Source organism: Alexandromys fortis, unplaced genomic scaffold (genome assembly GCF_014885135.2).
Source record: "Alexandromys fortis isolate MF-2015 unplaced genomic scaffold, M_Fortis_MF-2015_v1.1 scaffold_90, whole genome shotgun sequence".
NCBI classification, from domain to species: domain Eukaryota; kingdom Metazoa; phylum Chordata; class Mammalia; order Rodentia; family Cricetidae; genus Alexandromys; species Alexandromys fortis.
The window spans coordinates 1,795,459-1,939,637 of record NW_026067985.1 but is presented as its reverse complement, the minus strand read 5'-3'; the positions used below and the strand labels follow the sequence as shown (position 1 = coordinate 1,939,637).

Genomic DNA, 144,179 nt, shown 5'->3' with positions numbered 1-144,179 from the left:
CTATGGTAGAGGCAATGGTGGTGGTGATGTTTGTGGTGGGGATAATAGTGATCTGATGGTAACAACGAGGGTTGTGTTGGTGGTGGTTGTGGTGGAGGTGACTATGGTACTAGAGATGACAAGCCATGGTGGTGGTGGCGGTGATGGTGATGGCCATTCTTTCATGGGGCCAGTGTCTCCCAGATGCTTGACTCCATTAATGTAACCAAGTTCGTAAGGATCTGGTGGAACCATACATCTTCATCAAACTTCCCCCAGGGTGGAAGGAGAAGCCACTCTGGTCGGGTGACCTTTCTTACAGCAAAGAAGGCACTTGAGACATATTTTTCGGGGACCATTGGAAGGAAGAAGCAAAATCAGACTTGAGACACCTGTCTGATGTGGCCCTGCTGGGAGACATACTTCCAACTGGCCTTTCCCACCCAGCCTTACCATCCCTCAGCCTCCACGTCTCCATTGGTCAATAATGCTGGGCTTTGCAGTAATGACAGCAAGGTGATAAAATCACGCACACGGAGTCCACAGCACAGTCTGGACACAAAGTCTTGGCACCGATCACACAGCAATGCGCTTCCCAAAGGGCCCTATTGTAGGACTGTGTGAAAGGGGCAGAGGAGATAAAAGGAGTTTACATCAGCGCTTGCATCGGCTGGGGCCCCAAAGATGCTGAGCACTGTGCCAACCATGGCATCGTTAGTTCTGAGGTCCAAACGTGGAAATAGAACTGTGTGCTGGTTGGTTTTTATCTACGCGACGCAGTCACCTGGGAAAAACTTCAACTGATACTGCCTGCATCAGATTGGCCTGTGGGGTGTTTCCTTCATTAATGATTGATGTGGCGGGGAATAAAGGAAGATTATTACAGGATCACTTGCTGGCCCAGTCATTGGGGGGATCATCAGTGAAGTGGGTGCTTCTGTAACTGACAGTCCAGTGAGGGGCTCACCGGATGCAGCAAGCAGCCCTGCCTAAATCTCCCTCACCTAGCCCTTCCATGTAGTCCTCAGTGTGACCTTCTACAGCCTGGGGACAGAACCCAGGACCTCACACGTGCTAGGCAGATGTCGGACCACTGAGTCATACCTGCAGTCTTAAATGCTCCCAACCACATGCATGTACCTGTGTGTGAGGTCTGGGCCAAGCTGGGGTGCTTCAGTGAGGGTGTTTATGGAGGTGCCGTCTCCTCCATCCTGAGAGGATCATGTTGTTTATGCCTTTGTGTCCGCAGGGGCCCAGCTTCAGATAGATTAGCCGTTTACAAAAGAGAATCAAGGAGCAGCAAATAGAGAGAACACAACCAGCTTCTCCCGCTGTCTGTGAGCGGACCAAATGCACTCTGCACTTGGTTTCCCTGGGCAGCCAGGTTTGGCAGCTTCTAATTCAGAGTCAAAGCTGCAATGGAAATTTAGGGTCTTCCTCACACACTCCCTCAGCAAGCAGCCCGACAGATAGATTCCCAGGGTGCGTTCTGCCTGGGACCTCCTGGCTTGGCTAGGGCCTGAAGGCTCAGGGGACTGAGGGAGGAAAGGCCTTTTCCCTCTTTTTTTTTTTTTTTTTTGGCCTGTGCTGTTGTATATGTGCCGAGTCTGCAATGAGTCTGCGGGAAGTGGGTTGGCATTGGCAGGATAATTATGTAATTACAAGCAGTCATGGAGGAAGACTGGGCACGCCAAACGGTGGTCCTGCCAGCTGGAAGAGGCCCTCCAGTGAGGGATCTGTGGCTGGCTGTGGAACTCGGCGCTTACGTCTTGGCTGTACACTTGAGAAAGCACAGCTTCACCCTCTCTGTTTTTGTTTTTCTTTCTCTCTTCGATTTCAACTTTAGAAGGGGGAGGACTTGGTTGTGAAATTCTCCTGGCCCCTTTTCAGGTCTGTGGAAGAGCAGGGAGCAGGGCAGGCCTGGTTCTCCACTCTCTGTGAGGAGGACACCGTGTGGCTACGGAATGGAATAAAGGCACCCACGAGGTGGAGTGGTGTTAAGGGGCGCGTGAGGAACACCTCTGGCATGCAGGAGTTGCTCTGGGTTATGATCCCGAGGTCTTATTATTTTCCCCATTTGGGCATCAATCAGGACGGACTATTACAGGGGTTTGGGGGGGAGCTAGATGGAGGGTTGGGTGGAGAGCTGAGTATCAGGGCAGAGGACAGAGACTTGTGGAGACATTTCTCCTGTTTCACCTGATTTCGGTTCAGTTGAGGACAGCAGCTCCATGGCATAGCCAGGTTTTCTGACACTGTGGCCAGAGCTCATGTCTTATCTCTCTTGCTTTATTTTCTCCATGTCTATGAAGGTTCTAGACCCCACCCGAAATCCTCCCTCCCTGGGTTTAGGTGTCTGAATGGAACAAGGTGTGGCGATCACGCTTGACCCTATGGAAAGAACCCAACGTTCCCAGGTCGCCATGGGCTGAGCAGTCTCGGGGTCGAGAGATACTCAAAACTAGAAATGGGGCCGAGGGTATGACTCACCTAGTGTGCCAAGGCCTTGGGCTCTATTCCTAGAATGGGTAAAACGAGCAGGAAATGGGCCGTCGTAGCCACCGTAGCCCCCTATGAGTTGGTGAAGTCTGTGACGTGAGCCCTTCAGGGTTATCATTCATTGTGGGGCTCTGGGTAGGGCTAGTGTGGGGTCACATTTGCATGACTTATCAGAGGACAGCACTGGGCATGCGACCCACTTCTCTCCATCTGTGAGCTGGGGTGATGCCTGTGACCGAGGGGGCTGGGCTGCGACAATGCTGAGAAGACACCCACCCTGGGGCCTTGAGGAAGCATGGCAGTGGGCCCCTAGCTGCACCTCCCTCCATGCAACTCTAGGTAGTGACAGAGTTGAAGTCCTTGTCTCCAGCTGGTTTCCGGCTCATTTCATTGGGCACAACTTCCGCTTTCTCAGTGCTATTTCCTGGGGTCACAACATCCCTTGTAGGGAACAACTTCCTCTTGTAGAGAACCCTGATATCTCTGCGTTGTGGTGAGATTCTTTCCTATACCCACACGTGTGTATGTGTGTGTTTGCATGTGTGTCTCTGTGTGCATTTGTGTATGCATGTTTGTATGTCTGTAGTGTGTATGTGTGTGTATATGTGTTTGTTTGTATATATGTAAGTGTGTATTTGTAGATGTGTGTGTGTCTCTGTGTGTATGTGTGCACATTTTTGTGTGTATGTGTATTTGTATATGCGTGTCTGTATGCCTGTATTATGTATGTGTGTATATATGTGTTTGTTTGTATATATATATATAAGTGTGTATTTGTAGGTGTATGTGTGTTTGTGTGTATGTCTCTGTGTGTATGTGTGCACATTTTATGTGTATGTGTTTGTATTTGTATATGCGTGCCTGTATGTCTGTGTATGTAGTGTGTATGTGTGTATACGTGTTTGTTTGTATATATGTAAGTATGTATTTGTAGGTATGTGTGTGTTTGTGTGTGTGTCTCTGTGTGTATGTGTGCACATTTTATGTGTATGTGTATGTATTTGTGTATGCATGTCTGTATGTCTGTGTATGTAGTGTGTATGTGTGTATACATGTTTGTTTGTATATATGTATGTGTGTATGTGTAGATGTGAGTGTGTGTGTCCGGGATATACACTACCTGCCATGGGCTAGGGTTACCGCCCTTTGTAAATTCTCCATTATTCCCGGCTTTGAAGTCAGGGCGATGGGCTTAACTGACACAGGATGGGGAAGACTGGGGAAGTTCTAAAGGAGGCATGGCCAGCACAGTCCTGCAGCCGCTGGAAGTTCAGCTCTCTGGCTGCACGGAGGAAGACGGTTGCTGACCCTGTACAACTGAGAGTGACCTTGAGCCCTTCCCTGGAGCCTCCTGGGCCTGGCTTGTGTCTGTTTCTCTGACTTCATCTCCATCCCCACCTCCCCAGGCTCACTCTGCTCTGCGGCAGCAGCTGCAGAGGCATTCTTTCTGCGTTGACGGACTATATCTGTTCCCACCTCAGGCCCTTTGCACCAGCCTCTTCCGCGGTAAGACTTCCCATACAGGGTTCTTTCTGTAACTCATCTTTCTGATTGTTTAAGGTCGCTGCCCAATGCCCTTGCCTCAGAGAAGCCTCCTGGGCTAACCCTATTTCAGGAAGTCCCCAATACCTCAGATGCTGCCGATCATATCGAATTAGTATATCTGTCTTCTAGAAGACACCACGCATGATATGAAATCTCACTTGTTTATGGCCTCATCTCCTTACTGAGGACAGGGACCTTGCATATCTTATTCCCAGGCAGAGCGCCAGCAGCCTGGGCGATGCTGGACGTTCAAGAAGTATTCTTTAGAGAGTTGGCACCAGTGAGGGTCCACTGCACATGAGAGCGAGGGAGGTGACCGGAGCAGGGAGAAGGTTCAGACACAGAAACTAGTTACAGAAAGCATGTGTATCGGATGCTGCAAGCCAGAGGTCTGACTAACAGTTTTCCTGCAGGCGGTGATACTTGAACCAGAAGTCAAGAGTGCAGAGAGGGGGCTGGAAAGAAGCTCAGTGGTTAAGAGCGTTTGCTGTTCTTGCAGAGGACCAAGGTTCAGCTCTGAGCACTCTGGGCAAAACTTTGGGGCTTGAATCTCTCACATGAATTTAACAGGTTCAGATAACAAAGCAAGAGCAGGGAGCTGCAGGGAGTAGCAGGGAGCAGCAGGGAGCTGCAGGGAGCTGCAGGGAGCTGCAGGGAGCTTCAGGGAACTGGACTTCAACCTGTCACTGAATAGCCCCGGGATTGTATCAGTCAGCTGTTGCTATATAACAAACAGTCCCAAATCTTAGTGGAAATTATAGGAACTTTTTAACTCATAAGCTTGTGAATGATGTACTGATTAAGGGCAGATGCTGGGACCTTTTGTGTCAGAAGACAGTTTCTGGGTCAGTCTGGGGTGACTCAAAACTGCATTTCCCTTTTTTCTGCAAGTTTTCTCTGCAAGTTTTCTAAGCCTGAGTATATAGCCACTGTGTCTCGCTCTGAAGGTCAAAGCGAATCCAAGGTTCAGGAGGTTGAGAAGATTCACTTCTTAGTGGGAGATAGCTGCAAAGCATCTAGGGAAATGACTGCAGATTTCTGAGCTCAGGCTCCAGAGAGTGTGCAAGGGTCTTCACAATGTTACCAGGCGAGTCATCACCATCATGGCAGCAGCATCGGTTACCGTGGTGATTGTTGTATGATGCACAGGTCAGTGGCAAAAGAGAGGAGTTGGGACCTGATTATCCACAGATCCAGCTTAAGCCAGTTGGTGTCTGTTGTGGGCTTCCATTTCTAGTCTGTAAAATGGGCTCACAGCTTCCTGTCCCTCCCACTGCTATAAAAGACCTTTGCAAACACAGGAAATGATTCAACACAATGCCATATTCATTGGTCACCACTGTTTTGGGCCTCAAAAATAGGGTGAGTTAGGAAAAAACAGAGCCCTTTGGAGTTTAGAGGCGGAACAGGATTAATAGGCGCTCTGTGATGTAGACCCGCATAATGTGAGCGTAACTACAGGTGACGGTGGTTGAAACACGTCTTCTGCTTCCTGAGGGCTTCCGAACACTGGGGGCTGTGCTAAACACGGCAGTCGGCCTCATACAGGAGTAGGAGTTCTTCCTCTTCTCAGCCTTCCTCCAGCAGGCAACTGCACCTTTCAGGGCCTCAGTGTTTCGTCTCTGTAGAGCCGTGGAATTAAATGACGTAGTCCTCAGAAAACCCTTCACCTAGCCCAGTGCCTAGGACACGCTCAGCTTGTCAGTGTGACCCATATCTTAAGTTGCTGTGTTCTTCCTAGACCCTGGCAGAGACACAGAGTCCCAACTTTACTGATAAGGAAACTTCCAGTATATTTCTAGGAAGACCCCAGAAATGCAAACAGCTATGAGAACACCAGAAAGAAATTGGAATATCTCTGATTATTGGTGAATTCCCCTAAATTCCAGAAAAAGCTAGATGCATGAAACCCCTGGCTTGTCCCTCTATAACCAGCAGACACCTTCTGCCGGGTTCTCTGACTTTACAACTCAACACCCACCCTCCTGGTAGGCAGTGGTTCTCAACCTTCCTAAGCTGTAACCCTTTATTTAATACAGTTCCTCACATTCTGGTGACCCCCAACCATAAAATTATTTTCGGTGTTGTAATTATGTTATTCATAACTAATTTTGCTACCATTGTGAATCATCATCTTTGGAGATAGAGCTTTTTTTTTTTTGTTTGTTTGTTTTTTTTTTTTTTTCAAGACAGGGTTTCTCTGTGGCTTTGGAGCCTGTCCTGGAACTAGCTCTTGTAGACCAGGCTGGCCTCGAACTCACAGAGATCCACCTGCCTCTGCCTCCTGAGTGCTGAGATTAAAGGCGTGTGCCACCACCGCCCTGCTTAGAGCTTTGTTAAATGGGTCATGAACCACTGATCAAAGGTGACCCTGTACTTAGGTCCTCATATTGGCCCCTCTCCCTTAACAACAGCTGAGATGGCAACGTTTTCAACCAATAGAAAAAGGCAATGGGGATGAGCCGTCATGTGACCGCATGGTTGCATCAGCCTCTGTCCTAGACTCCAGTATCCATATTGGAGCCCAGCAAGGATGGACGTTACCTGTAGAAATGACACATGGCAGGGGACTGTGGGTGGCTTCTAGGGCCGAGGAGGACCCCAATCTTACATCCACAAGTCATCAGCTCCCGCCACAGCCATGCAAACACTGGGACATCTGCCCAGCTGCAGGCTCTCTGCAGCCTTGGGAGACCCTGGGCAGAGAAGGGCTGCTTGGTTGTGTGGGGGAGGGTTCAAGGTGCACATGGGCCCTTGTGAGCCCTCCAGGGCACAGTTTGTTACACAGCAGCAGAAAGGGCCCCTGGCTGGTGATCTGGCCATTCACTGCTTAGGCTTCATGTCATGGAATTCCAGTCCTGAGTTTCAAAAACTGCCACCCAGCCCCCCCTCTCTCTTTCTCTCTCTCTCTCTCGTGGGGTGGAGGTGGAGAGTGGGATTTCTACCTTCTAGGCTTGACCTCACATGCACCCCTCTGTCACTGAACAAAGTCTTCACCTTCTTTGTGTCTTGCTTTCTTCATCTCCAAGATGGGGCTGAGGAGAAATGGCCCATAGGACGGTGTTACGTGAGGTCAAATGACCAGAATTAGAAGGGACACCTAGGTGGACGGGGCTTTAAAATGTCACGGTGCTGTATAATGCCAGTTGATAGGCTGCCCACTTTACAAATGGGGAAACTGAGGACTATCAGCAACCAGTGGCTTCCTTGAGGTCCCAGCTGTGCTAAGGGACTTGCTCCTTCCTTCCTCCCTCATGGAGCTTTATAGGCTGGTCATGACTGGCCCACCTGCAGGATCCATCCTGCCCTGACAGTCTCCTGTCTGACTTTTTCATTTCTCCTTGTCACATTTATTTACTTATTTATTTACTTACTTTTTTTGAGACAGAGTCTCTCACTTGACCTAGAACTTAACTAGGCTAGGCTGACCAGCCAGAGAGCCTCCCCCTCCCTAGATCTGGAATTACAAACTTGCCCTGACTGTTTGTTTCATTTGGGTTCTAGCGATTGAAACAAGGCCATGCTTGTGTGGTAATCATTTTACTGCCTGGACCCTCTCTCCAGCCCTCTTTGTATTTTTCATTTTGAGACAAGTTTTCACTCTGTATCCCAAGCTGGCCTTGAACTTGCAATCCTTCCAAGTGGCTGGGGTTAAAGGTCTCACCGCCCAGCTCCAGTGATTATGGCATGTGTGCTGTCCAGCCGCCCCATCCACGTGGCTCTGTCTTACCTCTGTATCTGGCTTGGTCTGTTCGTGGTCCAAATAATTCCTTCCCCATTCACCTGCTCCGCACAATCCAGTCTTTCTGATCTGCCCCACTTGGGGCTACCTCCTTACAGAGCTTGAGTGTCCTCTCTGAGGCTGGTCTACCATAGAGATCACCACAGCTCCCTGGCATCAGGGAACCATGCGTGTTTCTGAATCTGCAGGTCTTAGCTCGGCCTGCTCATGGTTAGAGCCATGATCAGGGTACCAAAGAGCCACCCCTCCCCCAGGAGAACTTCAGAGGTCAGCAAAATCTAGACCTACTTATACCTTGAATTTTTCAGAGCTTAGAGAGGCATTTCTAGTGCCCATTGCATGTAGCCTCTGTTGCTAGGAGATGCACAATAGTCTCACAGAAGTCCAGGCCTGGGATCCCTTGAGATATTAGGTTTTCTCTTTATCTGTCTGCTCTTTCTGCAGGCAGGTCCTCAAACAGTGTTTGTTGAGTGAATTACTAATTATCCCCATGGATGAAGCTAGCAACACAGAGCAGAGACTTCCCAACATCATCTGGACTCTAAGATCCCCAAGTCAAGAGATTGAGTTAGGTTCTATTTTGTATCCTGTGCTCACCCCCACCAATGGCTGGCACATAGTAGGCCCTCAAGTTAGGATCCACTTTATATCCTGCCCGCTCCTCTCCTCCAAGGGTCGGCACATAGTAGGTCCTCAGATTCCACTTGCCCTTGATCAAGTCACCCAAGCTTCACAGAGTAAAGTTGCCCGGCCTTTGTCCCCCAGGGCCTGTTTTCCATCCCACCCCCACCCACAGCCTCTGCTGAGTTCTTTTCGCTTCTGTGGTTGGAAGCCAGTCTCTGAACATTGTGCAAACACGGTTTTGTGTGGTTGAAATGAATTTCTAAAATGTCACTAATTACTCAATGGTCTGTGGCCACTCTTTCAGGTTCTAATTGGTCCGTCGTGTACATAGCTCATTAGGAGCCTTGAAGAATGGGGCGGATGGGAGGCCCCGGGCCCTCTGACTGTTTCTTTCCTCTCCAAGCCCCCATGGGAGACCCTAGGGTCCCTTTCGTCATTGGCTGGAGGAGGAGGGACATTCTTTGGCTGTAGCAGGGACTCTGCTCCTCCGACCTCCTAGGATAGGCTGGGGCCAGCACATATCCACACCCAAGGAATCCTCAGGCCACTAAGTTTAATGGGAACCTACTGTCCAGCCCCTCCACCCACTCTGGTGCCCGACATAGCTTACTCCTTTCTAGTGCAGACGGTTCACATGTGTGCCACGCAGTGTGCCAGCTGGCCTCCCTCCTGGGTAGCGGGGCTGTTCCAGTTTTGTCCTTCCCCTGAGAGCATGCACGGTTGATTCTCTGGATACAGAGCTCACCTTAAAGCATTCGGTAGAACCCCCCCCCCCACACACACACATCTGCTTTCCTCCCTCTTGGCGTCTCAAACAACAGGATGGCTTTTTGTTTGCTCTAGCGAAACACAATCTTTGGAGACAGCGAGTGGAAATAGGTACTTGGCGCCAAGTCTGACCACCTGAGTTCACCCCCCAGGGCCTACATGGTGGAAGGAGAGACCTGTTTTCCTGTAGCAGCTTAAGCACCACACACGTGCACATAAGCATGTGTGTGCGCACACAAACATGCAGAACGCAGTTTGCTTTGTATTTATTTATTTGTTGTGTGTGTGTGTGCGCGCGCGCGCGCGCGCGCGCGTGTGTGTGTGTGTGTGTGTGTGGAGGTCAAAGGTCAGATTCTGCTGCTGTCTGTCCGGAGTGGCCCACCTTGAGTTTGCTCTCTTACTGGCCTGAGGCTTGCTCATCAGCCTCAGGGTCCACCTCTTCACTGCTAGGACTCTAAACTCAGGCCACTGAACCTCACTCTGGCTTTTTGAAAAAAACATGGTTCTGGGGGTTGAACTCAGGCTTTTATGTGGGCAAGGCAAACGTTATGCGAAGCCCCGGGCTGTCACCCCCATCAAGGATAATTTCCACTCCAGTTTTAGTCTCGGATGGGTTCACACACACGTACAAGGGATTTCTGTCATGTTCACACCTCTCATTGCCCTCCTCCTCCGGCTCACAGCTTCCTTCTCGTCTGACTCTCCTGCCTTCACATATCCGCTTTGTGTGTGACCACTGAGTTTAACTGAAGTTGCCTGTGTGCCCGGCTGAGCGGTAACTTGCTGGCCCCCGGGCACTTTCTCAGGGGCCGTACGCCGTCCCAGGAGCACTGAAAGCTGAGACCAGGTCCCGAGTTTCCTGTGGCATCTTGACACAGGTGCTTGGTTCCACTGTAAGGTTTACAAGGAACACATGTATATTAACTTAGAAGAGCAGGGTTGCACCAAAGTTATAGGTAAACAAACGCCCTCCTATGATATTCTGGGGATTCCGAAGCCATGACAACCACAAACAAGGCAGCCAACAGATTTTCATCTGCGGGTTGTTTTCTTTTTATTTGAGTCATGGTTTCTCCATGTAGCCAAAGGCAGCCTGGAATGGGAAGTCCTCCTGTCTCAGCATCCTGAGTGCTGGGATTATAGATGTACACCAACATACCCTATTGTCTATGAAGCCAGCGTTTGGGGAATACCTTTCTTTCTTTCTTTCTTTCTTTCTTTCTTTCTTTCTTTCTTTCTTTCTTTCTTTCTTTCTTTCTTCCCTCCCTCCTTCCTTCTTTCTTTCCTCCCCTCACCTCTGTATTTCTTCTACATTTATTTTCTTGTCTGAGAGCTGTGTATTTACATCATTTCAACCCTCCTCCCTGCTTCCTTCCTCCATGTCCCCATCCCCTCTCAAATTCATGGCTACTTCTTCAATTATTATCATTACATACATCTTCATGTGTGACATGCATATATATCAATAATAATATGTATGCGTGCTGCCTGTTGAGTCTATGTAGTGTTGCTTGTATGTGTGTGTGGGTATGGGGTGATCACTTGGAATTGAGTGACCTGCTGGGGAACTTGTGCCTGCAGGAGACTGGTTTTAAAGCCAGGACATCTACTCTAAGGCTGTGTCTTCCACTTATCACAAGGAAGTCACAGCTGTGAAATCTCAACAGTGTGGCTGCCTACAAGGCCTGCACAAGGTAACAGCCCCAGCCGATGTCCCAGCTCAGAAGTTAGAGCATTGGGGGATCTTCCAGAGATTCTAGGGTTGATTCCCAGCACCCACACCGTGGCTCACAACTGTCCGTCACTGTATTTCCAGGGGATCCGCAACACCCTCTTCTGGTCTCCTTGGGCATAAGGCAAGCATGTGGGTACACAGACATACATGCAGGCAAAACACCCATAGACATAAAAATAATAAAACAATTAAAAATCTACCCTAAATTTAGTTCTATTATAATTTTATTTCTACTTGCATTTTCTTCTTCCAGCCTCTCCACATTTCCTCAACGTCCCCTCGCAACTGAGTCCAGTTCCTGTCGCCAGGAGATCATGCGTGTGGGGCCATCTCCTGAAGCAGGGGTGAGCTACCTGTGGGAATGTGCTACAGTATGATTCTCCCTGCCCAGTAGCCATCCATTGCCAATAGCCCCTTGGTAAGGGCTGGGCTTGGAGAGCCCCACCCCCATCTAGGCTGGAATTCTCTTTTTGAAGGGTTCTTGAAATTACTAAGCCCAAGTCAGAGACATTTTAAGAATCTGAATTCATGTTGCTGTTGTTATTATTATTTTTGGGGGGTTGTTTTTGCTCAGATACATTCCACATGCTGCCTTGAGGTTTCTCTCCAGTTTCATCCCCAGGAAAAACAACACATAATCCTTCATTCATTCACTCATTCATTCATTCACCGTCCATTGGCCACCCGCTCACCCACCCCAGGCCTCGCCTGCGTGTTTTTCCAGGTAGAATAATGGAAATTTCCCAGCTGGGAGTCAGGATTCACAAGGAGCTGAAACTGTGATACCTCCCCAGGGGCCTCTTGACTCTTTGGAGGAGGTGCCCAGTGCCCTGGTATTTTCAAGGTGCAAGTCAGCACCCTGTATCCAGGAGACAGAAGCAGAAAGCATGGCTTGCCCTGCTGGGTGGATGCTCAGGTGTCCACCAGACCATTAAGCCCTTGGGCTCCTCACTCTCGCTTTGCTCAGACAAACCTTTTACACCGGGCACGAGTGCCCATAAATAACAGACCAACCTATAAATAAATACAGCTGGAGGCCCACAAAAGCCCCTGACAAATGTTGTTTATTTAATTTCTCAAGTGTAGTCCATTTGGGTGCGAGGAGAAAGGCAGCTGAGCCGTAACAAGGCCAGAGTTCTGCTGAGGCTTGCGTTTCCTTTCCAGAGGCCATCTTGTCCTCTCCCTGACATTTTGTTGCCTTTTGTGTATCAGCTGAGCTGTCTGCAGCCAGGGGACTGTGGACAAAGAAGGGGTTTTCAGACTTTTCCCCAAGAGGTTTACTCACCTCTGGGAAAGACGAGGCCCCGTGGATGATTCCAGCCTGGCTGGCAGCCAGCCAGGATGATCTGTGTTGTATGAGGATCGAACACATCCCGAGCTCTTTACTGGGGCGGGGATGTGGGACAGTGATAGAACCCTCTGTCTGTAAAGGGTCTAAGCTATGACCTGTTTCAGAAGCAGGTCCGTAGTAGGTCATCTCTTTCCTGCCACAGGGCCTTTGCAAGGGCTTTGCTTCAAATGTCTGTCCCCTCATTTGCCTACAACCAACTCCTTCCTGGTCCCCCAGCAGCTCGTCTGCTGCCCTCCTAGGTCGCTTCTCTGTTAGACAACAAGCAAGGGGCCAGCCCCGTGTTGGTGTGATCTGCAGACCCATGCAGCTCTTTTAAACTTCCATTTATGACTTCAATGAAACTGTCCACTCTGCAGCTACTGGTTGATCAGCCTAGCTTACCTGGGCAGCAAATCTCCACCCCACTCCTCAGATCTGAGCCACTATCGCCCCGCCCCTGAGCTTCCCCAGGCTCCACTCCTGTGACCTCTGCTTATCACAGCAGCCTGAGAGGAAGTTTGGAACTGTTGGTCACATCCTGTGTCCTCAGCCTCGAACCTCTCGGGCCCTCCTGTCACATTATGATGAAAGACAGGTAGAGACCTACACATGGCTCACTAGGTTCTGACCCGTGAACTCTCTGACCTGATTTCCAGCCACACCTTTCTTGATCATTCTGTTACATCCATACTGTGGCTCTTGGGAGTTCCAGAAGAGTCTACGCACAATCCCTGCTGGTCACCCAAATAGTGAAGGGCTCATCAGCATCTGGTTCACTGGCCTTCTTTGATCACCGTCCCAGAGGCCCTCACCACGTACTATCTCTATTCTGCCCATCAGGTTCTTCACATCATAGATGGTGCATTTAATCAGTTAACTATCAACTTTCTCCTACGAAGCAGGCACACTCCACGAGGACTTGTATTTCTCTACTACTCTCTGCCCACTGCCTAGACCAACCCCTGACACACAAGAGGATGTTCCATGGGACTATCTGGCTCATGGGGATGTCATGTTTCGATCAATGCCAAACCTCTGTTGGGTTTGACCAACTTGCAAGATGACCAGATTGTTGAAGTCAGGTTGCTTCTGCTGCTTGTTGGCGGTTGTCTGTCCATCTTTGTTTGTTTGTTTGTTTATCTATCTCCCCTCTAGCTAAGGGCAGAGATTCTCCAGCCAAGGACTTGGAGATTCACAGTGAAATGTGGTTAGGAAATGGGGGTATCTTCCCCCCAAATGAAATAGGACAAGACCAATATAGTTAGAACACTAGGCAAGAGGAGGAAGGATTGCCAGATGAAATCTAGACAAGTAGAACCTTCCAGAAAGCTATGTTTTCCTTGAGGCTAGGGAGATAGTGGAATGGGTAAAGTTTTACCTTGTAAGCAAAAGAACCCAGATTTGATCCCTGAATCCCTCATTAGACTTTGTTCTGTTCTTTCTTCTTCTTCTTCTTCTTCTTCTTCTTCTTCTTCTTCTTCTTCTTCTTCTTCTTCTTCTTCTTCTTCTTCTTCTTCTTCTTCTCCTTCTCCTTCTCCTCCTTCTCCTCCTTCCCCTCCTCCTCCTCCTCTTCTTCTCTCCCCCCTTTTTTTTTGTTTTTTAGAGACAGGGTTTCTCTGTAGCTTTGGAGCCTGTCCTGGAATTCACTCTGTAGACCAGGCTGGCTTTGAACTCACAGAGAGATCCACCTGCCTCTGCTTCCTGAGTGCTGGGATTAAAGGCGCCACTACCTCCTGGCTCATTATGCCTTTATAAATCCAGTGCCAATAAAACAGAGACAGGAAGGTCCCTGGGGCATGCTGGCCAGTCAGCCAAGCCTAGTTAGTGAGTCCTAGACCAGTGAGAAACCTTGTCTCTAAAAACAAGGTGGACAGAGCCCAAGGAACAATGCCCAGTGTTCTCCTCTGACCTCTATACACATGCGCATACGCACACACATCCATTACCCCTTCCCCACCAAAGCAGACAGGCACTCAAGGGATCACATGGACATTTAGTTTGGTCCTTTAGTAGGTGACTGATAAAAGGCCTTGCTCCAGGGTGGCAGCTGTGCGCTATTTGTTAGTTGAAGGATACTTTCAGCCCAGCAGCTCTGTATCTGAGCATGAACTGTGGGGCCATATGTTGACCAGGAGATGCGCCTCCACTTTGCTTTGGGAAGCCATAGATGTTCACAATAAATGTTGCTTGGCTTTGCATGCGGTCCCCGGATGGACCTCAGGGTCAAAAGAGCACTAAGGTGTCTCACACAGCCCTGGCTCTTTGTTTGACCTGAATAATGCATGCATTTTCCTGCGTCTCTGATGCTTCAGGGCTCTGATTTATGGCCACGAATGTGCCCCTCCACTTGCCCTGGCTTTTGTTAATGACCTATCATGAATTATCCACAAAATGAATGTTAGATGAGCTAATTAGGCATTAACCTTACATAGAGATCAACCACACGATTGGGCCCTTCACAGCTACTGAAGTGCTGGCTTGGAGCGGTAAGTATTGGAGAGGAGAAAGTAAAATGACCAGGGGTGGGAAGCCGGGAAGATGGGAGAGGTGTGAGCCTGCCTGGAGGGGAAGGTGAGCAGGGTGCAGGCAAATGCACGTTAGGGAACCGGTAGGTTAGCTATGGGGTCACGGGTAGTGGGAAAGGATAGATAAAGGTGATATCTGGCATGATCTAGGCTTTTGGAAATGTCCCTCAACCCAAGACTCGTGGGAGGCCAAAAATTGACACCGGGATGTGTTCCCCTACAGCTCTCCACCTTATCTTTTGAGACAGGGTCTCCTTGCTGGACTGGACGCTTGCTCTTGGGCCAGACTAGCTGGCCAGTGAGCTGTAAGGATGCACCTGTTCTCCTCCTAGTTGCTGGGATTGCAGGCATGAGTCCCTGATCCCATTTTTTTGTGTGGGTATCAGGAGTGTTAACTCTGTTTCTCATGCTTGTACGACAAACATTTTCTATACCCAGCCACCTTCCTGGCCCCTTGTTTTTTATTGGTACCGTTGTTTGAGGGTCTCGCTATGTAACTCAAACTTACTGTATAACGCAGACTGGCTGCAGACCCTCAATTTCCCTGCCTCAGCCTCCCGAGTGCTGAGGCCTGTGATGCCTTGCCCAGCTTCTGCTTCCCACCTACCCCCTATGCCCTCTCTTCTCGCTGGGGAAATGCGTCTTTTAGTACTCATAATTAAAGAAAGCCCAGCTCAACAGCTTCCCTGGGCCACCTTGAAATTGAGTTAGTATCCTACCATGAACCAGGAATAATTGGGTAAGTGAAGTTAGATAAAATCCTTCTAATAAGTATCTCTGAGACCTTGGATAGTGAAGGTAGATAAGCTAAACATTGATAAATTGTTACACTGACACATATATGTATATACTCACACACATATTCCAACATTACTGCTTTCAGACCATGTCCTTATCTATAATGCAACTTAATTTACTGACTCTACCTGAGATGTGGTTTGGGCCGGCTTTCTTTTTCTCCATTTAACAGACGGAGAACCGGGGATGTGGCTCAGCTGTTAGAGCATTTACCTAGCATGTGTGGAGATGTGGGTTCCATCCCCAGCACCTCATTAACAAGGTACGGTGTAACCCCAGCTCTCAGGAGACGGAGGCAGGAGGATCAGAAGTTCAAAGTCGTCTTTGGTTGCCTGCAAGCCTGGGCTGTAGAAGACCCTGTCTTGGGGGAATGGGGAGGGAGGGTTGAGAGTCTCAGAGGAGGCGACGGAGGGGAGGAGCTAGGAACTGAACCTTGGCCTACATTCCAAGTTTGGCTCTGTTTCATGGTGCACATCTCTTTCCCGTTTTGCAGATACAGTCCTTGGTTACCCAGTGATTGAGGTGTGGGGTGGGACTCTTCTTCCGCTTTTGTTAATGCAAACTGCCCTGTCCTGTAGGCAGCCATGCTGTGCATCACATGACCCACGCCCAACATCCACCATGGCTGTGGATGATTGACTGAGAGGCAGGTGCCTAGTCAAAGGTAGGCAAGTGGCAGGTTTGCTGTGAACAGCAGCCAGACAAGTCAGTTCCATGGCCTCTTAGAGGCCTGAGCTAGGGGGTATACCGCCAATCTGTAGGCAAGGACAAGAGACTGACAGAAGGCACCTAGGGTGGGTAATTGTGGGGGTCTCTGTGAGAACCAGGGACCAGTGTTGATCGTTGGGAGCTAAGAAGGAAATCCAGTCCAACACAAATTAGTTAGCTGGTGTTAGTAAAGATTTCTAGAGTCAGACACCAGATAGTTTATTTCAGACATATTTAAATTAAGTTCAGTACAATTTGGAAAAATATTTCTTAGTGTAACGCAATCCCCTGTGCACAACAAGGCATGATTACATCAAACTCTTCTCAAAGCACATGTCACTTCTTCCACGGAGATGGGCTCTAAAGATAGGCTACACGTGTTATCTCAAGGCCTTAGGGAGCATCTGGTGTGGTTTCCATCACGCAGAGCATAGGGGTTATTGTTATCAGCCACCTCTGGTTCTGGCTGTGTGAGTCTGGAAGAGCCCCCGTCCCTACAGATAACACAGAGGTCACCTGGACTGTTAGCCACCTCTGGTCTTGCCTGTGGGAGCTGATGCGGAGATCAGCACAGAAACGTGAAAGGGAAAGGAGAGCAAAGAGAAGGAGGAGAGAGGTGACGAGGAGGAGGAGAAGAAGAATTAGGAGAAGAAGGAATGAAGGAGAACAGATGGGAGCAAGCCTGGGGCATCACAACAGGACATTGCCTTGACTTCCCAGTTGCTAAGACTCTGTCTCAACTTCCTCATTCCCACCTCTGTTCCTGTCCTCACTTGGACCCCTCCTCCTGCATTCTGCTCAGAGTTCCTCGGCGAGGTTGTGGCCTAAAACACAAGGTATTAGGTTTGGTTTTAATACACAACTTGACACAGCCTACAAAGCCTGGGGAGGAGACCAGTGAGGGCTTGTCCAGCTTGGCTTGCCTGTGAGAAGACCCAGCCCGGCATAGGTGGTGCCACTCCCTAGTCAGGGGACCCGGACCTGTCTAAGAATGGTGACACTGAGTGATGCATAAACAAGCAAGCAGGTGCACACGCATCTGTCTCTCTCTGCTTTTGACTGTGGGTGAATAACCAACCCTTTGCAGTTCTGGCCTTGACTCCCCCACCACGATGAACCGGAACCTGCGATTATAAACTGAAGTCAGCCCGTCTCTCTGTGGAGTTGCTAGGTGCCAGAGTGGTTTGTCACAGCAACCAAAATGAGACCAGGACACAGGCCTTCCTGGACTGTAGCTGCGTGTTGTTGTCCCAGCATGGAAGTGAAGAAGACTTCGTTGACAACCATCTTCTGGACTTGTCATTGTTCACATGGGTGAGACGGTGGAGCCCAGGTCTGACTTCCTAGTCCTCATGGAGCCGAGCATGAGTCCAGGCTATGGATGCCCTCATGGAGATGAACTGACTACCAAAGGGGAATCCTGGGGACCTGCCTAGTAGGAGACAGAGACTTCTCTAGGTGTGGGGTGTTCCCCAACCTAACTCAGGTGGATGCTGTTCCACGCACTGTTCGAGGTCCTTGTAAGGTAAGTGCACTAAAGACCCTGCTTGTTACAACTGCTGGATGGTGTGTCCAGGGTATGTCATCCCTGTTTGTGTGACTCGGCGTGCCCCTGAAATCAGACGCTATCCCTGGGCATTGTGGCATCAGGTAGGTGACGTAGCGTGGAGAGTGACGTCAGGTGACATGAAGTGGGTTGTGAATGTTTGAACCTGACATCAGGAAAGCCTTTACACTCTCCTCACATCTGATGCCAGGCCATGATGGTCGATCTTGGCATTAGTTGATTTTCTGTTGCTGTGATAAAATAGTCTGACAAAAATCAACGTAAGAGGGAAAGAGAGTTATTTTAGCTTCGTATTCCAGAGGAGTAGAACCCATTATGGAGGGAAGGTGTGGAAGCTGTCTGGTCTCAATTTCATCCACACACGGGAAACAGAGGAAGCCATCAAGAGAGAGAGGGAGGGAGAGAACAGGAACTGAGGAGAGTGCCATACTTCCTCCAGCAAGACCCTCACCTCCTAAAGGTCCCAGAGCCCGCCCCCACAGACATTGCTACCAACCAGGGGCCTGAGACTATGGGGAACATTTCTCACTGATGCGGCCACAATCTCACTGTCAACTTGACTGTGTTTAAACCGCCTAGGAAACTCAGGAATACTTCCGGGGGTGATTATGAGGGGGAGATGCCCTTGAATGTGAGTGACCCCCATCTCAGGACCTGGAGGACTGGGTGAAACAAAGTGGAGTGGAGGGAAAAAAAAGAAGTGAATGTGGCTCCCCCATCTCCACCTCCCCACAGACCGTCCTGTGGTCTGCTGTGCCCCCTTCACCACGGTGAGCTGAAGGTGAGAGACTTACCTCCCATCAATGGGTCTCTCGGGCAATTTGTTGGGGAAAAAAGTGCCTGCCTCTGAATTCCCCTTGCAGACTCCATTGGTCTGGAGGTGTATTGTCTCAGGAGCTGGGACACACGAATAGTGCATGTTGGGCTGCCTTGACTTTTATTAAAATGGAAAATAAATCCACACTCAAGACAAGCGGTGGCTAAACTTCACTTTGCAAAAAATTCGCTGTGGTTTTTAAGACTGCTTCTGAGGAAGGAGCGTTTGTAGCCGCCAAATTATTCTCATCAGGTTTTTCTTTTTCTTCATTTTTTTTAGTCCTGCATGAGTGAAGGCTTTGGGGGATGCAGATAGCGTGACTTGGTTAGGATGCTTGAGATGAAGCCAGCTGTGGTCCTCTCAGGTGTGTGTGTGTGTGTGTGTGTGTGTGTGTGGCTATTACTCATATTCTGCAGGCTTCTAGAAATGACTTTGCATGAGGGAATTGGCTAAGAGCCCTGTGGCAGAGAAGGAAGGTGGGGCGGACCTAGCATCCAGGATTATCCCACCTCTGACCTCTGCCTGCCCTTTGGACTGACCTGACTGCATCCCAACTCCACTCTATTTTCAAGTTGCTTGATTTTGCTTTTCTTACCTCCTTTCCCCCCGTGTTACACAGGTGCTGTCTGTTGGCTTGGTACCTATTTCTAAAGAAATGAGTCAAAGGGGACAGATAAGGCTCATCCCTAGGAATTGTATAGCATACAACTAGGAACTGGTAGGACCTTGGAACTGGTAGCATACAACTTGGGGTCCAATACAAACCCTGGCCCTTACTGGCCTCAGCCACCTTGTTTGAAAAATGGAAACAATGCTTCCTCTTGTGCATGGACAGCTCAGAAACAGGAAGAAGCAGCCTGTTCTAAGGGCAGGCACCATACCAGGAGACAGCTGTATCCCCACTCTTTGCTCAGGACCACAGAGACTCAGCGCTGTGAACCCCTCCGCTGTTGTTTCAGGTGAAGAAGTCTTGCTGTCTCCAGTGGGGATTTGTTTCAGGAAACATTAGTGGCATGCACGGTAGGAAAGTCCTCAAGATCTGCCCTTTGGTCTTGGAACGCCCCATGGGCAACTTACACTTGGGAGGCTGCCTTGAAGCCTGTGGGCAGGGCCAGCCTCTCTCTGTTTTGCTCTCCCTGCCATTTGATGTAGGGTGAGCATGTGGGCTGTCTCATGCCTGGCACGGGGAACCTGCCACAAAGGAGTGGCTCTTTCTGGAAGCAGAGGGAAGAAAATTCCAGCTCTCGTGTCCTGGTAAAAGTGGACACTTTTGTAGTCTCTGTGGTATGTGTGTGTGTGTGTACATGCATGCACACGTGTGGAGACTATAGGCCAATCTTGGGTACCTTCCTCAATCATTCATTTATTTTTGAGGGGGGGAGTGTCTCTTGTTGAACCTGGAGCTCAGCTATTGACTAAGATGGCTGTCCGGCGCCCCAGGGATCCTTTTGGTTACACTCCCCAGCACGGGAATCCAGACGCATGCCCTGTGCCCAGCTTTCACGTGAGTGCTTGGATTGTCCTCATGCTCACAGGGCAAGCGCTTTCCCGACTGAGCCATGTCCCCCGACCCTCCTTTTCCAGAGTTTTAAGGTATGTACTTTCCTTACATCCAAGATGGGGGGACTCTGAGCACATCTCTTTAAGCATGAAGAGGGCGTGGTCCTAAGGTCCACCAAGGTTTAATATTAGGCACGAGGATATAACGGTCAGTAACCGTCTGTTGATTTTATGATGTATGGATATTTCAGAAATAAGAGTGACAAATCCCACACTATCCACTCTTCAAAAGGATGACTGAATTGTTTGCAGTAGGAGGCCCAGACTCTCTGGGAACCAGAGAAAGGGAGCCTTAAAAACAGGACAGGGGGACTGAAGAGATGGTTCAGCAATTCCTGCTGCTCTCATAGAGAACCTGAGTTTGGTTCCTAGCATCCCCAATGGGCAGCTCACAACCTCCTGTAACTCAAGCCCCGAGGGATTTGACGCCCTCTTCTGGCCTCCATGGGCAATTCAGTCAAGCGCATGCATGTGCACACGCATAATAACAAAACAAAATCTTAAAAAGAAAGTGTCTTGGAGAAAGAGGTGTGACCTCCTCCCTCCCAAGAGCCTAAATGATGCAGATAACCCCGCGCCTGATGCTTTAGCAGCTCAGTGCTCAGAGGCAGTATCAGGATGACCACAAACTTAAGGCTGCATCAGTAATGCCCTGACAGGAATTCGACTTGAGGGTGTGTCGCTAGAGTCCTGGCTTGACATGCACAAAGTCCTGTGTTCTATGCTCAGCACTTGCCCAAACTACCCCCGCATAGAAAAAATCAGGTTCCGGAGAAGAAATAGTATGATGCGGGGAAGCCTGGGTGTGAATGCAAATGCAGGCTTGAGAATTATTAGCAGTTTCGTTCTGCTGGGCAGGGAAGCCACAGGGGACAGGGAAGGAAAAAGAGGCATTCAAGGAGAATCCCGGTCCCAAAGACTGCTCCTCACAACAGGCCACAGATTTGGGGTTCCATCTGAAGACAATGGGAACTATTGGGGAGTTTTTGAAAGACAAAGCGCCTGGGCAGGCAGCTTGAGGACAGCCCCTCAGATGCCACCACACGGGAGCTGGGGTACAAGGGACCCTCTAAAGACAAAACCAGGTCCCATCTTTGGGGTCACAGAAATCTGAGGCATGAAGCGCATCTTTAATCCACTCACCGCCCCATGTCCGCATGAGACACCAGCTGCATACTCCACTCGGTGCAGGGGCCCTGGTCGCCACGAGAGGAGCCCGCCCCGCCCCAGATGGCGGATGCAGACATGAGTGGGTGTCCTAGTTGAGACAGGCGGGCCTAAAAGGAGGAAAAATAGATGTGAAGATGCAGGCACGAGATGGGGAGGGGAGGAAAGGTCAGCAGGGTCTGGGCTTGGCACGAAGATTTATAACATCCCCTCTCCAGCCCCTGCCTCCCCCTCGCCCACCCCTCTCTCTCTCTGGCGGCACGTTCTAGAGACACACATTATCTCTATTAATACCAGCCACAAGGTCGTTACTCAGCCACCAAGTTTTCCTCCAGCATAAATATTTATACAGCGTTGACCTGTGGCTGCCGCGTTTGCCTTTTATTTGATTCCTGCCGCCTCTTGTGCCGCGCTCGTCTGTCGACTAACGTGTTTAGCTCTACTGTCTGGAACCTTCGGAGCCAGCCAAGTCTCTGCGAATGGCTGGGTGGGGGCTTGGGGGAGAGATGGAGGAGGAGGAGATGGCAACCACTTTGTAATATGCTAGGGAACCCAAGATGTAAAACGGCAGCAAAAGCAATGGGGTAAGGGCTGGCAGTGGGGGGGGGGGGGGCTCTTTTTCCTCTCAGGACCATAGCACTTCTTATCCCCCTAACTACAGGTCAGAAGATAAAGAATCTGAAGCCTGAGCACCCTACATTTCAAGAGCCCCCTCCTTAGGCCCTGAGTAGGGACAGGGCACAATGTCACCAGGATAGTTATCCCTGAGAAATAAACACAGCAAGGTCTGTCCATGGGTCCCTAACTGAGGTGCTTCCCAAAGGAACAAGCCACAGGATGCTGCCCTCTACCTAACTTGGATCTCTACGTGATGATTTCAATTGCATATGGTGTGTGCGTGTGCACATGTGTGCACATAGGTGGAAATACTGTCACGTCGAAGAGACAGTGACACCAAGCAATGACAGAGTCAAGAGCGGTGGCAAGCATTATCTGGGCAGTGCTCAATAGACGCCCGGCTGTTTTCATGTCATTCTCACTAGGATTTGGAGACAGACAGACTCAAGGATGTCACTTAGCCCCCAGTAGGCAAGCGGGGGAGGCCTCAGACCCAGATCCAATCTTAAAAGCAGGGCTTATCAGAATAACACACCTGTTAGATGCCGGGAATTGAACATACATGGATGGATTTTTTTTTAAACCCCCATCAAATAGCCCAGTAAAGGAGGAAGAACACATTGGATTCATTTTGCAAAGGGTAATCCAGACACTCTAAGAGGAAGGTGACATTACCAAGTCAATACAGTAAACACATCACCAACCAGGCTCAGAGACTTGATGTCTCTGTCTCGTCACTGGTGCCAGGAACCTGGCCAATGTCTGGAAGAAATGGTCCCTAAAAAGTGAGATTCCATCTGTTACTGCAAGACAAAGTGAGTCTCTCCTTGGGTTTCTTTTTTGATGTGTGTGGCAATTGCCTAAGAAAAATTACATGTTTCCCATAGGTAAAATGAGGATACTATTCTACTATTCTCTCTCTCTCTCTCTCTCTCTCTCTCTCTCTCTCTCTCTCTCTCTCTCTTTCTCCCCCTCTCTCTATCTTCTCTCTCTCCTCTCTCCCTCCCTCCCTCTCTTGCTCTTCTCTCTCTTTTCTCTCCCCCTCTCACTCTTTCTCGCTCTTCTTTCTCTCCTCTTTCTATATATCACTGTTCTCTCTCCCCTTTCCCCCCCCTCACTCTCTCTCTCTCTCTCACTCTCTCTCTCTCTCCCCCCCTCCCCCGCAATGCATTGGACACAAGGCCAAGGTGAGGACTGAAGACCCTGCTCAGAGAGCTGTGTGCTGGAGTCTTAGCGACAGCGGCACAGCTGACATGCAGGATGGTGGAAGCTGTTCTTTATATTTGTTTCTGCTGGGCAACCTCTGCAGCTCATCCCCCAGCCCTGCACATCTGCCAAGCTCCACTCATCTCCACTGTTGTTCCTGCAGGTTGGGGGCATATTGTTTCAAGTTTACACTTATCCTCAAGCCTGACACAATATCCGAAGCATGAATGACGGATGAATAAATAAACTGAGCAATCTCTTAGAAGCACCTGAATGCTGATGAAGAAGCAAAAATCTGAAAGGTCCTAAGGGGTCTTCATGGAGTATGAAAGATACTGACCCTGAGCGTCATAGATGGCGGATGTGTGGTCAGACCCAAGCCCCCTTCTTTGATGAGTAGCTGTGAGACTTTCTTTTATTACTAGGTGGTACAAAGAAGGGTAGACAGTATGGCATGGTGAGTGAGGCAGGGGTGAGGCAGGAGGGAGGGATAGACTGATGGAGTGGTGAGGCAGGGATGAGGCAGGGAGGGAGGGATAGACTGATGGAGTGGTGAGGCAGGCAGGGAGGGATAGACTGAAGGAGTGGTGAGGCAGGGTGAGGCAGGGGCAAGGCAGGGAGGGAAGCCTAAACTGATAGAGTGGTGAGGCAGGGGTGAGACAGGGAGGGAGGCCTAAACTGATAGAGTGGTGAGGCAGGGAAGGAGGGATAGATTGATGGAATGGTGAGGCAGGGGTGAGGCAGAGAGGGAGGCCTGAACTGATAGAGTGGTGAGGCAGGGGTGCAGCAGGGAGGGAAGGAGAGACTGACAGAGTAGTGAGGCAGGAATGATGCAGGAAGGCCAGAACAATAATTAGTTATCCTGGACTTGGGATAACGTCTCCAGGACTGGCTGTGCATCCAGTATACAAAGTGATTCAATCTCTCTGGGCCTCAGTTTCCTCGCGTGAGAAATAGGACTAGTCATAGTACCCATTTAGTTGAGATATTACATGGGCTAAGTGGGTACGAACAACATATGAAGTCAATAGAACCACACGTAATAGGGAATACATGGTCAATACATGTTTATGGTGACTAGCTGTATCTATGGATTGGGAGGTGATGTCCTTTTGTGATCTCCATGATATGAACCACAGTAGCTGCCACTGACCAAAAGCTAACAATATGTAAGTCTCGAGAGGGTATTTTCTTTGGCTCCTGGTTTTAAAATGTTTAGTCCATCACGACAGAGAAGGCAGAGTAAGAGTATGTGGGCTGGGCTTCTCACATCTCAGCAAATTAGGAAGCTAAGGGCGTGAGCTTTTGATTAAAATGAATCATTCTACCCATCTACTCACTACCTACCATTGACCCACGCATACCCCTGTCCAGCCACTCATCCATCCACCCACTCGTCCATCCATCCATCCATCCATCCATCCATCCTTCCATCCATCCATTCATCTCTCCATCTATCTCTTTATCCATCTCTCCATTCATCCATCTATCTATCCAACCATCACCCATCCAACCATCATCTCCCATCCATCCATCCATCCATCCATCCATCCATCCATATATACATACATTTCTCCATTTACATCTCTATCCATCTCTCCATCCATTTATTTACCCATTTATCCATCCATCCATTTATCAATCCATCCATCAACCATCCATCCATCCATCCACCATCCATCCATCCATCCATCCATCCATCCATCCATCCATCCATCCATCCATCAACCATCCATCTGTCTTTTCCTCCCTTTCTCCTTTCCTCTCCATCCCTCCATCCTTACAGTCATCAATTTATTTACTAATCTACCCCCATCAACCCATCCATAGATCAACCTCATATTTGATCTGCCCTCATATGATTTTTCCCTTATGCTCACTCTTCTTTCCTCCCTCCCTTTCTCCTTCCCTCTAATTCTGCCCCCTCCTTTCCCCAGCACAGTCGGAGCCCACCCTCAGTGTGGCCCTCCTTGCATGGAACCCTCGACGTCTTGCAGTCTCCTATCCCAGCTGTTCCCTTTCCATGACTGGAGTGTTACAGAGCCTGTCTGGGTTGCCCCAAGGAAGCCAGCCAGAGGAAGAAAAGAAATCTGTTTCTGCTTTGCCCTACACGAACTTTCCTTTGCCAAGAACATCTCTTATAAACACTTCCAGCTCTGGACAATGCCAGGACTTTAGAGTGACTCCTTTCGAAGTCAAGAGACAGTCTTGAGTGCATACCTGGCACGCATCGACCTGCATCCAAGAGGAAGTTGAAGTGGGGTGCTAATGGCGTGACCCAGGCCAGTCTCAGGGTCTCTCCTCTCCGCTTAGACCTGGTGTGTGCGGGGGATTATTGGGCAACTGTGAAGGCTATTTCTAAAGTTCAGATACAACTTTCTGGTTCAAGAGACTTTGGGCTGGAGATGTAGTCAGCTTGCTACTGTCTCACCTGTTCAGACTAGCCTTATGTCCCTGGCATATTGACATGTATGAGCTGATGAATATCCTTGGATATCTTCCTTGGTCACATTCTGCGTTTTATATGGAGGTGGAGATCCCTCATTTGGCTCAGAGTTTGTTGACCTGGTTACCCTAGCTACTCAGCTTGCTTAGGGATGCCCTGTCCCTCTGTTCTGAGCTCCAGGGTTTAGGTGTGCTGTTTCCCTGACCTGCTTTTTATGTAGGTGTTTGGGAATCCAAACTCTGGCCCTCACGCTTATATAATGAGCACTTTATAACCTGAGCCCTTTCTCAAGCTGTTTGCTGCCAGTTTTGAGAACCAAAAAGATTTCCAGTCATTTTTAGATAGTCCCTAGGAGCAAAATCACCCTGGGCTGAGACCCATTAGTCTGAGCCAGGCTCAAGGTAACCAGCAAGACAGTACCAGGGGCATATGCTTCTCTGCTAATATTCAGGATCATCACAGCCATGGTCACCAAACTCCTCACAACAGGCATTGTGCATGTGGATATGAGCCATATTAACTCTCACAGTGTCCCCTCAGACAGTGATGATGGTGGTCATCTGTTGACCACTCACTATGGCCTTGGCTTCCATAGGTCAAGGGCAGAGGTTCTCCTCTGTGGCTGCACAAAAGAAGTTTTAAAATTCACAACCCCCAGGCACAGCCTAGCTTCTTTCCATTTTGAGATGGAGAGCCCCTGACATGGACTGTCATTGTGTCCAGGTCTGCACAAGACACATACTGTTTGCGTTTCTGGTTCCAGTACAGTAATAGCATCTCCTCTTTAAACTGTCTTGGTTCAGTAGTGGCCGTGTGGTCACCTATCCTACAGCCTGGGCCATTTATTAGCAGTCTTATTAGATAGGACACAGAGCTGAGATCCAAGAAAATAGAAGCATTGGCTCAAAGCTAAATCTGTAAAGGTCAGGACCAAGACTCACACCCAGATGCTGTCTCCCTGGAGCCGCAGCTGCTGATGCCTGTGGCATCCGTGTCCTAGGCTGGTCTTGACAGAGGAGTCACCAGACTCATTGGGAACCTGAACTCATAAGAAGAGTGTGAACCAGGAGGGCTGAGGCAGGAGAATTACTATGATACCAAGGCCAACCTGGGCTCCAGAGTGAGATCTAGTCTTAAAGGGGGTGACAGCTCAGTTAGTAGGGTGTTTGCCTTACAAGTGTGAGGACCTGAGTTCAGTCCCCAGTGTCAGTGAAAAAGACTGCGCGTGGTGGCTCACACTTGTGATCCCAGGGCTGGGGAGGCAGAGACGGGTCAGTCGCTAAGCTCAGGGGCCAGCGCAGCTGACTCAGCCCCAGGATGAGTGAGAGACCCTGTCTCGAAAGCAAGGTAGATGGTGCGTCAGGAACAACACTTGATTTTGACCTTTGGCCTCTGCATGCATGTGCAACACACACACATATATGCACATGCACACGCACTACACACACACAGCCACACAAAAAGACAGGAGAGTTGGTCTTTGGTAAGATAAGTTTTTCTTCAGAATGAAGACATTTTAGTTTTCTGCCCTCCTAAAATGTGCATGAGGTTGGAAGCCCTATCCCTTTGCCTTTCTGATGCCTTTTTTCTCTGCACTGGAAGGCAGCAGGGATACTGCAGTCAGTCTAAGCGAGGTCTTGCTGCGATAACACACGGCTACCCTGCGTCAGTGGGCCCACTGGTGCATGTCCACCCCGGGTGAGACGTGGGGCGCTGCACATCCTGGTCACTTGGTGTCCTGGATCAGAAGGGATGCTGGGCTCTGTCCTCAGAGCTCACTGGTTAGAACTAGTCATGTGACTCAGAAACGCAGGAGGGGGAATTAAGCCTTAAGCTGTGCTCGGGAGCTGCCAGTGCATCCTCACAAACAGAATGACAGCCACCTGCATGGACCCTTAGGACAGCTTGGAACATGCAGGAAAGCATCAGGCGACCTTTGACCTCTCTTTCTAAAGTCACACACTCACAGGGGTACACACACACATACACACACTCACACAGTGTTTTGTCATTTTGTAACATTCTCTCCCTTAATTTTTCCAATCTAAAGTTTACAATTTTTTTCAAATATGTGTTTTTTCATGTTGAAAAATACCCTTTTGCAAGACTAAAACCACTTTATTTCATAGAATTTTAAAATGTCTCTCCATTTTACCCATGACTTTGGCAATCACCACTTTAATCATAAATCTTGGAATGTTTCTGGATCCTTCATTTTATGGCTACTGTAACAAAATGCAGGACAGAAGATACTTATGAGACAGGACGTGAGTTTGGACTCACGGGTTCCCAGAGATTTTAGTCCATTGCAGCAGAAAGGTCTCCGGGTTAGAGTACTCTGTGAACTTGACACAGCCCGGAGTTACCTGAGGGAGCCTCACTTGCCACATCCAGCTCAGCCTGTGACCTTGTCTATGGCAGGATGGGGGCCATTTATTTGATTGGTTGTAGGGGAAGCCCAGCCAATCACCTTGCTTGTAGGGCAGGGTCCCCTGAAAATATTTTTTACTTATAAATATTGCGGGTGTGCTCCCTGCGTTGGGGGTGCCATTCCTGGGTAGGTGGGCCTGGGTTCTATAACGGAGCAAGTTGAGTTTTAACTGACTTCCTCCAGGATCTCACCCTCTGCTCCTGTTTGAGTTTCTCCCTCGACTTCTCTCAACAGTACATGGTTACCCGAAATTGTAAGATGAAATAAACCTTTCCTCTCTAAATTACTTCCCATGTTTATCAGAGCAGCCTGAGAGCCCATTAGGGTGGGGGGCATGGTGGGCAGGCTCAGCTCACACTGGTGGGAGCTGGTGGAAGGCCAGGAAGCAGAGAGCTGGGCAGGAACTGAACCCAGACATAACCCCTGGTGACACACGGATGCCACAGAACTCCCATGTCTGACAGGTTTCCCGACCTCCCCAAACAGTGAGCTAGCTGGGGGGACACCTTCCAGATCCTGTTTCTTTAGATCAGAGCCCCAGGAGGGGACCAAAAGCTTGATGGATATAATTATTTAGGATAAATGTATAATTCGGCACTGGAAAAATTCTCAAATTCCTCCTCCCCGTACCAGTTAGTAGTCCTGCTACCAGTATTTGAGGGTGCTCTGCCCGCACCCCCAAGCTAGATGTGGGCATCGGGTTGAGTCTTCTTCACCTCTGAGGAGGACAATTTTTCCTGTGTGATCGTCCACTCACTGTGGAAAGTGGACCTCCCCCCTCCCATTTGTTTAAGCTTTCGTAGTCTTGCTTTTGAGAACTGGGAAAAATATTTGAAAAGTATATCCTTTTAATTGATTCATAGTTGTTTATTGTAATTCATTATAATCCTACACATGATACAATTAAAGTCTCTTTTTATAACTTATGCAATTACACTTTAAGATAGCTACAATGAGCTCATAATTATGAATTCACCATTGTGAATTAAACCATGGCTCTTGTAACTTACAAATAGATTCTGTTTTTCTTAACTGGTATCTTTGTTATTACTATATTTAGTTTTTAAAGTATTTTATGATAATGATGTGTAGATGTATGTGTGGACACCCAAGGAGGCCTTGTGGATGCTGTCAGGAGATGGGATGGGTGTGGCTACAAGCTTATACTTCATGAACCTGGAGTTGGGAGAGACAAGGAGGTGGGTCCCTTGTACTCTCCAGAGGAAGGTGGCTTTGCTGACACTTTGGACACCTGGGCCTAGACCACCACAGCAAATTCTCTGCAATGGAAGTTGACTGGTCCATGATGTTGCCACCGCAGTCCTGGTGGGTTAATGCAGTGGTTGGCCTCATAGCATCCCAGGGTAAGGCACACTAGGGTCAGGGGTAGGAGACCTGGGGTCCAGCTGATCTTAGTGACCCTGTTTTTTGGGTGCCACCATTTCCATAGTTAGGTCATTTATACAGTGGGTGAAGCAAGTCTGGAATGGGAGTGGCATCCCAAAGAGAAGGGGTGCCAGGGTGAACTGGGGCCCTCACCCTTCTAGAAGGACACAGCCTTCAGTCAACTCCTGTAAACTGTTGCCAGACGGGAATACAGCCTGAAGTTCTTGTTTTTCAAGAGAGGAGAGGACTCAGAAGATTTCTTTTCACGTAAAATCTGATTTTTGAATGCCTGCAATTGATTCCAAGCATGCCGTGGGCCAACCACAGCAGTCCTGAGGCCCAAAGCAAACTTGCATCACGCTTACCCCCAAGGCCTCTCTTCAAGCTCCAGAGAGCTCTGACTGAGATTCCCCCAAGCCTCAGAGTTCTGCCTCTGGCAATCCTGTGATGGCAGCCTGGGGAGGGAGCCCAGTCAGAATTGGGGGATAGCAACCCAGTGACAGAGGAGCCTTTCACATTGCAGAAGCAGATGGGGTTTTCTTTCCCTTCCTTATGAACTGCTGGGTTTCAGGTAGCAGACCCGTTCTCATGAGCAAAGCTCGAGCTCACTAGTCAGCCACGGTTCCATGGTATCCCATAAATCCTAAGCTGTTTCTATTATTAATAATCAGATCCAGCTGATGGTAGAAGCGCCCATGAAAAGCAGCTACAGGGGAAGGCAGGGCTCGAAGGTCTCCCCATGAGCACAGTACTGGAGAATTCAGGGTTTTCCATTGGCATAAGGCTTGTACTCACATTCACCCAGTAGGAGTTTACAGAACACCTCCTGTGCGCTCCATCCTTGTGGGTACTGAGGACGTCCAGTGGTCCCTAACAAAGGGCCTTCTTGACACCACAGGGTTGAATCTCGGGAGTGGGTGCTCGGGAAAATAATTTACCAAAGCGAGAAGAAAGACATGGGCAGAGTAAGGGCTGTGGGAGAGACACAGGGGGATCCAGATGATACTCCCCATGGGACGGACACCTCATATCCCTGGCAGAAGATGGCATGCACAAGGCCAGGCGTGCAAAGAGTTGAACAAAGGGCCTGGTTGGAGAGCCGTGGAGCAGCCATGGGTTGGGGAGGCTGCAGCAGAGAGTCAGATCTCTAAGTGACTTTTCCTAAACCAACACCCTGTCTGAAAAATGGGGACCCAATGGGTCCTTTGACTTCTGAGACCTCAAGAATCTTGGGGGCCAAGCTGCATAGTGATTGTTTGACCTTTGTCCATCCAAGCAATGACTTGAACAGTGATCTCGGGAGCTGCTGGAGGCGAATCCAGAACCACACAATAGCTGGTGGCATCTCCACCCATATAGGCGGCAAGGGAGGTTTTCTCTTAGAGGAAGGCTATGCTCACGGGCTGGTGTGGTCCATCAAGTGCAGCTGTCACATGCAGAATGGATGTCTCCAGTGTCACCTAAGCTTGGAGCACTGAACTGTGTGTGTGCTGGCTGTGCAGTGGCTGTGAGAAGTGTGAGGCACAGATGAGGGGCTCAGAGGGAAGAGGAGGTGAGCAAGATGGTGCGGAGGCAGAAGGGAAGGTAAAGTGACGAGCGAAGGGCGAAGGGAGGGGGAGGAAAGGAGAGAGAGAGAGAGAGAGAGAGAGAGAGAGAGAGAGAGAGAGAGCAGGAGGTTTTGTTTGCCTTCTATTTGCTGTGTGTGTGTGTGTGTGTGTGAGAGAGAGAGAGAGAGAGAGAGAGAGAGAGAGAGAGAGAGAGAGCTCAGGAGGCTTGGTTTGCCTTCTATTGCTGTGTGTGTGTGTGCGTGTGTGTGTGAGAGAGACAGGGACAGAGAGAGAGATCAGCTTCAGGAGGCAGCTCAAGGAAGAAAGGATTTATTTGGCTCACGCTTGCTTCCGTCTCACATCACTAAATCAGAGCAGAAACCTGGAGGCAGGAGCTGATGCAGAGGCCAGAGAGGAAGCTGCTTCCCGGTTTGCTCTTCAGGGCTTGCTCAGCCTGCTTTCTTACACACTCCAGGATCACCAGCCTGGGGATGGCACCGCCCGTGGTGTGCTATGCCCTCTCATGCCAACCATCAGTCAAGAAAACACCCCACAGTCTTGCCTACAGACAATCTGATGGAGGTGTTTTTTCAACTGAGGGTCCTTCCTCCCAGATGACTCTGGCTTGTGTCAAGTTGATAAAAGAAATAATAACTGTCCGGTGGTGTGGCACACACCATTAATCCCAGCACTCAGGAGGCAGAGGCAGGAGGATCTCTGTGAACTTGGGTCCAGCCTGGTCTACAGAGTGAGTTCTGGGAAAACCAAGGCTGTTACACAGAGAAACCCTGTCTCAAAAAGCAAACAAACAAAAACCAGAAAGATAAGAAGGAAGATAGGAAAGAAGGAAGAAAGGAAGGAAGGAAGAAAGGAAGGAAGGAAGGAAACAGAAAGTCTAGGGAGGAGACAAATGACATTTAGTAGGAGTGGAGATGGGACATGTGGTCATTTTGGGGATATTCCTTGGCAATGAACCCGATAACATTTTCTGAAGGATCGAGAACACTGAGGCAGGCATGGTCATCCTTAGCTCCAGTTCCTGGAAGGCAGAGGCAGGCAAATCTCTGTGAATTTGAGGATAGCCTGGTCTGTATACCGAATTCCAGGTCAGCCAGGGTTATATAGTAAGATCCTAATCAACGTCAATAACAGCAACGAAAGAACACAGGGAGCTGGGGAAACCATTCCTGATGGTTCCCCAAATGCGTCCTCTGTCTTTATCTCACTAGACCTGATGAAATTCCATGCTTAGTCCTCAGCAGCTCCCCTTGAGGTTATGCCTCAATTTTATGGCTGGGAAGAGACCTTCTTAAGTGATGGACGTGGAGCTTAAGACAGAAGCAGCTTCCACAAGAGATCGTGACGCCAGCTCTCTGCTGGGCTGCGTGGCTCCCCATGTTCACATCAACGCCTTTCCCAAGGTTGACCGTGAAGTCAGGGATCTGGTCCATTTCCCCATGCTCTGGGTGAGAGACCTGGTTGGTGTAGCCAGGCTGGGTAAATTCTGAAATGTCAGATGATGTCAAGGCTCCCCAGGCAGAGATCACAAGGGCAGATTATGCCTCTGGAACCCGCTCTGGGAGGTGAGTCTCACCAACCCTTTGAATGCCACCTCGGATCTTGGTGTCTCCCCCCTCTTCCCCCGCCCCACTCCTCCGATGGCTTCTAACTTTCCACTTGTGACAGTTTCGGTGATATCCTATGACAGGGGGAATATGCAGCCACAGGGATGCAGCGCGGTGCCCGGGAAATGTCACCTCCAATTGATGTCAGCGAGGAGAGAGAAGCAATTAAGGCGCTAGCTCACTCTTGAAGCTCTGGCTCCAGGCTGGCTGTGGGGGGTAGAAAGGAAGATGGAGGAGGAAAAGCAGGGAAGGCATGAGAACGGCGGGGTGGGGATGGAAGGGGCTGGAAACAGGGCAAGGAGGGGAGAGGGGAGCATTTCCCAGCACAAGGGGAGCAGGCCCATAGGAAGCCTGTGTTCAGTGAATCAAGGGACACGAGCAGGGACCACGATGTGTGACTCAGGTCACGCAGTCTCTCCCTTCAGGTCCATGGGACTACCAGCTCTAGCCTGTGACAGATGTCTCACATCTTCCAGTGCAGTCCCCGCATGGCCGCTGCCTGGCTGCCCACTCTCCCTAAGAGCACCATACACAATGACTTGTTGACTTGGGTGACCAAAGACTCAGTCTCTTGGACTTCTCCCAGAATAGCTGTGGTGGGCCAACCCAGCTTGTGAGCCCCTTGTTAGAGAGACCAACACCTTCATTTGTCTCATAGCTTGCATATGCAATATTTTATCACATAGGCACCTATATTGGAGATTGGTCCTCAGCTAAGTGGTACCAGTGTGGAGGGTTCTGGAAAATATAGGAAGTGGAAACTATTTGGAGGACACAGGCCAGTGGGGACATGGCTTTGAAGGTTGCATATGATCTCCAGTCCCCTCTTCTCTCTCTGTTTTTGGTCAGGAACTAGGTGGCACTCCTTCCTCCCTACACTCTTGTTCTTTCTCTGGTATCTGTTTTGCAGCTGACCAAATGACCAAGTCACGCAAGTCTAGACAACACTCAAGCTGTCCTGCTGGCAGCTCCCTGTCGAGTGAGTGGACATGGATAGGCCCATCTTTGCCCAAAAGCTGAAATGACTTGACCAAAGAGTAGTATGTGGATTAAGACAAAGGCCAGCAACTCCAACAAAGGGCCAGACGCCGGTGACCCAGGAAAGTGTTTTCTGTCTTCTGTAGCATGCTGATCATGAATGGTCTGCTTGCACATCCACTTCACGGCGATGAGTCATCCTCAGTGGCTTCCATCTTTGCTCTGCTTGTGAGCGGGGCTCTCATCTTTGCTCTGAGATGGCTGCTGTGGCTAACACATGATGCCTGGAGTCTAAGCAATGGGGGAGGGGACATTGAATTCAGTCTCTCCCCTTTAAGGATTTATCCGATCCTTCTTTTGACTTCCCATTGGCCATCACTTAGTTCTGTAGACAGCTCTGTAGACAACTTATCCTCAGACACGAAAGATCAGTTCCAAAGAAAGAGGGAGAGTGGCCGGGGAGGGCAACTGATTATTTCTGGACAGATGAGGACCTGACCAATGGGAATCCAGCCAGAGTCTTGTGTGGAGCTTGTGGGGTAACCTGTGGCAAAATGTGACTTGTTGTGGGCTAACTTTAGCTGGTACAAAAGAGAATATGTGGCATTGGGGAAGAGAAAATGACAGAGTAGGCGGGTTGTGAAGGAGGAAGAGGCTGAGCGTGAGGTTATCTCGTGAGGCATTTCTATCAGTTCTTAGTTCTAACCATGAGTGTTGTACCTGGCAAGTAAGTAAGATCCTGGAGTAGACATAACAGAAACCTAACTTAGGCAACCATTGCAGCTGGGAGATGGTGTAGACGGATTATTCTTTGGGCCATCAGCTCACAAAAAATGACACGGACACTTGTTTTTAATTCTGAAAGCTCAGCCTATAGCTCAGGCGTGTCCTACTAACTCTTATACATTAAATTAATCCATTTATATTCATCTATGTTTTGCCTCATGACTTCTTACCTCTCTTCCAGTTTGTACCTCCTGGTTCCTCTCTATGTCCTCTGGCATCTTCCCTATGCCTCGATTCATCTCCTTTCCCTCTCTCTCTGCCCGGAAGTCCTGCCTGACTTCTTCCTGCCTAGCTATTGGCCATTCAGCTCTTTATTGAACCAACCAGAAGGCGCCTTGTCGAAGACACTTCTTCACAGTGTACAAAAAGATTGTTCCACATTGAAATGGGGTCAGGAGAATCTAGGGAGACTTCAGAAATGGAACATTTGGCACATCAACAACGGTTTCAGTGACTCAGGTCTCAGAGGCCATTCTCCACCCCATCATCTACAATTGTGGCTTCAACCTCAGGGTGCCCGACTCCTCTCATGGTGACAACATGGCAACCAACAACCACGAGTTCCTTCATTGAACCTGGCAGTGGGGATTGAGAGAGAGGAAATTATTGGTATCCACACCCTGTCTATCAGATTGGACCAATTGAAAAAGTATGTTCTTCCTGGGTTCATACATGGTGCAAAGTGACTGGACAAAGGAACCTTCACATCTCTAGATGGGATGGGGGAAATGTGGATAAAGTTAGGTTCTTTTGGGTTTCTGTTAAGAAACCTACAGCTTCTACGTACCTACAAAAACCCTATTTTTTCCTGAGTTGGCCAAAGAGTATTTCATTCTTGAAACACAGAAGGCATAACCCATAACCATGAGAATACTCAAAGGTGAAACACTCCTCAATTGCCAGAGGATGGAAGGAGGGAAAAATGGGAAGATTTGGTCATACATCCCAGCAAGGTGCCAAAATGCAGAGGGACAATCAGTGTGATGGAGAAGTATCAAGGCTTTGAGTCACAGGAGCATCTTGGGAAGAAACCCAGAATGCTCCAGCAACCCCTCAGACGACTGGATGGTGAGCCATCCAGAGAAGAATGAAGAATCCCATCCAGCATGCAAGAGTGGCCACAGCATGGCAACAATTACCAGACGGGAACCCAAGCAATGGCCAAGTGTCCTCAAAGGATCGGCTGGCTGGTGGTGGCACACCTCTGACTCCTTGATATCACTGAGATACTTGGTCTTCCTGATGGTCAGTATTGTTGGTCAGAATCACCATGGAAACAAACCCCTGGCCATGCCTGTGAGAAAGTGTTTTGGTTAGGTTCATGGTATAGGAGTACCCAACTTAATGGCAGGTGACACTGTCCCATGGACCGAATGAGGAGGAGACAGTGGGCTGAGCAGCAGTGTTCATATCACCTGCTTCCTGACTGGGACCGGCTGACTCACGTTCCTGCCAGTGCACCCTCCCTACAGCGATGGACTGTCGCCTTCAACTGTGAGCCTTGCCTTCCTTAAGGAGGTTTTGTTGATGTGGGAGTGTCATATATCAATCTGTTGATTTCATTGGTTAAGCAATAAAGGAACTCTTTGGCCCTGATAGGTTAAAAGATAGATGGGAGGAGTAAACAGAATAGAATTCTGGGAGGAAGAGGAAGTGAGGTCAGACTCTGCTCTGCTCCCGGAGAGACCCGACAGCTCTGCTGGAGCAGAGACGCCATGCTCAACTCTCCCAGGATGGACAGAGGCTAGAATCTTCCCGGTAAGCGCACCTTGGGGTGCTTATACACATCATTAGAAATGGGCTAGTCCAGGTGCGAGAATTAGCCTGTAAGGGTTAGAGTTCATGGGCCAAGCAGTTCTTAAATGAATACAGTTTGTGTGTTGTTATTTCGGGCATGAGCTAGCCAAGCAGCCAGGGTGTTGGGGACGCAGCGCCGCCGCTCCTATTTCAACATTTTGTGAGGCACGGCGACACAGCAGCAACACAAGTAACGAGGATACAAGGAGGGCAGGCTCAGTCAGCAAAACGCCTGCCTTCTTAGCATCAGGATCTGAAGTGGAGCCCCAGAAGCCATGTAATGAAGCTGGGCAGGTTAGCATGGCTTGTAGTCCTGGTACTGGAGAGGAAGAAGAAGTTGGGTCCTTGGAGTTTGCTGGCCAGACAGCCCAGTTGAGAGACCCTGTCTCAAAAGCAAAGGTGAACAACAGCACTTGAAGAGGAACACTCAACATCATCGGGGACACACATGCACATCTGTAGACACACGTGCACATGCATGCCCACATGTGAACATGTATGCATGTGAATGAACACACATGAAAGAAAACTTGCTAGTACAGTGTTATTATAGAACTTTCTTCCTTAGTTATTCCCTGGGCTTTTGCAGAGCACTCTGTCCTATGACTCTCTAAGAGATGGGTGGAATGTGTCCCTGGTTCTCCAAGGAGCAGCTTGATTGGATGGTAAAGATCGGACTCCGAAATGGAGGGAGACCCAACATGGTTTCTCATCCAACTGGCCAGATGACTGCAAGGACTCTCTCCCTTCTCCAGAGCCTCAGTTTTCCTGTGTGCAATGGAGAAAATCGCATATGCTGAGACGGACGATCCCCAGGTCAGGAATCACAGACACAGCAGATCCAGGGTGCTGCTGAGTTTGGGGAAATCTTGATAAATGCCTCTCACTGTGTCCACCTCTCCCCCCTCCCCCAGTTTTCAGGACCATGGGAGACATTTTTTTCCCAGTAGTACCTCCATCACGCCCTTGTATTCATCCATGACTGTCTGGCACCACCGTGCTGGGGAAGGGCATTGTGTTGACCTGTCTTCCTTTTCTTCTCCTCTTCCTCCTCTTCCTCCTCCTCTTCTGTCCTGGCTGCTTTTCCACCTTTTCTTCCCCTCCCAGCTTCTCTCCCTCCTGCTACCCCCTCTCCTCTCTCCTCCTTCTTGCAGTAGTGAGGATTAAGTCTAGGGCCTCATGCATGCTGGACAAGTACTCTACCACTGACTGATATTCCCAGCCCTCTTTCTTACTTTACTTTTTGAGATGGTATCTTACCATGTTGCCTCAAACTGACTGTAGCTCTGGAACAATATGTGATTCTCAGCCTCCCAAGTAACTGATTTTGAAGACCCATGCCATCAACCCTGGCTTCTCTTCTATCTTCTTTGATTCAGGATTTTACTCACATCACCCAGGATAGTCTCAACCTCATCACCTTCCTGCCTCAGTCTCTCCAGATGCTGGAATGACACATGCTGGCCACCATGCCCACCAGATCTTGAACTTAATTTTTCTCTTCACCCTGAGTCTCTCGAGGTCTTGGTCCTTCCCACCATCTTTGCCCAATGGCTCATGTGTGGACAGGATGAAGCAGCTCATGGAACTCCAAGGCAGATCTACCCTGGGTGTCTATGAATACATTTCTTTTTGATCAAGCCATAGCTGGCGAAGGGTAAAGGAAGCAGAGGGAGCGAGAAGGTCATTTGAAATCACCATCCTTTGCAGATTTTATACCCCATCTGGTCTCTCCTGCTGAGAAGCCGGCTGGACACACAGACCTGAAAACCCATGCCAGACGACCAACTAAGTCCCAGAAGTCAGCTCCTGATGCTCTTTGGCAACCTCAGGCCTCTCTGGGCCAAGGGTTTAGTGCCAAGTATAATTGTGATTTACACCCCATACCCCTTTGGGTGCAAAATGGTTTTGATTAGATGCATACCATGTTTATTAAGCCTTGCACAAGGCAGGCTGAAGGCTTGGCTTCTCTGCCGTAAGAGGGAGGGAGATTTACACGGCTCCCTGCGGGATTCATTTAATCTCTCGGGGATTTACTGACCTTCAATTAGAACTGTTAAGTACTGTTTACACGGTCCCTAATTCATACAAGACCCACGGAAGACTGGCTTTTGCTTTCATTAAGGACTCGAATTGGGAAAATAAAATGCAAAAGGTCTCTGCCAAGAAAGATGTGATTGGGGAGCGGGAAAGTAAATGAAAAAGAACAACAAAAATCAGAAGCCGTTAGCAACCGAAAGTCTTGCTTGCTTGTTATTTAGTGCAGGAAAAAATAAATGAATGCACTTTTAGACCAAGTTTAAAAACCAGCAGACAAAAGTCACCCGGTATGAGAGAGTTGGGGCAGAGAGAAGGTTTAGTTTTAAAACTCTTTCTAATAGAACTGAGAGAAGAAAAATCCCTGGAAATCTTTTCTATTGTGAAAAGTCAGAAATGCCCTTTGACCATCAGAAGGCAGAGCGTCTTGTTTCCTCCAGGGAGTGAGCTAGCCAGATGCCAGTCTTTCCAGGAGCCCTGTCCTCAAACCAGGGATCCCTAGGCGCCGCGGGAAAAGACCAGGGCTATACCAAACACAGAGCGTCATCCACTGGTGTTAGTCAAACACTGAGGGACGGTGAGTGTGTGTGTGTGTGTGTGTGCATGCGCACATGTGTATATGTGTATGTGTGTATATATTTGTGTGCATGCGCACATGTGTATACGTGTATGTGTCTGTGTGTATGTGTCTCTCTGTGTGTGTCTGTGTGTATGTGTATGCATGTATGTGTATGTGTGTATATATGTGTCTGTGTGTGTGTCATTTGTGTGTCTGTGTGTATATGTGTGTGCATGTGTGTGTGCATGTATGTATTTGTATCTGTGTGTGTCCAGAGGGGTCATACTGGGTGTTTTCTCAGTTGCTCTCCACCTGGGATGGTTTGAATGAGAAAATGTTCCCCATCGGTTCACATATTTGAACACTTGTTCCCTGGTTAGTGACACCGTTTGGGGAGATTGTGGGACTTTGCTGGCAGAAATATGCCTCTGGGAGGATTTGCCCTTACCCCATTTCCAGTTCCCATCCTCTCTGTTTCCTGGAATGCCGACCACCTATCATTGGCCACCATCCTGCTTCATGCCAGCTTCCATGCCAACCTGGTCATTCTGGACTCGAACCTGAGGACCGTTGGCCATAAGTTGCTTTGGACATGCTATCGTATCTCAGCAGCAGACACATCGCCTTATTCTGTGCGACAAAATCTCTCACTGACTCTGACCGTCACTGTCAGGGTTAGGTGAGTTGGCCAGGACCAGCTTCCTGTTTCCGCTTCCCCAGCCCTGGGATTTACAGGTTATGTGCCACTGTTCTGCCTTTAGAAAATACGCTTTGCAGTTTGTGAGGAAACACAATAACATCGGATCAGAAATCACAAACCGAAATGTTCACAGTGGACAAGAAGCCTAAGATTCAGGAACTCTGGTGTGGGCTGGGAGCAGTCATGAGTTTGTGGTCCATCTGAGAGATACCCCTCCCAAGCTGTAGGCGCTGCAAAGACGGCTGGGCTGGTTATTAGAAACAGTCACGTTCTCTCTTGGAGAAGAGCCCTATGCAAATGGCTTGGAGTCACAGTCTTCTGTTGGGAGAAGTCGTTGTCAGTTCTCCAACACATCGTACACATTGCTTTCAATTTCAGCCTTGGAAACAGAACACTTAAGCTATGACAGCCCTGGGGTGGGTACAACAAATTCAACCACAGAAGAGTGAGATAATAGCAGTCACGGCCAACGATGAGACTCAACAGATGTGCCAAGAGTCTTGTTTCTGTCACAGCCCCCAAAGTCCCCGATTGTCCTACGTGGTTGTCACGATGACCCTAGTGTGATGTGACAGCCTGGGAAAGGGCAGGTCACACAGACATGGAGTGCGTGGCAAGTCAAGCATCTCATGCAGTCCACTAACCCAGAGCCTGTTTTCCTAGCTCTAGAGAACCATCAGGCAGGGCTGGGCTTGGGATGGAAACTTCTCGTTGTTCTATCAGCTCCATTTCCATTCACAGTGGAAGCCTGGGGGATCGCTGTGGTTTCATAGGATTCTACCTGTCGGTGACCCTTCCCCTGGAGTGAATTATTCTCTGAGTGCAGAGTATGGCTGCCAGGAGTGAAAATGAGGCCAGCATTTCCTATGTCCTAAGACCCATGGACAAGGGTGCCACACTTGGGTCTGTGTCTCCATTGTTCCGGGGGTGGGGGGGAGCAGAAGAATTTCAGCACTAGGGGGGCAGAGAGCTGGATTGTTGACTGACATGACCTAAGCTTCTTGTATTTCCTTTTTCCATCTTTCATGTGTGTGGTGTGTTTTTATGTGCATGTGTGCTTGTGTACATGTGTGCGAGTACGTATATGCACTTGTGTGTGGAGGCCTAGGTTGATGTCTGATGTCCGGAACTGTCCTCGTTTGCTTTTTTATTGTATTCACTGGTGGAGGCTCTCTCAGTCAAACCCAGAGCTCACTGATATAACTAGTTTTGCTCACCAGCTTGGTCCGGGGCTCCCCTGTCTCAGGTGGCTGTCATAGCTGCTCTGTGTTTATGTGGGTTTGGGGATGGGAGCACAGTCTTCATGCTTGTGTGTCCAGCGCTTTAACCACGTAGCTATCTCTCTGCCCTCTACTTCTTTCTGATTGTGGTCAAAACCCCACAGCACCGTGGTATCTTCCCTCCTAAATCTTTAAGTGTGTCGTGTCTATTGTTAACTGAAGTGTGTAGCGGAATTCTGGAAGTTTGCCCTTCTGTACAAATGAATCCAGACCCTTTAAATACCATTTCCTCTTCCCCATCCCCAGCTCCTGACATTCGGCTATTTTATATGAAGGTATTTATTGATTTGCATTTCTTTTGTGCAGTGTTGGAGATGAAACCCGGGAGATAAAAGTTCTTGAATGCCAGACGATTGCATTGTCCCTAAACTATGCACCTAGGGCCCCAAGTTGAAATAATGTTCTCCAGGGTTATTCATGTTGTTGTGTTCATCAAAGGCTCCTTCTCTGTCAAAACTAATACCCATTGTGTAAGGAGACCATGTTTTCTGGATCTGCTCAGTCATGCCTGGATACAACAATTCTCTCCCCCTCTTGACTGTTACACACAATACCTTGTGAGGACTGTATTAGCATGTGTATGTCTTCTTCGCAGTCTTATTCTCTGCCCAATTCTTAATGGGGTCGTTGGTTTATGCTCACTCTTGGGATGTCTGGCTTCTTACCTTTCAGATTATTGACCGCTTATTAAATGTAGGACTCCTCAACCTTTCTCCACTGTATAGCTTGACTTCTCACAGACTCAGCCATCTGTCTCTCTCTCTACAGGGCACTTTAGTTCAAGGCAGTCTATGTGCCTGGGGTTGAATATGTTATTGGTGCTTTGGGTAGCACAATTCAGGAAGTCATTGCCAATGACATTAACATTGACTGGATAAATTGCATAGGGTTGTTTATGTATTTATCTAGTTGTTTATTGAGACTGAACATGTCTCATATATCCTAGGGTAAAGTCAAACTTGCTACATAGCCAAAGATGACTATAGACTCCCCATCCTCTTGACCGCCAGGAGTATAGACATTCACTGCCACACCTGGTCTATACTGATTTACTGATATGCAGACTTTCCTATCTCTGTCTTGGGTGATGTAAGGTCTGTGTCTGAAGTTGAGTTCTTCTAGACACAACTAGGATTTGATGTCAGATTAGTGATGCGAAGCAGCCCTTGTCGGGGAGCAAAGTTGTGAAAAGATTGAATTAATAGCAAATCAGAACTGTGGGCAGTTGGGGCTCCATCCTAATGCATTATGGTCTGAATCTGTAATTTCCCCCAAGGGCTCATGTTCTACATACTCATTTTTAAGTTGGCATCTGTTTTGGGGAGTCTGTGGACCCTTTAGAAGGTGGGGCACAACCGAAAGAAATAGGTTGCTAGGGGTAGGCCTTTGGAGTCTAGTTGGACTCCTGGTTTTGTTCCTACCCTCTGCTTCTTGGTCCACCATGATGTGAGGAGTCCTGCTGCATGCTGCTGCCATGAACTCTGCCATGCGTTTCCCTCCATAGACTGAAGCCATGAGTTAACATACATCTTTCTTCCCTCATTGTTTAAGTGCTGGCATCTGTCAGTATTTTGGTCACATCAAGGCAAACATAACGAATACACAACTGCTTAGCATCCCTGGATAAAATACAAGATATCAGATGCGTTTAAACTCCAGTTAGTAAAACAGGCACTCACTATGAGCCTGTGCCACATACCGTGTGGGCTCTGCCTCTTCTAATCTTGTATGCACTCCTAATGTTTGCTGTGTTTTCATCATTTGACCCAACGACCTATACTTTGAGACACTGGGGAGATGGCAGACAGGGTGGTTCAGCTTTGCTTTGTGGCAAGTGGGGAGCAGGAAGGCTGATGCTCTCCTCCACATTCATCAGGGCCAAGGGTCACTCCCAACTCGTTACCCACCCACCCCTCACTGCCCTGTGTGAGTCTGCTGTGGCTCTTTCAGGCGAGAAAAGAAAGCCAGAGATCCTTGGTCCTCCTCAGTCACAGTCCGGGGTGTGAAACTGTGGGACTCTTCTGTAGCGGGCATTCTCTTGGCCCACAACCTGGAGCTATCTGGCCTGATAGATGTGATGCTTTTTGTCTGCCCACAGTACCTCGCAGAAGGAAGGAGGGAAGGTGGTTGCTCTGTCTTGGGTGGTGAAGACCGGGTCAGGCGGCATGAAACAGGGTGTGATGGGTGATGGGTTTCCAGTTTTCCAAGGACTCTGTAACTAGATTTACCACATCCCGCATTCGTGAGTATATTTTCCCTTTTCATATCTTCATAAATCCCTGAAACCCCTTAACCAGATGCACATGGATTTGTCCTAACACGCTTCCTTCACCTTGACCAGCTTCCCCAGTCTTCCAGCAGCCAAGGGTTGTAGGACTAACCACTCAAGGTGGTTCTGTCCCCCGCCCACGACTGAAGGGTTTCCCTTCGTTCAGTCCTTATGGTGGCTGAAGATCAGTCTGTGCATCAGTCAGTCTGGGCTGGAGCTTCAGGCTCTTGTACAGTCTGTGCTCCAAACCCCAGCTAGGTAGGAAATGTACCAATTGTCACAGGGTTTGCCCTTTCCGGGTACTTCCTGTGCTTATGCAGTGAATAAGAATGGTCCCTACTATCCCTGCGGCATGAGACGGCAGAGAGGTGAGGTGAGACACACTGTGACCGATCCCAACAGCTGACTTGTCTCTCCCACATGTTCCTGCTCTTTGCACATCAGCGTGTGTGTATGTATGTGTATACTGTGTATGTGTGTGATGTGTATGTGTATGGTGTATGTCTGTGCTGTGTGTTTGTGGTATGTGTGTCGTGTGTATGTGTGGTGTATGTGTGTGGTATGAGTGTATGTGGTGTGTATGTGGAGTATGTATGTGTGTGGTGTGTATGTGTATGGTGTGTGTGGTGTGTGTATGTGTGGTATGTATGTGTATGGTGTGTGTATGTGATGTGTGTATGGTATGTATGTGTGTAGGTGGTGTGTGTGTGGTATGTGTATGTGGTATGAGTGTATGTATGTGTGGTATGTAGTGTATGTGTATGTGTGTGTATAAATGTGTGTGTTGTGTATGTGTGTGGTATGAGTATGTGATGTGGTATGTGTGTGATGTGGTGTGTGTGTGTGATGTGGTGTGTATGTGATGTGTGTGTGGTGTGTGTATGTGTATGTTTGTGTGCCTGAGCATATGCATGTATGCATGGTATATGTGTATCTGTGCATATGCATGTGCACATGTATGTGTATATGTGTGAGTACGTGTGTATGTGTGTCTATGTGAGTGTGTACTGCTTCTCCATCATCCTAACTAGACCTGAGAGCAACAATCCCAAACACAAGATAACTGGATAGGAGCCATGAGCCTCATGAGCCAAGTGGACTCCCGTTTACATGATGACCTGGAAGTGGGCTTTGCTCATCTCTGGATAGTCAGCTCCAGACGGGTCCAGCAGGGCCTTCCACAGTGGGTTAGGAGAGCTGTTTGAGGGTACAAAGCTTCATGAGCAACTGGAGTTTTAGTGCAAGATGTAGAAGGCAGGAAGGGATTCCAGAAAATACTACTGGAAGGGAAGTGAGAAGAGGAGACAGAAGGCAGCAAAGCTGGGCCACAGGGCTCCATGGTACCCAAGGCTCCAGCAGCTAGAGTGGCATTTGTCACTTGAGGGCCATGCCCTGACGATGAAGCCCTCCAGCTGTGCAGCCACAGACATACTCTGCTCCAGCCTCCCATTGGCTGCTATCAGTCACCTGACCCAACACACACAAATGACATGACATCAGATGGCTCTGCTTCCCTACAAATGGAGGGAAAGCCCCACTAAACGTGGAGGGGAAGCTGAGTCACAGAGAGGTTGAGTATGTGGCTCAGGACTAGGGAGGTGGCGCTACTGGCACTCATAAACTCCAGAACCACATAAAGAAACAGGCACAGCGGGGTGGGCTGTATGTGATCGCAGCCATAGTGAGATGGTAAGCAGAGAGGCAGATCTCTGGGAGGTCCTAAGCCACTTGACCAATGAGAGATCCTGACTGAAACAAACACGGGAGAACCTGGGCACTGACACAGAGGTTGTCCTCTGATTTCCACGTGTCCATACCCTCATCCACATCCGCGCGCACCCACCCACCCACCCTTACACACAAAAGTGTACAGCTGAGGCTCCCCACGGAGGATGGGGTTGGTGCCACACTTCTAGGGTTTAAACAGTGAGGACTCTTTGAACTCCCAGAATGAACTAGAGTAATTTTTACTGAGCTTCTCATCATGTCTAAGGTGGAGACTTTCCTCTAACATGTCTACATGTTACACCAAATGGCAACCCACCCAATATTTTCCACAGTTGGTAATGACAGCCTTCCTTTCCCCCACTTACTTATTGGCTACAATTCCAGGGTTTGGCATTTCCCATCTCTCTCCTGACTGTCTCTGTGATCCCTACTTCAACCCAGAGATCTCTCTGGAGCCTCAGTTGTACCCCCAGGGTGCGCTTATAAGTACTCTGAAATCTCTTGGTGTGAGATGGGAGGGTCTTTCAGCTCTCAGCAAACCCCCTAATATCACAGAAAATTGCTGCTTCCTTGGAATTTTGGCTTTCCCTCATCTTTTTAAAAATACGCAGCATCATTTTGAGGGCCCTTTGGGAACTCAAAATACCAGCTGGGCTGGCCGTGTCTTGATACTTGTTAACATTGTGTACTGAGGAAAGCCCCCTCCTACACAGCAAGTTTTTAAAGACTTTTTGGGGGCTCGGTGGTCAAAGGAGACAAATAAAAATAATCCTGAGGTTATCAGAGAGTTGACATCATGTACAATAGTAGTTAAGAACATTTTCCAAATTTAAAAATCTCATGGAGGAAGTGGGTTACAATAGCAGTGATCTCTGACCCTAGCCAGTCATAATGGTTTCCTGGATGCAAGGATATTATGGGCTGGAGCCAAGGATTTCAGTAGAAAAAAGCACAAGATGTGTTAAACTTAGAACACAATGTGCGAATTCCGGGAGGGGCTACCAAGGGTCATCTCTCCTTCCTAGGGAAAGCGAGCCTTTCCCACACAAGGGTCTGGAGTAGTCTCACTGTGGAGACAGCGCTTTTTTTTTCCTGTTACTAATTTGAGTTGGAATTTTTTTATTCATTGAAACCTCAATAAATGGGAAATTTTTCACTAGGGACCATTTCAAGGGCTTATTCATCACCCAGTGGTGGTGAAGTGACTCCTAAATGCTGGGTGTAGCAATCGAGGAAGAACTCAGCCTAAAGAGCTTCTGCAGCTTGACTGCTCCATCTCAGTGTCATGGACACGTGGACCAGAGATCCAGTGCAGGGGACTGGCTGTACGCTGCAGGGTACTTTACCGGCATCACTGACGGTGGACATTTCTAGAACCTCCTCCCCAGTGTCACAGCTAGCCACATCCTCAGGTACCCTTCTCGTGCCCAAATGTGGTAAACCGTGTATCTAAGATGCTTTTCTGTTGGGAGAACAATTCTCTGAGGAGACAGGCAGATGATACACAGAATTAATAAGCCAGAGGATGAGTTAGGCAGCCTGTTGGCAGTGAGAGACTTTGCTTCCAAGAATAAGGGGGAGAGTGACTGAGGAAGAACCCGACGCTGACCTCTGACCTCCATGATATGAACGCACCACCACCCTTGCACATTCTCCATGAAGAAGACTTGAGTCTTGGCGGTGGGGTTAGGGACGTCAGTGATGTGACTGGTGAAGTCCTTATTGGAAAGGGGGAGCTTTGCAAAGATTTGAAAGAATTGTCAAAATGGAGCATTTAAGGAGGAGACAGGACCAGTCAGAGGCCCTGAGCATGTATACAGGAGGTCATATCACCAAGGAGAATCCGTGAAGATGGGGTGGAGAGAGGGGGCTGGGGGAGATGCTGAGGGAGGGGAGGGTGGCAGAGCATGCAGGTGGCAGGGGGCCCTTCAGGGCCAAGCACAGGCTTTGCTTTCTTTTGAGTGGAAAGGAAGTCATTGTTTGATGGGCAGAGGCGTGAGTAAGCTTGATGTTTTTTACAGGATGGCTCTGGCCGATGGTACCCTGAGAATAGGCTTCCGCAGAGGAAGGACAAAAATCAGGGACTTACTGAGTCAGCCTTAGAGTTTGGGTCGCCAAAGACCCGACCAGTTGTTTGTACTTGTGGGTGGACTCATCCTTCCCCTCATGAAGACGCACGCAGTGGGCAGCCTGGAGCTGCTGTGTATTCAGAGAAAAAATGGAGTTGGAACTTGCTCCATTTTCCTCATGACCTTTCCTTGTTAGAGACGCTCCCCCAGATAATGTTTTGATTTTCAATCTGGAAAATACTAGCGTGATAATTCTTACTAAATTCTGATAGAATTAATAGTCAGCAAGTATTCATTCTGTACAAGGTGTTAAGTCCCCTCACTTATGACCTCCTTGTCTTTCATGAAGGGGGGACTTTCCTGGAACTCATTAAAGAGACCTTAGTGTGTGACAGTGACGGATATTGGGGGGTCTAAGCTGGAGAGCAGCTGGCAGGAAGTTAGAACCACTCCTCACTCCTCAGCCCTAGAGCATGGGTTTGTCTTGTAAGCATGAGGACCCGATTTGATATCCAGAGTCCACGTGAACACAATCATGAATTTATACTCTCAGCACTGTGGAATCAGAGGGAGGAGGATTCCAAGGGCTCACTGAGTCTCCAGCCTAGCCTAGTTGGCGAATTCCAAGCCAATGAGAGATCCTGTGCTAATAAAAAGATGGAAGATATCTGAGAAGCAAGGTTGACCTCTGACTACCACACAAATGTACAAAATATACAGCTGCACACCTAGATGAACACACACACACACACACACACACACACACCTAGCTATGATACTTCCCATACTTCCTGACTCAGAGCCTGTCCAGGATTTTCTGGGAGAGAAAGACAGGAAGACATGTCAAGTGGTTAAGAACCACCACCTTGCTCTCTCCTCCAGCCCGGCAAGATGCCCAAGGGAAAGAAGGCCAAGGGGAAGAAGGTGGCCCCGGCCCCCGCCGTCGTGAAGAAGCAGGAGGCGAAGAAGGTGGTGAATCCTTTGTTTGAGAAGAGGCCTAAGAACTTCGGCATTGGGCAGGACATCCAGCCCAAGAGAGATCTCACGCGCTTCGTCAAATGGCCCCGCTACATTAGGCTGCAGCGGCAGAGGGCCATCCTCTACAAGCGGCTCAAAGTTCCTCCTGCCATTAACCAGTTCACCCAGGCCCTGGACCGGCAAACAGCTACCCAGTTGCTTAAACTTGCCCACAAGTACAGGCCAGAGACCAAGCAGGAAAAGAAGCAGAGGCTGCTGGCCCGTGCTGAGAAGAAAGCTGCCGGCAAAGGGGATGTCCCGACTAAGAGACCACCTGTCCTTCGAGCGGGCGTCAATACAGTCACCACTTTGGTAGAGAACAAGAAGGCTCAGCTGGTGGTGATTGCCCACGACGTAGACCCCATTGAGCTGGTGGTCTTCCTGCCTGCTCTGTGTCGCAAGATGGGGGTCCCCTACTGCATCATCAAGGGAAAGGCCAGGCTGGGGCGTCTGGTCCATAGGAAGACGTGCACCACTGTTGCCTTCACACAGGTTAACTCGGAAGACAAGGGTGCTCTGGCCAAGCTGGTGGAAGCTATTAGGACCAATTACAACGACAGATATGATGAGATCCGCCGCCACTGGGGAGGCAACGTCCTGGGTCCTAAATCTGTGGCTCGAATTGCCAAGCTGGAAAAGGCAAAGGCCAAAGAACTCGCCACTAAACTGGGTTAAATGTACTGCTGAGTTTTCTGTACATAAATATAATTATAAAACTTCAAAAAAAAAAAAAAGAACCACCACCTTAGAATTCTGAGGGTTGTAAAAAAAAGTGCATAGGACTTAGCATGTGGTCACATTTGCACATGTATATATGTGTATATATATGTATATGTGTATTACTAGAACATGAAATACTGGAAAAGGCAGTGATGGTGAGAGTGGCAATGAGTTAAAGGGGGGAGAGGAAAAGGAGGAGAAATAAGAGGAGGGGGGAGAGGAGGAAGAGGAGGATAGTGAGGCAGAGGAGATCCAGAGTAGGAAGCAAGATGGTGGCACCCCTTAGCAAGGCCAGAGGGATGTGGCCAGTGACAGGCACGGGGCATGGGGTCATCTGGATCTGCAGTGATGGAGCCCTTTCTCCCTTGGCCTCCGTCATCCTCTTTCCTGTTTCCCAGTGGGCAGTATTCTCTAAGAGTCAGTCTGTCCCCTGTACCGCTATCTCCTCCCACGCAGCTAACAGTGACTAGTCACAGTCACTGAGTGCTTCGGAAGCCCAGTTCTACACAAAATCTGATTCTCGTCTACCCTGCCCTCTTCCACACAGAACGCCAGCCCCCGTAGCCACAAAGGGTTTCCTTGCTCCACAATGGCTTGTCTTCCCCGATACTCCACACTGGACCCATCACCAGACACATGCACACGGAGCCTTGGAAACAAGCCAGAGCATGACATCTTGAGACAGTGATTCAGCTTCCTGCACAGAGTGGCCCATTTCCTGTTCAAGTCTTTTATTCAGAACACCCTGGTCTCAGCTCCACTGACCTGTTAGTTTTCCAGGTCAACATTCTGGATATTTTAACTGCAGAAAACTTACTGAACTCAATCCAAACGAAGGACTAAAGATCACTTAAAGAAACAAATTTAAAACCCTTCATATTTGGCTCCAGGGAAGCTCAGAGCTGGGAGGGACCTCTGTGTTCACCTCTTCTGACCTTCCCTCATCCTGTAATAGGGGCACCAAGGTATGAGCCTCCAGCAGCAGATTCTACCAGCTAGAACTGGAAGAGCTGAGAATAAAACCTCCTCTGGGCCCTCAATTGCTTCTCTTCCGCATTTATTCTTGTCCCTTGTGATTCAAGTCACGGGGAATAAATCAGCACGAGAGTTCTCTGGTCAAGGACAGATTCTTCTGTAAGTAGTCGCTTCCACAGTTAGCTCTTTTGTAAGCTGTGCTTTTCATTTACAGGTCTTTTTTTTCTTTTTCTTTTAAAAAGTCAGAGCAACATGATGCTTTAACATAATGGAATCCTAAAGAATTTCTATTTAACTTCAATGTCATGGAGGCATGCAAAGCTACGTGTTGAAAATGAGTGGTCGATTTTTCATTCTGAATAAAATGTCATTTATCTAATTGATTTGGTTGAATCTGTGCCTTTTTTCTGTTTCTGAGTGAAATGGCCAACTTGCTGAGCTCTGAGAAGAGGAAGGAGTGCTGGAGAGGAGAAGCAGCAAGACTTGTCTCTGCAAGGTGAGAGGAGGCTCAATGCCACTCAGCTAGCCCATCTAAGTGGCAGGGTGGGGAAGCTGGTGCAGTCTGCATCTGTAGTGGGTCTAATGCTCAACCCAAGAGTCTACCTGGGATCTAGAATGCATTCGGGCTTATGCAGAAAAGGAATTTGTAAATGTGAGTGGTCTTTCTGAGAGGGGTGGTGTGTGTACGTATGTGTGCATGTGTGTGTACGTGTGCGTGTGTGTGTGCATGTGTATGTGTGTGTGTGTGTGTGTGCACTTGTGTGGAGGCCAGAGATTGGCATTAGGCATCTTCCCCAATCAGTCTCTGCTCTTACGCCTTGAGACAGACTTTCTCACTGACCCTAATGTTGGCTGGCCAGTGAAACCCAAGGAGCCACCTTTCTCTTTCTCCCCAGCGCTGGAGGTTCAGATGACTGTGACCATGTCTAGCTTTTATATGAGTCTCAAACTCAGGCTCATTTTTATTTTAAAGGATTTACTCATCCTAATTGTGCTTCCCTCCATGTATGTATGTGTACCAACCATGCGTGTGCCTGATGCCCATAGAAGCCAGAAAAGGGTCTTTGATGCAGTAGAACTGGTTGTGAGCCATTGTGTTGTTGCTAGGAATTGAACCTGGGTCCTCTGGAAGAGCAGTCAGTGCTCTTAATGGCTGAGCTGTCCCTCTATCCCCAAACTCAGGTTCCTTTGCATGGGAGGCACTTACTGACTGAGCCGCCTCCCTAGGGCAAGTGAAGGATCTCAGTGTGAGGGTTTTCTGGATTTAGTCCTTCCTTGCCAGGATGAATTAAACTCTCTGGACCTAGAGTCACAATAAACATCCCTGCCCTTACACGGCCAGCTGATAGTTGGCCATAATAACAGGAAAGTAGCTAACACAGATGCCCTGTTCTCTTATGCAAAGGAATAGATTTTTTTCTATTGGCAATTTCATTATTTGGTTGATGTTTGACCCAGAGTCTCATTATGTAGCCCAGGCTGCCTCAAACTCTTGATTCCCTTGTGTGCTGGATTAAGCCTATTTATCCTCAGTAACCGGAACCTGGGTCTTCGTGACTTGGAGCTCACTTTTATCACCCTCGTGGTTTAACCAAGAGTACAGCTGGGATTTCTGGCTGGATCCCTCACCTCATTAAGTCAGTTCAGCTACACTGGGAATGCCGAGGATTCTAGAACCCCAAATGCAGATGACTGTTTGGCTTTGGAGGGCCTCTTACCCGGGACCACCCTTCTCTGAGACTTCAACATGTACCCCTGGTACTTTCCACGCCATGTGGGGACCGTCTCATGGAAGTTTGCAGATAAGCCCCAGTGGTCAGTTCTCCGGTGCCCAGACTGAGGCGGGTGGTGCTGAGCCTCAGTCTGTCATGGAGATGTAATATGATAAATAGAACCTGGGACTGAGCGAGAAGTAAGTCCTCAGCCCCTCCGTCCCTGGACGCTCAGCTGTGTGCAGGTGAGCAGGAGGTCACATCCATGAACTGCTCCTCCTACGCAACCAGGTGTGTGCTAGGTAACACAAACTAGGCTATGACAATAGCCATGACAGGGAAGAATTCACTCAAGAGAAAGCAGGAGAGAGTGGTGATGTGGACAGCAGAGCCCAGGGCAGACATCTTTCTACACCCCAGATTACTTTTCACCATGGAGTTGCCCTCGGAAAGCACCGTCTTCTCTCTAGGCCTCAGTTTCCCCATTAACATCTGAGAACATTCTAGAATTAAGAATTTAGAATCTTTAAAAAATACAAGTTCCAGTCGGGGGGGGGGGGGGGGGGGAGGGGGGGGGGGGGGGGGGGGGGGGGGGGGGGGGGGAGGGAGGGAGGGGGAGGGAGAGAGAGAGAGAATCTCTGCTTCTGTGGAATCTCCAAAACAGACCTAGAGGATCAGAAACCAGAATGGCGGCTTGTGGGTGTATGCATGTGAGTGTGTATGTGAGTGTGTGTATGTGTGTGTGTGTGTGTGTGTGTTGGGAAACAGAAATGAGGAGTTGCTGGCCAACTTCACAGAAAATCAGACTGATGCCACATTGACTAGCCAAGCTCTCTGAGGTGGTGATTCTGGGGGACAGGGCATATTCCAAGTAGAGGAAACAGCCGTGTCTGAAGGCGCTAGGATCTACAGTTACATTCTTTAGTGGGCTTTGCAATATTTTATTAGATCAATATATATTATAGATAGACATACAGATGGATGAACAGACAAATACTAAGTGATTTTTGGCAAATCAATTTGCTTCTACAGTAGCATCCTCACATCCCTAGAAAGCCCTCTAATGCCCAAATTCTACTTCATTGCCGTGTTACAGTTTGACTCTCATTGCCCTAGATGAGTTTCTTTCTCTTTAAAGTTCATGGAGATGCAGCCACAGGGCATCCACCTAGCCATGCCTGGTTTCCTGCCCTCACTAGCAGCTCTGTGCAATTTCGATTCCTCCCTGTCATTTGGTGTATCTGTTGTCTGATTCTTTTGATACTGCTCAGTAGTATTCCATTGTATGGACACACCACAGTGTGCTCCATTCTCCAGCTCAAGTCTGGTTACAATGTTACAGTCCCAGTCCGGGGCTGCTACAGAGCTGCTGTGAACGTTTGTGGACATCTTCTCTGGGCAAATCCTCTCATTTCTCTCACAAGTAATGCTGGCCTTCATGATAAAGATGCGTCTTTAACCTGGTTTGAAATTGCTGGTCAGTTTTCCACTTGAATTTTCATGGGAAGCAAGGCTGGGGGGGGGGGGACACAGTATGAGGGCTTTCCAGTGGAAACTTGCTGGTTCTAGCGTCCCCCTGCGAGTTCCTCCACTCCCAGCTTCTTCAATGCTGGGGTTCGCGACACGTGGGCTTATCTCTTGAGTACCTTACCAAGCACCCCAGAACAGCTGCACCTCTCCATTAGCCACATGCGCAGCTACCTGGCTCAGCTCTCTCTGCCGGCCTCACCTCGCTCCTCCTGGGGGAGAGTGTATATTAAATTGTGGTGCCGGGACTAATTCTTCACAGCTTGCACGTTGCTCCCTCTCCACGAGCAGACAGGAGGGCGCCCTGACGCTGTTAAAGATCACATGCTTTGATAACCTGCCCTCCTGATTTATGGTAGTCCGGGTCTCCGCGTTCACCTAATGAGGGGAACTCCGGGTGTCAATCTGTTTATTAAATGCCCAGAACCATGTGTGAACCGGACCAGAGTAAGACGTCAATCATACTTTCATTTATTCTGCGTATCCCCCTCCGGTCCCTTCAGCCCTCTCTCCTCAGGACCGTCATCTCTCAAAGGCCTTTCTTTTCATCTCCAGAGCTGGGGGTGGGGGTGGGGCGGGGCTTGAGGATAGATGGCTGTCGAAGAGGGTCGGTCGGTTGTGGGGGCGGTGCCCATGTTTGCGCTCTCCTACTGATTTCGCGTGTGTTTAGAAGTTAATGGTACTCTGCACCTCATGAGTCTTTCTTAGACGTCAAACAAAAACATGAAAGGGAGAGTGGCCCGCGGGGTGGGGACTGGGCGCAGGGCAGGACAGAACCCCATCCGCAGCCTGGGACGGGCCGCTGAGTCTTAATGAAGATGGAAGACGGATTAATATTCCTGGGGTTGTCGGGGTCTAATGAGGCCTTAATTCATTTCATTTAATTCCCTTTGAAATTAATTTTTTTCTTTCTTTTCTTTTTTTTAAAGACACAAATCAAAATAATGGATGGCGGAGCTGCTTTAATCCTCGCTTCTCACCCTTCCCCTTTGAGCTCGGTCGCTGTCGTGTTCCTCATCTCTGGAGATTCCGCCCCGATCCCTTTCAAGAGCCATCAGCCCCATCTCTTTGGTTTGGTCTCCTGGATGTGGCATAAATATTTCTGTCCCTTTGAGGCCTCCAGCTGGATTCTGACCTTGAACGTGATTGGGGAAGGGGCAGAGCAGACCTCTCTGATGTTATCCAGACAAGAACAGCTCTAGGAAGTCCGGTCTGGAGATGCTCGAGAGTTCTGGAAGCTCACGAAGGGCCTCGGAAAGGGTGTGCTAGCAGAAGTCTGTATCATTAAGGCTATGTAGGGGCTCTCGTGAAGAAGATCCTGAGACTTTGTGGGGGTCCTCAGCCCTGAGCTCATGCTGAATTAGTGCACCTTGCCCAGTCTGCTCTGGCACAGATGGTACGTAAATGTTTATTGGCTGCATGAGCGGTGGACATATAGATAGATGAGTCTGGCTGCACACTGCAACCATCCTTAACTTAAACTGGGTCTCTATGCATTTCCATAGCAGCCAGAGACAATCTGCCCGTGGCTATGTGGACTAGCTGAACACCAAAGTAGAGATAGGTGTTCCTTTGGTGATGCCTCTTCAGCAATAGCAGACCATCCGTGTTTAGCTGGGCACGAGGTGTTGGCAATAAGAACAGTCTCCCAGGCTTTCTTCTGGCAGGGTGTGGTGTGTAGTTAATGTCTTTGAGAGACAGCTGGAAGGAGCCCTTTGCCTTTTCTTTACTTTTTCCTTCCATACGGTTGGAAAGCAGCCGTGAAGGCTGGGGACAAAGCAGCCATGTTGGCCTGTGAGGCAGGAAGTTAAAGGCAATGAAGACAATGTGGGCAGCTGCTTAGATCTGGGTCGAATGTTAGGCGGGACAGGACCCCTTTGCTTCCTGCCTCTGAGCTGCATTCACATGAGAGAGAGAAGGCGGCTGGGAGTCTGTTATAAAGTCAATGATTTGGGCTTGCGATCTTATACAACCAAACCTAAATGTCGAGAGTCTGGTGCGGCTTCACAGACCCGAGAGGGTACTGATGGTTAGCTAAATCCAGCGACTGTGGGTTAAAATGCCTGAGCCGCAGAACAGCCCAGGGTGGATGAAGGAGAGAATCAAGGAGTGCTGACTGAGAAGGACAAACTGGCGTTAATTAAAAAGTAGCACCAGGTGGAGCGGGCCATGCCCACTATCCCAGAACTAAGGCGTTATCCCAGTCTAGGGAAGCAGGGACACATGTCCCTCCATGCAAACTCTTCAGTCTTTCCACTCAGAAGCCACCTGGGAACAACAGGACCAGCGGAGAAGCGTGTTCTGGGCAGGGGAGAGCCCGTGGGCACTCTACAGGACCTTGGCTCAGAGGACAGAATCAAGACCCGAGCTTAGATGGATAGAAAAGTGGGAACCATAGCCTCCAGCAGATGTCGCCTACTCGGTCCAGTGACATCCTCAAGCAGGAGGCGGCTGACTGCTAGACAGGACGGCTGTCGGCCTCTGACTGGGAGAGCCTGGGGACAGTGTCATTCCTGGTCTTGGTGCTGTGCTCCTCCAATCTCTGCAGCAGTGACCGCACGAGGCCTGGAAGTCATTTCCGTGGTCCCCAGGCTGCCTCTGTTTTAAGATGAAAACAGTTCATCCCATGAACGGAAGTCCGTACAGCTTCACTTTGATAGCCTTCCCCCATCATTGCACAGTCAAGGATTTATCCCCAGATGCAGCATCCACAGCTAGGGGCTTTCCCTCGTCTTGCCTCTTTGCTGTGGCCGTGTGGGAGAAGAACAACAGGTGCTCTCTGGAGCCCATGTCTGGTCTCCCCTCCCTGGAATCAAGGGCATGGAGCTCTCTGTGGGCATCTTTTGTATCGTCCACGTGGTCACCAGCGCTCTGCTGGGAGCCCTCTGCCTTTTCTCTGCTGTGCCAGGCTCTACATTACGGCCACCCCTGTTTCTTGGGCTTCAGGAAGTGGCGGGCCAATGGGCTAGAACTGGAGTATGGAAAAGGGAAGTGGGGTGCACAGCTTCTGTTTCTAGGGGCATCTCCAGCAGCTGTACCCTCTGATCCCTGTCTCACCCACCTCCAGACTACACAGTGCATAGCCTTGGTTCCTCGGGAAGCCCCTGTCTGGGCTCTAGTGCCCACAGATGCTCCAGTTTCTGGCTCTAGTGACCCCTCCTCCTTTTGTCCCTCCAGACCAAGGGTGAAATCACAGTGACCCCAGTTGTTGCTGACCTCTGGGCTGTGTCAGCCATTCCCACAGGCTTCTCAGCCCTTCTATGAGCCAGGCAGAGTCCATGTTCAACTCCTCTGTATTAAAATGTTTTAGGGGTTTCTTTTCTCGTTGGGTTCTGGAGAGTGCAGGCATCATCCCACTGTTACAGCAGGCTCTCCGTTCTGTGTGATGAGGCCATCTTGGTTTTGAGGTGTACCACCTCAGGGAAGTCAGTAAAGCAGGTCCATTACACATGACACAAATGTTAAGGAAGAAAAAAAAACCTAGAAGGTAGGAGATAACTGTCCCTGACCTGAGGGGTGAAGTGGGGCCTGCCACATCTCTGTCTGAACCGCAGCGCTACTGACTACCTGCAAGAGCTCTGAGCAGCCGGCCTCAGTTCCCAGTCTCAGTTTTTCCCTCTATAAGCTGAGACTGAAGAGTGGCTGCTGCCAAGATCTGTAAGGACAGCGCTGTATCCCTCAGCATGCTCCCTGACGTGGACAGTAAGGTCTATGTTCACAGAGCACAGATCGTGCTCCCTGACGTGGATTGGAGGGCCAGATGTTCACAGTCCGGGACTCTAACCCATGAGATGGGGCTGTCCACATTTCCGGTGGGTCTTCCATCCTCTGCTACCTCTTTCCGGGAACATTCTCAGTGGGGTGGGGGGAGGGGGGTTCATCGAGAATTCTCAGTTCAGCCAGGTGGACAATGGCAATAAGCCATCCTGCTGCCTGGTACAACCGATCCAAAATCCAGCTGTGATTGAGCCAGCACCTGTGGTTGGATTTTGTTTTATTTATTTATTTATTTATTTATTTATTTATTTATTTATTTATTTATTTATTTATTTTTTGCTCTTTGCTCTTCAGGGGCCCACCACTCAGCTCCCAGATAAACACACATGGAGACTTACTCTTGCTTATGAATACCCAGCCTTAGCTTGGCTTGTTTCTAGCCAGCTCTTCTTAACTTTTACCCTTTTCTCTCTTCTATATATCTTTCTTCACTTACTCCACGACTGGCTGTGTGGCTGGCCCTGGCGTCTTTCTCTCCTCCCTCTTTTTTTTTTTCATTCTCTTTGCTGCCGGCCCCAACTATTTCTCTCTCCTGCCTAGCTATTGGACGGCCAGCTCTTTATTGGACCAATCAGATGTTTTAGGCAGGCAAAGTAACACAACTTTACAGAGTTAAACACATGCAGCATAAAAAATGCAATACATCTTTGCATCCTTAAACAAATGTTCCACAGCGTAAACGGATGCGATACATCTTACCCTAATGTTCCACAACAAATACTGAGTCTCGTCTTAGGTCCTGTCATGGTCCTATCTATCATAAAGAATGCCTATGCTCAACCTCAGAAGGAGGAAAATTATCCCGCATGGCACGCCTCATTTGAACCACGGCATACGCCCTGGCTGACTTCGGTTTTGATACTGGGCTTTGCTGTGCAGTGAAAGAGGATGTGCTGTGTGAGTTGTCATTCCTGAAGGTGGACAATCTGGCCTTGTGGGGACACAGCAGGTGCTGCTATTGCACAGGAAGATGTAGACACAGAGTATGCTTGGTGACATGAGAGGAAGTAAGCGTGGCTGAGACGGCTCAGGATTGTGGACAGGAGGATGACCCGACAGGAGCCACTGGGGTGGGGACAGATCAGTGGTTTCACACTCGGTTATCAACAGATGGGGGTGGGGTGGCTGGGATGACCAGGACAAAGACAGGAAGTCTCTAAAACAAAAAAGCCAATAGGATTTCTCAGAGAAACTACTGCAGAGAGTCAGATGAACCAAGTTCATATCCTGCCTTTGCCTTTTACTGTATGGAATAAAGGACTCATGCTCTCTGCGCCTCAGTTTCCTGGGAAATGGGGATGATCATGACAGATAGGGGTTGAACACCGAAAGAACTTGTCATAGAGGATGACACAGGACTAGGTTCAGGATGGATAATCTTCAAATTCTTCTTTCTTCCCTGTGAACTTTCTGTCCTCATTAAAAAGGAGCAAACATGGCTAGTTCCTGGGTCAGCTCACCGTAGGAAAATTGTGCTAATTGGGGTTACAAAACTCTTTTCCAGAGCTGAGTGCTGGCAGAGAGGGCAGGCTCCGTCTTCTGAGTACACTGGGAGGAATGTGTGGCTGGGAGCCCTTGTGTGGGGCTCACTAAGAGATTGGCCATTAATCACACACAATTACCCTGACCCTGGGGGAACTGTGCCTCTCCCCTCCCACAGATGGACTTTCTTCTCCAGTGGGAGAGGCTTGGCGCATGCTCGTGGAACAGAGTGGCTGTGCCATAGGAACCGAGGGTCGTCTCTGCTGAGCCTCAGCCTCAGAGGCGTCCTCTTTTCAGATCCAAATGCCCTTCTGGGAACACATGCAGTAGAGAGAGACGAAGGTCTGAGCCTGGGCTACGGTTCGGTGGTGGAATGCTTGCGTGCGGAGAACCTAGGTTCCACTCCCGATACAAACCAACAAAGAAGTTTAAGGACTGAAGCTGGTTCAGTGCCTGTCACACAGACATGAGGGCCTGAGTCTAATCCCTCAACAGTCATGTTAAGAAAAGCTCCGCATGGTGATTTCAGCTTAGACGCCACCGCTGAAGTCATGGGGATAGTAGATCGCCAGGGCTCACTGGGCAGTGGTTGAGACTACTTGGTAAGCTTCAGGGAAATAAGGAACCCTGTTAGAAACATCATCAACATGGTTGCTTCCTGAGGCATGGCACGGGGCTTGACCTCTGGCCTCCACACACATGAATTTTCACACTTAAACATACCACATACATGGTATAAGGTTTGGGATCTCTACCAGTCAACGGCTGTGTGTGTAACTATGTCCTGAATCTCTGGCACTAGCCCTGTGCTTATCCATCTCCCCAGGTTGCTATGCAGCCACTGTGACTGGCCACAGTATGGAGGGGCCACGAAGGAAGGCATAGAGGCCGAAGGTCCTTGTGTTCCCTTAGGTTACAGACCTGGGGCTGTTGTACTCTCCATGAACCAAGGCCTGATCTAGTGTGCAGAACTGCCACACCCTGTCCAGGAGCAGGTCAGAGGTCACAGGCTCTGTGGGGGATGAGACATCTTCTCACAGGTACCTCATCCTCCCACCCTTCCTCTCTCTCTTCCTCTTTCCTTCCCCCTCTCCCTCCTTCCCCCTCTCCCTCCCTCCCTCTCTCTCTCCCTCCAGAGAGTTCCTCCCTCCCTTCCTTCCCCTTCCCTCCCTTTTTCTTCTTGCCACCCTTCCCTCCTTCCCTTCCTGTACCCATCTATCCCCCCCCCCCACACTTTCTCCTCTCCTCCTTATTTCCCTCATCTTCTCCCCCCCCCAGGCTCTGAGGGGGGCCCCCCCCCCCCCCCCCGCCGAGCCAGGCATCGGTCTGGGCTCTGGTAACACAAGGCAGTAGTGTTCTCTGTGTCCCCACAGTGTGACCTCCACTGTGACAGTGTTGTGTGGTGCCGGTGTTGTCTCCTCTGCTGTGAGAAGTTCATGGGCCTGGTCATTCGAAGCTCTGTTCTGTTCAAGTTTTCTTTTTTTAAACAAAGCCAAGCATTTTCCTCTAATGAAACCCACAACCCAGGTCCTTAGTAGGAAATGGAGCCACAAGACGAGGTACCAGAGACTGACCAATCGCTGATCAGCTTCACCATGGCTGGATTTAACTTCCCTCTGCATTTTGCTGAATTCACTTCCATTCTCCCCCCATTTCCTGCAGAGATTTCTCTATTTTTTTAAATAATTAAACTTACACCAAGTTTTTTTATTTGTGTGTTGAGTGTGTGAGTGTGTGCGTGTGATGTTTATGACAAACACATCTGTCCGTCAAACTAGAGTGAGGTTCTCATTCATCACTTACTTACTTCATGTCTTCCTTCACACTGACTACGCTTTGGGCAGGTAATTATTATGGGAGAGGCCCTGGGGTCATCTGTGTGCACCAGCATACCTGCCTTCTCAGGTGTGTGGTTGTAGCATGTGATTCCTCACGAGCCGTGCACATGAGAGGCAGGGTCTGCCATGACACCTAAAGATCTCTGGACTTCCTGCAGCAACCAGCAGAAGGCTTGAGGAAGGAAAGTCTTTGGGAAACTCAGACATATGTCTGTGAGAAACTTTCTAGACCCCCAAAGCGAATCAATCTCAGGTCCTCAGTGTGAGGAAGGGGGAATATGGTGATCATGGTTTTCCTTCCCCAACCAGGCCAGAATGTCAGATGTCACCTCTCTCAGCACTCTGGAATGGTAGAAAGGAAATGGCCTGAGCAGGCGCAGAGGGCAGATCCATCTCTCCCTGCCCACTGGGAAGGGTTTGCTCATTGCCGCTGTCATGAAACACTGGGATCGAAAGCAGCTAAGAATCCACCACAGTGGAGAGGCCTAGCAGCGAGGGTCTCCAGTCTCCAGTATGAAGCACAGAGGAGGGAAGGGGAGGGAGAAGGGGAGAGGGAGGGAAGGGCAGAGTGTGGAGAAGGGCAGGGAGGAGAGAACCGGAAGTAGAGCGCAGATATAGACACTCAGAGCCTGCCCTTTACTTCCTTCCCCAAAACCGTGCCTCCTAAACCTGCCCCAAATAGTGCCACTAACTGGTGACCAACTAGGCAAATGCCCAAGCCTATGGAAGACATTTCTCATTCAGAGGTCCACCTATTTCTCAGGAAATATCTTTCTCGCCATTGGCAAAGCAGAAGCCAACATCCCTCCACAAACTATCCAGACTGCTTCCAGCCGTGATTCTGGGGAGTATGGTACAAGGCAAGGAAGGATCTCTCTCTCTCTCTCTCTCTCTCTCTCTCTTTCTCTCTCTCTCTCTCTCTCTCTCTCTCTCTCTCTCTCTCTCTCTCTCTCTCTCTCTCTCTCTCTCTCTCGCTGTGTAGTAGTTAGGACAACTGCAGCTCACAGGAGACAAGAAGATGGCGGCTCACATCACCAACAGCCTCAGAAGCTGGTGGCCCTTGGTGGGCAGGTGGTAGTGTTGGCACAGCGTCAGTATTCTTCCGGGAACTGACGTGGATGGATTTCCTTCTCTTGTGTATGTGTGCATTTGTGTGGAGGTGGTGCACACTGGTGTGTGCATGCACAGTGTGTGCAGAGGTCAGGGGATAAACTTGAGTGACAGTCCTTAGCTAGGCCACTTTGTTTGAAACAAAGTCCTTTATTGGCTTGAAATTTCGACACCTGAACCAGACTGGCTGGCCTGAGAGCTTCCAGGGCTGCGCCTCTTTCTGCCTTCCATCTTGCCATCGCTGAGATTACACGTGCACACCATCATGACTAGCTGTTTACACACATTTTGAGAATGGACGCTCACGTCCTCATCCTTGTGAGACAAGCGCTTTACTGACTGAGCGGCGTCTCCTGTTCTTCTCTCAGCTTTACATTCATGGCCACAAGATTGGGGCAGGGGAAGGTGGAGAGAGAAGGAGGAAAGGCAAGAGGAAGGAGCCTTCTAATGTAGCTGTTTCTTAACAATAAAATTAGAATGTTTCTAAAGTCTTCGCAGTAGATACAGATGCTCCCCAAATGAAGCCTTGTCTCATAGCTGCAAGGGAGGCTGATAGTATGGGGAGTGAGCTTTTACCACTTCTGCCCCGGAAGGTTTCCAGGAAGAACTCTCGGGTCTCTGGTCTATATGTTGGCTCACTTGTTTAGACTGTAGACTACTTACTTCCCAGTCTGAGGGAGACTTGCCTCACATCTGATAACTTAAAACCTCCATGTCTACAGACATGAGACAACACTACTCCCCAAATCCTCAGACGGGAGCAGCACAGCTCTGTTCTTCTGTAAGAATCCCCCAGACAGTGGCTAATATATGTTATGATCTGCTAAACACCCGTGTGGTAGAGGAGATGCTAGACACAGGCTATCTGATAATTTGCTGGTGTAGAAGGATCCTCCAGTGATCCCTTGTGATGGTCATTATTCACTCATTCCCACTGCAGATTGAAGAGCACATGCCTGGACAAAAGGAAGGGTATCTGGGGATCTGGGGAGGTGGCTAAGTAGGTGAAGCCCTAGACATTTGAGTTTGATTCTCTGCATCTGAAAAAGCCAGGCACGGCAGCACTTGTCTCTAACCTTAGTACTCCTATGGCGAAATGGGGCACACAGACAGGAGACTCCCCAGAAGCAGGCTTGGGTACACAGAACTGGGGACTGTGTCTCACATAAGGTATAAAGTGAGGACTGGCAACTGAGGTCCTGTGTACATGGCAGGTATGTACACACAGAGATAAATACAATGAAAATATATAAAATAAAAGTTAAAAAGGGGGTGGATCAGGGATTTGGACTTTGATGCCCGCTCTGAGTTGCCACAGGGATAAACCCATCTGGGTTTGGCAGCCTGACTCTCCCGCCTCCAGAATCCAACCACGTGTGCGTCCCCTCTTAGTCACAGCTGCTCCTGGGGACCCCATGTCCACCTCCCTGCTTTTAGAGCCGGTTGTTGTTATTCTAGGCCGGCAGTAAAATGACATTTATGAGGATTTTTTTCCCCTTTGAAGTGAGACTGTTTGCGCATTTCACTTTAAAGCAGGGGAAAAAACAAGAGCCTGAACAGATAAATAACGGAGCTCCTGAGAGGAGCCTGACGCACGTGGTGGGCGCCAGGCTCTGATCTGTCATCCTGGTCATCGTTGATGGAAAAAAACCTTTGTTTGACTCCTTTCAAGAGACTATTAATCCCTTGACTCCTACCTTTGCGCCCATTTGTTACCTACCAAAATGCTGGTTGGTTATGTTTGCCTCCCCATCTTTTATCTTCCTTTGCTTTCCCTCCCCCTTCCCCACCTCTTCCCTGTCTCCCTTCCCTTCCCTCCCCTTCCCTTGCCCCTCCCTTATCTCCCCCTCCCCTTCCCTCGCCCTTCCCCTCTTGTCTCCTCTCTTTTCCTTCCTTCTCAGATGAACCTCATAGAGTAGATAACTTTGTCTATCGTTTCTTCACTTACATCCCAATTTCTACAAAGTGTTTAGAACACAGTCGATCCTCAGTAAATGTTGGCTGTGTGTGTGCACACCAGCGTGCCTACACGGGCATGTGACAGCCACCACTGTATAATGGTCCAGGAAAAAAGCTTTGTCAAAGTGGTCTTGTGATATAAGTCAAAAAGTCTGGGCGACTAAAGAGTTGGTTCCTTGGTTACACAGGCTCACTTCATAATTGTGAGGACTGGAGTTTGGACCCTGGGGCCCATCTAAGAAGCTGGGCACCTCCAAAATGCCTGGGTCTACTCTGAGGGACCCGATCTTTTTCTGGCCTCCACGCATGCATAGGTGCATGTGTACACACATCAATAAAAGAGATCTTTAAAGTCGTTATTGTCTATGCCTACTTGGAGATGGCAGCCAAGAAAATCTGCATGGATCTAACGCTACCAACATTCATCTGTGCTATTTATAATGGGCTGAATGCACTAGGAAACAAGAGAAGTGTCCGGTCATTGGATTTATTTAAAGAGGAACACACAGGTGTGGTGTTGAAGTTTACCCATGGACTGGGAGACAGCTCAGAGGGCAAAATGTCTGTCTTATAAACATGATAGATAGCCTGAGTTCTGAGCCCCATGTAAAGCGGGGGTGTTGTAAAGCATGGAGGGAGGGAATAGGGCGTGAGCCCACATCATCCGAAGCAGATGGAACATGAAGCCGCAGCTCACGTTGTGGCCAAGCAGGAAACAGAACTAGCGTGGAACCCAGGGCAGAAGTCGCCCTCAAGGTCCACGTCGAGTTGCCTAGTGAGGCCCCAAACCCCAAAGATTCCATAACCTTCCCCAAACAGTGCCCCACACTGGCTTCAATTCCAAGAGCCTGTGAGGGCACAGGGGATGTGTTTTATATTCAAGTGTGAACACTACTCGAGTTTTCTGTGTCTGCTCTTCCACAGCGATGTCTTGAGAGGGCAAAGTGAAGGAGCTGGTGATGGTCTTTATCAGCCCTATCTCTGGCAGATTGACTCCTACGGGGACAACTGAGACCTTCAGGGACACAAGATTGGTTTCCATAGATACGGAGCCACCAATGGCTAGTCCTCTCTTCCCGAGGTCGGTTCAGCTTTCAAAGAGACCCTTGATTGTAGAGGAGGCTCTCTACACATGGTCCTCTTTTAAATCTTCAGAGCAGAGACTGAGGAGGGTAGATCAGGGGCTGCATGCTTGCACGCCTCTCCTGGAAGGGGCCATGAGACCTTGGTCTCAAAAGCTCAGCTTTGTGGCGGCAATGTAAAACTACCAAAATAGTATGTAGACGAAAGTTTGCTTGAGCGCCCATCGAAATTTATCTATGGGTGCCGGGTTGGCTAGCTTGCTGGGTTTAATTTAACACAGGCTGTAGTCATCTGAAAGGCAGACCCAATAGCAGCGCATTTTCTTATTTAATGATTGATATGGGACATCTCAGCCCATTGTGGGTGAAGCCAACCCTGGGCTGCTGATCCTGGGTTCTATAAGAAAGCAGGCTGAGCAGCCATGAGGAGCAAGTCAGTGAGCAGCACCCTCCATGGCCTCTGCATCAGCTCCTGCCTCCAGGTTCCTGCCCTGCTTGAGTTCCTGTCCTGACTTTTTTCAGGGATGGGCCATGATATGGGAGTATAAGCTGAACAAACCCTTTCCTTCCCAACTTGCTTTGGTCATGGTGTTTCATCCCAACAATAGGAATCCTGACTAAGGCAGAAATGTTGCTGAAATTTGAATTCTGTATAATTATCACATAATCACAAAATATTCTTCTTATACTCGTCTTTCCCCTCCAATCATTTAAGGATGTGAAGCCAGGGCCTGGGAAGATGGCTCCTTTGGTGAAGTACTAGTCACACAAACACGAAGACCTGAGTTTGAGCCCCGGGACCTGTGTAAGCATTCTGGCCCCTGTGTGTATCTGTAATCCCAGACAGGCAGATCCCTGGGGCTCTCTAGCCAACCCACTTACCTCAATCAGTGAACTCTGGTGCAAGAGAGAGATCCTATCCTAAAGGAAATTGTCCTCTGGCCTCTGTACACAAACACATATACATGTATGCACATGCACACACACACCCCCACACAAATTAAAGAAAAAATGTTAAACCATTCTGGGCATGAGAAAAGAAGTGGTCACTGTTTGTGGTCCCTCATGCAGAAGCTGGCTGACTTGTGCCTAAGGAATTGAATGAGATTTATAATAATTTATAATATTTCAATTATTATTTTTAATGATGTGGAAATATTGACGTTTTTAACCTTAAAATAAGTAAGTTTATGCCTTTTGTACCTCGGAGCACCAGACGTCATGAAAGCTTGTGTTTTCAGACTTGGGGTACGTAATTTTTAAAGTGGCTAAGATAGCATGTCAGATCAATTGATAAGTGCAATGTATAAAAGCATATGAAACTAATTCCAGGAAATACCTTGTATTTATGTCCTTGGGCCTGAGTTTCTGAGCTCTCTGTGTTTTGAGATGGAATTGGGTTTATTCAGAGTCTCAGGTTATATATCTTGATGGCTACATGAGCTCAGTCTTTGGTTCTCTTGCTGGAGCAGGTAAAGCCCTTCCAGGCTGTTTGAGTTTACAGCAATTACATTTGCTTATCGCTCCGAAGCAGAATTTCATTTGAAGCCAGTTATTAACGTCCAAAGCGCACATCCAGGAAATAATTTTCCAACGTTTTATTTATTAAAAAGAACGCGCTGTTTGTTCAAAGGCATCGATGTAATTTATAAAGTTCGATATTGGGTATTTTACGAGGGCAATATAAAAAAAAAATGCGGCTCTGTGGGACCCCGCTGCTTAATTGTGCCACGCTGCGTGCCGTGTCGGAGCGGACTGCTATGTTTCAGGCAAACTTTCTGCCACTGCGCTGTCCCCCCACAGCGCTATTTTGTGTGCTGCTCTTGAGGTTCTCACTAACCAGTAAATTCAATGAATAAAACAAAGAAAAGGAGAGGGGAGGCTTTTTACCTTCCCCAGGCAAGAAACTTTGTAATCTGTGGGTTTATTTTTAAGAACCACATTCAAGGAGCCCGCAAAAGAAACTGCCTTGGTCATACACTATGTGCATATGTGTGTATACACTCTGTGTACGGGTATGTGTGTGTGTATGTCTGTGTGTACACTCTGTGTGTGCACTTGCATTTGTGTGAGTGTATATATACTCTATGCATATATACATTTGTATGCATATGTGCATGTGTGTGTGTGGATACATTATATGTGTGCGTGAGTGTTTGTGTACACACTCGTGTACATGTGTGCAAGCATGCATGGGTGTGTGTATGCTGTGTTTGCATGTGTATGCGCATAGTGTGTATTTAAGTGCATGCACACATGTGTGTAAGCATACAGAAGCCAGAAGACAACCTAGAGTGTTTTCCTCAGGAGCTATGTCCCTGTCTTTGCCTCCCCATATCTGGGATTATTAGCGTGCATTGCTATACCTGTGTTATTTTTTTCCCCATGGAATCTGGAGGTTGAACTTCAATCTTAGGCTTGCGACGCAAATGCTTTATGCGCTGAGTCATCCCCGTGGCTATCGGTGAGCATGTTCACGGCTTGTTTATATGGAAAAGGAAGGCACTTGTGGGTTTTGAGCCATCTGAAAATTGATCACTTGCCACCATCTCTGACCATCTCTGTCCACCTCACGCTCACCATTCAGGGATGAGCCTGCTGGGCCTCAGTGAGTGACTTAGCAAGGTAGAAATACTTTTGGGGTAATCTTGGGAGTAACCTGTACAAATGCAGTCAGGAGTGGGCCTAACTCTAAGGCACTCTCTGAATTTCCCAGAGGACTGAGTTCTCATTTGGCCTCTATAGGAATCTACTCTCTTGCAGAGAGTATCAGCTATTTAATGCCAGGTAACACGTTATCCCCAAATGTGGCAACTGAAAAACACAAGTATCTATTCTTTCATGTTGGGGAAAGGATTCTGATTCAGTTAGGTGGGTGGATCAGACTCTCTCTGGAGGCTAGACTCGGGGGGGGGGGGCAGACAGGGCCATGCGCTCCTCTAACTGTTTGTTGGGCCAGACTACCCACTCCCATGCCTGCAGTGTGGCTGCTAGCTGGCGGTCTCTGTTGTTCGCTGCAGGGGTATTTGAAGATCTCACATGGTTGTAGGATCCACCTAGAGCGAACCCCCCCGAGACCCCGGATGTGAGATGGGGGTCCAAGGATGTTTGTTTTTGCAACAGGGGCTGACTGTGTAGCTCAGGCTAATTGGAAATTTGCTGTCTAGACCAGGCTGGCCTCGAACTCACAGACATCACCTGCCTCTGCCTGCACAGTGCTGGGATTAAAAGTGTGTATCAGTACCGTAGTCGTTACTCTTTCTTAATTGTGCTCCTTAGAGGGAAGTAGCTACATCCAGTCTAAATTCAAGGGCGTCTTTCATACATCTTAAATCCTGGTAATTCTCAGGATCTGCTTCTTTAGGGGCCTGCTTTGGAAAACCCTAAATCTGGACAAGTGACAGCAGTGACCAAAGCGGTGGAAACTGCCAGGCATGGCGTCGCAGCTATGTGTCAAGCCCTGGAAAACACCCATTGTATAACAACTTCCTGTTTTCACAATGTATTCTGTGCGTGTGTTATAAGGGACTGCCACCGAGGCTGAAGAAGTGGCCTTGGAAGCAGCCCAGCTGGCAGGCTTCATACAGAGCAAACCATGGCTCTGGGGTCTAAAGAAGGATTAGGAAAACTGGGACAGGGGAGATGGCTCAGTGGGTAAGAGCACTGGCTGTTCAAGCATGAGGACCTGAGTTCGAATCTCCAGCATCCACAGAAAAAGGCAGGTGTGGCCCCACTGTGGGAGACAGAGGCAGGATGATCCCTGGGGCTTTGTTGGCTGCCAGCCTAGCTCTAAGCTTAGAGAGAGACCCTGTCCCTCTGTCATGCAGAGTGATGGAGTGGAATGACGGTGGCTTCTGAATGTGTGATTATAGGCAAGCAACACACATGTGCCACACACATACACATATATATGCCACACGCACATACTCACACACAAACACACACACGTATACATATACATAAAGAGAGAGAGGAGAGGGAGGAGAATGGGGAAGGGACAGGAAGAGAGGAGTCACTGCAGACAAGATAGATTTTGTGACTGAGTATGGGGGTACAACCTAGTAATCCTAGTATAGATGGGTGAAGACAGGAGGCTTAGGGGTTCCACGTCATCCTTGGCTACATAGAGGTTTGAGATCAGTCTGGGATACCTGAGACACTGTCAAAGAAAGAAAGAAAGAAAGAAAGAAAGAAAGAAAGAAAGAAAGAAAGAAAGAAAGAAAGGAAGGAAGGAAGGAAGGAAGGAAGGAAGGAAGGAAGGAAGGAAGGAAGGAAAGAGAGGCAGGGAGAGAGGGAAGAAGGGAGGAAGGAAAGGAAAGAAAGGAAGGAAACAGTTTATTCAGGTTGTCCCTGCCCCCTCCCAGGCAGTGTGGCCTAGAGAGGTGATAGGCCAGATATCAAACAAAGACACAAACAAAGGAGTGGCTGCAGGTGTGACTATAAAGGGAAGAGACACTCACTGGTGACCCTGTTCAGGGAGCAGGTCCTGGAGGGACCCCTAGAGGTCCAGGTATTTACTCTGATGCAAAGACGCAAGACTCAATATGTAATAGGACCAAGAAGAAATTGTGTCTTTTATTAAAAGCAACCTTAGTGTTCTACCTAGTTCAGCAGGGTGTAGTGGGGGAGGACTGCCAGTTCAGTTTCTGGGGGAAAGCAGGAAGTGAAAGCTTGTCTCTCTTCCACAGCCCATCAACTGGCCCTTCAACTGATCCCAAAGACCCCTTCACTGCAGAAGGGAGTCCGGGGATTGGCCATCAAGTCACCCTGAGCATTGAGACCTCCCCTGAGGAAAGAGCTACCCTACTGATGGAAGACAAAGTACTGATGACAGACACAAGGTAGCACTGTGTGCAGCTCTCCGAGAGTCACCATCATTGCTTTGCCCTCTGGGTGAGCCTTGAACCTATGGCTCTTAGACTTGTCTATCTCCAGGGGAGGAATTGGCAGCTCAGAGCCGTCTGTGTGACAAAGATCCTTGGGACAGAAGATCACAGTCTATGAAACACCTGTCTCTTCCTCCCTGTGCTTACGTGATATTCCTAGTGCATGCGAAACGTTGTCCATGAAATTAAATGATTGCCCCTCCCCCCCCACCTAAGCCATTCTGATCTTTCTCTTATGCAAAGCCAGTGAGCTGATAAGGCAGAAAACTCTCAAATTCCTGTGCCTTAATTCAAAGCAAGACGGCTTCGTGCTCATTTCAGTGCAGAATGGGGCTGAGTGAGAAGTTAGGACCACTCTCCATGATACCATGGTTTGCAACCTGCCCTAGTTTGCTGTCTATGGGTTGCTATGAAAAAACCGTGGCCAAAAGCAAACCAGGGAGGAGAAGAGGGTTTATTTAGCTTACAGTTTACATCATCAAGGGAAGTCATAACAGGTACGTAAGGCAGGAACCTGCAGGCAGGCACTGGTACAGAAGCCATGGGGAACGCTGCTCATGGACTGCTCACCGTGGCTTGCTCAGCCTGTTTCTTTACAGCATCCAGGACCACCAGCTAAGTTGATAATAAACTCGTGATCACGGGGCCTGTGTTCCTGTGTCCTGTACTCCTCTCTATTCAATAGGATCATCTCCTTAGACTTCAAAATGAGGGCGGGGCCAGTGGGGCAGAGTCTGTGCATGCTAAGAATGAAGGTTGGACACGCATGCCCGTTCATCTCCAGAATCCAAGCACGAGGTTCCGCCTCCATACAACAGAAGCTGGGAAATGTGATCTCTTTGGGTGTCCATGAGGAGGAACAGCCAGACAGCTTCTGTTTTATCTTGTCGTCACCCCCAAAGAGATGACAATTAAGTAGTAGTACAGAATCTTCATGGAGCACCCTGCCACGGTTGATTTGATTATCGCTTTGATAGAGTCTAGAATCACCACTGGAGAGGCCATGCTCATCTATGGGCATTCCTGTGGGGGTTACCTGGGTTAACTGCAGTGGGAAGACTAACCATGGAATTCCACGATCTGGGGTCCTGGACCAAAGCAAAAAGAGACAGCAAGCAAAGGGCCATTCATTCTCTCTACTTTCCAACTTCAGATACAATGTAACCAGTTGTCCAGGCCCCTGCTGCAGTTCCGCCCCCACAACCACATTCCTTTGCTCTGAACCAGAACACACCCTTCCTTCTCTGCGTTGCTTTTGCCATATATTTCATCAAGCACATTTTATTTATTTATTTGTTTGTTTATTTATTTATTTATTTATTTTTATTTTATGTGCATTGATGTTTTGTCTGCACACATGTCTGTGTGAGGGTATCTGATCTACTGGAACTAGAATTACAGACTGCCAAGAGCTGCCATGTGGAATTGAACCTAGGTCCTCTGGAAGAGCAGCCAGTGCTCTTAACAGCTGAACCATTTCTCCAGGCCCTTCGTCAAGCACTTTTGCATGTTCTGACTTACGTTGGTCTACCAGGTCACAACATCACAACATGGCGTTGACTCTGTCTGCGGTTTAGAGACACGGTCAGAGACAGTGGCAGAGAGGCTCATTCACTTTCTCAAGTCTCACATCCATGAAGGAGCTGGGATCTAAACCCAGGCTGCCTGGCTCCCTGGCTGCCGCCACATAATATATTGCCTCAGTGAATGACATTATGGCTTAGCGGTATCTTGCAGATGGGAAGATGAAGTCCAGCCACCTTGAATCTCTTGTTCACAGTCACACAGCCTGCGTCTGGATTTGCACTCAAAGTTTGTGCCCTTTCTGGCCTATGCTTGGAGCAAGATGCTCAGAACAGCCTTGTTTTGAAGCTCCTGGGGAGGGGTGATCTGCTGTGATAACGTCTCCAAGGAGGCCCCGCCCCGGGAGCTGGAGGAGCCTCTTCCCAGACCCCCCTCTTCCCCTTCCTAATGAGCTCGGAGACGCCGGCTGGCCGGACGCAGCAGGCAATGGACAATTAGCGGAGGGGCCTGTCCTGCGCAGGCCACACCGGGCATCAGGGCCTTAAGTGTCTGCTTATGAAATCACAGTTAGATCTGGAGCCTCTCTGGCCGGGCCTCCCCCTCCTGGGACGCTGCACACAGCCGTGGGCGAGGCTGCCCCCAGGGATGTGGCTCAGCCCACAGGATCCGGGGAAAACACAGGCAGAGAAACACAGGAAGACATTCCCACCCAGCACAAAGGCCCTGGCGTCAGCAGGGGACGGGTGGGCACATTCCTGTGGGCGATGACAAAGAGGATGGCCACTCATCTCCGGGATTGGTGTGCGGTCAAGGCCCTGTGGACCTCTGAGCCTCAGTTTCCCCTTCTGATCAACAGGGGCTCGAAGGAGAAACATGTGTAGGGCTCCACAGCTGGCTCACTGCACCCAGGCCAGCCGTCTAATTACCATGTGGTAATGCGAAGATTCCCTCTCTCACCCTGCCAGCGCTGGGAGCCGTACCTGGGAGACGCACGTCTATGGGCTACGCTGGCACATATTCACAGACACTGTCGCCATTCCCTCTGTGCCAACAGAGTCCCTAGTGTCAGAATGTCCAGCATTGCTGGCTTTCCCTTCCTACTTCTGTAATGGTGCCCCATGAAACAGCCCAGGCTACGTTTCAATAAAACTTTATTTGTCGGCACCAAATTTAAATTTGCTATCAGTTTAATGGGCTGTGAGAAACACACACACACACACACACACACACACTTAGGAGCACCGACTGCTTTTGTAGAAGACCCATATCGGGACCCAGCACCCATATGGCAGCTTGCAAGCCTCTGACAGCACCAGGTACACGTGTACACGTGTGGTACACAGACATACATGCAGGAAAACACCCATACGCATAAAATAATACATTTTTTTTAAGTTTGTGAATTTCTGTGTTTGGCTAGCAGCCAGTGCTTTTAACCACTGAGCAGCTTCTCTGTCCTCTTTGGTTTATTTCAAGACTTTCACAAAGATCAAAACCTGTGTGCAGGATGGTTCAGTGGGTAGAGGCACGTGCCACCACGTTTGAGGACTTGAGTTCTATCCCTGGGACCCACGTGGTGGAAGGAGAGAGAGCCAGTTCCCACAAGTTGTCTTCTGACCTCCACACCTAGCAAGTGTGTCCTCCTGCACAGAGACACACGATATTTTTTTTTTCAAGAAAGGCAAAATGTGCATGAGTTCAAAAGTTGTGCAAACAGAGATAATAAGGAGATTTGGCACATGGGCCAACATTTGTACCCTCTTGGTCTAGATTCGCCCTCTTGTTCAGAAATAATATAAATATGTAATCCTACATAATTTTCAATGGTCTGAGTAGTCACATTTGGAAACAAAGAAGGGCTAGGGTGTTGGTCAGTGGTACAGTGCTTAGTTAGTACACACAAAGCCCTGGACCCTTCCTTAGCTCTACAAAATAAGTAAATAAATATGATGATAATAATAATGCCTGATAGTGATGATAATGTGACTTTGGTATCTTTTTAAAACAATATAAACAAAAGATTATTTTTTTCTGTATGCATGTCTATGTCGTGCGTGGCGTGTGTGTGTGTGTGTGTGTGTGTGTGTGTGTGTGTGTGTGTGTGTGTGTAAGACCCTTGGATATGGCTCTTCAGACACTGTTTACCCTGTATTTTGAGACAGGGTCTTTCACTGAACCTGGAGTCCTCTGATAAGTTAGTCTGGCCAAAGAGTCCGGAGACCCATCTGTCTCTGGATTAGAAGCACAGGGCACCATGCCCAGACTTGCACCACCAGCTCTCTAATGTGTTCTCTGTTCTAACCCCAGAGGGTCCTAGATTTTCCTCTCCATCCTCCACCTCCTCACACCCCACCTTCACTGATGCAGCTCTAGTACCAGTCACCTAAGCCCCTGGCTTATACCCTCCTCCAGTTAAGTCTACCCTTACCCGTGCCCAGAGGCAGCCTAGACCTAGTGCTCAGACTTCCTTCTCTGCTCTTGCGGATGGCTAGAGACACAGTGTGATGGTGAGATTGCTGTGTTCGTATGACTGACTGTCAAACACAAGCCTACTTGGGTGTGGCTGAGAAGTAAGGAAGACAACTTTGATGCGCCATGATCTAGACGGACCCGGTCTCATCAACTGAAATCAAACTGAGGTTTCTAGCACCCACTGTCTCCTCAACACAGTGAGGTCGGCTCCTGCTTGACACAGTGAGTTCCAGTTGGCTGGCCGCCTGGGATTTTGGGTTATGCCAATCCCCACAATCAGAAGTCAGTTCCTTAGACTAAATTCCCTTTGGAGACAGGATCTCACTATGTAGCCCTGGGTGGCCTAGAACTCACTATGTAGACCAGGTTGGCCTCAAACTCATAGAAGCCTCTGATTTCTGCCTTCTGGGTCCTGAAGATTGAAGATTCATTTGGTCCCATGTCTCTGGATCCCGGAGTTATATATACAGCAGCCCCTGAGTTAGCTGGCGTCCTCTCTTTAATGTTCCAGTCGGTCACTCAGATAGCCACCCTGACATCTCCTCTGTTCCTTGACTCTGTAGCCATCTCTTCTCCATTTTCTGGGCTCAACATCTTTGTCTCCTCTTTCTCCATCGGCTTGTACAGAAGAACCCCCACTGGCACCCTCCACCAAGGTCAAGTGCCCTCAATCCACTCCTCATTTCTCCCTGTCGCCCGGGCTTCCTGAAGGACTTAGAACCTGACTCGCGCATCTTTTGTGTTTGTGCTATGAGAACTAAGACGGAGGGGTCTGCTTTTCCACGTAGTCTGGAACAGCATGCATTTGAGGTGTTCAGCCAGCAGTTACTAAATGAATTGCTTGCTATCTCTGCTCATCGGGCTTCTCCTTTATCCTCCGAGGTAGGCACACTTACTCAGCTTGTTGACAGATAAGGAGACCCGGGGGTCAGAGACACTGGAAGTCACGTGTCCTCCTCCGCAGGGAGAGGAGTCGAAAGGGCAATAGGTGGGCCCAGATCTGCCTGCCATCTTGGCAGAATGCCACCTTTGACGGCATCCCTATGATGTGTGAACAGTGGGAGGCCCTTGTCCCCTCGGGCAGGTGTGAGTCACACACCTGAGTTGGGGCTAAAGTCATATCCTACAGCTGCTGTTTGTGCGAACTGACCTAAGAACCCACTTAGCCCAGCCTCAGTTTCCCCATCCTCACCGTAGGGATGGCCACAACAGCCTTATAAGTTTCTATTCCTACACGTCTTCTGAACTCTAACACCTTCTTCCATAGTCTCTCCTCCCATGCCTGCCTTCCCCTGCCGAAGGACCCTTCAGTCTCTAGCTTGCAGGCACCAGCGGGGAGTCACTTTTGTGTTTCCAGATGTCAAATTCCGAAGTCTCCCTGTTCCTCTACTATGTTATCTACCCTCTTGTGAGCCCCTTTGACTCTTGTCGCCTGCTGGCCAGGTCCCTTGGACAACGCTCCCTGGATAGGGTTGTTATTAAACCTGGTACGAGATGGGAGAACAGAGACTGGTGTCTCCCAAGCACACAGCAATGACTCGTGCCTGCCCCCACCACCGTCCCACCAGTCCTTGTTTGAACCCCAGCTCTGCTCCTTGCTAGCTTTTTTTTTTTTTTACCTCGGGAAGGTGACATGAACTCTGGGCTTATTTATCTCTCCTGTGAAGTATTGGGAACAACATTATGTCATGTCAAGAGTGCTACCTGGGTTGTTGGAGGCGATGGTCCCCGAAGGGACCCCTGCAGTACTCTCTGCCAGCACAAATGTCCGCCATTTCCTAGAAATACACATAGTTGGCATTTCCCAGGGTCCTCTGTGGTTTGATGAGGGCCAACTGATGAGCGTCTAGCTGGTGGAGTATGTCTTGCCTCTTTAGGATTTCCAAGCAGCCTCTATGCCTTTCCTCCTTTCACCCATCAGCTAGATGCAAAAATGTAGTTCTCTTTCCATTCATTTGCCTGCAAACTTCAAGAAGTCCTTGTTTTTTACTGCTGAGTATTACTCTAATATGTATATATTCCATACTTTCTTCATCCATTCTTCAATTGAAGGGCATCTAGGTTGTTTCCAGGTTCTGGCTATTATAAACAATGCTTCTATAAACATAGTAGAGCATATACTTTTGTTGTATGATATGGCCTCTCTTGGGTATATTCCCAAGAGTGGTATTGCTGGGTCCATGGGTAGGTTGATCCCGAATTTCCTGAGAAACCTCCACACTGCTTTCCAGAGTGGTTGCACAAGTTTGCATTCCCATCAGCAATGGATGAGTGTACCCCTTTCTCCACAACCTCTCCAGCAAAGGCTATCATTGATATTTTTTATTTCCGCCATTCTGACAGGTGTAAGCCAGACCCAAAAAGAGGAACATGGGATGTACTCACTCATATTTGGTTTCTAGCCATAAATAAAGGACATTGAGCCTATAATTCGGGTTCTTAGAGAAGCTAAATAAGAAGGAGAACCCAAAGAAAAACATATAGGCATCCTCCTGAATATTAACCTTCATCAGGCGATGAAAGGAGACAGAGACAGAGACCCACATTGGAGCACCGGACTGAAATCTCAAGGTCCAAATCAGGAGCAGAAGGAGAGAGAGCACGAGCAAGGAACTCAGGACCGCGAGAGGTGCACCCACACACTGAGACAATGGGGATGTTCTATTGGGAACTCACCAAGGCCAGCTGGCCTGGGTCTGAAAAAGCCTGGGTTAAAACCGGTCTCGCTGAACATAGCGGACAATGAGGACTACTGAGACCTCAAGAACAATGGCAATAGGTTTTTGATCCTACTGCACCTATTGGTTTTGTGGGAGCCTAGGCAGTTTGGATGCTCACCTTACTAGACCTGGATGGAGGTGGGTGGTCCTCGGACTTCCCACAGGGCAGGGAACCCTGATTGCTCTTTGGGCTGATGAGGGAGGGGGACTTGATTGGGGGAGGGGGAGGGAAAGGGGAGGCGGTGGTGGGGAAGAGACAGAAATCTTTAATAAATAAAGAAATAAAGAAAAAAAGAAAAAAAGTTAAAAAAAAATGTAGTTCTCACGCCTGCTTCTCAAGTTGTGGTCCCCAGACTGGAAGTGTGAGCCTGATTCTATCCAAAGAGACTACACCAGAAAGCCCCGCAGGCAGAGTCCAGAAGCTGGCCTTGAACAAGTCTCTGAGGTGTTTCAGTCATTTGTTCCAATTAGAAAAACTTCTTCCCCAAAAGATGGCAGAGGGAGGAAGCCTGGTTTTCTGGGGTGGCACAATACAGCCTGTCCATGCACAATTAGGCCACTGTAGTTTGGGGTGCTTGTTGCTTGTCTGCGCTGACTACAAAAACATTAAAAAAAAACTGGTACTAAGTAGGTATGGAGAATCTGGGATGTACAGTAGACATATCAGCTCTTTCTCCGTGTGTGTGTGTGTGTGTGTGCGTGTGTGTGTGTGTGTGTGTGCCTGCCTGTGTAGAGGCCATAGATCAACCTCAGGCTCAGGTATGTTATGATGATGATGATGATGATGATGACAGGGTCTCTCTTCTACTATGTAACCCCAGTTGACTTGAAACTGTGTTGACCAGGCTGGCTTTGAACTCACAGAGACCCACTTGCCTCAACCCTCTGAGTGCTGGGATTAAAAGCGTGCACCACCGCACTCTTTTTAAATGTTTTGATTTTGTATTTATTTATATGGGGGGAGGGCGTGTGGAGATCAGGGAACAACTCTCAGCCATCAATTCTCTTCTGCCGCTAGTTGGACCCCACCCTAGTGACCCAGCTCAGGCCCTCCGGATTGGCAGCAAGTACTTTGCCTCCTGAGCTACGTTGCTGGCCCTCCACTTCTTTTTGAGACAAGATGGCTGACTGACCCAGAGTTCATTGATTCCAGTTAGGTCAGCCGGAATCTCTGCTTTTCCAGAGTGGAGGTTACAGTAGCAAGCCCACGCCTTAGGTCTTACATTTTTATATTGGCCTTGGGAGTAGACAATGGGTCCTCAGGCTTTCATGGCAAGCATTTGACCAACTGAGCCTTCTCTCCAGTTTCTCCCCATCCTTTCTGAAGGGGTCAGCATGCCAAGTTTGGAATATACTGAGGTGATTACAGTGGCAAACAACAGGCAAGAAGCTGTGTATCAGAGGCCAGGCTGCTCTATCTACAGCAGCTGGAGGTGGGTGGTGGATGCTGTCACCCACAGTGAGTGACCTCCTGATGCAAGGTGGCAGGAAGCCGGAGACAGACTTCAGCCCAGCATCCTCCAATTAGCTGTCATCCCTGACCCCATCAGCACCGGAGGAGGAAGTGCTGGTACTTTCCGGCACTTGGGCCCACCTGCCTGGAGGGCTGGTGGCCTCAGCAGCTGGGGTGGTGGCATCTAAAGGCCCCAAACTAACAGAGCCCCGCTTATTCCAGAACTCTGCTAAGGGTTAGTGGGTGGAGAGGGGAGCTGGGCAGCGGGGAGGAAGTGTCTATCTGAGAGCAATCACAAGAGGTCACGTTGACCTCTTGGCCTGGCCTGGGGCCAAACAGGCCACATGTGGGCCAGGCCTCATTTTTCTGAATTAGTGGGCAGGTGGGAATTTCAGGAATCGGGGGAGGTTGGTTGCTCCAGGAGTTGGAGAATCCCCACTTGTCTCTGTAGCTAGAGGGAAGGATGACTGTTGCCGGGGCTACCTGATATGAGATGGGGGTGTTCTAGATGGCATCTACAGTCCACAGAGATACTAAAGAACCCTGACCATCTGGTGCATACAGCATGGACCCACCTGGACCCCCTTGCTCCTGTGCAGCCTTGTGGGACACACTGTTGACTTGCCTGGGGTACTTGCTCAGTGTGCATCATTTCACGTCAGACTCATCATCATCATCATCATCATCATCATCATCATCATCGCTCTCCCCACATCATGGCAAGAAGCAGCCATCTGCCTCCATGCACACCTGGATGAGACGAGACTGAGATTTGAGCCATGTGGGCTGTGTTAAAATGTACATGGCTGAAGGTTTACCATACCCAAACACACAACTTAGAGACAGTGCTGGGCCTCGGTCTCCAACCTGGTGAGGGGAGTGGCGTGCTGGGAGGGAGAAGGTGTCAACCTCTGTGTCTCTGTGTATATATGTACGTATGTGCCTATACGTGTCTCTGTGCTGTGCATGTGAGGTCTGGGGTGTGTTGCATGTGTGTGCGTGTGTGCACACATATGCACATGTGTGCCTGTGTGCCTGTGTGAACTCAGACCGCACTGAGGTGGGGCCCGTTTCTGGAAGCCCCAAGCACCCTAGGATGGTTCAGAAGATCTACCTCACTCTTGTGACTCGTGTGTCACCTCCTGTTTCCTCTCCGTTCACACTGCTCTGATGACCCCTCCAATCCGCACATTCTCCTTCCAGTGTTCCTTCCAATAGAAGCCTGGCTGGATAAGCCTGCCCTGCAGTGCTTAGAGAATTCAGACTGACTCTTGCAACGTATGGAAGCTCAACAGCCTCTTTTCACCAGAGAGGAAACTGAGGCCCACGAGAGTCATCCTTCCAGGTTACTGGGGAAGAGGGTCGTGGATGACTCTAAGCCGACTCTCCTCAGTTCCATCATGCTCATCACTGACCCTTGCCTGGGAGGATGGAGAAGGATTCAGATGGGGGATTAAGAAGTCAGCAGTTGGGTATTCTAGAGCCCGTAAAGCCCACACAGAGGACAGGGCTAGCACAGAACCTGAGTAGGAGCCACGGCTGCAGAAAGGAACCTGGGTCTCCAGCTTGGGGGTTGGGGTGCTGGGAGGCCGAAGGTGGCAGGAGAGTGGACAGAGCCACCAGGAGCCTGGCTTTTGCTTTCGATGGAAGGGGGGCACCATCTGGAGGTCTCTGGCCAAGGGCGTCTCTCATCAGACATCTTAAAGTCATTCTTACATAGTGAAAGTACAGAGTACAGGGGAATCTCAAGTCACCCCAAGTCACGTGCTTACTTTCAGCCTAAGAGGCAGCAGCAGCAGCATGGTGTTAAGAAAGGACAATGGGACAGACCTTGTGCCCCTGGAGGAAACCTAAAGTCTCTGGGCCTCTAGTGTGTTTATTATTAAGGCTTCCTACCTGTTGGAGGTAGGGATGAGAGAGGACATTCTCTGCAGGAACTAATGGGGCACAGACACCATCTGCCGGGCACAGCACAGAAGGAACATCCTCCATGCTTACTACAAAAACGACTTGCAAACTCCCGATTTTATTTCAAAGGCTGTTTGTTAGTCCCCATATCCCTCTGAGCCACAGTCCCCTCACTAGCACTAGAGGCAGCGATACCTCCTTGGAGATGACTAGCCTATTTATCTACCTTAGGAAGGGCCATGGTTAGAGCTGAGTGGCAAATTACTCTCCAAGCATGAACAAGGCTCTGGACCATGGGGATAGGACTCCAGTACAGCAAGAGAAAAAAAAATTACCCCAGTATGGAACATGCAGATGGTTCAAAGACTCAAATACATATTATATATTTATATTTTATACATTATTATTCAGCATACGCATCTGTCTAATTTATAGTTTATAGTGTGGTTTGTATCCGTTATGACACTTTTGCATGTTGTTACATAAAGTCTGGCTAATAAAAATTTTATATGATAGTTTCCCTTGGCTGTATGGCTATAGCTCACGGCAGAGCATTTGCCTAGCACGCATGCACAAAGTTGGGGTTCTGGTCCCAGAGTTGCATCATCAAAGGGAGATGACAAACACTTCTGTGAAAAACAAACTGCTCTTGGGGAGTGGAGGCGGGACCAGAAGTTCAAGGCCATTTCCAGCTACGCGTTGATGTCTAAGCTAGCCTGAGCTACGTGAGGTGGGGACGGGTCTTTGCTACCCATGGCTCCTTTGGCGATGATGGCAGTTGGTCTGTGCACCAAGCAGTGGGTGCAAATACCTTCCCCAGCTCAGGAGCTAAGGGATGCCCCTGAAATGTTGGCTGAGGTGTCTAGCTGCCTCCTGCGAAACCTGTGTCCCCAGCACCTTCCTGTCCCCTCCTCCACGCCTACCCCTTACAGGCATGTGCGTATTCTCCAGCCCGATCAGGGCTTTGGGTCGGTCCCTGAAGGAGAGTAACTGGGATGAATATTTCATGGTTTTGATTGACAGCTGTTGAGGACCTGTTGTGGGTCTGGCGCCCACACTAGTTAAGGAGGGGTGGGCTCAGGAAGGGGGCAGAAGCTGTCCACCCAGCCATTGATCCGCTGGGTCCAATCTGTGCTGATCAAGTGCTTTGCGCCCAGCTCCTTGCCCGCAGCTGCGTGTAATGGCCTTTAAGAGGCATGGGGCCGGTGGCAGCCCAGTCTCTTGTCTCCCTTGGGGCCCACCGAGGCACCACTAGGCCCCCAGAGACCCATTTCTCTGTCTCCAGCTGTGGTCCCCACGTCCTCGTGGTGCCAGCACTATTCCCCTAAGAAGGCTAACCTAGAGCTTCCCACGCCCCAGACTCACCAGGCCATTAAGGTTTCATGCCAAAATCCCTTCATCAGGGGACCCAGATGGTCAGGCGCCTGTCAGCCTGCACCCTCCGCTGGGGTGAATGCAGGCCCAAGATGACCTCTTTGACACCACAGAGATGGCTCTGACACTGCTGAGTCCTCCCCTCCATCTACCCTTGGATGCTATCCAGGGAGGGAGAGCCACCATGTGCCACAAACTTTGTACCTCTGCTTGTCCTAAATGTCTCCACATCCCAAGGCAGTTAACTGGCTTCTCGGTAGGTGATGGGCATTCTAGATGCCTCTCGGTGTCTCCACTTTGCAGAGACAGAAAGAATGTGTTTGAACTGGCTGTGGTGGCTCATTTCTCTAATCCCAGCTCTAGGGAAATAGAGGCAGGCAGACGAGGAGTTCAAGGCCGTCCTTGGGTACATACTGAGGATCAGTCTAGCCTGGCACCCATGGGAGCCTTTTCCAAGGGACTAAAACAAGAAAGAGGGGGTTGAGGAGATGAGAAGGAAAAGGAAGATGGAGGAGAAGGAGGGAGAAAGGCAGGAAGAAGGGAAGCAACAGAGGAGGAAGGGAAGGAAGGAAAGCCAGTGAGTCATGTGTTTGGTATTCCAGGCTCAAACCTCACCCAGCAGAGCCAAGGAGATGACTCCAGGGATAAAGGTGCCTGCCTCCAAGCCTGAAGACCGGAGTTCAATCCCCAGAACCCACACAGTGGAGGGAGAGAGCCTCGTTTCCCAAGTTGTCCCCTAATGGCATCATGCCTGTGCTTGTCCAGTTACGTGACCAGAAACATTAGCATTTGGCGAGGAGCTTGATGACTTAAAACAGGACACACGGGTCATCTTACAGTTCTGGGAGCTCCTGTGGAGCTGTGACCACCTCCAAATCAGCATCTTCGTAGGACCTCGCTTCCTTCTGGAGGCTCTGGGGGATCCACTGTTTATCTCTTGCAGCTTCCAGGGCACCTGTACCCCTTGCCTTGTGGCTCCGTCCCCTGCTTTCCCAGCCTCACGGAAGCTTCTCAGCTCTTTCTACTTGACTCCCATCCACATACCCAACTTGATTTGGGAATTCTCTTAGTGACCATGTGACTTTATTAGGAAAATCCATGGTCCTCTCACCATGCCACGATGCACTGCCCCATGACCTACTGTGCTTACAGGTCACAGGGACTGGGGTGTAGGCATCTAGGGGACTGTGCTTCAGCCATGGCCTCAGACACACTTTCCAGTTACTGATCTTAACTGTATTCAGCTCACTCCGTGCCCGTGAACACAGACTTCATTCCTGGGAGGTTCCAAATCCTCTCCACAGTGGAGGATTAGAGAGGCAAGGTTTGGGGTCACGGACAGTGGGAATAATACTTGTAAAAGGCCAGGCATTTCTAAGGGATGTGATGCTTGGTAAATGTTTGTCCTTACAAGACATGTCCCTTTACTGACTGGGCCATCTCCTCAGTCCAGAGATTTTCTTAGGGAGGCTCAGAGGGTGAAGGCAGGGCTGAGGCTGGGGCGTTTGCCTAGCATAGACACCAACTTGGGTTGACTCTCCTGTCTTGGGACAGACTACGGTCCAATGGTCCAGCAAGAGGGTCAGGAGATCTGTCATGTCGTGATGGCTAAGTCTGCCCTGGGCTTCTCTTACTGGTGACAGAAGCCAATGGTGATCTGTCTGTCCTTCTCCTCTGGCCCTAAGTGACTCCTGACCTCAGCTGGGACTCCCAGGCATGAAAAAATAATGAAGAAGAAGAAGAAAAGGAAGCAAAGAAGAAAGTATAGACCCGTAGCCGTCTGCGCGTTGTCAGATAACATCACCTATTTAACGTCAATTAGTGTTTTTAACAACTGACTACCGTGCCATTAACTTGCAAAAGCGATCTTGGGGGCATGCCAACATGCCCCAGCAGACTAGCTTGGGCAGTCCTGCAGTGCTGGGTGAGCAAAGTGGATTCAGATTGCAGGCTGATTGCAAGCTGGCATTGTTTGAGCAGGGTACAGGCTGCCAGGGGTGGGGAGTGGGTACCCAAGGAGCGAGGTATTTCACTGAGTGGATATTTATAGCCGGTCTTGGAATAAATGATCCGCAGAGAGGGCAGGAGGGGTGAGGATGCTGGAGGCTGGCCAAACCTTGGGTGCTGGATCTTGCCAAACTGAAATCTCAGTGGCTTGTTTTGTTCTGGGATCCAGGCCGCCTTGTGGTAGGAAAGATAGGGGAAGCCTATGGGGTCGGAGTTGAGGTCAAGTTCATGCCTTTGCTCTTATAGGACCAGATGTGGATCTTGAACTTCTTGTTGGTTTTCTGTAGATGTCATCATTCCCTTGAATGTTAAGATGACATCATGACTCAGTTGACAGCAAACTCTCAGACCATGGTCTATCTTCGCAGGCACTCCCTCTGGCAGCCACCCCAGAAGATGGCCTTCAGTGAGTTCATCTTCTGGTACCCATAGCCTTGTGTCGATCCCTCCCACACAGACTAGGGTTGACCTGGTCACTCACAGGGTATTGTAGAGATGACGCTGGTCACAACTAACACTGGATTATAAAATTTCCTGTGGCTTCTTTCTTGCTTTCCATTGGAAGTCAGCTACTACATTGTAAGCATGCTCAGTCAGACTTTGGCGTGATCCACATGACATCACTGAAGCGTCTGGATGTCAGTTTACACCCACTAAGGAAGTGAGCCACCTTGGAAGCCAATCCGCCAGTGCCAGGCAAGCCTACTAGCAACTGTGGTCACAGATAATGTTTAGGCTGTGACTTTCTGAGATCTGATTTGTGGTGATTCAGTTCAGCCGCCCCTGAGTTCTGTGATCCATGGAGATTCTATCAGACAATAAATAACAATTGGCTTACAACGTTAAGCCTTGGGGATGGAGAGCTCTGCCATAGTAATGACAGGAAAGTAATTTAATGAACGTGTTCATCAGTTCCTTACGTGAGGTGGATATCTAATAAACAGCTGTTTATGAATGAATTCATGGTTCTACAACAGGCAGCTTTGGGGACTGAAATGGGTAATCTTTGGAGGTCCTTAGTGTGCTGCCGGATACAGAACTAGGGTTCAATAAATAGCCATCTGGTATCATGATTGGCTTTCTCATGATCAATACTAGCAGCTGGGCTGGCTTAGGGTCGGAGTTGAGAGGAATCTTTAGTCTGTGGCTTCCCAAGGAAGAATAACCAAGATGAAAGAGTGGGAATGGAAGGCAGATTAAAGGGAAAACCAGGAAGGTGAACAAAGAAGAGGCGTCTAAGAGAGCACCCACAGATGGCAGGGGTGGCCAGGAAGTCTCCACCCTTGCTGCCCCTGCCTCTTTACCCTTAGTCTTTGAGGAAGGTCCACAGGCTCTAGGATAGGAAAAGTCCATGCATCCTGTCCATCCTCCTTGAGAAACACATTGGAAAGAAGAGATGCGCACGGGCTGTTTGGACCTTCCTACTCTTTGTCTTCCTCAGCTAAGCAGGGGATTTGGATCAACATGCAAGAATGGACCCTCTGGCTCAGGATTCTGATGGTGAACCAAAGAGTTTGTCTGACAGAATAGACATCAAGAAAAGAAGGTATCCATTCAACGTCTGGGTGTCCCAAAGGACCTAACAGCCCTGAAGTGCTCTTAGAATGCCATATAGGAAGCTATGTTTCTGTCAACTAGCTGGGCATATGTGCCTTGATTCTGCTTAAATCCATCCTTCCCTTGCTGTCATGACTAAGGGTTTTTCTCATTTCCTGTTCCCAGAAGAGAACGTTGGGTAGAGATTTTTCTCCTACCTACCACTTCTCTCTAATGTCTCCATCCTTGCCGACCCAGCCAGTCCCACACATTTAAGATACATCAAGTCAAAAAGTGGTTGCTGAATTCTTCTCCAAGGTGGGCTGGTCATTGGGAGGACAATGGTGACTAGGATAGATACAGTCATTCTCAGCAATCCTGGACCTTGTAGGGACAGGCCATGAGGTGTGGTTCTTGGGTCATCTGGAAGTTGGGAGTTCAGGAACATCTCCCGAAAGATTGCCCCGAACCTGGAGCCTGGGGATGGTCTTTGTTCTAAGACACTTTATTTTTTATTATTGTTTTTATTGAACTACATAATTTTCTCTGCTCCTCTCCCCTCCCCTTCAACCCTCTCTCATGCTCCCCATGCTCTCAATTTACTCAGGAGATCTTATCTTTTTCTACTTCCCATGTTGATTAGATCCATGTATGTCTCTCTTATGGTCCTCATTATTGTCTAGGTTCTTTGGGATTGTGAATTGTAGGCTGGTTTTTCTTTGCTTTGTGTCTAAAAGCCACTTGTGAGTGAGTACATATGATATTTGTCTTTCTGGGTCTGGGTTACCTCACTAAATACGGTGTTTTCTTGATCCATCCATTTGCCCACAAATTTTTAGATGCTATTTTTTCTGCTGTGTAGTATTCCATTGTGTAAATGTACCTCATTTTTCTTATCCATCCTTCAGTAGAGAGGCATTTAGGTTGTTTCCAGGTTCTGGCTATGACAAATAATGCCACTATGAACATAGTTGAGCACATGTCCTTGGGGTATGATTGGACATCCTTTGGGTATATACCCAAAAGTGGTATTGCTGAGTCTTGAGGTAAGCTGTTTCCTAATTTTCTGAGAAATCACCATACTGATATCCAAAGTGGCTTTACCAGTTTGCACTCTCAACAGCAATGGGGGAGTGTTTCCTTTACCCCACATCCTCTGCAGCATAAGTTGTCATCAGTCCAAGACATTTTCTTAACAAAGATCTTGTGGTCTAGAACAAGGGAGAAAGAAGACAGAGCTTGAGGTAGCTTGAAAGAGATGCCTGAGTTCTAGAAGCCCAAGGTCACAGAACTCCGAGGCCACCGAGCTGATGGCTCTGATTCTGGTTTCTTCCACATATTCAAGACTCCTTACATTGGCCTGATCCATACCGGGAACTTATTGAAAAAAAGAGATCCAGAGATGGGGTGACCTCAGAAACTGTAGGGACTCCAAAGCTGACATATATCCCACGCTCTGTTGAGTGTGTGTGTTTGTGTGTGTGTGTGTGTGTGTGTGTGTGTGTGTGTGTGTGTGTGTATTTAGCCTGGGCTTTGCTGGGAACACCTCTCCATCAGGGTGGGCATTCTGTCTGTTGGTGCACTGGAAGAGGAAGCTGGCTACAGACTGTGCCCAACTTCACGTATCTCAGCCTATTTGAATGTACAACATACAAAATCTCAGGGAAGCCTCCAATTGGTCGGGTTTGTGTCATCACAGATGAGCTGTGAGTGACAGGACCACCTTTCCCATCTCCATCTGCCTAGCTCAACACTCACGCTGATAAGAATTCTGGCCAACTGTCTCAATAAACCAAAAAAAAAAAAAAAAAAAAAAAAAAAAAAAAAAAAAAAAAAAAAAAAAAAAAAAAAAAAAAAAGAATTCTGGCCAAAATTTGCAGTGATTTTGACCGTCTCATACGTATCAAATGTGAAATGTGGTTGGGGGAATGCAGCCATGTTTAAAGCCTGTGAACTCATTTGTGCTTAAGACAGATGCTCTTTAAGAACGATTGTCTCAGCTGGGCGGTGGTGGCACATGCCTTTAATTCCAGCACTCTGGAGGCAGAGGCAGGTGCATCTCTGTGAGTTCCAGGCCAGCCTGGTCTACAAAGCGAGTTCCCTGGCAGTCAGTACCGTTACACAGAGAAACAAAACAAACTGCATGATGGGTTTGTGGGTGCAGTGTGCACTCCCTTCATCTAGAGATGTGGTTAAATGCAGACTCTGGTTTGGGAGGTCTGGGACATGGCAGCCTTCCTCAAAGCTCCCATGATGCTCACATCACCCAGTCTTGTAGCATGGCTTCATATTAACCTCCCTTTGGTGCTAGACAAGGGGCAGGAGAGAAACCATGACCTGTTTTAACAACACAATGCCAGACATGGTGGAGAGCCGAGAGTGTGATCTTCCCTTTAGACACTCCTGTCTAGTTTTGACGGCCAGGGGAGCCTTCTCTCTTGTATGTGTCTGCTTCCTCATGCTAAGAACTTCCCACTTCCCTGGACCTCTACTGTTTCCAATTCGATGCTCTGGACAGCAGGGCTGCATGACAGCCATCAGAGGACCCCAAGAAAGAGTTAAGCCTCCGGGACATACAGTCTGACAGTCGCGGGCAGATGTGGAAGGGGTTGACCTAGCCCCAAGGGTTAATACTATTTTGTTTACCAGGATTATATGTTACATCAGGTTAGAGCAGGCAGGAGGTCACAGGGGTCAGCGGCTCCCCTCTCCATACCCCCCTTCCCTGCTGTCTCCTCCATTTCCAGCTCTGCTGCCTCCTTTAATCCGATGACCCCAGACACTAAGCCTTCCTTGAGGTTTTCTTGCCAGGGCCCTCAGACTTCTTGCAGCCGACGCCAGCCGTCTCTCCCTGCCGGGCCCTCAGAGGCCAGCGTGAATGCTAAAAGGCACTTTGTGTATGCGAGAAGAACGGGCCACTGCAATTTGCGCTGTGGTTTCTTTGGACAAGAGCAGATGGAAAAGGGCCCTCTGCCCTCTTTTGCTTTTCCTTGCTTTTATTCTCCTCCTGTAACATTTTCCTCCTTTCTGGCTTCTAACCTCATCTTTCTTCTCCTTTTTTAAGGTCTCCCTTCTTTGGGTAGAGGCAGGTTTTCTCCCTCTTTCCTTTCTTTTGTTTAATTTTCATTTCATGAAACCGGCAGCAGCAGAGCAGATCTGGAAAGAAGCTTGAGCAAGGGTCAAATCCCAGCTTTGCACCCTGAGTTTAGAAGGGTCCTTTACTTTATTGGAGCCTCAGTTTCCTTTTTACAGAGCCCAGACCTATGGATCCGCTGTCAAGAGTTGACCACGAATGTATGCCAAGGTCTGGTATACATTCAGCACCAAATAAATACAAATCTTTACATGTACTGAGCTTTTTCTCTGTTCTGTTTATTTTCTTTGTTTACCTGTGTTTCTTTTATAGACTCTCCCAGTCCCATCTCTGGGAGACTCTCTGCAGGTTGAAAATCTTCCCTGGAAAAAGTATTTGTTTTACAACAAGAACCTGATCAGGGCCTGAGAGGTGACCCTGGGCAAGAGAATGCTCCTCACACAGAGGGCCTGAGAGGTGACCCTGGACAGAGAATGCTGCTCACACAGAGGGCCAGAGTGTAGGTCCTAGTTCCTATGCCAGGTGGCTCACAGTTGCCCAGAACTCCAGCTTTGAGATATTTGATGCCTCTTCTGGACTTCACCGGAACTGTGCATGTATGTGCATGTGTGTTTGCTTACACACACACACACACACACACACACATACACACACACACACACACACACACTTCCAAAAAACTTTGAAAAGAGGAGAGACCCTGGTCCACCACTCAGGAGCTATACAGATGCAGGTGGGGCCTCCAAACTCCTTGCTTTGGAATCCCCTCCTCAGAACCACTGTCATTGGAAGGCTGCACCCCCAGGATCACATGAACATTAATTAAGCAAGGTTTTAGGTGGTAGTAGTAAAAGCCTTGTCATTCACCTCTATCCTGTCACTCAAGACCTCTCAGTCAGGCCCTGTCCCCTCTGCCACTGATGGTGCTTGTATAGGTGTGTGCTACCAGCATGCTCTCTACTTGCCCATTTGTGCAGCCATTTGCCATCTATTAATTTAGCATCTGTCTGTCTATCTTTCTGTCCATTCAATTTCCATTTATATAGCTATCCAACCTGCATCTAGCCATCTATTCATCCATAGTCCATCTGTCTTTCTGTCCTCCATCTACTCATCCATTGGTCATCCATCTACTCTACTCTATTTGTCCATCCATCCATCCATCCACCCACCCATCCATCCACCCATCCATTTTCCATCCACCCATCCATCCATCCATCCACCCACCCATCCATCGATCCATCTATCTCATCCACACAGTTATTCATATATTTATTTACCCAATCATCTTCCATCCATCTATCCATCCAATCTCCATCTCTCCACTTATCTATTCATTGGCCATGTAACCAGCATCCTCTATCTATCTGTCTATCCTCCATCAATCATCCATCCATCAGTCCATCCACCCATGCTGTATCTACCCATCCACGTATACATTTTTTGATATATTTATTCATCCATCACACATCCAACCATCATCTTCCTTCCATCCATCCATCCATCCATCCATCCATCCATCCATCCATTCATTTATCGGTCTGTCTGCTGTCCACCCATCCATTCCATCCATCCATCCATCCATCCATCCATCCATCCATCCATCCATCCATGCTGTATCTACCAATCCATGTATACATTTGTTTATCTTTTTATTCATCCATCACCCATCCAACTATCATCTCCCATCCATCCATCCATCCATCCATCCATCCATCCATCTATCCACCTATTGTTCATCACTTAAAAGCTAATCAAACCAACCTATATCTCTCCTATCCATATCCATGCATTCACAGACCATTTATCCACCCATTAATCCTTCTGTCCCTTTCATCCATCTGTCCATTCACCTTCCAGCCATCCAGTGGGTCATCTGACCGTTCATCTACACATCCACTTATCTTTTTGGCAAAAGCCCATTTATTTATCAATCCTGGTTATATAAGAAATATGATTGGTCTAAATGTCTCCTAAAATCCCATTTGATTGCTCCAGAACCATCGAAATAGAAACAGTATGATTTTGGAGATACAGATTCTTCCCTCCAGCTTCCTCCTAGAGCAGGATGATCTTGGAGACAGGAATGATGACAGTAAATGATGTCCTGCAGGTTTTAAACTGGCTTTATCAGGATCCAGAGCTTCAGTGGCTCTACCAGGGAGGTGGGAGAGGGTGGGGCTACCTCAAACAGTGTGCTCGCTAATGCACCTGCTTTAATATTCATCTCTGCTTCAGATTTTGCTTGTGAAAAAGAGAGTTCACTTGTTACACAAATTTCTTTAATTAGCAAAACAGCTCTATTTGGAAGCCCTCCTACTCCACAGCTCAGCAGTGTCAGTCTGAGGCTGGGACACCTATATCTATCTTGCCCAAGAGGAGGCCATTTTCCCAGGGACATATGCTAACTTAGTTATTTTTAAGTATTGGTAATTTAAGCACCAAATAAAAGTGGAAAAAGAGCTGTCATCTATGTCATAAAATGAAGAAGTAAAAGTTTATACAGGACTTGTTCTACTCCAGGCAATCTACTTATCTTTAAATGGGTGCTCTCTGTAAATCCCCAAGCAAATACAGAGTGAAGAAGCCGAGGCTAGGTGACTCGGTTACTCAGAGCCACAGTAGTTACTCAGAACCACACAGCAATTAGACTGAAAGTTGGAATTTGAACCTAGGCATGATCACAAAACGCAGCCTGTGGAGGAGGCTTCTTACTTGAAAGACGATGGTCAGTGGGGCACTGGAGAAGAAGGAACAGTAGGCTGTGATCTTGTCTCTTCCATGGCTGTTCATCCAATCCCTTTTCAGGTTTACAGTGAACACCAGAGGAGACCCAGGGACTCAGATTTCCAACACACTAAAGCTATGAATATTTGGATTTATTTGGGAAGAATTATGGCTTGTGTTTTTCAAATTGGTCCCCCGAAGCCACAAAGGGTCCTTGGACTTAATTCTTCATGGATCTCCAATGAGCATGATCAGAAATTCACGATTTCAGTGTGGAATGTTAAGTTCATCTGGCTTCCTTTCCAGGGTTGGCAAGATACTGACTGGGTCACCTTGTGGAAATGACTTTTCCCCCTGGGACTTCAGCTTTCTCATCTTTAATAGGGAATTAAAATAATGTGTTATGTCTGAAAGTCAAATGGGAAAATGCATCTACAATGTGAGCTAGAGACATTTTGCGGTCACCCAAAAGTATTACTGCCATCACCACTGTCACAATCATCACCATCTTCTTCATCAGCATCACCCCATCATCATTACCACCACTATCATATCCTTCATTATCATTGTTACCATCATCACCACCACCACAGTCATATCCATAATTTCATCATCATCGCCATCATCATTTTTATCACTGTTATGTCCTTCATCATCACCATCACCATCATCCTTTTCTTCTTCTTCTTCTTCTTCTTCTTCTTCTTCTTCTTCTTCTTCTTCTTCTTCTTCTTCTTCTTCTTCTTCTTCTTCTTCTTCTTCTTCTTCTTCTTCTTCTTCTTCTTCTTCTTCTTCTTCTTCTTCTTCTTCATCATCTATGGGCTCAAATAACATTACAGCTGAAGAGATAATCTGGGAACCAAAGATTTAGGCTGATCTGTGTCGGGTCCTTGAGCATGGAATGAAGGCAGAATGTGATGCGCTGAACTCCCCAGCTGAGGATTATTTTTCCATGATGTGTTCATAGATGTTGAATGACCTTCAGCTTTCCCTCTGAGGTTCCCTGATGTCGTTACAGTAGACTGGTGGCAAGTCAGGGCTGAAGGCTGGATCTGGGTTGGAGTCTTGATGCTTTCTTGTAAGGCTCTGGTGATAGTTAGATGTACATTTTCCCTTTGCAAGAAGTAAAGGTATGTATGTCTTTTAAGAAGAAAAACTATATGCTGTTTCTCTGATGCCAGACAGCATGTGAATTTCTGAGAGCAGGATCGAGTCACAGTGAGTTTTGTTCCCGTGCCTAGAAATAAAGGGAAATGCTCTCAAGGATGCTCCATCCCAGCGAATATTGAATTAGAAAGTCACATTTCCTGAAGCATGTCTCTGTCCCATACCAGCTGTCAGTACACATACCACCTCTATCTTCACCATAGTCCTGCTAAAACGATGTGACTCACCCAGACTTCGCAGGAAGAGAGCTGAGGCCCATCCAGATACAGTTACCCAACTCATTGACAGGAGGTTGGGAGGTAGCCTTCACTCACTGTCTATGTGCTTAACGCTCTGCTTTAGAATTCACGTCTTATGTGTTCTATCTTGGGTCCTCAAATAAGCTCGGGAGCAAATCAGAATGCTACTCTGAGATGGCCATGACTTCACTCTGTGGTTGTGTTGCTGTTTGTTTACGATCGGCTGAGCTGCTTGCAGTGTTAGGGGGATCTGTGCCGAGGAAGGAGCTGGATTATTTTCTGTATCAAATTATACTCTCACTGTTGTTGTCGTCATAACCATGGGTTTGTTGAGCAGGAACCAAAGCGAATGCTTGAACTAAGACTCTTCCCCAGTCAGATTTCATCTCCATTTTGCAAGAGGAGCTTGCTTCAGTCTGCAGACCATGATCTTCGGAGCTCCCACTACATGCCAACAGGATGCTCCAGGCTCTGTAGTGCCGCAGCGACAAGGACATAGCCACTAACATCAATGAGCCAAGCTTTACTTGATGTGGGGAGGGTGGGTGACGGCAAACCAAGAACCTGCAAGTGAATGACAGGGCGATGAGCTAATTGAGGGTGAGTGGGTAGGTACTTGATTAAGATGTGGAAGATGGTGTCTCTAGGCAGATGGGGTCAGAGTTGAATAATGAAAAAGGGTCCCTGGAGACCAAAACAATCTAATTAGGAAGAACTGTACTCGCAAAGGCCCTGGAGTGGACACAGGATGGACAGAGGTGGATGTCCTATGTCTCACAAGTCCTCGACATCTGTTCTGTAGACTCACTGGACGCTCCATTATCTACTGAAGCAGGACCTTGCTGGGCATTCACAGAGAAGGGTCCTAAAAGCGGCCATTTCCTAGGATGCACAGTCTCAAAGATGCTCATCCCAAAGCCAGGCCTTCAAGGGCCATGGCTCTTGGTCAGCTGAGAGGCTCAGGCTCGTATCCACTGCAATGAAGTGGAATAGGCTGCCTTGGTCTCATGCCGGTGGGGAGTGTGATGCTTGTTCTGAGAATTTCAAAAGCAAACTGTGAAGTCTCTGTGCCAGCAGGGGCTGGGGCACAGGGACTTCAGTGTACACCTGAATCTTGGAGAGACAGAGATGTCATGGCTCACATGACCGCCACATAGATGGTCCCAGGAAGGTCCGTGATAGGGTCTGAGACCCAAAAACTCTTGAGAGGATTCACGTGTCCTGGAGCCACAGTTGGTAGTATCAAGAGTGCATATCAAAGAATATTCTAGAACAAAGCAAGATGGCTAATAGAATGAGCACAGCACCTGCTTGTGGCACATACATTGCTCACTGGCTGTCATTGCATCTTGCCCACACAGGTCCTCCACGGGTAAGCACTGGCAGTGCTCTGGCTGGACAATGAGGAGACCCAGTGGTCCAGCGTCTTGTCCAGTGTCAGCAAAGTGACAGGAAATGAGCCCTAGTTGTCTAACTCCGCAGTGCACTGGGCTACCGGAATCCCTCTTCTCTCTCTTCCTTGAGGCTTCCCACCTGGGAGGTGAGGGCTGGGCACCTCTGCATGTCTGCTTAAACAGGCACATAGCCAGAAATGTTGGTTTACCAGTCAGGTAGGAATGTTTGAGGCTATTAGTAGGCAAAACTAAGATTCTATTCCCTATGAGAACATACCTGAAGGCTGGGTATGAGGGTGCCCATCTCTAAGCACATTGCTCCAAGAATATGAGGCAGGAGGGTCACAAGTTTGAGGATAGCCTGCTCTACATAGGAGGCCCAAGGGTAACTCATCTGATATGCTCAGCTTGTTTCCAACTTTGGGGTTACGGCCTGTACCCCAAGAAGCCAAATCTGTTCGCTCTCCCTCAAGAACCCAATTATGACAGCTATAGAGCCAAAATCAGAAAAGGGACAGAGAGGCCAAGCTGTAAAGGGGGACAAAGAGATGCAGTGACCGCCTCTAAGTCCAGAACCGGGAGGAAGATTAGCTTAAATAGAGAGAGCGAGCAAGGGACAAGCACATCCACGTGGTCCTGGTCGGGGGCAGTCTGTCCTACACTGGCCTACCACAGTCTCAGCTCCAATTTTCCCATTAGGTGCTAGAAGTTGCGAGAAGCTCTCCCGCTGTGTGAAGCCTGCCCCCCCCCCCCCCCCCGGGCCTTCCCGGCCTTCCCCGGCTCAGCCCACTGCAACTGTTGGTGCTAAACTTCTTCACCCCCCTTCTCAAGCATGAGGCTCTGGAGGAAAGCTACACTTTCTTGGGGTCCACTATTTCAGTGTCTGATAGGTTGGGGGACATGGATGCATCTTTTAGGATATCTTCATCAGGCCCCTTACAGGACCTCATTGTTCTCTAAATACCAGAGATCCATCTCTGGACCGACAAAGGGACTTCCAAGGGGAAGCCACGGTCCCCTCTGGCAACTTCTGTTTTTGAGACAGGGCCTCATGTAGCCCAGGCTGGCCTCAAACTCAGCATGCAGCCGAGAAAGACCTTGGACTCTGGGTGTTCCTACATGGACCACCACACCTTGTTTTATCCAGACCTAGGGATCCAACCCAGGGTTTTGAGTGGCGTCTCCAGACCAGAGTCTGGTAATTAGAGGAGGGCTGGGGTAAGCATAGGGTCCTCTGTACATATGCTAGATGCCCCTAGCCTAGGTTGGACTGGTGGAGGGTTACTGAAGGATTTCAAAGAAAAAACTGTGTCCTGCTTGCGTAATGACGGAGTGATTTGCCCCCACCCCCATCCCTCTTTCCCTCCCAGCTCCGCTCCACCACGCTCAAACCTAACCAGGCTTTAATTTACCCAGCACCTGCGGAGAAATCTTTTCTTTCTTTTATTATTTCCAGAAATAATAAATAAAATACAACAATAAAATAATAGTAGGGGTTACCCTCTCCACCTCCGTAGCAGCAGGGCTAGAATAGGCAAAGAGGACCGGAAACTCAGAAACATCAAGGATTTCCCTCTCCCACCTCTTCTCTGCCCCCCCCTCCTCCCGCCCGTCCCCCTCCCCCCCCGCCTCCCCCGCGGAGACTGGAGGGACTTGGCAAGCCATCTCGTCGCCAATCAACCTGTGGTGTAACAATTAGCACTTAGACACCACTCACGCTAAACACACGCTTAGAAAACACTTTAAAGTGTGGCGGTGGTGGGGGGTCATCAAAGCTGGAGCCAGGCGGCCCTGGCTGGGAGAGGGACGTAGGGAGCGGAGCCAGGAGGAGGTAGGGAGGGAAACAGATCAATGCTTGGGGAATGGAAGCGTCTAATACCCTGTTATTGACGAGGCCGCAGCACTTTGAGGCGTGTTTGCACCGTGAGCAATTAGTCTGGGAGCCTCAGGAGTTAAGCTAACAAGGACGCCCCCCCATCTTGCTCTGGGATGGGACTTGCGCGGGGTGGGAGCCCCCGCAGCAGTGGCGCCAGCCTGCAGCCCTAATGGGGCCCATCCGCGGAAGGCAGAAGGCTCCAGCCTCCCTGAAGGCCCCCCTGCCCCCCGCCGGGCCAGCCCCCCAGCCCCAGTAACAGAATCCAGTCCACACGGAGTCTGTCTGCATGCGCGAGCTGCGCAAATTGATTGTAATGGCTTCTCCGCCGCCTGTTTTCTCGCCTCTGCCGTCGCCTTCCATAAACCCAGGCGGGAGGAAGCTGCACTGCAAAGGAAAAGAGACTTTTGTGGGTGGGCATGTGACTGTGGGGAGGGTAGCCGCCTGTCTCCAGCTCCGGTGGCCTTGGGTCTCATCTTTTGTAAGCAGACACACATCCAGATGTACTCCGCCCAGGCTCAGCAGGGTCAGCCAGGGGCTGCTGCCTCCTGAGTCCAGTTCAGGGATCGCCTCTCATGGGGCAGTGTTTGGGAATGGTTTCTAAGTAGGAATTGAAGAGAGAGAAAGAACACCATCAGCAAGGAGGAAGACCATAGTGACAACTGGCTAGCCTCGGCTCACAAGTAACTGCGTCATTCTTAGCCAGTGTTTAAGCATGGTATAGTTATTGCTTTGGGTTTCCACAGCAATATTCCACAAAGCAAATATTCGTTTCTCCATTGTAACAGCTGGGGAAACTGAGGCACAGCGCATTTATTAACAAGGAAGGGTCAAAAAGGGCATACAGAAGAGGAGCCATTGAGAGTGCGGCAGGGGGATTAGAGGTGAAGCCTGCTGATGGCTGATCTGGTTTGTTTTCAGTTGTTCCGCTTCCTTAAATTTGGTAGGATGACAAAGACCCTGGGTTGTCAGACAGTTGCTGGGTATCTCCCAAGTGTTGGGGAAAACAGACTCCTGGACTGACTCAGGCTTAAACTACACAGAGACTACATCTCCCATCGCCATATGATACCAAGGTGGTATGCCCTTTGGTCATGACACACTGAGTTACCAGCTGATGGCTTTCTATATGGTAGCTCGGAATTCCTGGATTCACCCCCATAGAGATGTGGAGGGACCTTAGAGAGTCTTCATTGTAAACTCTTGTAGGAAGCCCCCATAACACCTTCCCACACCTTGCACTCTTAAAAGAATGATTTGTTCTTACCTTTTTTAATTTCACGTCTATACGTGCATGCATGTGCGCATGTGGAGTGTGTGTGTGTGTGGTGGTGTGCTGGGAACAGAACTTGGGTCTTCTTGGAGGACAGACAGCCTCTCAACTCTCCAGCTCCTCCTGACTCTGTTGAGACACTCCCATCCCCGCAGCCCCAGCGGCCCTTCTCTCTCCTTCCCCTTCTTCCGACAATGTCACGCCAACACCCCCACAGGCATCTCTTACAGGACACCATCTCCACGCTGCATTGAAAACTCAGTGGGCAGATCTTACTTTCATGTCCCCAGTGCAAGGCACAAAACCATGCCTTGGTGCTTCTTGCCTGAATGATGACTAAGAGCTACAGCCCCCTGTTGGTGACAATAAAGCTTTATTGGCACACTGTAACGCCCTTTGTTCTTCATTCAAGTGCCATAGAATGCTTGTAGTTGCACTCTTAAATATATAGCTAGGACAGAGACCCTGTGCCACGCAGACATCCTTACTAAAAAGTCAGCTGGCCACTAACCAAGAGGCGGGTTAAATAATTCTCTATTCTGCTTTTTGCACACAGCGAGCATTTAGCCTATGTAGTCTCTACCTGGGGATAATGCAGGGATTTTGCAAGACCTCAGCTGCATTGGCAGGAATCACCCAAAGAGAGATGGAATCACTAAAGTCTGTATGTAGCTCTTGCTCATGACATCTGTAAAATCAAAATAACAAACAGTGTTGTACAAGTCTTTGCATTCCAAAGCCAGCAACCAAACCAGTGGCTGAAGAGCGGGCCCTGTGGATTCTGAGGGCTTCTTGCTCCTTCCTCTCCCCTCCCCTTCCACAGCTCTCTCCACTCTTCCCGCTGATGCCATGTTCCAGGGCTTTCCATGTGTTTTTACAGAGGGATGTATCAATTGTCTTGAGTACAGCCAGCACCATGGGAAGAGGTGTGGAAAACGTATCCATTAATCTCCAATGAGGGGTTCCTCTTCCTGCTCCTGGCCTTTTTAACGAGGGAACACAGTGGCCCTCATTGGCTGCCTAGCATTGTCAGGAATTTCTCACCTACATCAGGGATGAAGCATTCAAGACTGGAATCCAGGGAGAAGCAGGAATGATGTGAATGAGATCTCTGGGGGACCAAGCCCTGAGAAGAGGAAAGGGGAACAAGATCAGAACAGACATGGGAGCTGTGGTGGGGGTTGAAGACCAGGTCGCCCAAGACCATTAGAAAACCCAGATTCTGTACTATAATTCATAACAGTAGCAAAATTACAGTTGTGAAGTAGCAACAAAAATAATTAATGGTTGGGGTCACCACTGCATGAGGAACTGTATTAAAGGATCCCAGCATCAGGAAGGTTGGGAACCAGGGGTCTAAAGGCTGAGCTGTAGCCTCTCCCCTTCCACATGAGGAGGCCAGAAGACAATTTCCATGGCAGGCCTCTAGTGTTCCACCTTGTTTGAGACCTTGTCTTCCTGGCTGGGCATTTACCCAGATCGCTGGATCCCGATCCACCGGGAATTCTCTTATCTATACCTCTGATCCCCCCATGGAGGTGCTTGGATTACAGGTGTGGGCAAGTGCACCAGGTTTATGTGAGTTCTGGGGATTCGAACTCAGGTCTGTATGCTTGCTGGAAAAGCTCTTTACCAGCTGAGCCATTTCCTTGTCTTCTGTCTAACTTTTACAGACTCTCAGTCAACAGAGCCTGGGCAAGCCCTTTTCGAGTTACTGGATGCTTTCTCTGGTTCAGTAACTGTTCCCTCTCCTGCCAATTTTGAGGGACCCTAGAGCTGCATTCCAGCTGCTTCCTGGGGGAGTCCTTATGTCTAGTCTTTCCTGATGAATTGGGAGGACTCTTTTGCAAGGCAGATTTTTCCAATCCTTTGTGAACCCTGCAGAGTTTGGAGCCACACTCGGCCATGCATCCAGCTTTGCCCATGCCATGGCAGGAGCCCACATGGAATGAGTGTATGCTGTTGGGCAATGTGGGTCCCAGAGCCACCAAACATAGATACCCACCCAAGAAAGATCGTTGCCTGTTGTGTGGCCACTCTGGGGAAGAAATGGGCGTTTAACACCCACATGAGTCTCCTCCTGAGCCTCTTCCTCTGCACTTGACCTAACAAAGTGGGGAGAAGCCAACTGTGGGGCCCAGAGAGTGAGAGGGGCCTTGTCAGCAGGCACCCCCAGATGTGTAAAGATGGGGTAATGAGGGGCAAGGTTGTGCGTAGCCAGGAAGCTCACCTGGAAATTATTTCAGAAGTCACCAGGGGCACGCTGAGTGCTGACATGTTGGGGGATCCATGGAGTACTTTCTGAAAAAGCAGCTACCTCCCTGGTAGACTCTCGCTGCTGTCGTACTTAGGGTCCCTGGGAGAGTTTTCAGTGTTGAAGGATTAGTGTGAGGAAGAGGGGCAGGACATGGCATCTCTGAGGTTGGAGCAACTGTTTCTTTCAACCCATTTTCTTCCAAGATTCTCCCACCCGGCCACGGATGTTAGGGTTGACAGGAGGTGGGGAGTAGGTGGGGTGTGTTCCCCTAATTCTCAAAGTAAGTCTCAAGAGTTCTCAATGTGACCTCTGCGCTCACGTGTTTTGGAACTGAGTCTCAGGATGGCCAGCTGTGAGCTGGGTGACTTTCTGCACGTGGCTTGGCCTCTCAGCCTCAGTTTCCTCCTCTGTAAAATGGGAATGGTAAGATCACACACTCCGTAGGGCTCTGTGGGGTTCCGGTTTTAACTCAGGGAAAGCCTTCAGACCACATCATAGAGGGCTGGAGAGATGGCTCAGAGGTGAGGAGCTCTTGCAGAGGACACGAGTTCAGTTCCCAGTGCTCATGTGGGGGCAGCTCACAATGTCTATGACTACAGTTCCAGGGGACCCACCATCCTCCTCTGGCCTCTGCCAGCACCTGCATGCACACAGCGCATAATCTTGCAGACTCACATGCGTGCACAAGTAAGACACATATTTTTAATAAAATGAAATACACAGAAACCCCGATATTTATGAAGTGTACCTATACCTACACACTTATTTATGTGTTTTTAATATAATTTACAGTCAGTGAAACAGACTGTTTCCCAATGGGTGGAACAGTGAGGACTTTTGTTGTTATTGTTGTTGGTGTATTTGTTTGAGAGAAGGTTGTGTTATATAGGCAGGCTGGCCTCAAATTTACCATCCTTCTGCCTCGGCTTCCTAAGTGCTGCTGGGAATACAGGTCCAGCTTCGGAAACAATAAGGTTTTTAAGGTGTGTGTGTGTGTGTGTGTGTGTGTGTGAGAGAGAGAGAGAGAGAGAGAGAGAGAGAGAGAGAGAGAGAGAGAGAGTTTGTGTGTTTGTGTTTGGGTGCCTGCAGAGGCCAGAGGGGGGCATTTGAACCTCTGTAACTGGAGCTACAGACAGCAGTGAGCTCCCGACATGAGTCCCGGGACCTGAACCCGAGTCCCCTGTTAGAACAGCAAGTGCTCTTTGCCTCTGAGCCATCCCTCCAGGCCCTAGAGCACTGAATTTTGAGAAATATGGTCTCATCGCTACTTTCAAATTCGCCACAAACAGCAAGTTAATCACACTGAGACTGACCTTCTTGCCTCCTCTCCTCTTCTACCCTCTGGTGACCTGATTCTGTCCCCAGGACTTCATCTTTTCTAGACTCCACTACCACAGGGCTCCCTATGCACCATAGCCCTGTGATCTCTGCTCCCTTCTGTACCCAGAAGGCATTTGGGATCCTCCACATTAGCGATCTTGCTCTTTTGACTGCTGAGTAATATTCCATGGTGGGCATGCTCCATTCCTTGATGGATATTTGAGTTTGGGCTCTAAGGGCGGAAAGAGCTACGGCTGACTTGGTCAACTTCATGTTTAGTCTTCTGAGAAGCTAGTTCCAAGGACATTAGGACAAATAGTCACAGGGGAGCTGGGGGTGGCCCGAGGCGGAGAGTCTACAGTGTGTGCAAGAGTCCAATGTAGAGGCAAAGAAGGGGGAAGGGAGGCCAGGTGGAAGTGTCCTAGACTGCCACCTGGACCCAGGAAGTACAGCAAGGCCATGGGGGCGGGGGAGGCGGGAGGCCTTGAGTGACCCATCAGTGAAGTCTCTCATGTGTCCTAGGGCACCTGCCTCAGTGTCTCTGCCATTTTTAGTTGCTTTCTGGGGGATGTGGCCCCCCTCCCTCCTGAATAAACACAGCGACGGCCCCTGCTCTAGGATCAAGTCATCCGTTCATTTCACTCCAGGGAGTCAAGGCATCCGAGGAGAATTCTCAGGCCTGCTACACCCTGAGACTCAATTGCTAGGGTTGGATCCACGCCTATCGAGAGACTGTGATTGGAAACACCGGATTCGGATGCTGGCTGGGATAGTGAAGGCCATCCACAGTGAGCAGAAAGGAAATGATGGCTCCCCAGGCAACCAGAAGGCTCTTCCTCTGCAGACTTGTGAGTCCCAGGGATCTGACTAATGTGGGCTCTGATGGGCAAGGCTGGATGGCAGAGCCGGGGGCCGTCTTTCCTAGCTCCCAGGGTTTGCTAGTCTGCTGGGGCTGACGTGGGCCATCCAGCAAGGAGCACACATCCACACACATGCCGGATGAGATGCTGGAGAAAAGGTAGCCATGGTGACCCATCACTTTTCCTGAGGGGCCCTTTGGTTGAGTCCCCTCTCCACAATGCTTCCAATGGGGGTCGCATCTGAAATACCACTGCCGAATCAGGCACAATGAGGTGACGGTGGCGAGGATGGAGGCTAATGGCTAGCACGTGCTTCCTTGACAGGTGCGGGGAAGCAGGGACAGCTGAAAGGGAAGCTTGTAATTGGGAGGGAAATCCCTGGCTCAAACAGGATGCAGGCGGAAGCCTCCACAAGGCTCCAGTGCGGCCTTGGGGTCTCTTGCGAGGAGTGAAGGAGAGCGGAGTCAGGAAGTCAGATTTTCCTGCCTCTGGGCAGTCCAGAGGAGGGATCCGGACCAGAGGATGCCGGGTGCCCCTGTAGTGAGCCCCCATTACATAATGGCTCGAGTGTGAACTGTCCCGGTGCCTTTTGGGTCCAAGCATGGATCCAACATTTGGCTGCAGAAGGATTTAATTATCTTAAAGTTATCCGTGTGCCCTCCATGGCTCTTGTAGCAAATGACCCCCAAAGTGTGTGGCTTAATAGGTACAACCAAGCAGGGTGGTACACCCTTTTAGTTCTACCACTCAGGAAGCAGAGACCGGCAGGTCTCCTGAATTCAAGGTCAGCCTGGATTAGATAGCAAGTTCTAGACTAGACTATACACGCTGGGCCTGGGGAAAGGTGATGCATGGTTTCCAAGCAATCCGGGGGGTTTGGGGGGACCAACTCAGGGTTTCAGAGCCATCAACCCATAATGGCAGGGAAGTCATGGAGAAGCGAGTGGTTGAGGAAGTGAGAGATGGGGGCCAGCAAGCAGGTTAGGTGAAGACATAACTATCAAAAGCCCCTTGTGACCTGTTTACTCTGACCAGGCTCACCTCCCAAAGGTTCCGCAGTCTTCAAGAACATCGTCAGCTGTAGACCAAGGGTTCACCACACAAGCCCATCCACGCCATAATAGGGAAGGACATTGTATCTTCACACTGAAATGTTTGGCCCAGGATTTAGACTGGAGATGGGACAGACGTTAGACAAGGAAAGAAAGAGACAGAGGACATATTTCTAGTGAATAATATGTCAGATGAGTTAGCTGAAGGAAGATGGGTGGGATCCAGAGATTTCCTTGCTTGCTGTGTGATGGCAGGGGATGTCAGGCTGAGCACCTCACAGCCAGCCTATGACATCCCTGCCTGGATTCAGGTCACATGGCGTGCCTCATGATTGCAATATGACTGCCCTGCCCCTAAGTATGACATCAAGTTTCCAGGTTAGATGAGGAGGCAAGACACATACGGCCTCAACTAGCCACATCTGTTCCCGTGTTTATCAAGAAAGGAAATGGTTTCCAGAACCTGCTCTAGAAGGTACCTGTCTGTCATTTCCCAGAGTGAGGCCAGAAAGCCGACACTGCTTCAGGAAAGGCTGGGAAATGGAAGCTACATACATGTGCTTGCGCGCGCGCACACACACATTCGCACACACACGCACACACACAAATATGAACATTTGTGCACAGACACACACACCTGCACATGCATGCACACACAGGCACAGGCATGAGCGTGCGCGCATGCACACACACACACATACGCACACACACAGAGTGTGTTCAATAGTGGGTTAATGATAGGTCTTGAAAATGAGTAAAAGCCTGGGGTTCAGGCACACACCTATAATCTTGGAATTTGGGAGGTTGAGACAGGAAGGAGGAACTTGAGTTCAATCCAGCCTGGGCTACATAGTGAAGTTCTGTTTTTCAAAAACAAACAAGGGGCGGAATTTTACATTAACTCCAGGGTGAATAAAGGAGTTTGGCAATTGTGTGAACCTGAGGTCTCCTCTCTCAGCAACAGATGCTGATACCCCCAATAATATGGCCCTGAGAGCACTGAGGACCACCGGGTCTCCCCAACAAGAAGATCAGATCTCAGCCCCTGTGATGTCAGGTCCCTCTTGGGATGGGTAGCCTTGCTTTGAAGCCACTTGGGCTATGTGTGTCACAGAGGCCCCGGGTGTCTGCAGCACAGGATGGCAGAGCTGGGGGCCTGGTCTTGCTTTCAGTCTTAATTAGCTCTTTGTCCCCATCCAGATCCCTGAGTTTGCCAGTGTTTTGCCCTTGAGCCCTGAGTCCCCGCCAAGGAAGTTTTCAAAGATGAAAGTTTAGTTGGATTGAATTGGGACATCTCTGCCCACTGGCTGCATAGCCCAGACCCCGGAGGGAGGATGCTCAGCCAAGACCTTGTCCCACTGGGGCATCTTGATCCGGCAGCCTTTTTTTCAGATGCCCTGGAGAAGAAGCGCCTGGCCACTTGTCCAGAAGTGGAAAGAGTGAGGCACGACCTTGGTCAAGTTTGTGAATTCCTGGGTCTTGATTTCCCACTTTGCACTGTTTCACTCTAAAATTCAAATGAGATGCGGCGTGGAAGGCTAGACCGGGGAGGATGATAGAGGAGCCGGTCCCTCTGTCTCCCCCACGCCTCCTTCCTCTCCTCCTCTCCTTCTCCATCTTCTCCTCTACCCTCCTCTTCCTTTCCTCCTCCTTCTCCCCCTCCCCTTCTCCTCCTCCCCTCCACCCTGTTTTATCCCTCCAGCTCATTATTATGACAATACGAGGCAAACACTTCCGGATTTGTAAGTGGGATTCCTTTCTTATTTTTTAGATACCGTTCATGTCAGTGTGTGAGCCCCAAGAGTTATTTATGTTTGGGATTATCAAACTCATGGCTTGACGACATTCTCTCTCGTATTAGGGACTGTCTTTTTTCATGTTTTTGATTTCTTGCTTTAAGTTTTAGTTAACTTTTTAAAATTTTGGCCAGAGTTGTTGGTTTTCTGGTTAAACCAATAGCGTGAATTTTACACTGAACCAAATTCTCTTATGCGAAAAGGGGGATGGGTGATCCAGATGTCTCACGGATGGGGAGACTGAGGGCCCCTGAGAAGACCAAGGCCATAGGATGTCCTGGTTAGCCTCTGCTCCTTCTCACACCGTCCTAAGCTGCTTTGCCTGGTCAGAGCCCATGAACATCAAGGTTCTAGCTGCCCCATCCTTTATGCTTCTTAAAAGAAGGTGGTGGAAAACATCTTGTCTGTACATGGCTGCAGGTGTCTGGGGCCAGAACAGCTGTCCACAACAGACCAGTCTAGAGACCATATGCTCAAGAATTGAGTCTGCAGGTCTGTTGACTGCTGAGCCATCTCTCCATTCCCAAAGGTAACCATTTTTAGTGAACATACATAGTTGTACAAAACAATGGGTTCAACAGGAAATTTGGTTTTTTTTAATTTTTTTTATTTATTAAAGATTTCTGTCTCTTCCCCACCTCTGCCTCCCCTTTTCCTCCCCCCCCCCCACCAGGTCCCCCCCCCTCGTCAGCCCAAAGAGCAATCAGGGTTCTCTGCCCTGTGGGAAGTCCAAGGACCACCCTCCTCCATCCAGGTCTCATAAGGTGAGCATCCAGACTGCCTAGGCTCCCACAAAGCCAATACGTGCAGTAGGCTCAAAAACCCATTGCCCATGTTCTTGAGGTCTCAGTAGCCCTCATTGTCCGCTATGTTCAGTGAGACTTTCAACAGGAAATTTGTATATCTGCATATAACGTACCTTGATCGTATCCAGCTAGGACCCTCTTCCTTTTCCCTAACAGTCAGCCTTTCTCTTCTGTGATCCCATATAAGGGAGAAAAACACGTGATATCAGTGTCTTCCTGTGTCCAGCTTACTTTCCTTAGCATGGTGATCCTCTGTTCTGCCCCCTTTCCTGCCAAAGGTGAGCTTTTGTCCTCTCCACGGCTGTGTCCGACTCCATTAGGTGTGTGCACCATTTTGTCAATCTGCTCGCCTGCGGATGGGCCTCGAGGCTGCCTCCCCATCCTGGTTACTGTGAACAGTGCAGGGATCCCAGCCATGCTCCACAGCTTCTGTGGCTCCCATCTCTTTTGCTAGATGAGACACTGAGGCCTGTGGAGCCAGAGTCTCTCATGGGTACCAGGGAGAATGGGGTAACTTCTAGGTGTGAGACGGTGGTACTGGACATCCATCCTTGTGGGCCACCCACCCATCCTACATCGTCCTATTAGTTTTTCTGCTCTCCACCCACGGAAGATGCCCTGTGGACAGAGGACACTTCTGGCTTGACTGACCTGGGTTTGTGGGTTCTGTTCTTTCCCAGGGAAGGAACATGAGTTAATTGCTGTCTTCCTTCGGGTTTTCCAAGCCAAGACACACCCCTGTTGACAGCCAACTCCCTGTGACAGTACTGGTCGAACCAAAAGCACTCAGTGGAAGGACGGGTGGAAGAAAGAACCCTTTCATACCCCCCCAAATCCTCTCTCTGGGGACACTACGGGGTCTGTGGACCACGCACACTGAACGCTTTTCTAGACAGAAAATTCCGGGCCTGCAGGCATCTTGCATCTCTCTACCCAGGGCGTATCCTGTGCCAAATGACCCAGTGCTGACCTTTTGCACTGGGTTACCAATGAGCAGCTTATAGAAGGTGGCTTCATCCTCCAGGACCAGTCACGTGTTCTCCCAGCACACTGCACGCTGCAACAGGGCAAGGCCACTGTGGTGGTGCTTGGCCATCTCTTCACCCAGCCAGGTGCACTCAGGGTGTTTGATACATAAGGGGGGTCCATAGCCAGGAGCCAAGTGGACAGTTTAGAGGATGTGGAAGACAGAGCCTGCTGCGGTGGGCAGTAGTCCCTGCGCTATAATCACCAGCTCCTCAGACACCAGCTTGACTTCCTCCCAGAGCCCTTAAAGGTATAGCCACACCACACAGACAGTAAGTGACCCCCAGGAATGGGTTCAGGGAGGGTGGCTCAGTGGGTGAATCACTCGGAATGAAAGCGTGAGAACCTGAGTTTGATCCCTGGCTCTCAGAAGTTTTTACCTGATATGGCACAAAGTGTCTATAATCCCAGGTCTGAGAAGGCAGAGACAGGAAGACCCCCTAGAACTAGCTGCCGAGCCACCCTACCAGAAATAGTGAGCTCCAGGTTTAGAGAGACTCAAGATGGAGGCTGACCGAGGAAGACCCCTGATAAAGACACCTGCAGATTTGTATACCACCATACAAATAGATGGCATTGACCAAAGTTTGCTCAAAGGTTGTGTTTGACTGACCTGACCTCTGAGTAACACAGGGAAGCATAGATAAGAACCCAGTTTTTACACATGTGCCAGGGATTTGGACAGAGGGCAGGGCAGGACTTTACCTACATGGCTGTCTCCCCAGCTCCATGGGCTTAGATATTTTTTGAGTAAGGAATCTTCTGTTTCCACGGAAGCACCGCGTGTACTGTGTGAGCATCTATGAATGAGTGAAGGGGGGAAGAGGGGGAGGAAAGGAGGGGGCGCATTGGCATTGCACCCTGGGACTCTCTCCCTGCTCCCCCATTGCAGCCTCCTTCCTAGGTGCTCCCCCCTCCCTTTGGGAGGAGTTTGTATTAATGAAAATGGACAAGGAGGGGAGTCAGTCTGGGGACCAGGGAGCCTGTAGATCGCCTGCAGCCAGGGAGAAGACACAATTACCCCAGCAACTGTCCACCGGGCCTCGGCTCCGAGCCTCCACTTAATGTAATTGAGTGTGAAGGCCGGCTGGAGACAGAGGCGCCCTGCCGCCCCCTCTTCATAATATAGACACTATTGGCCGCTAATTGGCGCCAGTGGGCTAGCGCTAATTGTCCTAATGCACTGGGCTTGATGGAGGACGAGGGCTGCGCAGCACGGGGGTGGGGGCTCCTGGGGAGATGGTGGCAGGGGTGGGCGCCTGGCACCAGCTCATAAAAGTTGGAACAGGGCTTTGATTTTGCATCAAATATTTAAGTGGCTTTGGGTGGGGGGGGTGGAGGGAGAGGAGGACGATCTGTCTCAGCCTGCGGTAACCCACAAGGGGATTGGGGACTAGGACCCCTGCCATCCTCATCAGTGGGTTATCCAGATGGCTGGGTCCTCAGCATTGGCTAATTAATCGGTGAGTTTCTGATGCCCCTGCCTCAGTTCCTCCTCCCTCCCTCTCTTCCTCCCTCCCTCCCTTTTTCCCTCCCTCCCTCCCTCCCTCCCTTCCCTCAAGAATGCTTCTTTGGTTCTGGCTGTTTGCGGTTGCTGTGCTCCAAGGGAGGCAGGAAAAGTTAAGGACGGCCTTGGGCTCGATGCATGGCCTCAGGTTTCCTGGCAAATTGACTGTTGGGGTAGTGAGGTTGGAGGAATGTGCACTTCATCCTGGGGTATGTAAGACCATTTAAAGGATTTAGGGACTGGAGTGTGTGTGTGTGTGTGTGTGTGTGTGTGTGTGTGTACACACACCCTCCATGCTAATTTGTACCTAAATTTGTTTTAATGTGTGTTGGGGAGACATGGCATGCTAACCTACACACACTGTATATTTTTAATAAAACCACAAAGACGTGAATGGCTCATAACAAGCTATTAGGGACAAAAGAGCCCCAAGCTTGGGCATTCACTGAGGTTCATGGTATAAATCATTCTGCCACGGTTGACTGAGGCACCTGCAGGACTTCAGCAAATAGCATCGTGAGGGAATATGTGAAGGTGTGCAGTTCTAGAATATCCCTTTATACAGCTTACGAGTGGGAAGGACCTCGAAATCAGAGGTGAGACTAACGGAAAGTCACAAGAACGGAACCTTGGAGTGCTATGAACTGGGTGCTTCTTTCCTTTTTTTTTTCCCTCTGAGACAAGGATCTCATGTAGCTCAGGCTAGCCTCAAACACACTGGAGCTGAGGATGACCGTGGACTCCTGATCCTTTTTTTTGCTTCTCCGTCTTGAATACTGGGCTGGAGCCACGTGTTGCCGCGCCTGGAGGTCAAGCCACGCTTCGTGGACACTAGACGAGCACCTCACCCACTGGGCTGCCTTCTCAGCTCTCGCTTTTTCTTTAAACCAAGTTAATTGTAAATTTATATAACTTAATTTAACTTAAATTTCTTAAAGTGGAGTCTTGCTAGGTAGCTCAGGCCAGCCTTGGGAGGTACTGGGATTCTGCTGTGAATTCCTATGCTGGGTTCTATAATTTCACACACACACACACACACGCATAGTAATAAGATAGTTTAGAATATCCCACTTAGAACGAATTTACGCCAAAAAAATGAACAAATTAATAGCAACCCAAATGATCTGTGCAGACTCACACACACGAAATTGGCATTCAAATGACTGAAGAGATATGCTTGAGGCCAGAGGGGCCTTCTGTTCGTCCTCTGGAACATTTTCATATGTGTAATGCGGTAGCCAGTAGAGGGCTGGAGCCCTAAACACATTTGTTTCATACATGCCTTGCACACAGACCTGGAGATCACGTCCTACAGTATCTTCTGAGTGTCCGCATTTTGACTGGAACCAGTCACTTGAGGGCAAGGTGGAATTTTCCACGTGAGACTCAAAGTCATAGGTGCTGAGAAAGTTGCCGAATTTGGTCCACTTCACACTTGGGGCTTTTGATGAGGGATACGTCTACCATTGGTCATAGGCAGCATGCTCATCTTGTACGGGACATAAAGAGGCTGCGGCTTCCTTCTGGATGCTGGTTGCACGTTGTTGCTGGTGACTGAGTGGTAGAAGGAGTGGCCAGGGAGGCCAGGGTTCACTAGCCTCCGCCCCGTGGCCTAAAAGGCATGAAATGGCCATTTCCCACGCTTTCTCCTCACTGGCATCTTTGCCGGTCCTCAACCCAAGACGTGGGCATCTCCACCTCTTTGTTTTGCTCCTAGATCCCTTCACCTTCTCTACGCCTTTCTCTGGGCTTGTCTGCACGGCTGGTGACCCCTGGCCGGCTCTCTAGTCCATCCCGCCTTACTCACTGTGTGTACTGGGAAGGGAGGTTAAGGAGGGTACAGATTCCAGGATGTTGTATATTTTAGGCGCCGTTTTCCCTGTCAACCTGCTGTGTTCTGCCTTATGGGATTTTGTCTTATGGGGCTCTCAGAGTTGCTTGGCCTATGCATAAGGCTGAGGACTATAAACGCAAAAGTCCACAGGGGACAAGCAGAGAGCACAAGTGCTGGAGGTGGTCAGGTGGTGTCAGTAGCAAGCAGGGGAACCCAAACCTCTCCCAGGGGCCAGGGTTCAATGTTCTCCCAGCCAAATGGTACCATAGGTAACCAGAATTCTTCAGAGATACCAAACAGGGTGACTTCAACGGAAACTTTCTGAAGCTTAAACATCACTGAGACTCATAATCTAAACATGGCCCGTGAAAAATGATAGAAAGCACAGAAAATATATAGAAGAAAATATGTCTCCATAGCAACAGAAAAGAGATTTTGGTATTTGGGTTGGATTGTCTATAATAGCATTTCTTCTAGTTTTTTTTTTTTAAAAGATGTATTTGTTTAATGTGTTTACATGTGCCTGGATGTGTGTGTGTGTGTGTGTGTGTGTGTGTGTGTGTGTGTGTGTGTACCACACGCATGCAGTGCCTGCTGAGGCCAGAGACTATGTCAGATTCCCCAGTGGCTGGAATTACAGATGTAAGCCACCATGGAGTACTGGGGACTGGCACCAGGTCCTGTGCAAGAGCAGTGCAGGCTTTTATCCACCTGACTGTGTGTCCAGCTCCTCTGTTTGTCTACCTCAAGATAGCATTCACATGGCCTCTTTACCCACACAGTTATTAAACCTAACACGTTATCAAATCGTAAATGGCAACAAAACTGCAGACAATTAATAAATATGGCTGTGCCCACTAAGAAGTGGGGTCCTTCACCCTCCTTTAGCCTCCTGCGTATTAATCTGTGATTTCAGTTGATCAAGGTGGGCAGGGGTCACACGGAGCACACTTTAAATGGGGGCATTTGCTTCCTTTCACCGAGAACATGAAATCTTAGCATCTCAAGCCTCCATGGGAGAAGGCGATGCCCCGAGGCTCCCACGGTGAGAAGGCCATGCCATAGGACTCAGCTCTAAGTTGACATGGCTTTTGGCTTTATGGGCCAGCCCATGTGAGCACCAGCTCATTATGAACGAGGAACAATTTCCATCAAGCCCTGTATTCATGCCAGAGTCATAATCAAAGTCTAGAATTTGGTTGTTTGAAGTCACCGGGTTTGGGGTTGTTTCCTACCTGCAAGGGATGGCCAGGGTGGTTCAGCGAATTCCTATTGGGAGTGACACACTTAGAACTTCTTCTGTTGTTTTGGGGATGTTCTCATATAGCCCAGGCTGGCCCCAACTTACTACATAGCTGATAGGTTGGCTTGAACTCTTGATCCTTCTGCCCAAGACTCCAAAGCGTGGAATTATAGGTGTGTGCCAGCACTCTGTGACTCATACCCATCACACAGGTGCTTTCTCTCTGAGTCTCATGTACCCCAGGCTGGCCCTGAACTCTCTGTGTAGTCAAATATGAGTCTGACCTTCTAATCCCCCAGTCTTCACCTCCCCATATCTTGGATGATAAGTGCACACACACATGGGTGATTCAGTTTTTAATGATTTGATTTTAAATTATGTGTACATGTGTGCCTCGGTGTATGTGTGCATGTGTTCAAGAAGGGCAGAAGAGGTGATAGGTTCCCCTGGAGCTGGAATTACAGGCGGCTGTGAGCCAGCCCGTGTGTGTCCTGCGAACCTGATGTAGGTCCTATGTGAGAGTAGCGAGTCGTTGACTCCCTTATTCCCAATTCTTAACTCTTGGCCTTAGTGCTGCTGTGGACAGGCATGTGAATTCTCTCACTCCACGGTCTGCTTAGGTGACCTTGCTGCAGGATGGCTGGATCTGGGTGTCTGGACTTGGTTGAGGCGTCTAATCACTGCCCGGCCAGATGACTCTTTCCAACCACAAATCCAATCAAATCTGTGAGGATTATTCTGCCAGGTTCCAGCCCTCCCCCTTCATTTGAACCAATTTACACTTGGCCAGAAGTAAGATCCCACCCTGCTGGGTTCTCTGATATGTGTGCATTTAAATGAATAGACATTTGTGTAGAGGTTGGCTATAATCCTACTTGTCAACCTAACTGGCATCAGATACACCTTGGAAACTGGTGTGGGACACCTGTAGGTGTGTCTGGGAGGGTGGTTTCCAGAAAGAATTAGCTGAGGAGAGGCTTGCCCTGAGTGTGGGCAGCACAGTCCTCATAGGCTGGAATGACCGGGGAAGGGCAAAAGCACCCCCCCACACACACACACTCTTTTTCCTCTCTCTTCTCTTTCGCTCCCCCTCCCCTTCATGGCCTCTGCCATGCCCTCCTGACCATGACAATCCCTCCTCCATTAGGTAGCCTTCTTGGGTATCTTGTTATAGACATAGAAATCTGGCTACTTCTGAGATGTCAGAGGCACCAGGGTCCCTGGCACTCTGAGCACACAGTTGTATGGAGCTGAAGATTCATTATTGGCTAAGAGGTCTCTGTCCCTGAAACTGATCTTGGGGTCCCCTCCTTACCGTGGCTGTAAAGGGGATTTCCTTAGTTGCTTTTTGGGTAAATGAGAGTCCAGCCTTGATCAACTCACAAGTTCGGGTGTATTCCCACGGTAACTTTTGTTGTGATAATGCAAACCCAACACGGGACAAGGCCAGTAAAGCTCATGGTCCTTGATGCCAACGCGGGCCTCACCAGTACCACTGTGATGAGGAGACAGTGTGTGACTGGGGACTGGAGAGAAGCGCCCAGACTGGCTGGGGCCCAGAAGCCCTGAGACAACAAACTACACCCTGGGGGAAGCCACTGGAGAGGGAGAGTAGCCATAAAAAGACACACACATACACACACACACAAGCATGCACACATACTTACACAAACTGCCCCTAGAAGCCCTGAGAGGGCAGTTTTCAGCTTTAGGTCTTAGGTACTGAGAAGTTATCAGGACTGGGGGCTTTTCTCTCTTTCTTTTCTCCCCCCCCCCACCTGTTCCTCCTGCTCCTCTCTCTTCTTCCTCTCCTCCCCCTCCTCACTTTTTCTCCCCTCTCCCTCCTCCTACCTTTGGCATGCCTGCAGTTGGACGTCATGGAGGTGATACCTAATCCTGGTATCCAAGCAGTTTGGGCCTCTTTAGACCTGAAGACCTGTCACCCTCTTGAGTTTTATTTCTTCAGGTCCTGGACAGACCTGTGTCCTGGTCCCTCATCCTCCCTCTTCCCCAGCCCCCACAGAGCATGGCCTTCCTCCCTCTCCTCTATCTTCTTCTTCTTCTTCTTCTTCTTCTTCTTCTTCTTCTTCTTCTTCTTCTTCTTCTTCTTCTTCTTCTTCTTCTTCTTCTTCTTCTTCTCGTTCTCTTCCTCCCTTCCTTCAAAATTTTAAAAATGACTTGTTATTATTATTATGTGTGCACGCACGTGCATGCTCGAATGCACCACAGTGCACACACAGAGGTTTTGTAGCAACAATGGGCTCAGTTCCTTCCTTCGGCCGTGGGTCCCAGGGAGCAAACCCAGAGGAGTCAGGGCTTCAGGGTGGTGCCTTTATCCACTGTGTCCTCTCATAGCCCACCCTCCCCTCCCCTGTGCAGAATAACTGACAGAAGCAACCTGAGAGATTAAATTTGGGTCACAGTTTGGGCGCACAACCCATCCCATAAGGGAGGGAAGGGAGGTAGGAGGGTCTTGAGGGAAATATCGCCGTGCAGCAGGGAGCAGCGGGGCTGGGGGTGGGGGGAGAGATGCTAGTGCTCATTTCTCAGTTTTATTCAGTCTGAGACTCAAGATCATGGGATCGTGCCACCTGCAGTTAGGGTGTCTCTCCCTTAGCTTAGTTCAGAAAGTGCCTCACAGGTGTGTCCAGAGGCCAGCCTCCTAGATGATTCGATAGTCCATTATCTGCCACTGCCTCCCTGCAGTCATCTCTGACATTTCCCCAATCCAACCATTGCTGGGGCCTGCCCTGACTCACCTGAGAGTCTCTGGATGCAGAAAGCCCACCCTATTATCGGTACTTTGTATACATACACAGACATCAGACACACATACACATATACACAGACACACACAGATGCCAGACACACACACAGATACACAGATATACAGTCTCACATGCTCACACACACACAGACACCAGACACACAGGCACTCAGATATACACATACAGACATACACACAGAGACACACATACACACGCACATACACACAGAGACATACAGATACACATACAGACACACATTCACACAGATACACATACAGACACACACATTCACACAGATACATATAGATACACACACAGCCACACACATACATATACACAGACATATAGACACACAGAGAAACCAGACATACACATATATACACAGACACACACACACAGACACATAAACACACAGACACACATACACATGCATGCTCATGTGACACACACACATATACACACATACACACACATACACAGACACACATAGAGGATTTAGAGGTCTGGAGCTCATCTGAAGCAAAGTCTGAACATGGATCTTGTTGTCTTCATGGTTCTTGCCTTGACAATCACTCTGGGCAGAGAGGAGCTGGTTTAAAATGTGCCCTTTGGGAACCATACTGGTCAAACCATACTGTACATGAGGAGTTAAGTAGGTCACCTGGCCTCCTTTTCTAGCCTGCATAACTGACTTGGCTTAGCTAATGGCCTCTCTGTGCCTCAGTTTCCTCATCTGTAGCACGGGGATAGCCACAGAGATGGCAATGGACATCAAATATTATAGGTCAGCTCCAGAACTCAGCTCATTGCCAAATGGAGTGGCTCCGTGAAACTGTCATGAGAAGCCTTGTCTTTGGCAACAGTAGGCACAGGTATGCTTGCCCTCCGTGACCTTGAACGTGTGCCTTATGGCTTGGCTTTGCCACCAAATGGACTGTCAGTCTGGTAAGAGGAAGCAGGCAGAGCTATGGGCACAGGACCTGGCGAGAGCGAGGCCTCTGTCAATAGTGGTGGCTTTGATATCACCAGCAGCCCTCCCATGGGAGATGTCCCCTGTCCTTCCCCTGATGTGTGAAGTCAGGAAGGTGAGTATCTGAGTCTGGGGCTTTACCTGCCTTTTCACAGAGAAAGGAAGGATTGAAGCTTCCTTTCCAGTACAAGGGAAGCTTGGTTGGCATTGCTCTGCAGGCACCAAGTCCATGGGGCCCCACTGCCTTTCTCCCGTTTGTGGAAGAGATTAAGATGATAAATTCTGAGAAGGGCAAGACCAGTTGGCAAAGATCAGTCAACCCTAGTTTCTGGCTAAATGGAGGAAGATCACCTATGTTTGAGTCCCGTGGAGGTGGTGTGTCTCATGGGGGTTGTTAGAAGGTTCGTTCATTCACTGGGTCATTTGCTCATTCACTTAAAATCCATTCATTCATGAATTTATTTAGCGTCCACTCTCATTCACATGCCCTGCTCATTCATGGCCTCGCTCACTCATTCCCTCATCCGTTCTCTGACTTACCCACTCACCGCTCTGCCTCTCCACTCGCTCACCCGCTCACTCTTCATTTTTTCATCCATTCACATATTCCTTCTCTAGTGTGTGCCCAACCCTGCACGGGCTCCAAAACGGAGACCAAGGAACCCATCGACGACTTACCGGTGTGTCCATCTATTTTCCTGGGGAGAAATTATTTTTCAAATACAAATACATTGGATGTCCTAACTTTTCAAGATGTGGGGGAAATTAACAGATAGCTTGCTGTGCTACTGAATGTACCATCTGTTCAAGGAGCCATATTTGAAATCTATGCCACTGCCCCCCATTACCTTTGTTTCAGTGGGGCCTCTTCCCCTGCACCATGACACCCCCAAAGCTACCCCCTCCCACTCTCCCCAGGAGCCCCATCCCTCCCCACCCGTGTCTCCACCAGGTTGACTGTTCAGTGCTGTGACAGGCAGCTGTCTTACTCAGAGTTGCTGCTGCGGTGAGGAACCACCAAGGCCAAAGCAGCTTGAGGAGAAACTGGTTTATCTGGTATCTGTAGTCAATTATCCAGAGAAATCAGGGCAGGAACCTGGAGGCAGGAACTGAAGCAGGGGCCATGGAGGGTGCTGTTTACTGGCTTGCTCTTCATGGCTTGCTCAGTCTGTTTTCTTATAGAACCCAGGACCACCAGCCCAGGGATGGCACCACCCACAATATGCTGGCACCTCCCACCTCAATCATCAATCGGACCAATCTAATGGGAGCATTTCCTCAACTGAGGTTCTCTGATCCAAACTGACCCTAGCTTGTGTTGAACGGACATGAGACTAGCCAGCCCAGTCTAAGGCTTCCCGTAGTATGTGGGTGTGGAGGGTGGGGAGTTGGCAGTGGGATGGGGTGAGGGGATCACCTTAGTATCCATCAGTGTTCCTTACACTTCGCCCATGTTGTCATCTCCACATCACACCAGGACTAAGGGTTTTATTCTCACCGCGGCGACCACCCATGACAACCTCACACTGTCCTATGCTCATGTGTGCAGTGGTTAAGGCTTAAGAACAACACACATACTTGCTAGGTCCCGTGGTGGGTGCTGTGCCTCTCTGCCAGTGTCTTCACCCTCCTCTGCTCTTAAGATGACATTATCAAGGAGCGAATTCATTCCTGTGACTGTGCTGCTCCAACCTGGAGGGAACTACGTGGTCTCCTTCACCACCTGTGTGTGCTGCAGAGACGGTCAAGGTCACATCTGCCCATGATGTGGGGGAGGGGGTCAGACTCAACCAACGGGCTGCAGTGGCCTGGTCATGGCGACCATCAGAGGTCAACAGCCAGCTCAGAATTTGAGAGCCAAGTGGCAAGGCTGCCTCGCTCTGTTGTAGGCAATGCACAGGAACCAAGTCACTAAAGTAAAGCCCATTGCACAGGGACCTAATTCTCGCCCTGGTGAATGGAAACAGGAAATGTGTGTTCTTATTTAAAGGGGCCAGGCCTGGTAGCATAGGCTTGTAACCCTAGGTACTTGGGAGGCTGAGGCAGGAGGATCTTAAGTTCAAGGTCTTTGTGGGCTCCATGGAGAGTTTAAGGCTAACCTGGGTCACAGAGTAAGACCCCATCTCAAAAATAAAGAGTACAAAGAGGTCTAGGGGCATAGCTCCATAGTAGAGCCTCATGCTGTGTACTGAGACCCTTGGGTTCCATTTTCAACACGGCTAAACTAAGTAATTGCGGTGACTCAATACAGAGAGGCCAGGGATTAGCTCAGTGGCGCACAACTTCCTTGGGCCTCTTCACTTCCTTTGGCAGCGTGAAGCCTTTTTGTCTCTAGTGAATCTCAGTCATAAGTTGTTAGAATTAATCCTCACGAGACTGGACTCTTTCCCTGAGTGCTGGCAGGAATATCCAGCCCTCAGCCTGTAAGTTCAACGGGCCTAGGCTAGCCATGCAGGCAGCCCAATCCAAAACCACAAAGTTACTTAAAACACGGAAACTTTCTGTGCAGTATTTTCTGACTCTGGAGACAGCCTGAGATTTGAGGACAATCACGTCGCAGAGTTGGAAGCTCGACATGTCATGTCTACAGCTTCTTTGGGCTTCCACTTTCAAATAACCACTGTGGAGCATGCTGTAGTCTACTCCAGCATGTACTGCCTAGTTCACAGCCTAGCGGTGGCCAGCTCAGGGGGGCTCTCCCCGAGTGCTGGAGACGACGGCACAGTCTGACCCTGGTTCCCAGTGATCTGTGAGGCCAGGGCATGATGGTCAGCTCTGACAGTAGCACAGGATGGGAGGAAGGGCCCACAGGACAGGAAGTCAACCAAATTATCATCACTTCTCACTTGGATCCCTGGTATGTTTTCTTCCCAAAATTGTCGTCAAGACACCTGAAGAAAGATACCAGGCTTTCCTCTGGCGTCTGCATGAATCTCCACACACAGGAACACAGAGGAACACACACACACACACACACACACACACACACACACACACACACACCATTTACAACCTCATCAGAGGTGATCTAAACATACAGAAGTTCAAGGGGGACAGGAGAAGAAAAGCATGTATGAGACTCCCAATCTAGCATGTGATATTTCTCTTTAAAATGGGGGGTAATTTGGAGAATCCCTCGGGTTTTTGTGAGTTTTTTAACATTTAAAAAATCGTCACTAGGCATGTGTTTGTATAGTCTTCTTTTCTGTTCTTCACCTGTCGTTGAATGCTTGCTTCCCATGAGGCTCCAATCTAAAAACAGCTCTTTCTAGTCTTCTCTGCCAAAGGTTGCTGGGGCCCTCAAGGACCCCAAACCCCTGGGCATTTCTTCACATTCACAGGTATGCGTCTTCTGTTTCCCTCATTTCTCTCCTCCCACTGTCTCTACACTAGGAACACCAGAGCCCATTTCTCTGTCTCCAACACTCTCATCCTCTCTTTGAGAGCCGCAGTGTAAATCGCTCGTTGCATCCCAAGTCCTGGCCAGGGATGGGGATACAGGACAGTAAACAAAGACATGGCCCTGTTATGGTTCCAATGTGAAATATCCATCACACACAGGCTTACAGGCTTGGTCTCCAGTAGGCGGCACTGTTTGAGGAACTTTTGGAAGATGAGTCTAGTGGGAGGAAGTGGGTCCCTAAGATTTAATATCACTTACTAGCTGTAATCTGTACTACTCTTGAATTTGTTCATCTATAAAATGATAATAGTATCTACCTGAAAAAAAAAAAAGAGTTGGGGTGAGGATCACAGGACACAGCTTGGCTCCAGTTCCTCCCAACTCTCTGTATCCCGACTGCTGTTGTGAAGGTAATGAAGCCAAATCACACTCCCAGCACCTTGCTTTCCCTCTGCCATGGTGTGCTAGTCCCTCCCAAATCCTAGGTTAAAACACATTCGCCCTCCCTTGATTTGCTTCTATTAGATATTTTCTTACAGGAAGGAGAAGCGTTAAGAAGACTCAAACGCCAGTGCACATTTTAGAAGATGTTACGGGAAACCAGAAGATGCTAAGGCACTCGATGTGGACATACGAAAAGAAAGTGGCAAAGCCAAGATGGGACCCAACAGGCAGGCTCAGCTGCTTGCACTTTCCGTCCCCAGATGCACACCACTGGGGTAACACGACGCTAAATTCTCCCCAGCTGTTTGCCGAGGGCTTTGCTCTCCTGATGAAGGCATTTGGGAGGCAAAAGAGTATGAAGCACCGATTTAGCTTTTATCAGTTGAAGCTCTGTGAGTTCTTTGTATTTCTTACCCTATTCTCAAAACAAACCAATGTGATATTGTTGTCTCTACTGAAGAAATAGAAACAGTGAAGCCTGAGAGGTTAAGAAACCGACCTAAGGCTACACAGCACACCCCATGCTTCCTACCCTGTCAGAATTCCCTTGTTTCTACCAAACCTCCGAAGCTTGTAGTACCCTTGGCCATCCCAGAGGTGGGAGGAGCCAGAAAAAACAGAGCCGTGTTGTTCCGTTGCAGAGGCAAATAACACAACGTTCCCATATTCAGGCCAATAAAGGCCAATTTGTCATGGCCACTTCCGAGGAGGTAGGTCTGGGTGGGTGGGGTGCAGCAGCATGACCCTCTAGCATGGCTGAGAGGCAGAGTGGGTACTGTCAGCCAATGGTGTCATACTGTTCTGAAAGGTCAGCAGGCACCCGGCGGCGGAAGCCAGTGGCTCAGCATCACAAATTCATTACATGAGCTAACTGCTTCCATCCGCTCCTGCGGTAGAGGACTTGGTGGCCCTGAGCACAGTTCCTCTGTCCTCTGGAAGCTGGGTTCTGGTGAGGCCACACCTCCTGGGAGAATTCAAGCAAATTGCGTCAGACTAACGACTGTGTTTGAGGCTACAATGCTGCCTGTTCCCATGCTGGGGTGGAGAGCGTGTCACGAGCGTCGGCCATGGTATGCCTGTTCTTGAAGCTATGTCTCTAAAGTCCTTGGTGCCCAGGGTGAATTGGGGCCATATAATCCTTTCCTTCCCTTGTAACTAGGGTGGGGCCTCGGCTGCTTTGCTGCATAGGGTGGCCAGCAGGCAGTTATGCCCAGCATGGCTTGACCTGATTGAATAGGCGAAAAGAGCAATCCATGTCTTGCCTGGGGAAATTAGATTTGGGAAATTGAGACACTGGCCCTGGGAAGCTGTAAGGGACCAACTGAAAGACCAGGAAATGGATATTGGATTGTAGCAGCCATTTAAGGGCATGCCAAACTCATTAGTATACAAAGACTGAACACTAAGACTCAATAGGCTCAGGAGGAAGGCTGAGGGGGCACTATGGAAGGGGGGCAGGAGGAAGGCCGAGGGGGCACCATGGAAGGGGGGCAGGAGGAAGGCTGAGGGGGCACCATGGAAAGGAGGGACCACGAAGAAGGCCGAGGGGGTACCATGGAAGGAGGGAACCAGGAGGAAGGCCAAGGGGACACCATGGAAAAGTGGGGGACCAGGAAGAAGGCCTAGGGGGCACCATGGAAAAGCGGGAGACCAGGAAGAATGCCTAGGGGGCACCATGGAAAAAGTGGGGGACCAGGAAGAAGGCCAAGGGAGAACCATGGAAAAGGGCAGGGGGAGCAAGGCAGCTATGGGTTCCGAGGACCATGTCCTTGAAGAAAGAGAAAAAATTCTAACTTACCAGTGTTGTTTGTCTGACTCTCTGTTTTACCGAACAGAATTTTAAGAAAATGGCAACCATCTTAAGAGTCTTCCTGTCTCCAGGGCCCAGGAAGACACTACAAACACCCTGTGCAGCAGGGGCAGTGAAGAAATCAGACATGACAGAGGGCGGGGAAATGGAGACGAACCCCCTGCCTGGAAGAGGGCATCCTTCCTAAACTGTGGTCAGCTTTTGCCGTCGGGGAACACAAGCCTGGGTGCTACAGTCCTGGGTTTTTATGTGAACCACTTCTGGTATAAAATGCTAATTTCTGAGCAGAGCAAGGGCAGTGTGAGTGTGCCTGTGGCCATCCACTGAGCCTCATTATTTTCGAATTTGGGATAAACTCTAGAATCTTCTCTCCAGCTGAAAGTATGGGGCAGAAGGTCCGTGATACTCAGCTATTCATTCAGTCAGTGAAGAAGCAAAGATCACTGAGTATAGAATAAGTCACTAGGATTCCTTTTTTTAAAAAAAATTATTGTCTGTGGATGCACGTGTTCATGTGTGCAGTCGGTGTACGTGAAGAATGCATGCGTGTGCTCACATGTGTCAACACATGTGGATGATGGGTGTCTACCTTAGTCAATCTCCTCCTTATTTGGGGACATGAAGTCTCCCACTGAACCTAGGACTTGTCAAATTGGCTAGGCTGAGTGGTCAGTGAGCCTGGGGGCTCTCTCTGCCTCTGCCTCCCCGGCACCATTGAATCGGTGGCCTCAGATTTCACAGAGACAGAGAAAGAGAAGTGGGTGATCTTGGGGAAAACAAGGGAACAGAGCTCCAGCTATCATGGAGAGAAGCTGGGAGGAAGGTGGCCTGGGCCAGGCGGCCTCTCCTACCTATGACCTCTGTGGGGAAACATTCTCTTCCCTTTAGGTCCTCTTCACAGTTATCCCAGTTTGAAAGGGCTGAGAACCCATGTATAAAATACTTTTCCCTGAGACCCCAAATTGCCAAGTATCAGTCAGGGTGCAAGACTCCACATGTAACTCCAGAGTATGGGAAGCGGAGGCAGGACTGGGTGACGTTTCTCCTCAGTGCCCTGTGTCCCAGGTGCTGTCGCTCCCCACCCCCTTACACACACACACACACACACACACACACACACACACACACACACACAGCAGGCAAAGCCTCCTGGCTTCAGAACAAGGTCACTATGGGTAACAGGAAAGAGAATACATGTGGTGTGGTGTGGGACAGGTAGTCCCTCGTCCCCTTTCTGAAGGATCTCTTGGACTGGACACCCTCCCATCACACCGGCTGCCTGCTTCTCATGTCTCCCTGTCCCTGGGATCTCGAAAGCTTCCTCCCGTAATCCCCTAGGACCCGGGATGGTAACAGATCTGGAGCCATCTGCCTGTGTTTCTCTGTGATGCTTTGGACCATTCTAATCCCCCCACCTTTGTGCTTTATGATGTAGTGTGGTCAGTCCGTGACACCCGTAAAGTGTCCCGACTTCAGACAGGAAATATTCAGAACCAGACTTTGTCTGTTCTGAACATGTATGGACATTTCTTCTGACCGTTCTGCTCTAGGCAACATGGTAACCAATGGTTACCATGGTATCAATCTGTATAGGTGTGGAGGGAAGCAGGGCTCACGTACAGTCTGCATGGGTGTGCAGGGGTCAGATGCAGACCTGCCCCTCCGCCATTTTACATAAGGGACTTGTGCATCTTTGAGTTTCTGCGTCCTGGGATCAATTGAGTCCTGGCCTTCAGCTGCTCTTCCCTGCTAGAACCTTCTAATTAAAGTGACTAAAAGCTGTGGTTTGCCTAGAGGATCAGAGGATGGGATTTTCACCTGTTGGGCATTGACTGCAGGGTATTTAAGCCTCCATGGTGCTATTAAAGAAGGGCTTTTGGAGGTCTGTCTCTGTGTGTGTTTCCTCAACCTCCAGCCCCTTGCCCGAAGCTCGCGAACTGGGTTCTAGTGCATATAGAGCGCAGACAGAGGGATACTAAGATCAGCCTGGCAAGCAGAAACTTGGGCAAAGCCATTTAAACAGTGGTGGAAATCACGGCCGTTCTCTGTATGAGTTGACTTTCTGTCGCTGTGACAAAACCCACGAGTAAATCAAATTGTTTATATTGGAAAGGTTTGTTTGGGCCACGGTTTCAGAGGGATCCATCCACTCATCCACTGTTTCCGGACTGGGGTGAGGAGGCTCAACATGGTGGGGGACACTGCTGACTGGAATACAACAAATAAGGGGAGCAATTAGGGGAACACACGGCAAAATACCGCATGGAAGGCACATAAAGCAGTAGCCCTGCCTCCAAAAGTCAAAAGTGCTTGCCACTCTCAATAGCCCATTAAGCAATGACTCCATCACTGGAGGTGTCCTCTGGTGACATCTGGGCCCTCACAGCCCACTCAGCCAGCCCTGAGCAGCGCTGTGTGTGTTTCTGGGAACCTTTAAGACCCAAATCCATATAAACTGTATTTTAAGTTCTATGTTAGAACATTACGGACCCATTTGCTTTAGGATGTGCATGTGTACGGAGCTGCAGGAACAGCCCAGCCCACGGAAACAGTGTGAGAAACGTAGAGAACTGTGTATCTTATTTTCATGTTCTAGGGCAGATCCAAGGTGCTTTGTGCGGGGTTCAGCTTCATGCATTTTGCAGGCTTTTGCTGTGCCTGTGTCCTATCGGCCATCCAGTCAGCTCTATTAGCTTGGTATTTGTGTGCATGCACACGCACATGTGAACACACATTTTTATGGAGTCACCTTTTTCTAGGGTATGTGTAGCATCACCTCCCTCGAGGAGATTCATCATTCACCTCCATCTCGTCTGTCTTGAGTCTCTCATATAGAGCGTTGCTTCCCATACATGCGCAATTAGCTGTCCCTCCGATGAATGGTCCCATTCATATTCTATGCAAACTTCACCAAGAGTATTTATTATTGGCTTTCTATTTACTGCTTTTGTCCTTTGTTGGTTAATCCCTCCTTTTTGGTTGTCCAGTTTGTTTTGTTTTTAAATGTTACGTGGCTTCATCCCCCAAGGGATAGAAGGTGACAGACGCTTTGCAGACACACAAGCCGAACCACAGATCCACAGCGACGGGCCACCTCCAGACTTTGAAAGAAATTGGGCCACCGCTCCTGAGTGAACACGGGTGATCTCTGCAGTGGCTGGAGCAGCAGGGCCGTCCTTTGTACAATTACATGCAATTAATAGTCTGTGGTCACCGAGCTCAGAACCGTGTCATTGGAGACCATTGCTATTTCAGATGTCCGGTGAATGAAATCTGTGTTCTCTGGAGACTCACATATGGAACTGTGCACCCTGGAACTAACCAGCCGCGCTCTGTGCTTTGATTGAGGCTTATTTTGTTCTGGTAAATTACCATCTCCTCGAAGGCAGAGACCTGCCTCGCTTGGGTTTTGGGTTTCCGACATCTAACCCAAAAGGTACCACAGAAGTGTTTGTTGAGTGACTGAACAACTTCCTTCATTCTCAGGATGACCTCAGGCCACAAGAGACACCTGAAGACAGAGGTGAGATTCCACCCCAGCTGGTCAGGAACCTGCGTACCTGCTCGGTGCTGTGCTACCAAGGGCTCCTATCTGTGGTCTGGGGATTTCATTTTCCCACCTGTAAGGATGGATTTACTTTTCTCTCCAAATGTGTCTGAGGTCAGTGGTTCTGCAAGATTCTACGCCCAGAGGATTTTGGAAAGTGTTGCTGCCCTGGCTGCCTTTGGAAAGATGCGATGTGTCTCAGACAGCACAAATACTGAGGGACTTTGTGAGCAAGACACACATACCTATTATTTGTGTGTTTGAGTGCATGTGTGTGATCACATGTGTGTGGTCACATGTGTGAGAGTACATGTGTGTATATGTGTGTGAGTACATGTGTGTGAGTACTCGTGTGTACATGTGAAATGCATGTGTGTGAGAGTACATGTGTGTGAGTGAGTACATGCATGCCTAAGGACATGTGTGTGTGAGTATATGTGTGTGTGAGTGCATTGCATGAGAGTGCATTGTGTGAGAGTGCATTGTGTGTGTACATGTGTGTGATCGCATGTGTGTGTGATTACATTGTGTGAGAGTACATGTGTGAGTGCATGCGTGTTTGGGTACACATGTGTGAGGGTGCATTTGTGTCTGAGTGCATGTATGTGTGTAAGTGTGCATACCCACACACAGAGGCCAGAGGTTAACACCAGGAATCTTCCTTTATTACCTTCATGGGCCCTCAAGGTCACTTAGTGACACTGACTGGCCACATCCCCAGCGAGTGATATTCCTGTGTCCGTTCCCCCAGTCTGTACCTGGCTTTGTACAAACTAGGTTCTCAAGCTAACATGGCAAGCCCTTTAAAGACTGAGTGCTCTCCTTAGCCCCGTGCCCCGTGTAAGATCAAATTTCCCACCTACCTGCTCCCCAATCTTACACCACTGCACTGCAGCAAGACTAGTGTGCCCTGGAACACATTGGGGCGTCTCCCCTACTTTTCACCTTTAGCATTTCTTGGTTCTGGAAATCAAAGGGGGGGGGGCGGTGCTACTGCAGCCATGTGATGTCATCCCAGAGACCAACAGAAGCTCACCTTGGTGCAGGTTGTTTGGAAAGGCAACGTCTTTGTGTCCCTCGGACGAGCACTGGCCATATGCTCCTGGCAGCTGACCACACACAGTGCCCTCCAGCCTCCTGGCCCTTCTGACATGAAGCTGTGTGCCAGCATGGGACTGGCACATGTGTTGTGCACGTGTGGGCATGGTTTGCCCCTTCCGCCGCAAAGACGACTTTCTAATCTAAAACATGCCCTTGTGTCCCTCTGTTCTTCCGTCATAAACTCCGAGTGCCACCTGCTCCAGCTCTGATACAGCTGACCGTGTCATGGGGAGATGCTAGGGATGGCCCAGAAAGTTCTGCCTTTGCTGCGATTACTGCGTGTGTTGAGTGTGAGGATCTGTCACACATGCATGCAGACACCACACATACACATACACAACACACACACACATACAACACACATACACCACACACCACACACACACACAACACACAGCACACACATACACTTTTTCTGGATCATTAAAGATGCTGGGACATGGCGAGTAGAGGGCTTGTGGACAGAGACTGGGGGCTACGGATGACATCTGTAATGGAGGTCAGAGATGGAATGGAGGATTACGAATGGAGGTGTGAACAGTTGGGACAGGTGGCATATGTTTGTGGCACTTGGGAGACTGAGACAGGAGGATGGAAACTTTGGGAGTCATTAGTGTGAAGAGTGAGCGCCTATCCCAGTCAGTTTGGAAGGCGGGCAGCTAAGTTAGCAATGGAGTTGAGGTGAAAGGCGTGGATGGCCTCGTGCGTCCTCAGGAGCCCTTTCCTGTCCCCAGGATGTGCCCTGTGTGCCCAGATGCTAGGATAATGTAGGTCAATGAGTGTGTCGGCTTCTCCATGATTCATATGGGTCTCATGTGTGTTCGTGGACTAGTCCATGTTTTGATGTCCGTCCTCTTGTGTACACACGTGTGCAAGTTCACGCATTTGGTCTGCAGTTCTTTGATCCCCAAGCTTCCGTTTGAGCTTGTAGAATGCACATGTTTCCTGACCGATTCTTGCCAGACTTTCCCAACGGGCTGTCTGGCCAGATGAACATGCGTTGCCTACATCACAAGGTTTCCTCCCTGACCACCACTGAGAACTCAAACTCATCAGTTCCTGTGGGACCCCTGGCTTCCCCCAGGCCTGCTCACCACCATCTCCTGCCTGAAGCTTGGAATCACCCTTCAACTTGGCGCCTCCCCCAGGGGCTTGGTAACGCGGGCTCACAGTTCTAGGATGAATCCTAAAGTCTCTACACTGGCTAACTAATCTTGTAATTGGCAGCTCCTCCCTGCTGCCGGCTTGTCCTTAGTTAGAATCAAAGACAAGAATGAACACTTGCTATGTTGAGGGGTGCTTGAACCCCATCAGTTGGAGAACCTGCATGGGTTGTATCTCCTAGACCTACAGCTGAGAAGCAGGGCATGAGTGTCCCCTGCATCCCCTCCCCTCTTTCTTATGTCTTTCTGACAGAGGGCAGCCTGGCCTTTTAGAGGCTTTCCCTCAGCCCCACCTGCCCTGCCCTGGCAGGCTGAGTCCAGGTTGACTTTGGCCTCAGGCTATTTAGATGTGAACTCAGAGGAAGAGCTTTCCACCCCTGTGACCCAGCCCTGTGAGTCTGCAGCCCTGCCTTGCACTCTGTCACCAAAGCCACAGTTTCACAATGCTCTTTTGCTTTTTCTCTGTCTAGCCTTTTTCCTTTATTGACACCCACTGGGAGGAACTGTTGGAACACGGTATTTCTGGTTCCTTGTCCAGAAGGCTCTAGAAACGCACACCGGGTTGTACCAACAGTTCAATGTGAGCTTCTAGCACAAGGTGGGGCATAGCCTTGACCCGAAGACCTATGTGGCCAGCCTTCTTCAGCCATCTTCTTCCTCTGACCCTCACAGTAGCCTTGTACCACTGGCATGACAGCCTGGAATCCCAAAGAATACCGACGTTCTCGTTCTCTTCCTGCTAAACGGGCAGAGGTGGGATGCCAGGACCCATCATTGTGTGGGCAGCTTCACCCTGGCAGCCTCAGGGAGAAGCGAGATGAATACGGGTGGCTCCTAGTCTGTGCTAAAAATCACCTCACCTATGGCCCCACCCTTGGCCAGGGTCCACGCTCAATCCCCTAACTCCAGTGTCTGAAAGTCGGATTACCCAGACCACAAACTGACTCACCGGCTCTGGCTGTTGATGGATTTTTTTCCCCCGACGGCAGAACAATGAGAGTATTTGGGGGTGTCTACCGGGTGTTGGGTCTCATACCACAGTGTCACCTGGTTTTGACACAAGATCTTCTTGTCATGAATTGGGAAACGGGTTTGCTGTGGGTTGGCAGTGCGGGTGAGGACAGAGGAGGAACTTGGGAATGTGAGTTTGGCAGGAGTGTTGCTGAAACAGGGCGTGGGGGCACGGGATAACCACAGGAGGTCTCTGAGTGTCTCCAGGTCTTATGGACGTTGTGTCTGTCTGTCACTGTGCTGTTTGTTCCTCCTCGGTGGGTGACACTCTCAAGGTCCCAGAGATGCCTCTTGGGTCCCTCCCATCCCAGAAAGCTAGGTTGTTTTGTGTTTCCTCAGAAAAGAATTAAGAAGCTCCTTCTTAGAAGCAGGGTGCAATGAGGTGGGACTGGCCCTGTCTGTGAAGACACTGCACTCAGAATCCCCACAAAATCTCACCAGCAGGTGCCATGGAGCCATGTCAGTGTTAAGATTATGAGTCCCAGAGCCAGCAAGATGGCGTGACAGGTAGAGGCCCTTGTGACCAAGCCTGACCACCTGGGGAGGTGAAAACTGACTCCCACAGCTGACCTTTGACTTCCACACATGTGCCGTGGCACAGAGTTCACCCACACCCCAAACACACACAATAAAGAAGTAAATGGTGGAAAAAAACATGAAAATTAAAATTATTTGGTAACCAAATACACACACTGCTGTGTGGTAAAACTTTCTTTTCTTTTTTTAGATCTATTTTTACTTTGTATGTGTGTGTGAGAGAGAGAGAGAGACAGAGAGAGAGACAGAGAGACAGAGAGACAGAGAGAAAGAGAGTCAGGGTGCCCTAGGAGGCCAGAAAGGGGCATTTAACCCCCTGAGCCACCCAATGAGGGTGCTGGGAACTGAACCCAGGTCCTCTGGAAGAGCAGTGATCACTCTGTTCTCTTTGGCCTGTGGCTGGTGCAACTGAGGAAGGGACTTGAGGTGATGGCTTAAGCAGCTTAAAACAGTGTAGTATAGAGGTGCCACTGCCTCCAATAGTGCACGCATAGCCCTGAGTCTGCCCGCTTTCAAGTGTTCTGACTGAACCCTGAGGAAGCCCCTTCCCTGTTCTGAGCCACAGTGCCTCCATCATCAGATGGAGGTAAAATGGCACTTAGCAGCTAAGATGGATGTGGAGTTTAGACATGGCAAACTTAGGATGCTGCCTGGTGCCCAAGCTTTCCAGTAACACCAGGAAGGAAACCCCAGGAAGTGGAGAGACAATGAGAGGAGGAGGTAGAAGATGCCCCTGGATATCTCTGTGTCTTGGAAACTCTACCCATCTTGCCTTGGGACTGGGGAGCTGCACCATTTTTCTTGGGAGTCTTTCAGTCAAGAACTTAACAAAATGCCAGTGTCTGCCCAGCTGTTGCTCTACAAGAAAGAATGGGCCCCCATTCCCTTCTGGCCTACAGCAACCACAGTAGCCCCTTTCTGCCCTCCAGCTCAGACCTCATGGTAAAAGCCACCTAACTCTACCAGCTCCATCTTTCCCTGCTCTTTGGAAGTCTCCAGAAGAGTGTTAACTAATTGTCCTCTTGTCCATACCTGAATATCAACACTACAGGAATGACCCGAGACCACAGAAGAAAGCATCCATCTGCCGACCTGGGATTTTCTCCCATGGCCTGGATTTACATCTCCAGATCCTCCTTCTTCTGCTCCTCATGTTTCTCTCCATTTCTTGTCCAGAGGACAATGTGGGATGACATCTTCTTGAACTTTCTGAGCGCCGGGCTGTTGGTCCTGATGACCAGAAGCTACTCAGTCCTGTGCGTTTGCCAGAGACAGACAGGTGTAGGCTTCCTGTCTGGAGAGGATGCAGGATGGGAGGGCAGAACATGGCTCTTGATTTGCATAAAACTTGGCTGAGTCTGGACTCAATGCAGCACCATGGGCTCAGCTCAAGGAAGTGACTGAATACGAAGCCAAGACCCAAGACTGACGTGCAGAGTCTTAGTCGTGGTGCCTACTGTTGGGATAGACACCATGGCCAAAAGCAAGCTGGGGAGGAAAGGGTTTATTTGGCTTACACTTCCACATCACTGCTCACCACTGAAGGAAGTCAGGACAGGAGTTCAAACAGGGCGGAAACCTGGAGGCAGGAGCTGATGCAGAGGCCATGGAGGGTTACTGCTTACTGGCTTGTTCATCGGGAGTTACTCAGTCTGCTTTCTTACAGAATCCAGGACCAGCAGACCAGGGATGGCACCGCCCCAGAAGGACTGGACTCTCCCTCATCAATCACTAATTAAGTAAATGCCCTGCTGGTTACTTATGGCCGGATCTTATGGAGGCATTTTCTCAGTGGGATTAACTTCCTCTCAGATGATTATAATTTGTGTTTACATAAAACTTTACATAAAAGTTTACGTAAAACTAACTAGAATAATTGACCCCTTGTCAACTTGACACACAAGCATCACTGTTAAGCCATAGCCTTTCCTTTCTTTTTTATCCCCAAGGTCACACATTAGTTTAAACATCTCAATATAAAACATTTTACAGAATAAAAAAGTCCCCCAGTCTTTACAAGGGCTTTTAAAAGGTCAGCCTTTTTAAAAATCCAAAATCTCTTATAAAATCCAAAATCTTTTAAAATTAAAATCTCTCAATGGTGGACCCCTGTAAAATAAAATAAAAAAAATAGTTTTTTTTTCCTTCAAGAAGGAAGGACCAAGTAACAGTCACAATCAGATCAAAGCAAAACCTAACAAAGTCTAGCACTAAATAATTTAGTACCCAGGGTCTTGGCTCCACCCATGATCTGCAGGGCTCCTCCAAAGGGCTTGGGTCACTTCCCCAGCTCCGCCCTCTGCAGCACACAGCTTGTCTTCCAGGCTCAGGCTGGCTCCACTCCTCCACTGCTGCTGTTCTTGGTGGCCATCCCATCTTCAAAATCCTGGGATCTTCTGCTGCAACCGGACTGCATTGTCACCACTGGCCTCTCCTGAGTTCCCTTCGGGGACCCCAACCCTGCCACATCATGCCAAGTCTCAGCTGCTCTCTACGCCTTCAAAACCGGTAGCACCTGGGAGACTCTTACACAGAAAGTTCAGCTGCCAGCGTGAGGGTCAACCTTTGCTACCTCTGGAACCCAGCTTCTTTTTGTGAGTCCGAGGAAACACTTCTCAGAAGATTTCACCCTGATGATGCTGGTATCTTCTTAGTCACAGCTAATTCTCCAGCCCCAGAGGATCAGCATCCATCTTCCCAGTAGAGCAAAGGTTTTCCTTTAGTCATGCAGTCTCTTGTTAACCTCAGTTTATTCTTTATCCCCAGCTGACCAGAACCACAGTGTCTTAACTCAAAATGTGCATTAGCCCCAATAGAGTCTTTCAGTGACTCTCCTTAGGACCCTCTGGAAGCCAGGCCTCCATCATCTGCCTTTCTCTCAACACTTATGTCCCAAGCTCCCACTGAACAAACAGCTTACCAAGGTTTGAAATTTCAATGGCTTTTCTGGCCCAAAGTTCCAGACTCCTTCCACAATTCTCCCAGACCAACATGGTAATGTGTGTCACAGCAATACCCCTCTATTCTGGTACCAACTTCTCTTAGTTAGGGTTGTTACGGCTATGATGAAACATCATGACCAAACGCCCCTGTGATGAGGAACTGTCGGGCTGAGGGTGTCAGTTCCTCTCTGGGAGCTGGCTGGAGGCTATTTCAGTGTCCTGTCCATGGGGACCTTTTCTTTATCCTCTTCTCTGCCATCTTGACGTGGATGCATGCGTATGCCATGAGCCCTTAAGCAGCCCAAAGCAAAAGGAAGGCTGTGACCTGAAACCTCTAAAGCCCTGAGACCAAACAAGCCTGCTGTCATCTGAGCCGCTTCTGTCAGACAGTCGCAAAGGGGCGTCATCCTGACGAAGTCATCTGACTTCTGCTTCTCATCCGTCCAGCTCCGGAAGCCTTCTCTCACCCACATAAACACCTGTTTAAGTGCTGAGGTGAACACACGGAGGGGCCGTCTCCCGGCATGTCTGAAGTCACAACATATCGTTCTTCAGTGGCTTCCTGTTTTATTTATTAGAAGCCCTTGGCTTAAAGGCAGCAAATACCAAAAACCCGTAATGGGAGGAGGTGAGGAACAATTGGAGCTTATTGTAGAGTCTATCAAATGACTTCAAGGTCACCCCTTATCTTGCCTGCAGATTCCACTAGGGCATTTGCTTGTGGGGGCGCCTCTGTGGGACCACAGTAGATGCTTTACGAGGTTGCTTCTATCCCATGCCTGTCTTGTCTCAATCTTCCATTGCACTTTTTACCACAGATTTGGGTATACGCATCCATGAACCATGTTTTTCTGAGTGACTCAGAATCACCTTTAGGGCTACTCAGATTCTGTGGGTTCCTCGCTACTGACCCTGCTCTGATTAACAGGGTAAAGCATGAATTGGACCCTAAATAGGATTTCCTCCCCACCCACATGTCCCTGGGACTGTATGTAATTCACTCAACTAACCCCTGCCATGGTGATGGAACTTCCACACACACCTTAGCTCACATCCCCTGAGTAATTGCTTCACCTGGTACCCTGGTTCCTGTGAGCCGCTTCTCGCTGAAATAGAATTTCCCTTAAGGAATTAGGTGGGAAGAGCCCAGATGCTAACCCTCCAGTGACACAGGAACTGGCGTTTCCAGCCTCACCTTTCACTAAGTCTCTGTTTGTGTATGAAAATAAAACAGCCCCGAAATAGCTATTAACTGGTACAAGAGGCCCTAACCCAATACCGCTGTACAATTTCTCCCAGTACCTTAGGGGGAAATAATTTCTTATTATTTTTCTATCTACCTCATAAAACGGGGAAGTGATTTAATACGCAGAGTGGAAGGCAATTGTTTCCAATTGACCACTCTCCCGATGTTTCAGACGCCACCTTCCTCCTGCGCATGGTTCCAATATCCTCTGACACTTTGAAAGGATTCTGGGGAACGTCACTGCGTGTGGCTTGAGCCCTGGCCCCCGTGTTCCTCTGCAGGGTTTCCCACATGTGGACTCTGAGAGAATTGTCCAGCTGCCGCCGGCAACCGTATCTCAGACACGGACTCCACTGGGTTCTTTGACCCATGACGGTTCATCCAGGAAATGTTCTCAACTCAACTTAAGTTGACATTCTGTTGAAAATGTTCAACTTGGTTTCATGTAGCCTGGTGAGAGAGCCCGTTTCAAGGGACTGTTGGGGGATGGAGGCCACATACACAATGGCTAAGTGATAGGTAATGCTGGCACATGGCTTTCTAAGCACTGGCTATAATATATGCCTCATATATCATGGTTCCCTTATTCTTGGATTAACCTATCTGAAAGAAACTGGCACTGCCCCCCCCCTTTTCAGATGAGAAAATAGGCAGTTTTGCTCTTAAGAGCAGTGATGAACTCAGCAATAGATGGGATGTCTTCACCAATCCCCTGGAGGCTTCCAGGGCTCAGGGATCTATGAGGAGGAGGAGGAGGAGGAGGAGGAGGAGGGGGAGGAAGAGGAAGAGAAGGAGGAGGGGGAGGGGAAGAAGGAAGAAGAGGAGGAGGAAACGAAATAGGAGGAGAAGGAAGAGGAGGAGGAATAAGAGGAGGAGGAGGAAGAGAAGGAGGAGGAAGAGAAGGAGGAGGAGGAGGAGGAGGAGGAGGAGGAGGAGGAGGAGGAGGAGGAGGAGAGACTGCAAGACTCCACAGCCACACAGTCTCGCTGGCGCATCAGCAGGCTGACGCACTTGGGAACTCACAGAGACTATGGCAGCAGGCACAGGACCTGCAGAGTCAGGCCAGATGGGGTCCCAGCACTTGGGGGCGGGGAAGGGGGGAGTGGACCCAGGGCCCCACCCCTAACCAAGAAGCTATTTGTAATTGATATATGCTGGCAAAAGAGAGAGAGAGAGAGAGAGAGAGAGAGAGAGAGAGAGAGAGAGAGAGATTGATTTTCTCCAACTGAGCATCAATGGGTAGGTCAACATATTGCAGGGAAGGCCCCATTTATAGGAGCAGTAGTTCAACACAAAACAAACTCAGTGGTGTGTGTGTGTGTGCATGTGTGCATACTTTTGATTTTGGTTTGGCGTTTTTTGTTATTAGTATTTTGCTTGTTTTTTGATTTTTGTTTTGTTTTTTTAGGTTTTTTTCTTGTTTTTGTCGTAAGATAGAGAATATAAAGTTAGGTAGTGAGGAAGAGTATGGGAGAAGTTGAGGAAAAGGAATTGACATGATTAAAATGTATTGTATGAAGATTGTTTAAAGTTAAAAGCAAATAAATATTTCTTTATAGTAAAAAAAAATCAGAGCCGATTCTTCTCTTCTGGATAGCTGTCAAGAGTACGGCCAACACAAGAGGTAGGCAACCAAAATGATTCTCAGACTCAGGACGGACCAGTGGAGCCCCCCCCCCCAACACACTAAATATTTTCCCTTTGAGTTAGATTCATAAGCTGCTGGCAGCAGAACAGAGTGCTGCGGTAAATGAGGTTTGGGGCTTTCTCAGAATGTCCAAGTTGTCTCATTTCATGTGAGAGAATGTTCTTGAACTCATCTGAGCATGGGGTGCAGTCACTGGACACCCTTGTTCCTCCCACGCCTCCCTAGGGGACAGGGGTGTCCGTTGGTATTGTAGGACACGCTACTGCAGAGGCCTACACAGTTCCAGAAAAACCAGCAGATTCCCTTTCCCCCATGGCCTTGGAGAATGAAGACACGCACCCTTGGCACCAGGACACCTCGGGGCTCTCAGTTTACTGTCTGCTGGAGCAGGGTCTGTAAGCTAGTCCACGGAGGAATTTCTTCCGATGTCCCAGATGAACATCCTCAATTTTTGTCTATTTTTTTTTTTTAATTTTTTTTTGGGACAAGGTCACACACAGTTCAGGCTGACACTGAACTCTATGCAGTCCAGGCTGGCTTTGAACTTTGGGGTAGCCTTAAACTCCTCCATCTCCCAAGATCTGGGTTTCCAGGCATACACCACCATGTCTGGATTATTAGCTGATGGGGATGAAACCTAGGGCTCCACCCACGCTAGACAAACGCTGTCCGCTGAGCTACCCCAGAAGAACATCCTTCAGGGAACATCTGTCACTATAGACTCTTTACTATTCTTTTCTTCGCCAACAAAATCCTAATTTCTTTTAAGGGAACAATGAACTAAGCACTTCAGAACCCCCACCAGCCATTTACTTCAATGTCGGCACGCCTCACACCCTTTTTCTTGGCTGGCATCGAAACTGGTCAAGCCAGTGAAATCCAATGGGGGAAGATGCTGGCGATATTCAGCTAAAGGCTTTCTGCCAAGATGTTCTTCCCCAATTCAGAAGTTGTTAGGAAGGGAGCTCTTTCCCCTGGACCTTCTTCTCTCCCACTTTTTATTTTACCTTATAAGGTTTCATCTCATCTTGAAGGCAATAGTCACAGCAGATACTTTTGTTACCATGAGGACAAGTCCAAGAAAATATTTATGTTGCCCCTGACTTTCCCATATAAAAAAGCCCTCTCCAAGACTGTCTCCAATGGGATTCTTAGCACGTGATAAATCCCCCCTCTGTGCACCGGGTTGCTTCTCCTTGGACCCCTAAAAAATCCTTGTCTTGAAGGAGAACATATTTCCTCTGAATCCCAATGACTAAATCCAACCCGATCAAGTCTCTCCTGCATCATCATTTCGAGATGTGGCTTCCACCTTTGCCCATGTTCCTTCTGGTCTTGAAGAATCCTCTTTGATTGGCCATACTTGGCCCAGCAGTAGTAGCCTGAAACCCGGGAGCTCAGAAAAGAGAACAATCTGGTTAACACGGCAATCTCCAGGCAGCCCAGGATCCGATCAGAGTAAGCGCCAGGAGGGGAGTTACATGGAATGAGGCCATCACAGCACAAAGGTATCTTTCAATGGGTAGGCAGGGTAGATGGCTTCAGATTCCCGGGCATGTGGTGGCCAGGATGGAACTCAGAGAAGAGAAGCAGTGAGGTCCAGGGCTAGAGAGAGAGAGAGCGACCCACCCTCACTATAGCAAATCCTTACGTTCAGGGAGAGAAATGGACGTTGCTCAGATGTCTGCATTTTTACTTATGTTTCCCCATCTCAGCTGGAAGCTAGCAAGGTGGGGTTTCTCATCACTGCCTTGCAGATGACACTGACCTTCAGAGACGCAGCATGCTACTGGCTTGGTGCAGATCAGGGGCTCACGTTACTACGATTCATGGTGCAAAAGCCCACATTTTACTCTACCCTTCTTCTCGCACCTCCACAGGAGTTCTAGAGGTCTCACTTCATCGCATTGCTTGGATCTGGAGCCACCCAAAGCACCCAAGTCCTTGTCCAGGTGCTTAATGCTATAGCAACAGTAACCAAGGAGGCTGACAGAGCTGGGCTGCTATTGAGGAGTGCCTAGCCTGTGCGAAACACCCGACTAATATTTTCCCTCGACTTCTCTGGTTTGATTCTCACCACAGACTGAGGAAGCAGTTTGGAGAGATTAAGGGATTTGTGAGCCAGTTGGTCAAACCTGGACCATGTGGACTCTTGTGGGGCATTACCTCAATTCAGATGAGTGTCTCCCCTCTGTCTCCATTTCTCGTGCGATGTTAAATCTTCCAAGAGATCCATAATCTTCTCTGTCCTAGATGACCCCGCTGAGGCTCAAGTCTGCACGCACTTTCCTGCCCACCCCCAAGCATGGAAGCCAGGGAGTCATGAGTTTGTGTGGGCATTTGCCCCTGCCTTCTGGATGTTTTGTGCTCAGCTCAGTGCGGGGCTTTAGAAATCTGAGTGGAGGAAGCGGAGGTTCCCTGGGGACAGGACAAGGGGATGTTATTAACGTCAAGCTTTTCTAGGGAGCCCGTGTTAACTATTATGAGCCACAGGTCAAGTGCCTGAGATTGTTACATCTGGCGCAGCCCAAGGCTTGCAATTTGCAGTGGGGAATGATTTCCTCCTCCTTCTTCCATGCAAAAGCCATAGAATGGCTGAATGGAGCTTTGAATGGAGAGGGCGGAGCGGCAAGCATGGTTGTGACAAACAAAGGCAGAGCAGCCCACAGACGGTGGGGTTCCCTACACAGCCTGTTCCCTGCATCCGTCTCTGCTGTCTTCCTCCCATCTGGTAGAAGAAGGTGATGAGTGAAGACAGCAGCCTCCCGGGTCTGTTTGCACCCATGTTGAGGCAGGAACTCACAGTTACACAGTGAAGGAAGAAACTGATGTTCGTGGGCCTGTCATGAGGGCAACTGGAATTGGGTAGGAGAATCAGCTTTTAAAATTAAAGTCAAAACAGGCTGGGTGTGGATTCATGGACCTGTAGTTCTGGTCCCCAGAGTTTGAGGCAGGGGGATGACAAGTAAAAGGCCTACATGGAATATATATGTACTTCTCTCTTTAACCTGCAGTATAGGTTGCTTTTGGGAAGTGTGAGAAACAAAAACTGATATAAAACTGAATCTGTATCTTCTAAGTGAAAATATAAAAGATCTGGTTTGTAAATACTGAAAAATTTTAAAAACTGTTTTCATTCAGAATCCAGAATCCAAGGGGATAGAGAGGTGGCTTAGAGGTTAAGAGCACTGGCTGCTCTTGAAGAGAACCTGGGTGCAATTCTCAGCACCTAAATGGCAACTCACAACTGCCTGTAACTCCAGTTCCAGGGGATAGCTGCTCCCTTCTGGTCTCTACAGTCACTGCACACATGTATTGTGCATACATACATGCAAGTAGACATGATATAGCTAAAATAAAATAACTAAAATCTTCTTTAATCAATCCTGAGAAGCAAAGAAGGGATATTACAGCCAGTTATTTCTGAATAGCTTTAGGATGTATAGAGGATTTGGGTCCGCTCTGACAAGTTATCTTGGATTATGTTTTTCAGACAAACCAAAAATCAGTTGTAGGAAAGCTGGGTTGTATTGATGTGGGAGTGTCATAAGCCACCTCGTGGGCTACACAGATTATTAGAAATGGGTTAGATCGATATGTAAGAGCTAGCCAATAAGAAACTGGAACTTATGGGCCAGGCAGTGTTTAAAAGAATACAGTTTCCGTGTAATTATTTCGGGTAAAGCTAGCCATGTGGGAGCCAGGGCTGCCGGAATGCAGCCCTGCCGCTCCTTCAACATTGTATGGTTTTAAATTATATTCTCGAGTATGGCTGTGGGCAGTTTCTGCTGATCAGAAGGTCCCCTGTCCCCTGTCTCCTACCCAATCTGGTGTATATAAGCCAAGCTGCCAGGAGTTGCTATTAAGAGAAGCTGAGGCTCACCTGATGGAGGAAGGTCATTGGCTAATAAAGAAACTGCCTTGGCCCATTTGATAGGCCAACCCTTAGGTGGGTGGAGAAAACAGAACAGAATGCTGGGAAGAAGAGGAAGTGAGCTCAGATGCCAGGCCACTCTTCTCCAGGGCAGATGCGATGAAGCTCCGACCCAAGATGGACGTAGGCTAGAATCTTTCCAGTAAGCGCACCTTGGGGTGCTACATAGATTATTAGAAATGGGTTAAGAGGCTGAAACTAATGGGCCAGGCAGTGTTTAAAAGAATACAGTTTCTGTGTGATTATTTCGGGGCATAAGCTAGCAGGCGGCCAGGAGCTGGGTGGCAGGAACTATCCCACAGCTCCTACAACACTCACTGACGTTGATAAATTTCCTAATGTTCCCTTGTTAAACTAGGCGCAGTGGTAGGATTTGAACTCAGGATGCCTTGCTCACTACAGGTGCTGTGGTAAATATCCTGAGATGAGAATTTTACAAGTAGGATCCTAAGAGATAAGAGAAAATGATGACAGTTAGGAACATGGCTCAGTCAAGAAAATGCTTGTCATACATGCACAAGGAAACTGAGTCTGACTCTCCGGATCCAGATTAAAATATTAGCTATGATGGTCGTGCTTGTAGTCCTGGTACTGGGGAGAGAGGGATGGATGAATCTCTGGCCAGTTAGCCCTACCGCTTAGTTTTCTGTCAGTTTGACACAGCTGGAGTTGTCTGGGGAGAGGAAGCTCAGCTGAGACAATCCCTCCATCATGCCAGCTAATAGGTAAGTCTGTAGAGCATCTTCTTGATGAGTGATCGATGTGGGGGAGCCTAGTTCACTGTGGGTGGTGTCATCCATGGGGGGCTGGTCCTGGGGCGTGCAGAAAAGCAGAATGGGTAATCTGTGAGGAGCAAGCCAATAAACCGCACTCCTCTACGGCCTCTGCATCAGGTCCTGCCTCCGGCATCCTGCCCTGACTTCCCTCCATGGTGGACTTGTTTCGGCTGTGGATTTTATCACAGCCGTAAGAAGTAAATTAGGACAGAGGTCAAGTGAGAGTCCCTGCTTCAAACACAAGGTGGACAACTTCTGGAGAATGACATCTGAGGCTGGCCTTTGACCTCCACAGACATACACACACGCACACAAATATAGTTGCAGAGACACAGAAAAGAACGGCAATGGCACAAACACAGGCACGTGCTGTGCACATACACACACAAACACACACAGACACACACAACATGTGCTTGTACACACTCACACAAAGGAGAAAGAGAGGGCTCTGAGCCAGTTCTCCTGTTGGGATTTAGCTTCCTTCATCCTCATGACTTAGTTACATGAACATCAATTTCCTCCTTCACCAGAAACAATTCGAGGTGTCTCCTGAACCCGTGTATACTCTTACTCCCTCACCTCCCCACCTAACATTTTCCATATGTGTCAGCCTCGTGGGACCTCGAACCCCTGTTTCCAAGATATCCGATGTCTGGGGAATGTTCTTTTGTGTTTAAACCTCAGTGGCATGAAGTCTTTCTCTTCTCCCGCACTCTTTCATAAGCAGGGGTGTTCTTGGGAATCTCATTTCCTTTGTGTGTGTCCAGTTCCCTTCTTTATTATTATTAGTGCATGTATGGAAGCCACAGCTCACTCGTAGGCCCCTCAAGTAGCTCCATCTCCACCACCAGGAGTGAGAAGGCTCCACAGAAGCTGTGTGATTCTCTCAGGTCAGAGAAGCCAAAGGTGAGGATTCCAAGGACTGGAAAACTGTTTGTGGCTAAAAGAAACATTTGGGATGGCAGAATGGGAAACTGAGGCCCCGGAAGGTTGTGTGACTTCCTGAATTTACATAGCTTATTAGAGGTCTGTAGCCAAGTGTGCCAGAGAAAATCCCCAGCTCAGTAAGGAAATAAAGACTCAATCTCAAATGTTTAGACATAGCATTTGTAGCTGTAGTGCTGACCTTAAGAGTATGACATCTTGCTCCCAATTACAGAGAGCTTGCAGAGGGGAGAAGGACTATCTACCATCAATCTTGTCTCACCCGTCCACCTACCCTCCGTCTATCTGTGTATCATCTCTCCCCCAGTTATCTATCATCTGCTTATCATCTATCATCTATCTATCGCTTATCAATCTTTTATCTACCCTCTATCACTATCATTCATATATCTATTATTTATCACCTATTATCTATCTATCTATCTATCTATCTATCTATCTATCTATCTATCTATCTATCTATTCACCCGTCTGTCTGTCTATCTTATCCTAATCCATCACCTATCTTTGTACTTACATATATGTATATGTGTATGTATGTATATATGTATTGTGTATGTATATATGTATGTGTGTATATATATATGTGTGTGTGTGTATGTGCGTGTATGTATATTTGTGTGTATGTGTGTATTTATCATCATTCTCCCTCTCTCACAGTTTCAATCATTGCACCAGTTGCTGGTATCTGAGCTCTAAGTTGCCCTCTCTCTGCTGCCCTGGGGAATGAGGATCCCGTGTCTACAGTTCTGCTTTGCCAGAAATCCTTTCCAGGCCTTTGAGGCTTGAGAAAGGAGATGAGAAGACTATGGCAGGCAAGGGGCTTCCTTCTCCCTGTCCAGGTGAGAGTTCCATGGGCATTGCCAGCAGCCTGACCCCAATAAGCTCACCGGTTCAACAAGCTGGGTGTTTGTGCTCCCTCTCTGGGCTCAGTAGGTGTGTGGGATGCAGTCCCCAGGAAAAGTCTGTCTGTGTCACATGTTTCCTAAAGAAGGACCGGAGTTCAGTTCCTAGAATCTCTGGTTTTGAAAAAGCAGGCCTAGAGAAATGACTCACTAGATAAGAGCACTGGCTGCTCTTACAGAGGACCCAGGTTCAAGTCCCAGCACCACTAAGTAGCTCACACTTTCTGTAAATTCCAGTCCCACAAGATCCAACCCACCCCCTGGCCTCCCTAGGGAATGGGCATATGTATATGCGTGTGGTGGATATACATACATGCAGAGGAAACATCCATACATATGAAAATAAAATAAATAGCAATTTTTAAAGCCAGGTGTGGTGGTGCTGGTATATCACTCTAGCATGGGGGGGGGGGTTTCTCACTAGCAGCCTGGACTGCTTGGTGACCTTCAGGCTAAAGAAAGACACTGTCCAAAACAACAAGGGGAATGGTGCTTGAGGAACGACACCTAGAATCATCTTCTGGTTTATGTGCATAGATGTGCACCTACTCACCCACCCCCTCACCTCCCCCCCCACATACACAAACATGCACACACCCACATAAACAGTTACACATGCTCACACCACATCACTATGCCAGGGGCTTCTCCATTGACCTGGTCCTTGAAGAAAAGTGCCCACTTCCGCCCTCCCTGACCCCGAGTGTAATGAGACCCCAAGGACTCATCCACCTTCTTCTGGGCATCCCAGACGCTTTGGAGCTGTGAAGTGTCAGGTGCCAACACCTGCTGGTGTAGCTGGTGTTTTCTGTTCTAGGTCCGAGGTGAAGAAGAAGCCAGGGCCAGCAGGCGTCTGCACCCGCTTCTTCTCCCAGGGCCTCAGCCCTGTGCAGCCAGGCCCTCTCTGATACGACGTGGCAACTGGATGAGAAGCCTTGATTAATTAAATATTTCACCCTGAACTTGCAAACCGTCATCTCTAGTAAGTCCTCATCACGCCTGTAACTCTGGGCTGAGTAGTCTGGCTGGTCCCCAGCTGGTGTGCAGACATCCTTCTCCTAGGCAGGCAGGAAAGAAGTGGGAGAGGAAGAATGGGGGATGCTGCCGATATGTCAGTTGTTTGTTTTTTTTTTTTTTTTTTTTGTATTGAGTGTCTTGTCACCTTGAAAACACCAGTTAACTCTGTGCGAGGACCCTGCTCTGTGCTAAGTGTGTCCTGAAAACCCTAGCGTTGCATTGCCCGTAAGGAAGGGAAGACGTCAAAGATGACCTTAGTTTAGATGCTCAGCATCGATCGGCTTGTGTCAAAAAGTCATCACTGAAACCTGTGAAGCTGACCAGTTATCTTCACCTCTAGAAAGGAGAAACCTGGAGGCAATCCAGCTTCGTGAAGAGGTAGATCCAGGGTGCAACTTTAGCATCCAGGCCTCCCTCCCACACCTCTCCCAAGCTGGCCCTGAGAGTTTTTTCAACAGCATCTCTTCAAGGCCACTGTCTCCTGCTAGGACTCCCGTTCGAACAGGACTCTCAGGACTCTGGGGGAACCCTCTGAAGACAAGCCCTGGGTCACAAATGGGGTTCAGTATGCTAACTGTGCCAACCTAAGTCAGACCTTCCTACTCACATGAAAAGGTTCTGGAAAGGGGAACTCGGGATTCTACTTTTAAGCTGAATTCATAGATACTGAAAATGAGAGAACTGGGGTGTGACTTGTCATGGAGAGCTGGCCCAGTATGCACAGAGCCCTGAGTTCTGTCCCTCAGACAGCCAAGGAAGTCTTCACAGCAAAAAGTTGTCAAAGTCCTCATTTTCCAGGAGAAAAAAAAAAAAAAAAAACTAGATGCAGAAAGCGCAGGTTACCTCAGTGTGATGGTTCATCTCCAGGGTTACCAGGATGCTTGGGACTCTCCTGGAAGACACACCTTTGGATGTGTTTGTGAGGGAGTCTCCAGAAAGGAAGCTGAGATGAGAAGACCGGCCCTGAATATGGACGGCAACACTCCTGAGAGCTGGGGGTCTGGACTCAACGGGAATGAGAAAGGGAGCTAGGCTCCAGCATTCCTCTCTCTGCTCTGGACACAAGATGGCCAGCTGCCTGGTGTTCTTGCAGCCATCCCTTCCCGACTTCCCTGCCGTGAAACACTTGACTCTCAGTCCTCAAAGTGAACGCTCCTTTCCTCAAGTTGTTGCTATCAAGTGCTATCACACCCTTCACGCAGGCACCTTCAGTGAACCACCTCCTTCGCCCAGGCCTCCTTTCCCAGCTTCACCAGCTCCTGGATGCAAAACTCTCCCATTTGTCAAACTGATCCTTAGGTTGGAGCCCTCATAGGCTGATAGTCTGTGGGACCAGGCCCACAGACACACTAGAGGCGTGTGCTGCTACCTCTGGAGTGGCTCTCAGTCCTGTCAAGCTGGCTGCCAAGATTGCCCATCGCACCTGGTAAATCTGAACTCACGGGCCGTCTGGTGAACTCCATAGTGACAGCAGTCAGAGTTCTTTCCAACACACACACACATTCACACACCTACACACTTCCAATTTCTACACTGGTTGACTGCCTGGAATCAGAGGCAGGGGAATGACCTAATGAATGGGGACCGCTGAGCTCCATGGATGTATTTATTATTTCTGTCTTTCCTCAAGTTTGGGTGCCTCCCAGCCTTAAGAGCATATAGGACATCCCCAGACCTTCCTGGCAGATTCTGTCTGAGAGACTCAATTAGGTTTCTTTCACCCACATTCTCTGACTTGTGCATCTGGCTTGGCCTCAGAACCCCAAACCTGCCCAGAATGAGTCTGGATGAATGGAGGAAGGAGTGAATCCTCTGGGGTCTCCCAGCAGTCCCAGGAACTCTTACCGTGAGTCAGACACCCTAGAATGGACTTCTTCACTCAGGGTCAGCCAAACCTGGCTCAGAGGTCTCCCCGTCAAAAGCCCCACTGATCATTTTCTCAGGCCGCCCAAGTAACGGATTCCCAGTCTTGGATGGCTGCTGTGGAAGCCTGTCTCTTCCACCCGGGGCCCTAGGGCCTTGTTAAACCTCTCTCTCAGCCCTCGGAGTCAATGTCCAATCTCAGGAATGGCACCATCTCAAGATCCATCCCGTTCAGCAGGCAATATTGAAATCCCTGGTGTCGCCCCTGCAGTCTCCGCGTCTCTCTTCAGGGTCGATGGTTAAAAATTCATGGTTCTCTTCAAAGAGAAAAATTGCTTAAACTGCTTCCCCACTTGCAAGCGTCCCCCCTTTTGAATCAAAATCAAACGTTTGTCTAGACAGGCCAGGGCTTTTTGCTGACATATCTTGCCAGCTCAGAAACTTTGAGGTTACCAAGATTGCCCCTCCTGCCCCTGCCTCTTCCCAGCCCTGGCTACTGTCTACACTACAGGGCTTCCTGATACAGGTTCCCAGCAATTTGAGGCCCAGATTATTGAGTAGGGAGGCCAGAGGTGGATGCTGGCAGGCCGTCTTGGGCTCTGCCACCCTTCTTATGACACACCAATCTTGGTGACTGCTCCAGGACAGCTTGCTTCATGAACCTAATGGTCACACAGGTCCTCTCTTCCTTCCCCATCTTCTCTATTTTTCTTCTCTTCTATTCCAAGTGATTAAGTATTCCATAATCGGGTGAGTGCCAAGACAAAAATTAACCCCCTGCAGAACAAGATAGCATTGCGACCTGGTGACTCACACAAGTAACCTCAGAACTCAGAAGACTGAGGCAGGAGGATTGCCACAAGTTCAGACTTGAGAGGTGACTACATCCCCAGTGACAGTTATCTGCAGCAGGCTGATGACATTTCCTGAGCCATAGGAACACAGGGAACTAAGACAGTATTTGCTGTATGGAGGCTGTGTTTCTGCGACTTGCTCTTTCCAGGGTCCACATATTAGGATCATCATTGTCTGTAAATAAAGATGGCCTCACTGCAAATGGTCCCTAGAGGAGCAGTTGGAAATGCACACCATGTGTGCAAGAGGTGAGTGTGTCACAGAAACTGTCATGCGTGTTCACTGGGGCCCAGGGGACAGGGGACAGAGTCACTGCTCACCCACGCTTCTGGTTTGTGTCCTCTTTGGGGCACGGGGTGGGATGACACTTTCCCATGTGACTTGCTCTGACTGTGGATGTGAGAGGAAGTGAGAGCGAACACTCCCAAGGGGGAGCATGTGATGCCTAGGCTCAGCTCTGTAGTTCTGGTCTCGCTGCAAGTGTCTTTGAAGCCCAGAAGGACTCCTTCAGTGTGGGGTAGTGAAAGACCAGCCCAACTTCTAAGGCAGATGATCAGGAAGAAATTATAGTTATAGTGTATCTCAGACTTTTGGCTAAGACCATGTGTGAAAGCTGTAGTTATTTCAAGTCACTGAGTCTGAGTATTTCCTCCCTCCCTCCCTCCCTCCCTCCCTCCCTCCCTCCCTCCCTCCCTGCCTCCCTCCCTCCTTCCTTCCCTCCCTCCTCCATCCTTTGCTATGGGAGCACCTTCAGCTCCTTTGGCCAATAGCCTTTAAGATACCAGCCCATTTCATTGTATGGACTGCTAAGTTAAGCCAAAATAAAGGTACCTTGCCTTCAGGATTTGGGTCTAAGGATAAGTTGCTTTGGAAAAGAGGTTCTTTTGTTTCCACAGAGGATGAGAACCTGTAGAATCCTTCCCGACTAATGTGGTTTGATACACCAAGACCCACCCCCAAAAGGTCACCATAAACACCCCAAAAAATTATTTTGCCCAACAAAAAGCAGGAAGTAGTTTGGAGAAAACTACACCCAAATTCTCTAAATGTTTATAAATGTCTGTTTACATTTAAAGGGGGTATGCAATAGAGATTTGCATTGGTATGGATGTTGGCTTACTGATACAAATTTAAGATCAATTTTGTTATATGTATATTTCTGCTCTTGATTAAGGTATTGTGTTTGTACAGCTCATTTAAAAATGTAATGTATAATTAAAAATACAGGTTAATATATAGTCTTCTTTAATAGTCAAGCTTGTAGTCATATTAGTTAGGATTTCTAGATAAACAGAGATGTATTTCAGTTAGATAAGTATTCTTCAAATCTTTCAGAGACCTTCAGAATACAGCATTTAAAATGTTTTAATGACTTAGGACTTTTCATGACATGAGACACATCTGCTCCTGGCAGTACCAATTACTTCAAGAGGATGACAGGATTAAAGAGGCTCCTTGTGGAATTGGCTAGCTATTTGGGCAAGAAACAACTATTGCCAGGACTGCTTGAGTTTATGCTATATGAACTGGACAGGCAGGACCCACAGAGAAATGACTGCTGAACTCGCCTAAAGGGTCAGACAATCCTTCAGGGTTCCTACTGCATTAAAGAGTCTGCCAGACATTTTTCAGGACACAGAAGAAAATGACTGAGAAACTGTCAATATAGAAAGAACTGTCTTTGATATTTGTTGCTTCATGGAAAAGTCTTCTGGATACTATGGGCCTGTATGCTGAAGATGAATGCCTCAATGGTACAGAAGAACTTTGGGTGAGTGTCTAGGTAGCAAGATGTCACTGTCAATTTTAGAGTTTTGAAAATTGCTTACAATGCACTTCCTGTTTACTTAGGTACTATATCCTTCTGGAGTCTTTGATGGAGTTGAAAAATTGATATAGTTTTCCTTAGTTATTATAA

General features: G+C 48.9%; 1 protein-coding gene across 1 annotated transcript; it reads left to right on the top strand.

The window, feature by feature from the left end:
- The first annotated feature begins 47,691 nt into the window (after positions 1–47,691).
- Positions 47,692–48,566, top strand: LOC126511717 (60S ribosomal protein L7a). Its single transcript, XM_050159071.1, has one exon. The coding sequence runs from the start codon at positions 47,718–47,720 to the stop codon at positions 48,516–48,518; it is 801 nt and encodes a 266-aa protein (XP_050015028.1). The 5' UTR covers positions 47,692–47,717; the 3' UTR covers positions 48,519–48,566.
- The last annotated feature ends 95,613 nt before the right edge of the window (positions 48,567–144,179 follow it).

What these genes read in the sequence shown, in the direction of transcription:
- LOC126511717 (XM_050159071.1), top strand. Translation starts at nt 47,718, where the DNA reads ATGCCCAAGGGAAAGAAGGCCAAGGGGAAGAAGGTGGCCCCGGCCCCC.